General features: G+C 55.4%; 1 protein-coding gene and 1 non-coding gene across 3 annotated transcripts; one reads left to right on the top strand and one right to left on the bottom strand.

Moving 5' to 3' along the window:
• Positions 1 to 893: 893 nt before the first annotated feature.
• Itpr3 (inositol 1,4,5-trisphosphate receptor type 3) lies at positions 894 to 74,741 on the bottom strand. 2 transcript variants are annotated; one of them, XM_045157579.1, is made up of 58 exons: positions 74,578 to 74,741; positions 53,278 to 53,348; positions 41,684 to 41,805; positions 40,027 to 40,113; positions 38,692 to 38,850; positions 38,428 to 38,526; positions 38,076 to 38,159; positions 35,256 to 35,402; positions 35,008 to 35,103; positions 34,664 to 34,714; positions 34,394 to 34,536; positions 33,204 to 33,303; positions 32,964 to 33,124; positions 31,839 to 31,980; positions 30,052 to 30,213; positions 28,679 to 28,851; positions 28,225 to 28,344; positions 27,730 to 27,912; positions 25,423 to 25,674; positions 25,193 to 25,337; positions 24,730 to 24,871; positions 23,977 to 24,176; positions 23,153 to 23,282; positions 22,570 to 22,627; positions 21,295 to 21,460; positions 20,382 to 20,546; positions 20,229 to 20,303; positions 19,612 to 19,737; positions 17,812 to 17,934; positions 17,524 to 17,724; positions 15,336 to 15,587; positions 15,050 to 15,175; positions 14,853 to 14,978; positions 13,981 to 14,101; positions 13,334 to 13,524; positions 13,057 to 13,205; positions 12,821 to 12,929; positions 12,650 to 12,740; positions 12,399 to 12,568; positions 10,674 to 10,848; positions 10,357 to 10,541; positions 10,032 to 10,232; positions 9,797 to 9,907; positions 9,222 to 9,317; positions 9,013 to 9,114; positions 8,852 to 8,938; positions 8,518 to 8,628; positions 8,215 to 8,407; positions 7,988 to 8,113; positions 7,493 to 7,665; positions 6,648 to 6,812; positions 5,974 to 6,166; positions 5,449 to 5,553; positions 5,237 to 5,364; positions 3,806 to 3,971; positions 3,261 to 3,421; positions 1,999 to 2,160; positions 894 to 1,638 (listed from the first exon to the last, which is right to left on the bottom strand). In XM_045157579.1, the coding sequence occupies exons 1-58, from the start codon at positions 74,664 to 74,666 to the stop codon at positions 1,570 to 1,572; spliced, it is 8,016 nt and encodes a 2,671-aa protein (XP_045013514.1). In that variant the 5' UTR covers positions 74,667 to 74,741; the 3' UTR covers positions 894 to 1,569. The 2 variants fall into 2 exon arrangements, with proteins under 2 accessions (XP_045013514.1, XP_045013515.1); XM_045157580.1 differs by lacking the exon at positions 74,578 to 74,741 and adding an exon at positions 53,518 to 53,601.
• Positions 74,742 to 97,210: 22,469 nt separating this feature from the next.
• LOC123463223 lies at positions 97,211 to 97,339 on the top strand. Its single transcript, XR_006638814.1, has one exon. It is a non-coding gene; the product is annotated as a small nucleolar RNA SNORA32 (small nucleolar RNA).
• Positions 97,340 to 102,653: the final 5,314 nt, after the last annotated feature.

Genomic DNA, 102,653 nt, shown 5'->3' with positions numbered 1-102,653 from the left:
CACACACGCACACACACAGCCATGGTGGTGTACATCTTTAAAATCAGTCCTCGGGAAGCTTACGGTAGGGGGATCGCCATGAGTTCAAGGCCAGCATGGAGCTACAGAATTCTAGGTCAGCCTGGGCTAGAATTAGATCCTGCCTGAAAAAGACCAAAATAAGGGGTGGGGGTAAAATGAAAAAAAAATGCCATAGTTATGAGTTTGGATGCCTCGCACCCATATAAAAACAACACAGTGGTGCCCACCTGGGACCTCAGGGCTGGGGCGGGGGGGCAGACGGGATCGCCAGGGCTTGCTTGCTAGCCAGCCAGTTTAGCCAGATCACTGAGCTCTGGGTTCATTGAAAACCCTTATCTCAAAAAATACGGTAGACCAGCCTGGCAGCTCAGACTTGTAGTCCCAGCACGTGGGAAGCTGAGTCAGGAGGACTGCATGAGTTCGAGGCCAGCCTGGGATACAGGGTAAGAAAAAGGTGAACAGAGGTTGACACGCTCCAGCTTACACACATTTTATCCCCCCACACCACATCATACATGCAAAAAACCAGGATTCTGCTGGACGTGCCGGTGCATGCTTTTAATCCCAGCACTCAGGAGGCAGAGGTAGGAGAATTACTGTGAGTTCAAGGCCACCCTGAGACTACAGAGCAAATCCAGGTCAGCCTGCACTAGAGTGGGACCCTATGTTGAAAACAAAAGCAGAAAAAACACACAAAACAGGATTCCGACAGAGACAGTTAAACCAAAACAGCTGTGTGAACTCTGGGAGAAGTTGAGGTGGCCACTCAGTCTGAGAGCTCAAGAGGAGGCCAGGGTAGCAGGGAAGGACTCATAATGGCGGGCGCATAGCCTCACAACCCCCACGGTAAAGGAAGTGGAAAGGCTTTCCCGTTTAATAGACTAAGTTTCTATTAATTTATTTAAGGCAGTTAACATATTAGTTCTCAGGACACAGGACTTGTAAAACATTACACCAAAAAGAAAAGCATTCAAAAAACAGCCACTTTCACACAGCTGAGAACCTTGTCTCCCGGGCGTATGCAGGGAGAGGCAGGTCCCAGGAGCAAGGCTGTCCATCCTGAGTCGTCAGGCCAGGGCAGGGCCAGGAGGTCGGCACCTGCCCACAGCAGGTGAAGGCGGTGGGGCGGGATGACCGTCCCTGGAATAAGTTAGATGTTCAAAGCCCTGATATCACTATTGCAGCCTAGCTGTCGCCTCCGTGGAGGTGGGCAACAACCAAAATGTAGTGCTTGGAGAGGAGAGGACCCCACTTCTAACCACCCATGAGAACTATGGAGGAATGGCAGTTACTGCCACAGGGGCAGCTCTCAAGGACCTGTCCTCTAAGGCACTAAGGTGGACGAGTCCAGTGAACTGCTGAGTCTATGTCTAAGGCTCTGGGCAGGACTGTCGGCTCTGGAGCGCCCCCTTCCGGTCAGCCTGGGTCAGGGAGGAGGCTGGCGGGGCCAGAGCTGGAGGCCACGTGGGCGGGCACATGACCTCCCAGCAGAGGGGCTGCGCTGTTCCAGTCGGTCTCCAGTGACGAAGACCCCCGCCGGGGCGCTCGTCAGCGGCTCATGCAGTTCTGCACATCCACGAAGCCCAGGCGTTGCCTGCGTTTCCGCTGCTCCGTCATCTAGGTTAAATCCATGGCACCGTGCCCCCCATGAGCCCAGCTGCAACCAGCCCATTGACAGCCAAGCTCCTCAGGGTGCCCCCCATTAGCCTGTCACAACCCCTGACTGGGTGTGGCTGGGAGACCACCCTCCTGAGAGAAGCTCGTGGCAGCCACCCTGCAGGGCTGTAATGCGGGGCGGCCCTTGGCAAGCACAGGGGCCTCGGAGACCTTACCAGGGAACCTTTGGGGTGTGAACCCAGAGGTCCTCACACCCAGACACACGCGGCCTTGTCTCTTGGGCCAGGAGGGAGGTGCTCCCCCTCCCATGGCCGCTGTGGGGCTGAGGCCTGGGACCCCAAGGCTGGGGCAGATGCCCACCTGCTCCTTGAGCTCGTTGAGCTGGGCAGTGAGGTGAGACACCAGCTTCATGGTGGCGCTGAGCTTGTCCTGGAGGCTGCGGATCTCATTCTGCTCGCCCTCGCCCTCGTTGCTCACCAGGGACATGGCCCGCATGCGTGGGAACCAGTCCAGGTTCTTGTTCTGGAAGAGAAATGCCGAGGTGAGCACCAGCGGAGCCTCGCTTAGCAAAGCAAGCCACACCCCAGCCAGATGGCCAGCTGGGGACGTGTCACAGGAAAAGCTGAATGACCCGGGTTCTCCCAGGCTAGAGAAGACAGCAGCGGACCTCTGCTGTGACAGGCTGGCATTCCCTGCCATCCGCTTCCTCCCTGCTGCCACAGGGGCGAAGGGAAGACCTAGACTAGCCTCCCTCCTCCCTCCTGCCCACCTGCCACAAACCCTGCACCCCAAGAGGATGCAAGTCACACAGATGGCAAACTGAGAGATGGCAGCTCTGCCGAGGGGCCTGACGTCTGACGCGTGTCTGAGTGACAAAGCCATGTTTCCAGGAACAGGGAGTGGGGGGCCCCAGGCAGTTTTCTGCTTCCTTGTCACAAGCCGTGCCTTCTCAGACCAACAGGTAACCCTCAAGGCAAAGCTCTTGGCACTGCTTTGTGACAGAAGTCGGGCAGATACGGATGTCTTTAAGGCTGGCATGACGGAAGAGGGGATGCGCATGCCATGGTATGCATGTGCAGGTCTGAGGACAACCTCAGGACATTTGGCCAGCGAGCTTCCAGGTCCTTCTGGCCTGGCCTCCTATGGCCGCAGGCCTCTGAAACTAAAGACCCATGAATCACTTTGCATCCAGCTTTGGATGCTTGGGGCTTGGACTTGGGCTGGCGGGCTTGCGAGCAAGAGCCTTTTAACTACTGAGCCACCGCCCCAGTCTGGGCCTGGTATTTTAAAGGTGTTGCAGGCTCCCTGACCTGGATCAGCTCAACTTTTGGAAGCTGTCCTCTGAGAAGAGCGTCCCGTGGGTGACCCTCAAAGCAACAGCTGCTGGTGGGCTTCTCCCCACTCCACACCTACCCGCCCCCCTCGGCCTCTGGACAGCACATTCATCTGGGCCTGACAGGGTCACCTCCTGACACTAGAACAACGAAGGGCCGGCCCAACAAGTGTCTGCAGCTGTCAGCCCCTCCAGGGCTCCCAGGACAGCGCTGGAGCTACAGCCACTCCTCCCCCGGTGGTGGCCTGGACTACCGGGCTGGACCCTGGGGGCAGCACGTGGCTCACACCTTGATCATCTGGGCCACATAGCTCTCGGGGCCCGTGTAGTCTGTCTTGTTCTTGACACGGACTAGCACGATGAAGTACAGGTAATTCCACATGTTGTGCTCCAGCTTGATGTGCTCCTCAAAGGACACTGTCTTGTTGTCAAACTTGTCCCTCTCCAGACCTGAGGAGCCGAGTGTGAGAACGAAGCCACCGGCCCCCCGCACCCACCTACACAGTGGACATGGTTCCCATGGCGCCTGCCTCTGAGCGCTCACCTGGGCTACTTAGGTCCTTCTATTTAAAAACAGCCATCCACCCCACCCCACCAGGCTTATTGTAGCCCTCCTGCAGGGCAGCTAGGAATTCTGCGAGCACACCGGGATTGCCCGAGCCCAGGGCCCACGGGACGGCTGGGTTGTGATGCCACGGGCAGGTGGTGTCTGCCGCACAGCATTGAAAGCAGAACCCTGAGGCCACAGGAGCATCGGGCTCCTCGCCCAGAAGCCAGGAGTTTAAAGCGAGGGGCCTGAGTGCTGCGGCTGAGCAGCCAGAAGCTGGGTCTCACCACAGATGAAGCATGTGGTCTTCAGGATCTCCTCTTTCTTCTGCTTCTCGCTGCGCAGGTCCGCAAAGGTGTCGATGATCACCCCAAAGATGAGGTTCAGTACAATGATGATGACGATGAAGAAGAAGAGGAGGTCATACACCACTCGGGCAGGGAAGAGGGACTCCTGCAGGGCCAAGGCCAAGAGCCGCCATGAGGCCAAGCCCACCTGTCCCCAGCCACCCAGCGGGACAGGACAGGACAGGACACGGCGCAGCAGCGGGGATAGGGCTGTGGTCATGTCGGGGACAGCACGGCGGCGCCTTCAGCCCGTGTCAGAACTGTGGTACGAGATAAGCATGCAGTCTGTCACTGTCACACACATGCTCTAGGACTGAGCTAAGCGTACCCCAGAACCGTGTGTACTGTCTTTTTAAATTATGGCCTAAACCAGGCATGCTCAGGAATGGGCTCACTCCTGTACAAATACAGACGGGTCCCAGGCTCCGAGTCCAGGGAGTGCCCTGTGCGGTGAGGCGCTGAGCTGTCCTTGCCGCTGCCCGTGTAGACCTTGGCTGCGGGTTGCTGTCACCAAGGTGCAAGCCCACTGTGTTTGCTTCGTTGAAGCCCAGGTCCCAACAAAGGGAAGCACCGGCTCTGGGCTACCAGACCCTGAGGACAGCACAGGATCTTACCTGGTTCCATGGCACAGAACCACAACCAGAGCCCTGGGGTGGCATTGGGAAAGGGTGGCCGGAGCCAGGGGACTCGGGGAAGCCCACAGAAGTTCACCAAGGTATAGGGAGACGGGCTACACAGTGAGGCTTATTTCTGCCCCTAATTTTGTGAGGGGAGGAGCCAGCTCTCAGTTCCTCCGCCCACCCTCAGACACCTGGCCTCACATTCCAGTACCTTCTTTTTTTTTTTTTTGGTTTTTCAAGGTAGGGTCTCACTCTGGCTCAGGCTGACCTGGAATTCACTATGTAGTCTCAGGGTGGCCTCGAACTCTCAGAGATCCTCCTACCTCTGCCTCCCGAGTGCTGGGATTAAAGGCGTGCGCCACCACGCCCGGCTCAGTACCTTCTGACTAGCCAGGGAGGTGGCTTTTCCCCAGCAAATGGCGGGGGGGGGGGGGGTACGGAAGGACAGTCAAAACAGCTGGCAGAATCAAATCCCCAGGCTCCCTGCAGAGCTGACTCAAGCGTCCTGCCCCTCCCTGCACCCCCCTCCAATGGAGGCGGCCAGTGGCTTTGGGCCTGGCTCCCACTTTCCCTAACCGCGCTCAAGAAGACTGCATTGGCCTTTCCTCTTAGCATGTACGGTGAGCAGGGGCCATGAAGCAGGCTAGGTGTGGAAAGCGGGCCACACAGACAGGCTGGGGTGGTCAGCTCTGAACCCAGCTGCCCACCAGCAGAGTCGGCCCGTGCCCACGGAGCCATCAGGGACGCTCACATCTTTGGAGGGCTTCCGGAGAATGTCACCCACACCGCCACCATTGCGCAGCCCGTGGTTCATGACTGTGACAATGCACATCAGCAGAGTGTCACAGGCCCGCTCCGTGCTGCCCAGCTCCTCGGCCTCTGCGGGGAGAGGATACACTGAGACCCGGGTCCCCTGCCTCTTGCCCCACGCCACCCAGACTCCTGCAGATGGCACAGCCTCACCTTCCAGGCCTTCAGGCACTGAGACCTCGGAGACACAGTCCATCTTGTCCCCACTGCACGTGCCCACAAATGTGGTGGCTCCGTGGGGCATGCCCAGGGGGCTGGCTGGAGGGCACGAGGACAAGGTCGTAAGGAGATCCCAATGCCCGGCCTCAGCATCCCCTTGGTTTGTCCCCACCCTCACATCCCCTGGAGGCCTCCCTGCCCCTTCCTGCCTATCCCTGTCTGGTCGTCCATGTCTCTTCCCCCACTGGGCTTACACTGGGGCAGGGCAGATGTCTGTGCTACTGAGCCTGGCCCTGGGAAACCCCCACAAACACCACGTTCAGCACGAGTGACAGGTCAGCAAGTGGCTCCCAAAGAACCCCTTCCTGCTCGGACTGCAGTAGGCTAGACCAGTGGGAGCCATGTTAGTGTGAGCCACGCCTCCCCAGAACCCAACAGGAGGAAGGCCGGGAGCCTGCAGGACAAGCTCGTCCCTGCGTGGGCCCAGTGTCACCCCACACCCCCGGCCCGCAGAGACACCTCTAGAATGGTTTCCAGGCAACCGGTCCACCTCGAGGATGAAGTCATCCTTGAGGAAGAGGAAGCCCACGATGGAGAAGAGGTAGACGAGGATGAGGGCCAGCAGGGCGGTCAGCAGGATGGAGCGGCCATTTCGGGTCACGCTCTTGATGACGTTAAAGAGGGTCTCCTCGCGGTAAATAAGGTCAAAGAGCTGCAGGGAAGGGATGGCACCATGAGGGGCGGGGCCGGCTGTCCTCCCTGCCAACTCTGCCAGGTTCCAGTGGCTCCCACAGGCTCTGCGGTGAGGCCTGTGCTCAGACTGCAGTGCCCCGAGTGGGCGAGCTGCCCGGAGGAGCCGTGGTTCTAACACCGCAGGCGCGGAGCGGCCTGAGGGAAGGTAGAGGTGAGGGATGACGTCCTCGACGGAGTCCAGCCACCCAGGGTGACGCATGCAGTGCTCGCCAGGAAGCACTCCCAGCCGCTCCTCACGGAACAGTCCAGAAAGCAGAGGGCGTCACGAGGCATGAGGCAAAGAGGGAACTTGCAAAGCTACACCGCTAGAGAGCCAGTCTGGGCCAATCCAGATTTTACCCCGCTGCGCAGGGCACACAGGGAAGACTGAGGCCGAGAGGGCCCACAGGTGTGAGGACCAGCTGCACCCGACACCTCCCCGCACCCAGCAGCGGGCTCACCAGGATGCTGTAGAAGAGCTCATGGGCGAAGAGGCCCAGGACACTGGTCAAGATGTAGCCCACGTGGTAGAGGAACTCCACGTCCATGACCATGGCCTTGTAGCCACGGATGAAGGTGCCACGGTTACCCACGAAGCTCACCACAAACACGATCTTGTTGGTCAGCTGGGGGCCAGAGCAGGCCGTGGTGGTGAGCACCTCACCGCACACCTTGACCCCCTTCCCAACACCCCAGCCTGCCCTGTGCACAGCCCACTCCCGGCTCAGAGTTGGGGTGTCGGTGGGATAGAAGGGGCTGGAAGCAGTAATGAGACCTCCTCCATGAACACACCTGGGCTTCTAAGAGACTCAGGAGAAATCCCCCGGGTCCTCTAGCTCCAGGGGAAACTAAGGCTCGGGTGAAGGAGGAAGAGACAGAGAAGACTCTATCTTCACTGAGGCTGGGCTCATGAGGAAAAGAAGTTTTACTGCCATCTCTCAAGGTATTATCAAGTACAAATGTCTGGTGTCTACCTCTGCTTAACATCTTGCCCATGGCAAGCGTCTGTCTGCCTCTTGAGATTTTTGTTTTTTTCCTGAAGCACAGTGTGACTTCAGCCCGGGCTTGACCTAGGGCTCACTCTGTAGCCACAGCCAGCCTCAAACTCATGGCAATTCTCCAGCCTCAACCTCCCAAATGCTTGGGTTAAAGGCATGCGCCACCATACCTAGCCTCGGCTGCCCCAGCTGCCAGGGAGACACTCATAACGGTCCCAGCTGGTAGCCTGTTACAGAGCCGGGGCCCTTGCGGGGCGGGGGTGGGGGGCAGGTGCCAGCGGTGGGGGGGATCATGACTGCAGACTCACGTTGAGAGCACCCAGGATGTTGAGCGTGGGCCCGATGCCCAGGTAGTGTATGGAGCGCAGGATGAGCGCCACGATGAGCGGGCGGATGCTGTAGCGCTTGGTGAACAGGGCCGCGATGGAGAAGCAGATGAGGATCCAGAAGAGCAGCGAGATGAGCGGGGAGCCCAGCACGCCTGGGGGCGGCAGGCGGGCATGAGCGGGGCACACCCGCGCCCTCGTCACCCTGGCACCGAGCCAGCAGCCCCAAGAAGTACCTCCAGGCCAAAGAGGGAATGAAGCCCCCACCCACCAGCAGCTGCCAGCTCTCCTGGTGGGTCTGGGGCGCGCGCCCTGTGCGCACACGCTGCACACGCGCCGTCTCCCAGGAGGCCCGAGGGCCCACGGGTCACTTGGGCCACGCCTGCCTCCCCGTGAGGTCGCGGGGGGCTCACCAGGCAGAGTGGGACTATTCCTCCCCACCCTGCGGAGTGCCCGGGGAGAGGGCCGGGGCCTCACCCGTGGACGCGCCCTCCACGTAGGGGTAGAAGAAGGCGATGATGATGTTGATGAAGACGGCCAGGTTGAAGGAGACGCTGCCCCACAGCGTCATGCGGCGCGAGAACCAGTAGATCAGTGGCATGCCTGAGGGCACAGCGGGGCATGAGGGTCCCCGCGGGAGGCGCCGCGGGCGGGGCGGGGGCGGGGGCGGGGGCGGGCGGGGCGGGGCCGCTGCGCGCGCTCACCGCGGAGCCGCCGCTGCCACTCCATCTCGTTGTGCAGGAAGGAGGACTGGCCGAAGAAGTCGCTCACTTTGCTGCCCTGCTCGTCCTGCTCGGTGGTGGTGAAGAGCCGGTGCTTGGTCTCCTCCGTTAGGAACTGGCAGATGCTGGGCACCGGGAACACGATCTGCTCCATACTGCGGTCCTGCCGCACGATCTGGCCACGGCCACACACGGGGGGGTTGGGGTGGTGCCCGGTCACGGTCACGGTCACGGTCTCGCCGGGCCGCGGCCTTCCCCTCCCCGCCCCGCACTCTGAGGCCTCACCTCGATCTGCGACGTGTGGCTCTCGTAGTAGGCCAGGGGGTCTTCCTCCTCCTCCTGCGCAGGCGCCGAGGACTTGAGCATCTGGGACAGCTGCTTGTTGTTGAGGCTGAGCTGGGGACCCGGGGTGGTCGCGTCAGCCGGGCACCCTGGCCCGGCTCTGAGAACCAAGCTCAGCTCCTCCCTAAGTCCCCGGACCCTCGGCTCCTGGTTCTGCCCTCATCCTTGTCCTCAGGTCATAGGCAGACCCTACCCCCGGACACCGGTCCATCTAATGTCCACCAGGCCATGTCCCGGGTCCAAGCCCCACCTCTGCCCAACCTGCCCCTGGCCGCACCATGGAAGAGATGCCTTCGGCCTCCTCCTCCTGGATGCGCCTCACCGGCCTCAGCAGGTGCTGCAGCTGCTTGTTGTGCCTGGAAAGCTGAAGGAGACAGGCAGCGATGGGCACAGTGGCAGGGGCGTGGCGAGGGACGGTGCCGGGGGCGGGGCTGGTACCTGCAGCGCCAGGATGTAGATGTTGTGGCCCACTTCGCGGGGGCTCACTTCCGAGTTCTCCCGCTCCTCCTCCTGCAGGTAGGCTTTCTTGATCACATCCACCTGGGGGGACAGAACGGCACCAGCTCAGACACGCTCCTAGAGCACCTGCCCCAGCCTGGCCAGCTCACCGGACCCCTGCCCGCGTGCCCCAGCCCACCCTTCCTCACCAGCTCCTGGGGCCTCAGGCTGATGAGGATGCGCTCGGCATTTTCACTGTCGTGCCGGCTCTCCATTAGAGCCAGGAGCAGCTTGGAGGCATTGTCCTGGACGGAGGGGCAAGGAGGAAAAGGCTGGTCAAGTCTGAGGGCCCCCTCTACCACCTCATCACTTTGTTCCTAGCTCCAGGCTTGTCGAAAAGTGTCCTGCAGGCTGGGTGTGGTGGCGCACGCCTTTAATCCCAGCACTCGGGAGGCAGAGGCAGGAGGATCGCCCTGAGTTGGAGGCCACCCTGAGACAACAGTGAATTCCAGGTCAGCCTGGGCTACAGTGAGACCCTACCTTGCAAATCTAAAAAAAGAACAGAAACTCCTAGTTGGCAGACACGCAAGCAGGACGTCCTCAGGCGGACACCCAGGCATGCCTGCCCTCACGTGCGCTGCTCTGTAACCAACAAGACCCCACACTCACATGCTCACACACACAGGAGGTGCCCACATCGTGCATATGGTGAGCATCACATCACTGTTCTGTACACGCTACATGCAGGTCACATGCACGTGTGCACACACACCCCAGGCCCTACCTTGAGCTGCAATACCAAGTCCATGCGGTACTTGCAGAGGGGGCTGATGTCGTTGAGAATCAGGGCCGTGATGATGTCTATGCCATTGGACTCGTGCGTCACGATGCAGGTCTGACAGGCGGGGTGCAGGGACGCAGGGCTCAGGCCAGCTCCGGGGGCTCCGGAGCCCCCCTCTCCACCTCACCTCCCACACCTGCCCGCCCACCTCTCGCGCGCGCACGCCCTGCCCGCTCACCTGGTTCTCGTGGCACGGGCCCTGGCAGTACTCTGTGAGGGTCTCCAGGGTCTGGATGACGAGGCCCACGTTGTCCTCATTGATGTAGAGCCCCAGGAGCCCCAGGCCGCCCGTGGTGCTGCCGCACATGATGTCCAGGAACTGCAGAGTCTCGCACACCAGGTTGTAGTTGGTTTTGTGGTCCTGGCAGCGCAGGAAGTTCTGCGGAGCAGAGGCGGGCGGGCGCACATGGAGCCCAGCAAGATGGGAGACCCCAGCCCCAGAGGCCCCTGTGCCCGGCGCACGGTGGGCAGGGACACCGCGGGTTGGTGGCAGAGGCACTCACCTGCAGGTCTCGGTTGTGGTTCTCACAGAGCAGCTGCAGGAAGCGCAGGACGGGCCGCATGATGAGCACAGAGGTGCCCATCTCGTTGCTCTGCGCACGCTCGCCCACCTCGTGCCCCCGGTGCAGGCTGGGACCCAGTGCATAGCGGGAGGAGGAGCCTGGCAGGGAGAAGGAGGCCACACGGCCTGCGGGGCGAGGCTGGGTGAGGCTGAGCGGCCTGGGGAGCGGCAGTCGCTCCTTGAGCCCAGCGCCTGCACAGCTGGTCCTGGGAACCCCCCCAACCCCCCCGAACCCCGGGCCCGCCTTGGGCCCCTGACCTTTGGTGACGGGGTCTGCTGGCTCACGGTCCTCACGTGACTGGCTGCCCAGGTCACTCATGTTGACGGCCACCATGGACTTGGTCTCCTGCTGGGCCCGCTTCATGCGGTCGTGCAGCACCTTGAAGAAGCGCTCGGACTTCTTGTCGCTCGTCATGAGGTTGTAGAAGGATTTCTGCAGGGGACAGGGTGAGGGAGCAGCCTCAGCACTCGGCCGGGCTCTGGGGGACCGCAGGGAGGCGTAAGGGCTCTGGCCCAACACCGTGCGTGCCAGTGCAAGCCTGCCATCTCAGCACTTGGGAGGCAAAGAGGAAGATCACAAGTCCGAGGTCATCCTCAGCCACAGTAAGTTCAAAGTTCAAGGCCAGCCTGGTCTGCATGAAACCCCATCTCAAAAAAATAAAAATAAAAAAGCTCTCACTTGTGTTGCTGGAACAGGGATGGGACACAGATGGCCCCACCTGCGCCCAAAGCAGACAGAGGCGGAGGGAACGCGTGCATGACAGGAGACAGGCTTGTCTGCTGGGACGAAGCCTGTGGTGGGCCCAGGGCCCCAGTATGGATGTGCCAGCCAGCCTGCCACAGCTCTGACGCTAGGGGCTCATGCCGCCTCTTGCCAGCTTCTGGAGCTGTGCTATGCTGGCACTGCAGCCACAGGGTCTCCTGGGAACGCCACATACTGACCCTTTTCTGCATGAAGCTCCCAGTAGCTCCGCCTTCCCCAGAGGAAAAGCCAGAGTTGCCCAGTGCCAGGAGGCCACGTGCAGGCCTGCCGCCTTGGACCCTCCGCACTACGTCAGCCCTGCACCAGCCACATCTCTGCCCAGGGAGCTTCCCGTCCAACAGCACTGTCTCCTCGGGTTGCTGGCCCCGCCCCTCAGGCCTTCCCAGGCACTCTTGGTTTGTACTACTGGAGATCAAATCCAGGGTCTCACACATGCTGGGTAACTGCTCTGCCTCCAAGCTACATACCCAGCCCTTCTTTTTACTTCAAGACAGGGTCCAGCTAGTTACCCAGGCTGGCCTTGAACTCGTATGACCCTCCTGCCTCATCCTCCCAAACAACCACAAATACAGGTCTGCAACCACCAGGCCCGCCGAACTCTCCCTTTAACATAACCCTGCGCTCTGCACTGCACGGCCCTGGCCTCAATCCGGCTCTTCTCTTCACACCATGACCATTCCCACCGCCGTGCCGCCTCTAAGACACAGGCACAGAGACAGCGCGGATTTGGGTCTTGGTCACTGTGGAATACCTGGTGCTAACATCATTGCCAAGCATGCCAACAGGCCTCAGGGTGGACTTACCAAATGGGAATGAGGGAAGGAGGGAGGGAAGGAAGAGGGAGAAGAGGAACAGAGGAACGAAGTTAGAAGGGGGGAGGGAAGGAAGGAAGGGGTTACAGCATTTGCAGCAGGCAGGGCTTTTGGAGGAGGCCGACCTGTGCTTGGGCTCCACAGCTGAGGAGCATGAGGGAGAGGAAAGGAAGGAGCGGGAAGGAGAGAAGGGAGAGGAGATGGCCAGGGCAGAGGCTAAGAAACCTGGCCACAGTGGGGACAGGATGGTGAGGGGTAGACAGGAGTACGTAGGGCAGTGAAGGCACAGATGTGGGAGATGAGTCAGCACCCCAGCCTACAGCAGAGCCCCCTGCAGCTCTGGCCATCTGTCCCTCCTCCCAAGCAGACACATCACTGGGGAGACCCCTTCAGCCCTGCCCGCCACACCTGGATCTCAGTGTTGCCCCCGTCCAGCAGGCGGATGGCCAGGCCGATGCTCTCCTGGAAGATCTTCTCATTCTTCGTGCTGGTGATGAGGTCACACACCAGCTTGGTGGCTCCCTCCTTGTCCAGCCGGCACTGGGTGGCCGCGATGGCTGACCAGTCCTGGTCCGGGCCTGGGTGGAGACGTGTTTAAGGACCAGCGGTTGAGGGTTGAGGGAGCAGGAAAGGGCGGGGCCGGGGCGGCGGGCACTGACCAGAGCCTGTGGGGTCGGGGAGGTCAGCCCGGGCGCCGGACTTGCGGTTCTGGAGGTAATTCTGCAGCAACATCTTCCGCAGCTGGTTACCCTGGGGAAGAGCAGAGGACGCTGCTGGTGGCTGAGGCCCTGGGTCCGTGCCAGCCCCACCCCGGGGCGCCCCGCGCTCACCCGCTCCCCGAACTTGTTCTTCTTGAGCAGCATCTGCTGCAGCGTCCGAAGCACCTTCACGCACAGCTTCTCCTCCGGCTCCATGAGGCCCCTGGTGTGCCGGATCAGCCTGCGCGGCACGTGGCCGGGCCTCAGGACAGCCCGCCTCGCCCCAGCCATGCCCCGCCACCCCACCCCAGACCCTCACGGCCCTGCCCCTCCTGCCCTCCCTCTCGGCCCTGCCCCAGCTGCCTCACTTGCACAAGAAGCCTCCGCTCTCGCAGCGCTGGTAGGCTTCACTGCCCTCCAGGAAGAGCAGCTCGGGCCAGTGCAGCACGTCCACCAACACCGACAGCTCGGCCTGCACCAGCGGCTTCAGCCGCTCCTCCAGGGCCGTGATGATGTCCTGCGGTGGGAAGAGAGGGTCACCGCCTGGCCAGAAATGACCAGAGCTTGACCATATTCTCCCACACATCATACAGTGCCGCCTGAGAGGACATAAAGAAAGGGACCCTCAGTCAGACCCGGACCCACCTGCAGCTTCTCGATGATGTTCTTGTAGTCCCACTGGTTGGCGGTGGGGATGACGCGGGGGAAGGTCCTCGTGGCCGTCTTATAGCTGGCAGCATTGCGCTGGGCAGCGGCCACGCAGCTGGCCCCACTGCTGAGCAGTGCACTGATGTGGGCATCCAGGTCCATGGGCAGTGAGATGGCCCGGCCCTTGGCTGTGGGGAGAGGGCATGCTGGAGGGTGAGGGGCGGCTAGAAAAGGCTCGGGACTGTGCCCCGAGTCAGGATGAAGGAAGCAGGGTACAGGGACTGGCACTGGTCTCTTAACTTGTTAGGAGCCTGATCTGACTACACCCTGGCTTCTCCAGCCCCTCACACCCGCCCCTCACACAGTTACCTGCGACCCTCCTGTCTGAGATTATCCACCAGCATAAAGGGAAACCGAGGAAAAGAAAACTCCAGCTGCAGAGTGTCACCTGGCTCTCCCGTGGGGAGCTGACTCGGGGCAGAAAACAGCTCCTCCCCACCCCCTCCTCTCTTGCCCAGATGCGGGAAGACACCAGAAGGACTTGCTGAGGACCACGTGCAGCAGGTGTCAGGTGCGCTCGGGGATGAGGTGCTCCCTGCGGGCAGGGGTCCACTCAAAGGGAGCGGGCCAGTGCGGGCACTCACCCACCAGGGCAAGGGTGCGGACGCAGGCCTCCACGGAGCCCTTGTGCTGCTGCTGCAGCCACGGGCACTCCAGCAGCCGCGTGGTGGACTGCAGCAGCTGCACCACGATCGTCTGGTGCGTCTGCAAGAGGAACACGCCCGGCTGAGGCAGCGTGGCCACCCCACTGGCAGCCCTGGCTCAGGGCTTCACCGCCAGGGTGTATTTGGACCAAATACAGCAGACAACATGCGCGACTGTATGCCGTAGTCCAGGAACTCCCTGAGGACGGAGCCTGGAGCTCACAGCCCTTTGGTTCCTTTTAAACTTGTAAATAGAACTAATGTGGAAAAGAGTATTGTATTTGTATGGTTCAAAACCCAAAAGGCGCCAGGCATGGTGGCGCACATCTTTAATCCCAGCACTCGGGAGGCAGAGGTAGGTAGGAGGATTGTCCAGAGCTCAAGGTCAGCCCGAGACTCCATAGTGAATTCCAAGTCAGCCTGAGCTAGAGTGAGACCCTACCTCAGGAAAAACAAAACAAAAAAAAACAAAAACCCAAAAGTCTATTAAAAGGTACACTTTGAAAGTCTCTCCCCTCCCCCGGCCTCCTACACATGGTCTGAACTGGATGAAGGGAACACAGATGCAATCTGCCACTGAGCCGCCTCTCTAGCACCTTAGCTGCTTTTTGTCGGGTATTCTGTCCCAGCAACTCGATACCAACAGCATCATTCTGACTGTAATTCCTGGCCCAGACAGCCGTAAAGCCATGTATGCTTGCTGGAAACTGGATTTGGGGCCCTTTGTTCCACAGCACAGGTGACTAATAAACACCGGCGCACCCCGGATGCGCCCAAGCGCTGTCAGCCCTGGTGGCCCGTGGGGCGCTCACCTGTAGAGAGGTGCTGTTCTCTGAGAACGGGGAGCTGAAGAAGGCGTTAATGGTGTCCAGGACCACAGTGAGGACGTACTTCTCCAGGGTGGGGTCCGCCAGGCGCTTCTCCCGCTTGCTACAAACCTGGGGAGGAGAGGCGCAAACGTGGGGCACTGCACATGGGGGGGCCCACCCCAGCCGCCCTGGGGACTTACCCGAGCCATGTCCAGGGTGAAGTTCTCAAACAGGGTCCAGATGTGGTTGCTGGTGTAGATCTCCTTCATCTCCACCTCCGTGTCCACGTAGCAGTGGTTCACGAAGTTCACATACGCCATCTTCACCTGGGCAGGGCCGGGGCGCGGGGACGCAGGGAGTGAGGTCGGCCCCCGCCGGGCCCAGCCAGGACCTGCCACGCTGCTGCGCACCCTGTCTTCTTCCCTACTGCTCCCCTGGCCCCATCACTGGCCTCTGCACCCCGCCCGCCCCGCCCCGGGGCCGCACCTCCGTGATGCAGTCCTTGTGCGTCACCACGGCCACCACGTCCTCCAGCGGCAGCAGGGAGGTGCACTTGATCTCTGTGTAGACGTTCTTGCCCTCGGCGCACGCGGCCAGCAGGTCCACCAGGGAGATGTGGTACATGAGGGGGCTGTGCTCCTCCACGCCATCGTGGGCGGCCTTCATCATGTCCAGCAGGTGAGCCAGCGAGGCCTTGTCATTGTAGAACACGACCACGTCGTCACCTGCGTTGGTCAGCTGCGGCAGGAGGTGGGCACACGTCAGCCCCGTGGTTCAGCAGCCCCGGGCCCCAGCCCTCTCGTCAGCTCCATGGGTGGCTAGGTCCATGACCCCAGCTCTCACCCAGAAACTCCTCCCCTGCCTGAGGCTCTGATGAATTTTTGTTGTTTGGTTTTTCGAGGTAGGGTCTCACTCTAGCCCAGGCTGACCTGGAATTCACTATGGAGTCTCAGGGTGGCCTCGAACTCACAACGATCCTCCTACCTCTGCCTCCCGAGTGCTGGGATTAAAGGTGTGCGCCACCACGCCCAGCTCTGATGGATTTTTTGGTTTGTTTGTTTAGGATCGTGTTTTCCCCCCTTTGCTGGGGTGAATGTGCGAGTTGACATGTACAGGGCACAGACAGCATGTGATGCGGTGTGTGCAGTGTCTGCACACGTGCAGGGGCAGAGAACACCGGCGTCCTCCTCGTCCACCATCGGCCACTTCCCTCTGCTGTTTCTGCTACTTTTTCAGTCAGTGAGCCCTAGTGACTCTCTGTGCTCTGCCTCTCCAAGAACTGGGCTTACAAGTGTCACCAGCTATTTACAAGTTTGCTGGCGGAACTGAACTCAGCAATCTCAGGTCCTTTTGCCCACTGAGCTATGTCCTAGGCCTGGCTTGGATTTTTTGGACCCAGGTCTCATGAATCAATCCCCAGTTGGGCTCAAATTCAATACACATCCAAGGATGACCTTGAACTCCTGACTTCCTGCCTCCACCTCCCAAGTGCCAGGATCCCAGGCTTGAGCCTCCATGGCTGGCTTTTGTGGATATTTTGAGACAGGGTATGGCTACAAAGCCCAGACTGGCCTGGGACTCACTACGTAGCCCAGGGTGGCTTTAAAACTTGTGGTGCTTCTGTCTTTAATCCCACCACTCAGGAGGCAGAGGTAGGAGGATTGCTATGAGTTAATTCCAGGTCAGCCAGAGTAAGACCCTACCTTGAAAAACCAAAAAAGGAAAGATACTGAAGATTTTGTTTAATTGTATCAATTTCTGTTTTCATGTGAATTTATAAGCTGCAGTAAATTTGAATGAGATTAATCTTGTCTAATATAAGTAAATGAGTCTGTAGACTCTGCTCTCCCCAAACTAAACAGAACAAAAGAACAGTACTTGAAATTGTGTTCTTCGTGGTTGTCATGTTGGTAAAGCACTAATATGCAGAAAATAAAGATATTACATAGTGAAGAAAAAAAAAATTGTGGTGCTTCAATGCCAGCACTCCAAGACAGAGGTAGGAGGATCGCCATGAGTTCGAGGCCAGCCTGAGACTACATAGTGAATTTCAGGTCAGCCTGAGCTAGAGTGAGACCCTACCTCAAAAAACAAGCAAACAAACACAACTTGTGGTGGCTTTCCTTCTAGGGGTCATCCGGCACACCCATTCCCTTTGAACCTGGCCCTTTGGCTTTATAGGTTAGTGTCTTAACCACTAAGTGTTGTGGCGGTCCCAGGCTGGTGTGTCAGGCTCTCTGCCACCAGACACCCAATCCTGTCCCTAGACAGTGTCCCTAGTCCCCTGGCCTTCACCATGTGTACTGAATCCTCAAGGCCCACACTACTTCTCTCCCCTTCATAGTGAGCCAACAACAGTAGTTCACACGGCCCAGCGCCCCGTGCCCCATGCCCTGCTACAGTGTCCCCAGTATCACTAAGCGATTGTTCCCGTCCTCCTTCGCCCCACCCTGAGGTGCCACAGACAACCTGAGCCCGGGATTGAGGTTGAGACGCCACCTCCGTGCCTCCAGCCAACAAGCCCGCGTGAGGCTGCACTGTGGCCCAGGCGCAGCGGCCCGCAGCCCGAGTTCCACTGGACTGGCTGGCGTGCTTCTCCCGCCCCGGCCCCTCGAGCTCACTGTGGCACTCTGCAGCGTGGGGCCCGCCCCGCCCCCGTCCCCGCCGCCCTCACCTCGGTCATGACCATGTCCTGGCACTTCTTCACGTATTTGCCCTCGGCCTTGATGACGGTGTGCAGGAAGTCCAGGTACTGCACGTGGCGCCCGTGAGTGGCCAGCAGGTGCACGAAGTGCTGCAGCACGGGCTCGCCGATCTCGGAGCACAGCTGGTAGTTGTTGAGGAAGATGTGCTGCGCGGTCTCAGCCTCCAGGAGCTGCGGCGCGCGGGGCGGTCAGCGAAGGCCGCGGCCACCACCCCGGCCCCCGGCCCCCGGCCCGGGCCCACCGGGCGAGCGCCTCACCCCGGGCGTGAGGAAGAGCTGCAAGTGCTTGTGCAGCAGGGCCTGGTTGCCCGGGTTCCCCGCACAGAACTTCTGCAGGAACTGGTGCGTGCAGCGCAGGATCTCCTGCATCTTGCTGTCGCCCTGGGCACAGAGGGGAGGGCGAGCCCGCGGCCACCAGTGAGGGGGCGCCGGCCGGGCTGGGGCGGTCGCGACAAGGACGGGCTCACGACAAGGCCAGCCAAGTGACAGCTGGGCCTTCAGGCCAGGTGGGAAAGCGCAAGAGGCTGGACTTGGGGACACGTGGCAGGGTCAGGGAAAGCTGGGCTGATGTCACCGTCAAGAGCCAGGGTAGAGAGGCTTGGGACTTATCAAGACTAGCCAAGGTGAGGGGCGCAGGCTCACAGGCTGCGGTGACCTCAGACTGGAGTCTTTGGGAAGGATGGGGTGGGGACGAGACTGCTGCTGGTATCATGGATCAGACTAGGGTCAAAAGTGGGTCAAGGGGGCTGGAGAGATGGTTTAGTGGTTAAGACGCTTGCCTGCAAAGCCAAAGGACCCAGGTTCGATTCCCCAGGACCCATGTAAGCCAGATGCACAAGATGGTGCATGCATCTGGAGTTCGTTTGCAGTGGCTAGAAGCCCTAGCATGTCCATTCTCTCTCTCTCTCTCTCTCTCTCTCTCTCTCTCTCACTACCTGCCTGTTTCTATCACTCTCTCTCACTGAATAAATGGATAAATAAGTAAAAAATATGCATTTAGCCAGGCATGATGGCATATGCCTTTAATCTCAGCACTCAGGAGGCAGGCAGAGGTAGGAGGATTGCTGTGAGTTCAAGGCCATCCTAAAACTAAATAGTACATTCCAGGTCAGCCCAGACTACAGCAAGACCCTACTTCGAAAAAAACAAACAAACAAACAAACAAAAAAATATGTGTGTGTGTGTGTATGTTTTAAAAAGTGGGTCATCATAAAGAACAGAGAAAGGAAGGGAGGACGACACTTAATAGGTTGATATTGTATATATGTAATTACAATGATTGTAATGGAGAGGTAATATGATGGAGAATGGAATTTCAAATGGGAAAGTGTGGGGGTGGGGAGGGAGGGAATTACCATGGGATATATTTTATAATCATGGAAAATGTTAATAAAAATAAAAATATAAAAAAATAAATAAATAAAAAAGTGGGTCAAGGTAAAGACCTAAGGGTTGAAGGTTGAAATGAACTGTGATTATTGGGGCTCACCCAAAGGAGAGGAAGAAGACCAGATCAAATCAAACTCAAGGACTGGGGGATGTAGCTCAGTGGTAGAGAGCTCCTCTAAGATAGCATTTGAAAGGCTCTGGGTTCAATCCTCAGCACCATCACAAATTGAAAAAATGGGGCTGGAGAGATGGGTTAGCAGTTAAGGCGCTTGCCTGCAAAGCCTAAGGACTCAGGTTCGAATCTCCAGGTCCCACACAGCCAGACGCAGTGACGCAAGAGCGCAGTGTCGCACATGCGCACAAGGGGCGCACGCACCTGGAGTTCGTTCTCAGCGGCTGAAGGCCCTGGCACACCCTTTCTCCCTCTCTCTCCCTCTCTCCATCCAAATAAATAATAATAAGAAAATTGGAAAAAGAAAATTACAACAGATCAGATTCAGGGTGGATCTGAGTGAGAGATAGAAGGTCAAAGGCTAAAATGAAACCAAGACTTCATCAGACTCAGGGTCAAGGGGTGAGGGGCCCAGAGGGCTGAGGCTGGTCTGAGGGACTGGAGTGCGGCCTGGGCTGGGCTGGGCCAGCAGGACTCGGCGTTCGAGGCCTGGGTACCTTGTCATAGGGGATCTGCAGCAGGTCCAGCATGACCTTGTGAGCATCCATGTTCTTCAGCAGCCTCTGCTGTTTCTTCCTCATCTGCTCCCCAACCCCACACATCTTGTTCAGCCTTTCCAGGATCTGCGGGGAAGACAGGTGAGCCCCCAGCGCCCTGGGCCTTCTCCTCAGACTGCCCTCTGCCCAGCCCACCACAGCTACGCCCTGCTGAACACTGGAAGAGGAAGGGAGGAGTGCGGGCTGCTCAATGGAACCATCCCAGCCAGCCCGGGATGCACTGAAACCTAATTCCACCTTGAAAAGTAAACAGAACAAGCCAGGCATGGTGGCACATGCCTTTAATCCCAGCACTTGGGAGACAGAGGTAGGAGGATCATCATGAGTTCGAGGGCAGCCTGAGACTACCTAGTGAATTCCAGGTCAGATTGAGCTAAAATAAAACCCTACCTCAAAAAAAAAAAAAAAAAAAACATGGCTATGAAATGGAATTCCATTAAATGCCTTCAGCTTTAACTCCATCTGGACCTTGGCGGGGCTGTTTAAAACATGCCAAAAAAGCTGGGAGATGTCTAGTTAGAAGGCCAAGGGGGGAGGAGACGGAAGGGGCCACTCACGCCCTTGACGATCTGATAGTTTTCACTGCTTTTCTCGCCTGGTGGCTGCAGAAAGCCCTCTTCATCTGAGGGCCGCTGGGGGCACAGAGAGGCTGGGGTCAGCCAGGCCCTATCTGCAGGGAGCCCCATCCTGCTCTCGGTAACACGGCTCACCTCCTTCTTGTCCTTGGTGGTGCCCGCCTCCCCTTCCTCGCCCTTGCCGCCACCCTTCTTGTCCACCCACAGCTCCGACTTCTCCACCATGGTCCGCAGCCGGTCCAGCTCTGACTTGATGACCTTGTAGTTCTCCACGTCCTGGGCCGAGATCAGTAGCTGGACCTGAAAGTGGGGGAGGCCTGGCTTGTGGATGTGCACCCCCAGAGGGGACTTCCAGTGCCTTCTCTAGGCCAGGAGACCCGCCCCTGGGTGTCACCGCACCTCCACCTCTTCCTCAGTATTTACAGCCTTGCTCTGATGCCACGGGCTTCCCGGACCTCCCTGCTGTGAGCTGACATACGACCTGGCTGCAGTCACCCTGACCACTCTCATGCCAGCCAGGCGGGGGAGAGCACCTTGTGGCCACTGAGCCTGACTGAAGGAGGGAGCTGAACTCTGGGGTCCAGGACACACGTGCGAGCTCGCCACCTTCACCCTGGGCCTTGGCTTCAATAGCCACCTCTCAAATGAGACGGACAACAGAAGCACCATGCCACAGTGCCAGGAAACGGGCGGGGTAGGATTCCAGGACCCGGTACATCGAGCCCACTTGCTAAATGCCAGCCCTGATGAGCAGGTGCCTCACAAGGGAGCTGCTGAGAGCATGCAACGTCGCAGTGACAAACGCCAGGCTCCCTGCATTCCAGGCCCAGCTTGGAACGCTCAGCCCAGGTGTAACCGCAGCTTCTCGCTCTCATGTGCTGTCCTGCTGTCCGGGACAGGCCACAGGTGGTGACAGCTCTGTGCTCCCCTGGATGGAGCTCTCTGGCCTGGAAGCCCGGCTGTGAATCCCAGTTCCCTGCCGAGCTACGAGCTCCTTGGTCCTCATTTATCCCGAGCCCCGCGCAGGCCTAAGCCAGAGCCCCGTCACCTGCTTGAAGGTGTGCATGGCCTCCTGGCGCTGGCTGAAGTGCTTGAAGAGCAGCTGCAGGGCGCCCGACACAAGCGGCGGGTAGTCGTGCATGGTCAGGTGCAGCAGCACGCGCAGGAACGTGCGGCCGCCCTCGTCGTCCACCTCCAGCATGCTGCTGGTCTTCCTGTGGGCAGGGGGAAGGCCGGGCTGGGGAAAGGCCAGCTCACTCTGCCAAGCAATGCCCCTTGTACCATCCGTTCAAAGCACCAGCCTTTCCCTGCCTGTGTGCAAATGGCCATTGCCTGGAACCCCTCAGGGGACCCCGAGTGACCCCTGTGTCCTCTGGCTCCCATCTGCACTGAACCCTACCAAGCACCTGATGCAGGGATCCTTCACATGGGGTCCACAGCTCCCCACTGTGGGGATGAAGAGCCGGTTACCTCTTTATTTTTCCCCAGGCTCTAGCTGAAATTCAGCCACAGTGACTTTGTCACCAGTAAAAGTTGTAGATGTTTTCCCATCACCTCAGAGTTGTTAATAGATCTTGTGAAATACCATTTACATTCTTGGAGTCACAGTGCTAATTACACCCACCCATCAGGGCAGCCATTAGCAAATGTGCTAATAAAAAGACACATTCAGAGCTGGGCATGGTGGCGCACACTTTTAATCCCAGCACTCAGGAGGTAGAGGTAAGAGGATCACCGTGGAGTTCGAGGCCACCCTGACACTACAGAGTGAATTCCAGGTCAGCCAGGGCTAGAGTGAGACCCTACCTCAGGAAAAGAAAAAAAAACACCCACAAGACACATCCATGGCTGTCAAAACTCCAGTTTTCTTTCTCCAGAGTTCTGATAACTGCATCTCAGTGCAGTTTCCCTTTACTTCTTTCTTTTGGTTTTCTGAGGTAAAGTCTCTCTCTAGCCCAGGCTGACCTGGAATTCACTCTGTAGTCTCAGACTGGCATCGAACTCACAGCCATCCTCCTACCTCTGCCTCCCAAGTGCTGGGATTAAAGGTGTGTACCACCACGCCCAGCCACCTGACCCAAGTCCTGCTATACACACTCAGGGACAACGGTCCTAAGTGGAGACAAGAGAAGGGCTAAGGTGACTGGAACCCAACTCTACCCTACACCAAGCATGTAGCCAGAGAGGGTCTTCAGGAAGACACAGTGGAGGGAATGGCCAGTCCCTAACACGAGGAAACCCAAACTGTCCCCAGGGAGGTATCAAGCCTGTGTCAGTATCACGCCTCCTCCCCACCCGACCCCCACCTCAGCCCTGGCCTCACCCCACTCCAAACATGGCTTCCGCCTGTTCCCCAATGCGGTCCAGGTTCATGTTGGCAGCTGTGGGGAGCAAGACAGCAAATGAGGCATGGGCAGGTTCACCCCCAGGAAATGGAAGGACAAGAAGGCGGGAGCGGTGATGCACGCCCTTAATCCCAGCACTTGGGAGGCAGAGGTAGGAGGATCGCCATGAGTTCAAGGCCACCCTGAGACTCCACAGTGAATTCCGGTCAGCCTGGGCTGGAGCGAGACCCCACCTCGGGGAGGACAAGAGAGCTCAGCAGCAGAGGAATCCCCAACCACCCCTCACTGTGCCAGCAGCCCCTTCCCTGTCTCCCTCCCTCCTCCAGGGAGCCATGTGACCCTTGCCCCGGTATCCGGCTCAGCCCAGACTGTACAGGACCTGGGACAGCTCCTGGGTGACCTATGGGCTTCAGTCCCCTACTTAGGAGTAGAGAAAGGTCCTTGCCCTTCCTCTCACTGTGGCAATCAAAAGGGACAATGGAGAAGAAAGGCCTTTAGAGGGTGGGAAACCAGAGGAAGGAGTTGGCCCTGAGGTGTCCTAGCAGACGGGAGCTGGCTCACTGTTGGAGTCGAAGGCGGGGGCTGTGCCGTCTGCCCCGCTGTCCTGCATGGGAAACACCTCCACAAACTCCTTCTTGAAGACTGACAACAGGTAGGAGATGCGGTAATCCAGGCGCACATTGAGGATGAACTGCAGAAAGACAGACGGGGAGGACCGGTCTCCATCAGAAGGCTCTCCGTGAGGGGAGACAGGACCCTGAATAGACTCCAACACTCAGCATTCAGGACGCTCTGAGATGCGATGTCACGACAGAGTCATCCCCCGCCCCCCTCCCCAGGGATGCCCAGCTCTTGACTCCACGAGGGAGGTCAGTGGCCCTCTCAGCAGGGGACAAGTCCGCACCAGCCTGTCAGTCCTGTCCCCTGACTGGGCACTGCCAGGATTGAGAATGAAAAGTGCCAGGTCAGCAGGCCAATCCCTCTCCTGGCCTGCTCAGAGGGGAGGGGAAACTGAGGCAGGATCATCTAGGGTTGGCAGATACCTCTTTCTTTGTGCACACAAGGCCTCTAGCCACCCCTTCCCCCACCAGGACACAAACACATACAAGCCAGAAGCCCCTCCCAGAACTCCCCTGGCCGGACAGATCTCATGTAGCAGTCACGGCACTACCCTCGTGCCCTCTGATGACCCCAAGGGTCTCATCTCCTCTCGGGTCCTCCCAGAGAGTGTGCAGGTCTGAGTGGGGCCCGAGTGTCCAGGTGCTGCTGGCCCAAGGATCATACCCCGAGACCGCACTGAACCAGGCTGCCGGGAACCTGAGGGCTTCACCCTGCCCACCCCCTGCACCTGGCCAGCGGCCCGGCCCAGCCCCCGGCCTACCCACCTGCAGGATCTCTAGGATCTTCAACTTGGTCTCCATCACCACGATGTCCTCATTCTCCTCAAACTTGCTCCTGTCCAGCGGCTCGGGGGTGCCTGCACCAGCAGGCAGGCTGGGGCCCCCAAAGACAGATTGCTTGCGGCTCAGCACCATGGTGGACATCATGTGGCCCACGCCCTGGATGGAGCGGCGAACGTTCTTGCCTGTGGGTCACAGATTGAGGTCATGAGGTGCACAGGAAAATGTCACAGTCTGATGGGGGAGGCTGAGTGTGCACTCTGACAGCTGCAGGGCAACGGCCAAGGAAGGAAAGAGCCTAAGCCAGAAGGGTTTCCTGGGCGAGGAGAGCTTTAAGTCAAGTCTAGTAAAAGGAAGGCCAAGGCAAAGACGCGTGGCGTGGGGCGGACGCGCGAATTTCCCATAGGGAACCGAGGGCGAGCAGCGGGAGGGCTGAGGGGACAGTGTGGTGCGGGCTGAGGCCCGGGGACCGGAGCCCCATTCCGTCTGGAGTGTCTGGGCGGTCAGGAGACAGGCAGCCCCCTTCGTCCCCACACACGCTGCCCTGCACAGGGGCCCTCCTCCCAGCACGTACCAGCCTCAAGACCCAGCCGGACCCCACAGTCTCCAGAGCATCTAGGCCAACGACCCCTTGGGTCCCTGCCCAGGCTGGAAGGGGCTGGCGCGCGTGATGCCCCTTGGTTGGCAAGGCCAGGAGGCAGGGGGCACAGAGGGTACTGGGAAGGAGCCGAGCCTCACCGCCAGGCTCCTCGTAGGGCTGCAGCATGGCCGGGGGCGCCTGCACGCAGTCAATGATGCCCAGCAGGGTGCGTGTCAGCCGCAGAAGCTCACTGAAGCTGTAGAAGCCGAAGTAGATGAGATTGTGCGCCAGGCTGACCACCTGCGGAGGGCGGGGCCGGGTGAGGGCGGGCGGGGCTTGTGGAGGTAGGCCCAAGGGGTGCCATGATGGCAGGTTTCCTCGGAGGGTGGAGAGGGCAGGGCCCTGGCTGAGGTGAGTGGGTCAGAGCCCGGCAGGCCTCGCCCAGGCATCAGAACAGAAGCCTTCCACTGGGCACACTGCATCATCAATGTGGTCCCTGGGCACTGGCTGGGGACACCAGGAAGACAAGGCCAAGGAGCCCATAACCCAGCCCAGACTCAGACCCCAGGGAGGGGCAAGTCAGAGCCCCCTGCTCCCCAGCCCTGGGCACCCAGGGGTCACCTCGAAGGTGAGCTTGTTCTTCTCCTCGTTGGCAAAGGGCACAGCCTCGCTGACCACGTTGTTAAGGTAGTCCTCCACAAACTCCATGGTGCTGGCAAACTTGTTCTTCTTGTCGTCTCGGGAGGCGTTGAGGTTGGAATCATAGCTGGGGGCGAAGGCGGGTGTGAGGCATAAGGGTGCCCGGGGCCCGCTCTGCCCGGTCCGCGGAGCCGCCCGCCGCCCAGCCTCACTCCTTGATGGTGATGGCCGTGGGGATCTCGGTCCAGAGGCGGGCGAACTTGACGGGCGTGACGAGCTCCTGCGGGTCTCGGTCCACGTGCACGTGCAGCATCAGGTGGCAGAAGGAGGCGCGCAGGTCGAAGGGGAGCATCTCGTCGGCCATGCACAGGAACAGCAGGTCCACGCCCAGCTGCTGAGAGATCTCGTCGATGGCCAGGTACTGGCGGTCCAGACACATGCGGGCAAACAGTTTCAGCTGGTACCTGCAGGAGGCGGGGGGTCAGGACATGGTAGCGGAGGCAGGGGCTGTAGGCAACTGCCCTGGCCTTGGTGAGGACTCCAGGAAATAGCAGAGGCGGGGTGTTAACAGAAAGGACACAGTGGACACGTGAGAGGCAGTCACAAGTTTCCCCAGCTGGCGAAGGAGGGGAACATCTGGCTCTGCCAGGACAGGGTCTTACAGGAAGTGGGTAGTCGAAAGCTGAGAGAGGACAGAAGAGCAAGGTGGCAGAAACTTGCTGGGGGCAGGCGCGCAACTCGAGAGAGAGAAAGGGAGGCTCCTCCACACCATGGTGTCATGCCTCTGCCTCCTCCACAGATCTTACTACCACCCGGGGCCCTGGAGCCAGCCAGCCTGCGTGTGAACCACGGCTCAGCACTCAGAGCTGTGTAACTCCTTCGCCTCTCAGTGCTTCCGGTTCCCAACTTTACAAGGGGGCAAACAGTGTGTGGCATAAATGAGTGATGGGTGAAAGGAGCCAGGAGCACCTGGAGCACAGCGTTCAGTTAGCAAGGGTCTTCTATGTCACTCTTTGAAAGATACACCTGGACATGGGGTGGTGGTTCATGCCTGTACTCCCAGCACTTGGGAAGCTGAGGCAGGAGGACCGCTGCCAAGTTCAAAGCCAGCCTGGGCACAGTGAGCTCCAGGCCAGCCAGTGCTACAGGGTGAGACCTGTCTGTTCAAAGCACAAAGCCAGGGCTGGAGACGTGGCTTGGTCGTAGAGCACTGGCCTGGCCTCGCGAGGCCCTGAGCTTGTTCTCTGACCCTGCATAAACCACGGGGCACACCTCCATACCAGCCAGGAAGAAGGTCAGAGGCTCGGTCCCCTTGAATTCATAGCACGTGGCTACACAACACCTTGTGTCAAAACAAGCCAAAAAACAATTATTTTTAAAAAATAAAAAAAGCCAGGCATGATGGCTCACACCTTTAATCCCAGTACTTGGGAGGCAGAGGTAGGAGGATTGCCATGAGTTCAAGGCCACCCTGAGACTACATTGTGAATTCCAGGTCAGCCTGAGCTACAGCAAGACCCTATCTCGGAAAACCAAAACAAAATTAATTAATTAATTTTTTAAAATTGGAAAAAAAATAAGATGGAACCCGGGCGTGGTGGTGCATGCCTTTAATCCCAGGATTTGGGAGGCAGATCACTGTGAGTTCAAGGCCACCCTGAGACTACATAGTGAATTCCAGGTCAGCCTGAGCTAGAAGAGTGAGACCCTACCTCAAAAAACAAACAAAAAATAAAAATAAGAAAACAAGATGGACATGGTGCCTCATGCCTGGAATGCCAGCAATCGAGAGGCAGCGGCAGGTGGGTCTTTGTGAGCTCAATCAAGGCCAGCCTGGTTTAACACAGTGAGAGCCTGTCTCACAAAATAAATAGGGAGCTGGGGAGACGGCCCAGCCGGTAAGAGCACTTACTTCACAAGCATGAGGACCTTAATGTGTTCCCCAGCACCCACGTGCAAAGCCAGGCATGGCCGCGCACGCATGTCTGTAACCCCAGCGCTGAGGGAGGCAGAGACAGGAGGATCACTGGGGATTGCCGGCCAACCAATGTAACAAAAAGCCATGCACGGCAGGCCCCAGGTACGGTGAGTGACTGCCTCAGGGGAGGAAGGTGAAGAGCGATGGAGAGGGACACCCGAAGTCCTCCCGTGACCACTGCAACCATGAGCCTGGACACACACACGCATGCAACTCACGTAGCACACAAAGCAACTACAGACAACTGCATCAATAAATGAGAAGACCTCAAAAATGCAGCTGCCTTTGAATCTTCCATTGCTCCTGTAAGCAACTCCTCACCCAAATACACTCATTAGTTCACCGACAAAGAACAAATAGAAAACCTGTCTGGAGACCAGCGAGCCCGTGCGGCTTCCTCGTGGCCTGACCGCGGCACTGCGCCTGGGCCTCGGTCACTACACAGGGTGGAGGGCGGCTTCCACAAGGCCGGGCGGGACGCCTGGTTCCTGCTTAGGCTGGGGCCGCCCCGATGGCGCACAGGGCAGGGGTGGGGTGGCACCTGTAGTAGCTGAGCACGTTCTCGTCGTGCGCGTTGCCAGCCCGCGCCTCCTGGGCCAGCTGCCTCACGCTCTTCTCATGGTGCTCGTTGTTCCGGTCCGTCCACGTGAGCCACACTTCCTCCTCGGAGTAGTCGATGGTCAGGTACTCGTGGGACTGGGCCATCTCCTTCACAGGCCGCAGCCTAGAGACAACAGCACGGTCCCGGTCACGGGGGACGCCCCGGCCACCCCAAGTCAGGATCCTGGGTGAGTTGACAGCTGCCCAGGTGCCCGTGCTGCAGCCTCTGCGCCCACAGCGTCTCAGAATAGGGCTCAAGGCTCACCTGCTAAGTGCCCTTCCACCCCATGCATACAATGCCAGGCCTGGTGGGCACTGGGCGGAGATATGCTGAGAACAGGAGCGCTGGTTCTAGCCTGAGCCCAGCGGGCTGGGTGCTCAGGTTGCTGGGGCTCCGGGCGAGCAGGCCGTGGCTGGGGACAGGGAAGCCACTCACTCGGTCTGGATGAGAATGTCACTGTTCTTGGGGTCCAGCACACACTTGCAGATGAGCTCCTGGGTGACGGGGATGGCGATGTGGTTGGACACGCACAGGTCGGAGAGATAGTCCAGGAACCTGGGTGGGGATAGAGGGGCGGGAGGGGGGGGTCCTCAGGCCATCTTGTGGGCAGAAAGCCTGTCCCAATCCTGGCTGGAGCTGAGCTCCCCTGCACCCCCAACCAGGGGCTGGAACAGAGTGGGACAGGCTCCCAACTGCCCAAGGAAAGCCAACCTCCAGCACTTCCCTGGGGCCAGGGGCCGGCGACAGGCACTAGGCCCGAGCCATCCTGACAAGGTTTGACGACGGCCTCACGCGGGGCGGGCTGGGTCATGGGAGAAGGATGGGGAATGTCTAGACTGAGGCGAACCTGGAGGGGCCTCCCGAGGGGCTCCGGGGCGGGGCGGCTCACCTGGGCTCCCGGTTCTTGCGCACGAGGCTGACGAAGGTCTCCACCTCGGTCTTGGTGATGTGCTTCTCCAGCAGCTTGCGGTTGTTGTGCAGCAGCGCCGTGATGGTGTCCTCGGCCAGGATGTCGTACCCAATCTGAGACTGCATCATGCCGAACTGCTTGGCGATGTGCTCCTGGGGACAGATGGCCAGGGCTTGTGGGAGCCACAGACAAGGCCCAGAGCCACCCCCCACTCTGCCCTAGACCCCGAGACAGGGCCCGAGCACAGATGGGGACCACAGCCCAGGCAGGAAGGTAACCAACTCAATGCAGCGCGGACGCCTGGCACCTCTGCCCTTGCCCTGTGTCCTGACTGCCTCTCTAATCCATCTTCTCCTTTGGGGCAGAGATGAATCATGGTCCTTAGTCTTTCCTCTGGGGTCCAGGAACAACATGGTTGATCCACAGACACCTCTGGGGCCAGAGTGAAACCACCCTCAAGCAGTAACAGGAGCCTGCAAATCAGCTCACCCCCAAGATGACGCGGCTCCCCTCTGCACCCTGGGCCGCTCATCTCGCAGAACCAAGACCAGTCCCTCCCGTGATAAACACCTCAGCCATTTACCACAGGAGCTGAGCTGAGACGGTGCCGGGCCAGGCCACAGCTGGGCCACAGCTGCTTCCCCTCCGCCCTGCCTGTTTCACCTCTGAACTGAAAGCTCATGTCGGCGTCCAGAGATGGACTCAGGGCCGTGGAGCCCCTTGATCTAGCTCTCTTCCCACCAGGACCACATTGGATAAGTCTCTCTGTTTTTCACCATTACTTGTCTCTTTAGCTGGCGTAACAGGACAGACGGCCAAGCCTGGCTTCTGGGAGCTGCCAGAGCCCAGCTTTTACCATGAAGTCTCTGGTGACACCTTTGGCGAGCCAGGCAGGAGGGGGAGGCCAAAGCAAAGGGCCAAAGTGGAGGCAGAGACACCAGACTTTTTGCTACTTTCAGTTACTTTTGGTCGGTTGGGCCCACGTGAGGAGCCGATACTTTTTAATAAAATAAGCTTCAAAGTGCCTGTTTTGGGGCAGAGGTGTGGACGAGGCAGCCAGCCAGGGCAGAAGGTGGCTTTAGGTCATGGTCACGGAGCCTGTGGTCTGATCTATCTAGCAAGATCGGCGGCTACCCGGCCACCGGGGCTCGAGGTTAGAGAGACTAGTGGAGCCTTTGCTCAAACCAAAGACGATGTTAAGATGGCAACATCAGAGCACTCGCCCAGCGCAGGCCGAGGCTGGGCACCTGGCACCCGGGAAGCCAGCCCTGGGGCAGGAGCCCCACTGCCCAGCGCACAGCCTGTGCGCGCGGAGAGACGCGTGCTGGGGAGCGCCGGGGGCGCGGCGCCACCTGGTTCTTGCGGTAGTCCTCCTGCGAGTGCCGCAGCACGCGGTAGCAGAGGCGGAACATGCGCTGGTAGGGGGCGTTCTTCTGGTCCGACAGCTCCTCCAGGCGCACCAGCGGGCCCTCTCCCCCCTTGTCCCGGAACGGGGCCTTCAGGATGCCGAAGATCTGCGGGACACGGAGGGTGAGGAGGGCCTCTCCCACCCTGCCTGCGCCCCCGCCATCCCAGGAAGCCTGACCCCCGGCTGCCTCGGCTCCAACGCTCCCCTCCATGTTGGCCCAGCTGACTTTCTCAGATGGCCCACGACCCCGGCCTACCCGTCAGCACCCTAACTTCACCCCGACTGTCCTGCCGCTGGTCAGAAGCCAGATGTGGACCTAAGCCCCACCTCTCCTCCCAAGAAGAAATGTAAGCAGCTATGAAGCTGTGAAGGAGGCCGGGCGTGCTGGCGCACGCCTTCAACCCCAGCCCTCTAGAAGCAGAGGCAGGAGGATCGCCGTGAGTTTGAGGCTACCCTGAGACTACATAGTGAATTCCAGGTCAGCCTGGGCTGGGCTACAGTAGACCCTACCTGGAAAAAAAAAAAAGCAAAGTGTTTGGAGAGACAGCTTTGCAGTTAAGTTGCTTGCCTGCGAAGCCTAAGGACCCAGGTTTGATTGCCCACTACACAAGTGAACCAGGTGCACCAGGTGGAGCATGTGTCTGGAGTTCGTCTGGAGTGGCTAGAGGCCCTGGAGTACCCATTCTTTCTCTTTCTGCCTCTCTCTCTCTCAAATAAATAAAGAAAAATAAAAATGTAAAGGCTGGAGAGATGGTGTAGCAGTTAAAAGTGCTTGTGCCAGGGCTAGAGAGATGGATTAGCGGTTAAGGTGCATGCCTGCAAAGCCTAAGGACCTAGGTTCAATTCTCCAGGTCCCATGTAAGACACATGCACGTGGTGGCACATGCATCTGGAGTTCATTTGCAGCTGCTAGAGACCCTGGCGCACCCATTCTCACTCTCTCCCTTTCTAATAAATAAATAAAATCTTGTTTTTAAAGTGCCAGGTGTGGTGGCGCATGCCTTTAATCCCAGTACTTGGGGGGGGGGGGGCAGAAGTAGGAGGATTGCTGTGATTATGAGGCCAGCCTAAGACTACATAGTGAACTCCAGGTCAGCCTGGGCCAGAGTAAGATCCCACCTTGAAAAATAAAAAAAAATAAAAATAAAAAAATAAAAGTACTTTCTCGCAAAGCCTGATGGCCCAGGTTCAAGTCCCCAATACCCACGTAAAGCCAGATGCACAAAATGGCACGTGCATAGGTAGTTTGTGTGTAGTAGCAGAAGGCCTCATACACCCATATTCATTTTCATTTTCTCTCTCTCTAAGTAAAAACATTTTTTTAAAAATGTAAGAAGTCCTGTTGGGCATGGTGGCACACACGTTTAATCCTACCACCCGAGAGGCTGAGGTAGGAGGATTGCTGTGAGTTCAAGCCCAGTCTAAAACTATACAGTTAATTCCAGGTCAGACTGGGCTAGAGTGAAACCCTACCTCAAAAAAAAAAAAAAGGTACTGAAGGGATGAAAAACTTCTTGGACAGAAATGAAAAAGGCATATCAACTGAATAGAAGGAAAAAAAAAAGCCCTTACTTGGATACTGGTTAAAACAAAAGGCAGTGCTGGGGAAGTGGCCATCACTCTACCACTGACTCCACATCTACACCAGTCCTCTCCCACTGAGCTGTGGCCCACTCAGCACTGTGTGGGCATCCCACCACTGCGGCCCATGGTCCCCGTGGGCACAGACACCTGTTTCAGAATGTTCTGCTCCCTCATCAGTTTCTGCCGCTCACGGTTGGGCTTGGTGACCATGACATCCAGGACGTTCTGCCCGTTGTTGGGGACATCGCTGACAAAAAACACCAGGTCCTCCAGCAGCTGGATGACAAACCTGCACGCGGGGAAATCAGGGATGACAGGGCGCCATGCCAAGCCTGGGCTGCTCCTCTAGGACCCACCCAGCACATTTCCCCCATGGTGAACAGCCCTTCCCAAAGCAGGGCACTCACAGAACCCGCTGTCCCCAGCACCACGGCCACTGTCAGCTCTCACCTTCCTCCCAGGCTGTACCCTCAACTGCCCTCAGAACACAGCCCACACCCCAAACTCCCAAACTGCCAGGAGTTTATATATATATAATTTACTTATTTATTTGGGAGGAAGAGGCAGAGAGGAAGAGAGAATGGGTGCACCAGGGCCACTAGCCGCTGCAAATGAACTCCAGACACATGTGCCCCCCCTTTGTGCACCTGGCTTACATGGGTCCTAGAGAATCGAACCTGAGTCCTTAGGCTTCTCAGGCAAACGCCTTAACTGCTAAGCCTCTTCCCCAGCCCTGCCAGGAGTTTATTAGACTGAGAACACTCTAGCCAAATAAAGAGGTGCAGTGGTCACACACCCCTAATCCCAGCACTCAGAAGGCCAAGATAGGAGGAACTCTGGGAGTTCGAGGCCAACCTGAGACTACACAGTGAATTCCAGGTCAGCCTGAGCTAGAGCGAGACCCGACCTCGAAAACAAAACAACACCACAAAAGGCTGGAGAGATGGCTTAGCAGTTAAAGTGGCGCACGTGTCTGGAGCTCATTTGCAGTGGCTAAGGCCCTGGCACACCAATTCTCTCTCCCTCATAAAAAATTAATTAAAATGAAGAAGTGCAGGGCAGGGACAAGGTGGCATTCTTGGTCTGAAGAGATCCAGGCCACATGCTGGCTCTGCTGTTGACACCTGTGTGCCCAGGCGTGTCGTTGTGTCCCTCTGAGCCTCACTCAGCACCATTACCAGTGGCACAGGATGAGCAGTGAGGCTGGCTCCCAGCCCTGCCCCACCCATATGCTCTCTGCCCCCACGGCCCTCGTGGTCCCCGGGCACCCACCTGCGGTCGTTCTGACTGATGAAGCCCTCATTGAGCTTCTCCACAGCACTGGCCAGCATGGAGCTGGCATCATTGGCAAAGTCCAGATCGCGGATCTCAGACACCGGCACCGACACGATGGCAAAGGCCTCTTTGTCCTCCTTGGTGGGGCAGGTCCCGAGCTAAAGAGACAGGGGTGAGCAGGGTGCCAGGGACTGGGCCTGACCCCGGCCCCTCCGGCACACCCGGGGCCTCCCGCACCATGAGCCGTATGGGCCTCTCCTCCTCCACGTCGATGGGCACGTTGGTGCTCTGGATCCACGTGTTCGTGCACAGGTGCCGCAGCCGCACGTAGGAGTTCCTGTGGGGGGGGGGGGAGGCGCCATGGAGCGCACATGCTATCTGCTCAGTGCCTCCACAAAGTACTCTTCTTGCCCAATCTCCACACCTTGACCATGTGGGACCCTCAGGAGGCCCCCAAGGCTGGGGGGGGGACCTGTTCCTGCTGCTGCACTCAGGTCTACAGGCCCAATGCAGCCCCAAACCAAAGCTCGCTGGTCCCCAGCACAGAACCAGAACCGATCTGAACAGACAAGGAGACACATGCATCCTGCTCAGCATCATCGGGCATGCGTCACAGAAGCCCACCCGTCTGACTGTGGAAGCCAAGGTCAGCTTTCTGAGATGAAGAACAGAAATCGATGGCTTAGCGGTTGAGCACTTGCCTGTGAAGCCTAAGGACCCTGGTCCAAGGCTCGATTCCCCAGGACCCATGTTAGCCAGATGCACAAGGGGGCGCATGTATCTGGAGTTTGTTTGCAGAGGCTGGAGGCCCTGCCGCACCCATTCTCTCTCTCTATCTGCCTCTTTCTCTCTGTCTCTTGCTCTCAAATAAATAAGAATATTAAAAAAAAAAACAGAAGTACACCTGGGTCCCAAGTTTTAGATGAGAGACACGGGACCAAGTAGAGACTCCATTAGTTCTCCCAGTGGCCCTAGTGACAGGAACGCTGGATAGCCTGACTCTACACTTGGGAAGACAAAGGCAGGGCGAGCAGGCAGCTGCCTGAGGTCACACGGCTAGGGCTCACTCAGGACTGGAGTGACACGTGGGAGGTTTCTCAGTGTGTGACAGGGTTGGCAGGACCACGCAGACCAGGGAGCCCAGCTTCTCCAGCTTGGGCCCCCCAGCCCCCAGCTAGACTGGGCAGGCAGTCACGGAGTTTCAGGACAGAGACAGCATTTTGATAACATAAGGGTCACAGGAGGCACCCAGGGGTATAGCACCCAGGGTGCCCTCAAGCCAGGCGCCCACTGATCTCAGAGCTGCGCCCCAGAGAAGGACCTGCAGGGTCCCAGAAACCAAAGGTCTTCAGGACAGAGGACCCAAGTCACACTGGGAGTCTGCGACAGGGTGGCCCTGTTGGCCCAGACACGTGGCAGACACCTACCGGGGCACAAAGGAGTCGGTTTTCTGCAGCGTGGTGGGGTCCAGCTCAAAGAGAGAGGCGATGTCATTGCCATGGGGCACCGCCACCAAGCGGTATTTGATCTTGTCCCCAGCGTTCCTGCGGCCTATGCGGCCCTGGGGCCCCTGGAACAGGGATCCCCCATCAGGCAGGACTCTCCCTCCTCCTCTCTGAATCCACCTGAAGGACCTTTCGCCCCCAAGCCACCCCCGTGTTTCTGGGCCTGCCTGCCCCTCCCCACAGGTCCCTCACCGTTCCTGCTGCCTTGGGGTCCGAAGCGTCGCCTTTGTAGCTGGGATTCTCCTGGACAGAGATACAAGGAGGGGAAAGGGTTACTGGTCACTAAGCCCTTCCCACACAAGCCTACCCCAACGCAAGCTCGCCCTCAAGCGGTCCTGGGTCTGGGCAGGCAGCTGTCACCCTCCCAGAGCGCTCCTCCAAGCCCCAGAGTCGAGGCGATTCCTGGGGGAGCCACCCACGGGAACTCTTCACGGCCCCTCTCCACAGGCACACATCTCCGTGTCCCCCACACACGTAAGGTACAAGCACCCACATTCACGCCAGAGCTCCCGGCACGCCCTCCGCCTCCCTCTCACCTCAGCAGCCAGATAGTTGCCCGTGGCCAGGTGCTTGAATCGGTACAGGCCGTTCCAGTGGCCGGCTCCTCCCCGGCAGGGGTCGTGGTGGACCACCTGCGGGTGAGCGAGGGTGAGGGGCGAGAAGGAAGGACAGCCTAGCAGGAGAAGCTCAGATCCCCAGACCCTGGGCTCTCCCCGGTTTCAGCAGGCCCCCTGCCCCTCCTGCAGTATGCAGGGAGGATGGCGTCCCCAGTGCCGGCTCTGACCTCCACCTCCCAGAGGGCGTTGGAGCTGGTGGCGGAGGGGGCGGACTGGCGCAGCGTGGTCCGCAGGAACACCTGCAGTCTGCCCTTGTACTCGTCGCACGTCAGGAACTTCTCCTGCTCCGCGTGGAAGAGTCGAACCACGTCTCCCTGAAGGGGAGGGCGACACCCTCAGGCCCCCAGACATAGCCTCTTGTTCCCTCCAGGGATGGCAAGCAGAGAGGGAGATGCCCAAGGCACAGGGTGGCCAGAGCCCAACCAGCCCAGAAAGGTTAAGCCCTGACCCCACAGCCGAACCCGGAGTCCCATGTTCAAGCCCATCTGGTACCGCCTCCCTCCGGTACCTTCAGACCGTCATAATAGTTATCTCGAGCCGCTCTCCCCAGGAAGGCAGGGCCTCCCCCCACCCAGTCTTCCCAGCCTGGGCTGCCCTCCCCTAGCCCCATTCTGCCTGGTCACCAGCAGCCCACACCCATGTCCTTTATTCCCCTGCAGCCCGGGCTGCAACTGGTTCACTTCTGGGCCTTAGAAACAAAGACAGAGCTTGGATCATCTCCAAGGACCTTTTACAAACCACCAGGGACGGGCCTGATTCCTTAATATATCTAAGCCTCTGGCATCTCTTCTGTAAAATTTTGAGTCAAGAAGCACCAGATGGGCTGGAGAGACGGCTTAGTGGTTAAGGTGCTTGCCTGTGAAACCTAAGGATCCAGGGTCGATTCCCCAGGACCCACATAAGCCAGATGCACAAGGTGGTGTACGCATCTGGAGTTTGTTTGCAGTGGCTGGAGGCCCTGGCACATGCACACCCTGCCCCTTGTCTGCCTCTTTGTCTCTCTATCTCAAATAAATAAGTAAAATATTTTAAAAGAAAAAGAAGAGCCAGGTGGGCTGGAAAGATTGCTTAGTGGTTAAGGCACTTGCCTACAAAGCCAAAGGACCCAGGTTCAATTCCCCAGAACCCACATAAGCCAGATGCACAAGGTGGCGCATGCATCTGGAGTTCATTTGCAGCAGTTAAAGGCGCTGGTGTAACCATTCTCTCTATCTGCCTCTCTTTCTCTCTTTCTTAAATAATAAAATAAAACAGGAGCACATTGCCATTGCCAGGCCATTGGCAACTCATACAGGCAGGTGTGATGGTGCATACCTTTAACTCCAGTACTCAAGAGGCTGAGGTAAGAGGATCACTGTGAGTTTGAGGTCAGCCTGGGCTAGAACAAAACCCTACCTTGGGGGAAAAAAAAAAAAGAGGAAAAGGAAGAGGAAGAGGAGGAGGAGGAGAGGGCAGAAGATGGAGGAGGAAGAGAAGACGACAATTGCAGAAGTAGTGAGCACAAAGAGAGCAAGCATTCTGCCAAGAGTCACGCAGTCAGCAGCCAGTGGGATGAGAGGCCCACCTCAGTTCTGGGGCCTCACCTTAGTCCTTCCTGCGCACTTCCTCTGCGACCCTGCCACCCAGCATGCTCCCAGAACACAGCTGCCACTCCTGTTACAGTCGCTGACAGCGCTATCTGTCTTCTCTACTCGGAAGCCACCCCTAGGCGCAGTGTTCAGCAGACGTCCGTGGGGAGGAGGCGGGGACGTGTGAACAGGTAGACCGAGTCAGTCGCTAGGGCAGAACTTAGAGACACTGTGCGGCCAGGACAGAGCGAGGCACAAAGGTGCACTTCATGAGACAGGCTTGTGTTTGGGTTGCCTGGACTCTAACCACCACGCCGAACAGCCTCAGAGGAGCAGCAGACGCTGCTTGGCCCTAAGTGCTGTCCAGTTGGGGTGGGATGGCTCATGGGGAAGCTCTGCAAGGGTGTGTGGGCTGGGCTTTGATGTGTGGGCAGTGCAGGCTCAAGGGACAGAGACAGAAGTCTTCGGGAAGCCCAGGTGAATGGGGACAGCCCGGAAGGGTAAGAAGGATAGGGGCTGAGCTGGAGAGATGGCTTAGTGGTTAAGGCACTTGCCTGCAAAGCCAAAGGACCTTGGTTCAACTCTCCAGGACCCACGTAAGCCAGATGCACAAGGTGGCGCATGTGTCTGGAGTTTGTTTGCAGTGGCTGGGGGCCCTGGCATGCCCATTCTCTCTTCTCTCCTCTCTCCCCCCCCACCCTTTCCCTCTCTCAAAAATAAATAAAATGAAATATATTAAAAAGAAGGGTAGGTGCTGAGGCACTGGGGGGTGGCAGGAGGTCTAACAACAAGGCCTGGCAGGAGGAGGCAAAGGTGCCCTCGGGGACTCACGAGCAGAGGAGGTGCAGGGATCAGGACAGCTTTCTTAGGGTGGCTGCCCTCGGACTCAGCACCCACACCAAGTCCCCAGCCTGTTCACCTCGCTGAGAAGAAGCCCCACGCTCTCTTTTGCCCCCCAAATCCGCCCCTCCATCAGACTGTCGGCACTTCCCAGGCCAGCTGCACCCCTGCAGCCCACTCCATAGGCCTGGGTTTGAGGGCTTCTGGAACATTCTCTCCCTCCGCTTCAGTCTTCACTTCCCAGATGCCCTGCCCCCTAGCCCAGCACCCACGCCAGCCATGCGGGGCCGGGGGACAAGCACTGAGCTTGTTGACAAAGAGGGCTCAGGGGAGGGGAAGGGATCTCAAAGGATCCGGCCATCCTAAAGTGGAGGACAGTGACTGCGACTGACACCTGCTTAGCAAGGGAGGAAGCGGAAAGCAGCCCAGAGAGAGCAGGGGAGCGCTGGCGGCTGGCACACAGCAGAGCCCGTGAGGTCATGGAGGAGGCAGGGGAGACAGCGAGACAGCCTGGTGTGGCGGGAGCCAGGAACAGGATGGGGTCCATCTGTCTGTCTGTCAGAGGCGGGCGGTCCTTACCCCCTTCAGCACCTCCTCCAGGTGGTCCCGGAACTGCATGAACAGGTTGATCTTCCAGCTGGTGTTGCAGTTCACGGAGTTGACCTGCAGGGGGCAGACAGCCCATGGTGCGGCTGCCGGGAGCGGCCAGGGCTGGGGGCCAAGGAAGGGGCAAGGGGATGCCAGAGCCCAGCATGCCGACCAGGGGCTGTGGGCCTACAGGGCAAAGGATGGGCACAAGGACTGGGAGACAGGTGGGGAGGAGTGGCGTCTGGAGGTGGGCAATGTGCTGGGGAGAGGCGCGTGTGCCACCGAGGCCGTGTGGCCGTCCCTCCCCTGCAGGGTGCCCCCCCAACAACAACAGCCCGCTTACCTCCTTGCAACCAGCATTGTCACTGAGCTCGTAACTGCTGGCGTGCAAAGGCTGCCCAGCGTTGACAGGATTCAGAATCACTTTGTCCCCTACAACCACCTTTGGGAGACGGGCAGGGCGGGGTGAGGAGGGAAGAGTAAGGGCACGTGCTGCAGCCAGCCCCCGCCGCTCTCCTGAGAAAGGAAGGGACCCTCATCGCGTCCCCGCCCTGACGGCCCCTCGGTGCGGCCCCCGGCCCCCTGCTGTCCCACCCCAGGCGCTCACGTTGTCGCCGTTGCTGCGCAGCTTCCAGAAGGGCTGGATGAAGAGCCAGGAGCCCTCGTTGCCCGTGGCGTCCAGCGTCACCCGCATGGCGTTCTTCTCCAGCAGGGCCGGCAGGCGCTTGTTCACCGTCAGGTACTTGTTGCTCTTCATGTGCAGAAGCTGGGAAGGGGCGTGGGGGGGGGCACAGGAGTGAGGCCGCCAGGCCTCCAGAGGTGAGGCCCCTCAGGGAGGTGGGCACCGGGGAGCCCTGGCCACATAGGGTGTCAGACTCACTGTCACAGGCTGATACACACTGTCACACACACAGTCATACCCCGCCCAGGGCCTGTGGTCACAGAAAAGCAGCTGCTCTTAGAACTGCGCGCTGGGGAGGGCGCGGCTACGTGGGGAGGGCGCAGCTACGTGGGGAGGGCTTGCCGAGCGGGCACAGGAGCCGCGCTCGTCCCCACACACAAAGGGGAAACAAAAACGCCACGTGAATTTCTCATGCCACCGTTGTTTCGGTTTTCTGAGACAGGATCTCATGTAAGTCAAGCTGGTCTTGAACCCCTGATCCTCCTGCCCCAGCCTCCTGAGTGCTGGGATTACAGGTGTTTGCCACCAAGACAGGCCAACTGGAAATCTTGTAAGAATTCTCAGGGGAGAGGGGAGGGAAGAGGAGGGCACATGCTCGCTCCTCAGGCTCCTGAGAGGCCCTGCCCCATGGTTTCATCTTCTCCTGCAGACTCTCCCTGACACATCTGTTAAATCAAACCTGAATAAAACTACAAGTTTAACATGAAAAAAAAAAAAAAAATTCTCGGAGGCAAATCACTAGCCAGCTTTTACAGATGAGGAAAGTGAGGCACCAGGAAGATGGTTTAGCTGTTAAGGCACTCACCTGCAAAGACTAAGGAGCCAGGTTCGATTCCCCAGGACCTACGTAAGCCAGCTGCACAAGGGGGCGCATGCATCTGGAGTTTGTCTGCAGCAGCTAAAGGCCCTGGCATGCTGCCCATTCTCTCTCTCTCTCTCTCTCTCTCTCATAAATAAAAATTATAAAAAATACTTTTAAGAAATACACAATTTGGAAAAGGCAGAGCCAAGACACGAGACTCATCTGCACGGCTCCAGATCTGTCATGACTCCCATGCCAAAAATGCTCCCCTGGGCACAGGCCACACACAGACGCAGCCCGAGCCGCCCACGGGGGACAGGCACACACAGGAGCACACAAAGGCTGTCTCAGCCGCCACCGCAGACACCCCCACACACAAGCACGCAGACTGGAGCACGCGTCAAGGGCAGCGTGCACTGGCACACGCCCCACACGGGGAGGGGGCTGGCAGGCCACACCTGGATCACGCTGCCGTACTTGACGACGTCCCCGTGCACCTTCTTGTTCTCCGTGTCGTTTTGCTTCTGCTCCATCTGCGCCGCATGCTGCAGGGACACACAGGCAGGGAAGGGACTCGGCAGCCGAGCGGGAGGGAGACACCCCCACACCGGTGCACACACTCACCCCGGCCCCAGCTCCCAGAGCTACACCCAGAGGGCTTTTAGGGACAGTGACTCACGCCCTCCCACTACTGCCAGCGCCTGCAGTTTTGAGTGCAGAAGGCACCCTAAGGCCCTACAGCTCGACCTGTCCAGGAGCCCAATGCCCCGCCTGCCCTTGCCCACCCTGGAGGACCCTGAGTCCCACACCGCCACCTCCAGCAACCCGAACTAGATTCCTGATGCCCACTGCATGTCTCTCCGCTCCAGGATGGGCCAGGCAGGGGCATACCTGGTGCCACTTCGGGCTCCTTCCTCCACACCCCTCTCCTGCGACCCTTCTGCCAAACTGTGAGCTCCCAGCACACTGCCCCAGCCCCTGCCCTGACTGCCACATCCCAGACACTGTCCAGCTCTGGTGGCCTTGAGAAGGGTGAGAACTACCTCCCATGAAGTCATCAGCCCAGAAGGTCCCGAGAAGAGGCACTGTCTCCTCCATCAGACTGGCACCCTCTGGGCACTGTGACCTCTCTGCTCTTCAGTCCCCCTCAGTGCTGTTACCAGGGCCTTGTAACTCAGACCAGAGTGACAGTAGCTGCCAGGGTGTTGGGCCGTGTACCACGTGACTCTCCACAAAATTACAGTGCATGGATGTGAGTGTGTGGCTCAGGTGTGAGCGTGCTGCCCCTGGGACACTTCCCCCAGCTCAGCCTCTGTGAGCAGTGGCAAGGAAGCCTCTGACAGCCCCACCCAGACACCCACAAGAGCTCAGGCAGCCCTCCAGCCCTCTCTCTGGTCAGGTTACACCTGCAGGGTGGGACCCACCAGCCCCCACCTTAGTCTCACCTCCGAGGGCAAGGGGCTTCAGGGGCAGGGGGCAAAAGGGAGGCTGCAAGGCCTCAGCGGCAGACTGCAAGCCGTCCACCCTGACCAAGGCTTCCCGCTGTCTGCCAAGAGTGCTGGGACGGGCCTGAGTCCTTCCTGCCCAGAGGAGACTGCGGGGGAGACTGAGGCCCTACCCACAGCAGCCCCCGGCCACCCACCGGACACAAGCATCATGGCGCAGTGCATGTGTCCAAGAAGCCCAAGGTCAGTCAGAGACCCGGGGTTCCACTCCAGACCCGGAAAACAACCGGGGGCTCACGGGGCCCCGGGCTCCAGCACTGTAACACAGACGGGGAGGTTGAGACCAGCTCTGCGTGTTCCCATTTGTTTGTTTGGCGCCACACCTCCAGCAGCCACTGGCAAGTCCCCGCTCAGCTGAGCCTACTGTCCACTGCCCTGGCTGCCCTCATCTGCCCCCAGCAGAGAGCTTCGCGCTCCCGCTCATTGGCACACAGGAGCTACCCGGACTCGGGGTCACTGGAGGGAGCTCTACGCCCCTGCCTGCTCTCGCTCATCGCGGCATGCCCGGCTCTCATGCGGTGGGGTTTGTAAAACCCTCAGCTCAGACTCAGGGCCCCCGCTGGCCCTGACCAACAGAGGCCCCCCCGGGTGCGCCCCGACCCCGGCGCACCTGCAGCTTCTGCAGCAGCACCACGTCAGCGATCTTCTCCTTGTCCTGCTTGCTCTGCTTGGCCTTCCAGTACTGCTTCTGCGCCGAGTAGCGGTTCATGGGGCACACCTTGAAGAGGCAGTCTGGGAGGACGGGGAGACGGGGCTCAGCAAAGAGCACCCGGCCTGCAGCCCGCTCCCCGTCGCCCAACACTGGGGCTGGAAGATAAGCGGCTGAAAGGACTCCGTGGATAGGGCGTGCGGGTGCACCCCTTTAATCCCAGCACTCGGGAGGCAGCGGTAGGAAGGAGGATCTCTATGAGTTTGAGGCCAGCCTGGGACTATAGAGTGAGTGACTCTACCTTAGAAAGAAAAGAAAAGAAAACTCCATAGAAACCAGAGCTGTCAGATGACATCAGTGGACTAGGAGGTCCAGAAGCAGGAGTGGGAGTGGACGGTCTCACCGAGAGGACACATGCCCTTTACCCCGTGGGAGGCTTATAGCTCTACCCCAGGCCCTGTCTGTGTTCAGCTCCACCCAGGGGTGCCCCTCCACTACCTCAGCTTCTTCCCCTGCCCTACGTGGCACAGCGAGAGGCTCTGGAGGCCAGTCCACAGCTGGTCACCTGGCTTAGACTCAACTAAAGTCAGGGCAAATCACAACCCAGAAACACATCAAAACCCCAACACACGGTCACGGTTTAATTCTCCTTTTGGCCAGGAGACAAAACACCTGCCATTTTCACAGGCCCCAAATCCAGAAATAGTGTCCCATATTTCTACTTAGCCAGAGGAGGGCTGAGCTGGGAAGTGTCCGGGGGTGGGAGGGGGGGAGGTGACGCAGGTCAGGTGCAGCCACACGCAGTGAGCTGTCACGAGGGCTGCTCGGCCAGGACGCTGGCTTCGTTGGCCCAGCACCCTCTCCTGCTGCTGCGAGTCGTGACAGCTGGGAAACTGCAGGGTCACTGGGGCGGGGGCGGTCACAGAGATGGGAGCCCCCTCCCTCGGGGCTGACCCTCAGACTCTGGGAAACAGCGCAGAAGGGATTCCCCACCCAGCCCCGGAGAAGCTGACGTCCGACGCGTCAGGAGGAAGATCCAAGGGAACCAAATGTGGAGGAGGGAGAGAACAGTGAGAGGAGACGGGACAGTGGCAATTCTGGGGGCAGGTGGAGCTTCCAGGGACCCCCGCCCAGCCCCCTTGCATGGGGGGAGGCACGTCTGGAAATGCGTGCCCATGTGTGCAAGAGCTCTGCTCAGCCGTCACGCCGTAGTGAGGTCCCTCGGGCTCCTCCAGTGTGCGCCAGAGCCCCGGAGCGTCCGCGTCCCCTAGTCCCCACACTGGTCCCCACACGGCTCTCACCACATGGCAGAGGCCATGACTTCCGGCACAGTGGGGAGGAACGCGCCACGGGGTGTTTGGAAAACAGGCGGGGAGGGAAAACCTATGGTCGTCCTGACAATGGTCACGGCTGGCATCCAGTGGGCAGGGCGGGAATGCTGGGCACCTGCTCCATAAAGACTGTCCATGTGACGCCTGCCCCAGACACTGTAAGTGACGCTGGGGGGGGGGGGGGCCAGGCTCCAACACTGTGCTGCACGGCTTCAGAGGGCCGTGGTCTGTCATCAGCGCATTGCCCTCCACACACACCCCTCCCTAATCCAGAGGAGAGGAGGCAGGCTCTAGCTGATTCAGTTGCCCCAAACCAGGGGTCTCACAGCTTCTAGCCATGACCCACCTAGAAACACAGCTCAGTTCTCTGGCACAAACCAGCAGACACAGTCCCTGTGCCCAAGCTATGAGCCAAGGCTACCATCTGTTCTAGGGCAATCCATCCAGACAGCTAACATAGCTAGGCTTTTGAAAATGCATATTATTTTAAGACTTCTTGAAGAATTGGCAGGATGGTGGGCAATTACCCAGCCACAGGAGATGGCTGGAGGAAACCAAAGCAGGTAGACAAACACCTTGACCTGGGTTCCAGAAAGCACACTCCATGAAGACAGCTTCACCAGGTGGAAGGGCAGGAGTCTAAGAGGGCTTACAGGAAGAACGCCCCCCCCCCCGGAACCAGAGCCTGGTGGAACTCCCTGAATGGCTCAGGACACCCCAAATTTGAGCTGGCCTTCTGGTGGACTCAGACTGGTGACGTCTGCCAGTGTGTGGCAATGGGCTGAGCCGGCCTCCCTGAAGGAGGGGTCCCTCTGTCCTGCTCTGCACCACCCACAGCAGAGTCCAATCCAGTCTGCAGTCAGGACAGGCCGGGGACAGGGAAGCAGCACCCACCCAGGGGCCGGGCGAGGCAGCAGGGCAGAGCCTTCCCACACAGGGTGCCCAAGGAGCAAATGGGCATCCCAGCTGACCAGAACAAGAAAACTTGAAGATTCCTGCTGAAAGCAGAAACTGTAAAGTGACCCAATGGAATTTCTAGAAATTAAAAAAAAAAAAAAAGCTTCAATAATCAAAATCTAAAACCCAGTAGGCAAATTTATCAAAACAGTCAGGGCCAAAGCAAGAATAAATGAGAATAATACACTTATTATTGGCTTGTGTGTTCTAACAGAACCCTATCCAGGTCTTTGTTTTTCGTTTGTTTATTTATTTATTTGACAGAGATAAAAAAAGGAGAGAGAGAGAATGGGCATGCCGGGGCTCCAGCCACTGCAAACAAACTCCAGACCCGTGTGCCCCCTTGTGCATCTGGCTTACATGGGCCCTGGGGAATCAAACCTGGGTCCTTTGACTTTGTAGGCAAACTGCTAAGCCATCCCTCCAGCCCCAGGTCTTTGTTTTTGTTTGTGTTGGTTTTTTGAGGTAGGATCTCGCTTTAGCCCAGGTTGACCGGGAATTCACTATGGAATCTCAGGCTGGCCTCAAACTCACAGCGATCCTCCTGAGTACTAGGATTAAGGGCATGTGGCACCATGCCCGGTCAGTTTCTGTCTCATGTAGTCAAGGCTGGCCTCACACTCGTATGTAGCTGAGGATGACCTTGAACTCCTAGTCCCTCTGCCCCCCCCCCCACGCTCTGGAATGACAGGAGTGCCCCAGCGTGCCCCGTCTGTGTAGTGCTGGGGACCAAGCCCAGGGCCTCATGAACACTAGGCACGCCCTCCGCCAACAGGGCTTCATCCCCACTGCCCATTCAAGTCTTGGTGGGGGGGGGGGGTTCCTTTTGTTTTTTCTGAGGTAGAGTCTCACTCTAGCCCAAGCTGACCTGGAACTCACTCTAGTCCAGGCTGGCCTCAAACTCACAGTGATCCTCCTACCGCTGCCTCCTGAGTGGAGAGCTGGGATGAAAGGTGGGCGCCACCATGGCAGCTTCTTAGGTTTTTTGCTGTTTGTTTGTTTTTCCAGGTCTCACTCTAGCTCAGGCTGAACTGGAACTCCCTCTATAGCCCCAGGCTAGTCTCAAACTCGGTGATCCTCCTACCTCTGCCTCCCAAGTGCTGGGATTAAAGGTGAGTGCCACCACATGGGGCCCCATTCAATTCTTTTTAAAAATATTTTCTTTATTTGAGAGAGAAAGAGGCATGGCAGGGCCTCCAGCCACTGCAAATGAACTCCAGATGCATGTGCCTCCTTGTGCATCTGGCTTACGTGAGTACTAGGGAATCGAACCTGGGTCCTTAGGCTTTGCAGGCAAGTGCCTTAACCAATAAGCCATCTCTCCGGCGGCCCAATTCAATTCTTAAAAGGCTGGTTGATTCCTTGAAAGGGATTTTACACACTACGGGAGGATCAGAGCCGGTGTGTGTGCCCAGGGCCCCGCCCACATGCCCCCAGGAGAGGAGGAAGCCAGCCACCTCCCCTGCAGCTTTCATAGAAATGTGTCAGATCCATGGCCGCACAGACCCTCGCTCTGAGCCCTGTCCAAGCTCTGCACATATCCCAAGATGCTTATGGGATGACGGAACGGAAAAATCTCCCCTCTCCCTGTGTAGCACGCTTTGCCCAAGACATCCCTCCCAGACCCAGACCCTTCCTTCTCGCTGCACTGCAGGGCTGAAGGGGGGCAGGAAGGGGGAAGGGGAGTCCAGAGCCCCAGACCAGCAGTGCCACAGGGCTCGGGAAGGGCTGGGTGTCCTAGGGCTGGCGTCAGGACTGCTACACGAAGATATCCACTTACTACAGGTTCACCCCAAACTGAAACATCCACAGGACGAGCAAACGTCAAAAGGTGCACCCCTTCCCCCCCCAAAAAAAAGCCAGGTGTGGGGGCACATACCTTTAATGCCAGCACGTGGGAGGCACAGGTAGGAGGATCGCTGTGAGTCTGAGGCCAGTCTGGGACCAGAGCGTGTTACAGGTCAGCCTGGGCTATGGGGAGACCCTATCCCAAAAGCCAAAACCAGAAATGGGCTTTGCTTTCTGCTCTGCCTTTTCATACTGGCCGTGGCACCCAGGGCGCTGGGCATGCTAGGCAAGCGCTCCACCCCCAAACCAGGACCCCAGCTCTTACAGAAAGTGCTTCGTGTGCGTGTGTGCACCTACGACAGCCAGAGGCCAGCTGTTGCCCTCACCTCTCCCCCACCTCCATTTTGCCTTGCGAAGGCGTCTCCTCCCTGAGCTCCCCAAGCGTTGATGGAATTCACCAGCCCTAGCAAGTCTCCAATTCTTGGTCTCAGATCCCCGCAGGACTGGGGTTACAGATAAGCGTGGATTTTACGTGGATTCTGGGGGTTCAAACTCAAGCCGTCTCAGGTTCACCACCCTTGACAGAAAGCCCTAGCTCTTGGGCCATCATCCCTCCAGACCCCAAGCAGGCACTAATAAAGTGAAAACTGGGGTTCTTGGGTTTACAAAGACGACATGAAGAATCTGCAGCTACATGCGGATGCTGCTGGTAGGGGGGGTGATGGAGAGACAGGCCACACAAGCCCCATTCTCATCTACCTTCGAAGGACCCTAAGAGATGCAGTTGAACACTGGCGGATCCCACAGCGGTGGAGAAAGATCACCTCTGAGGACACGGACACCGGCAGGAGCAATCAGAGGTCGAGGTGTGGCTTTCTCCTGCTACGCCGCTGGTGGGGTGCGGATAGGTGCGCTGGGGCCAAGCGGGGCCTATGCTTCGGCCCACTGCTCTCTCAAGGGGCGACTGCACTGCAGACAAGCGTCCTCAGCACACTCTGCACTTGGGCAAAATAGCCTCGCTCTGCCACACGGAACGGGGTGACGAGGATGTAAAGTGGCCCACAGGGCCGTTTAGGGGGCACTGGGACACTAGTGATCTCTTCCCTCGACCCAGAGCTGCTGCCGGTCAGCAGGGCCCACCGTCCTCTCCTCTACCGGTGTGCCCGGCTGGGGAGCGAACACGAGCTCCCTCGGGTCCCGCAGGCCCTGTCTGAAGTGGAAAGTCAGCTCCCCAGCCCCAGCGGGAGGTTTCGAAAGCAAGTAAATTTCTCACTGATGGCAAATCCAGGGGGTCTGTGGTGGTTTTGCCCTGGATTACACTCCATCCATTCGTCATTCTTCTGAGCTGACCTGCAAGCACTTGCTTCCAATGGTGCTACTAAAATACGTTAACGTTGATCCCTGGCACCACAAAAAAAAAAAAAAAATCGTCCAACATGTGTGAGTGATGCGTGTGGAGGCCAGAGGACAGCTGTGGGTACCCACCTTGTTTCTGAGACAGGGTCTCTCGCTGTTCACCAGGCTAGCTGGCCTGAGTATTTCGCGAGTCTCTATGTCTGCCTCCCTTCTCGCCCCAGGGGCTAGCGGGACGGCTTTCTGTGGGGTCTGGGCTCTGGGATGCAGAGTCGGTACAGCGCGCGCTCGCACGTCAAGGGCTTTATCCACTGAGCCATTTTCCCAGCTCTGTACTAGTCTCTAAACCCCTAACATGTTGCTTAACATCTGATGAGTTGAAAGAAATTTAAGTGCAACAAAAATCAAGCATGTTCTCTCTATGTGTGTCTCTAATAAATAAACAAATAGAAATAATTCATTAAAAAATTTTAAAGGGGCTAGAGAGATGGATTAGCAGTGAAGGCACTTGCCTGTCAAGCCTAGGGATCCAGGTTCGATTCTCCAGGTCCCAGGTAAGCCAGAAGCACATGGCGGCGCATGTGTCTGGAGTGAGTCTGTGGTGGCTAGAGACCCTGGTGTGCCCATTCTCTCCCTTTTTCTCTCTGTCTCAATCTGTCTCAAATAAATCAGAAAAAAATTATAAATTAAAAAACCAAGCATGGCTGCTGAGTATGCTTATAAACCAGCATTTGGAGGCTAAGGCAAGATCAGGAGTTCAAGACTAGACTCAGCTATTCAGCAATATAGTGAGTTCAAGGCCAGCCTGAGCTACATGAAATCCTGTCTCAAAAATAAATAAATAGGGCTGGAGAGATGGCTTAGCGGTTAAGCACTTGCCTGTGAAGCCTAAGGACTCCAGTTCGAGGCTCAATTCCCCAGGACCCACGTTAGCCAGATGCACAAGAAGGCACACGCGTCTGGAGTTCGTTTGCAGTGGCTGGAGGCCCTGGTGCGCCCATTCTCTCTCTCTCTCTCTCTCTCTCTCTCTCTCTCTGTCACTCTCAAATAAATAAATGAATAAATAAAAAACTTTAAAAATAAATAAATATAGCAAGCCCCTGAGCAGGGAGTGCAAAGACTGAGGCGGAAGCAGAATGAGGAAGTGCCCCCACCGGCGGGGGGGGGGGGGGGTGGCGGCCCCCTTGAATGCCGCGCTCGGGGTCTCTCTCAAGGAGGAGCGCCCCTCCCACCCAGCAAGCCCCTTCATGGGAACTCCTCCTGGAGAAACCCTTGGCACGAGCCAAGGAGGCAAGCACAGGAATGCTCACGCAGCAACGGCCACAGACGGGAAGCGAGTCCATGGTCGTCACCAGATGTGCCCGCGGTGATCACTGTCCGTGGCGAGGCGCAGCGCTGCGCAGCAAGCGAGAGAAGGCCGCAGCCACGGACCTCCGCACGGGAGAATCGCAACAGGACCAAGGAAGGACAGCGCAGTATGAACGGCAAGCTCACAACAGGGCCCTGAGTGACACAGTTTGCTTCTTCTTCTCTTTTTTATTTTTATTTATTTATTTTTTGGTGGTACTAGGGATTGAACCCAGGGCCTTGTACATGTGAGGTAGGAACTCTGCCACTGAACTAAATCCCTAGCCCGTGATTCTTTCTTTTCTTTTCTTTCTTTTCCTTTTTTCTTTTGACAGCACCAATTTCTGAGCAGTGATTGCCTCTGAGAAGACAGTAGAGGGAGAGAGTGCAAGACAGCTGTTCTAAAGCTGAAAGAGCCAGGCGTGATGGCCCACGCCAGACTGGGACTAGAGTGAGTTCCAGGTCAGTTTAGGATAGATAGAGTGAGAGTCTACCTCAAGAAAACAGAAATGGGGTGCTGAAGAGACAGCTTAGCAGTTAAGGCATTTGCCTGCAAAGCCCAAAGACCCAGGTTCAATTCCCCAGGACCCACATAAGCCAGAAGCACAAGGTGGCACATGCATCTGGAGTTCGTTTGCAGTGGCTGGAGGTCCTGGCGTGTCCATTCTCTCTCTCTCTCTCTCTCTATCTGCCTCTTTCCCTCTGTGTGTGTGTCTCTCTCTGTCAAATACACAGAAACATTAAAAAAAAAAAAAAAAACAGCAATGGGCAGGGGAGATGGCTCAGTGGTGAAAGGCACTTGCTTGCAAGGTCTGCCAACCCAGGTTCAACTTCTCAGTGTTCACGTAAAACCAACTGCACAAAGCCCAAGTCTGGAATTTGTTTGCAATGGCAAGAAGCCCTGGCATGCCCATTCTCTGTCTGTCTTCTATCTGCCTGTCTTTCCATTTCTCTCGGTGTGTGCTTACAAATAAATTAATTAATTTAAAAAAAAAAAAACAGCAATGAGCCAGGCGTGCTGGCGCACGCCTTTAATCACAGCACTCGGGAGACAGAGGTAGGAGGATGGCTGTGAGTTTGAGGCCACCCTGAAACTATGTAGTGAATTCCAGGTCAGCCTGGGCTAGAGTGAGACCCTACCTCGAAAAACCAGCAATGAACAATGGATCCCACTTGTAAGATACTCTGGTAGGGCAGAGGTGGAAGCTGAGGGGGCACCGGGCAGGGCAAGCAGAGAAAGGCCAGCTCACTTTCCTCCTCCCACTAGCCTGAGCAGTGAGGGGACCCCAGCGCACTTGTCCTAGTGTCCCCGAGGCTGGGCATGTGCGCCCTGAGCTGCCTGAGGTCTGCGTGCTGTGAGGCTGCCAGGTCATCCCACAACGGGCCTCCCGTGCTCCAGTGAGGAGGAAGAAAACGAGAAAGGATTGAGGAAGGGAGTGTGCTCCGCCTGGCCTGGACTGCAGCCCACGACTCACCCCGGTGCCCACTGCAGAGCAGAGGTCAGGGGTCTGGGCTGGCGCGGGGTGCAACCTGCACAGGTATAGGAGCCGCCTGGCTCTGCCAGGGCCTTGCCAAGCCAGGAAGGAATTCCCTGAGCATGCTGAGGCTTGGACTGACTTCAGGTGGATGGAGCTGAAACCACCAACAAGATGCCAAGCAGGGGCTGATGGATGCCCTGTGGGCTTTGCTGGCCCAGCCTCGGAACCTTTCGGGTCAGCAGGTTTTGGGGGGCCTGGCAGGGTACTGGGCAGTGAGCTTATGGCTGAGAGGAGGAGTCCCCAGGAATAGCTGGACTCACCCCAAGATGGCAGGGCAGAACATCTGGGATCCCAGGACAAGGCCACGTCTGGTGACCACCAGCCAACTTCCAAACTGGTTGTGATAGCCCCATACGTTGTCAGTTCCATGGCCGAGGTGCCGTGGGAAAGCCAAGCAAACAACGGAAGGTCCCAGCTGTGGGGCCAGTCCCTTGCCTAGGTTCCAACCCCAAAACTGAGGATATCGGAACCGTGTCTCTTCCCCCAAGTTCCAACGCTCCAGCTTGCACTAAACGGCCTGAGGCTGCGCAAAGAACGAGTCCTATGCGAGAACAGCACCTCTGCAGGCTCGGGCGGGACCACGGGAGCCACGGGGGCCTCTGTGTGTTTCCAAGATGCCAAAGGCCCAAGCCTGGGCATAGAGGAGGTGACAAGTACAGCCTGGATCCCTCTCTCCCACCTCACTTTCCTGTCCGAGCCTAGGGAGGCCAAAAGCTCAGGAGGGGCAGGGACTCTGGGATGGGCCTGTACACAGGCTTTGGGAAACCACAAAGGAAGAGATGGGAGCGTGGGAAGGAGGGGGGGTGGAGGCCAGAAGTCAATGGAGCATTTGTTCTGCTAAGTGGCTGTTCTGTTGTCAAAAAATTGGCCCCGAACACGATCCGCTGGAAGCCTAGGGCAAATCTTCCTTGCCACGCCCACCTCCCTGTCACTAGCTTGTCACTCTGCAGCGCTGACTGCACACACCTCCACTTGCACACAGTCCTTCCTCTCTGTCCCAGTCCCCTCCGCGCCCTGGCAGAGGCAAGGCCCCAGAAGATTCTCCCCCACCCCTTCTCTCCTTCCTTCTCCCAGCTCTTCAGGAAGAGCAAAGAGGCACAAACAAAAGGTAATAAAACCATGAAGAGAAAAGCCAGACCGAGATCCTGTCCTGGGGTAGCTGACGGTCTAGCAAGGGAGGCACACGATGAGATGAGCAAGAGTGAGCAGAGGGCTGGAGAGGTGGCTCAGCAGTTAAGACGCTTGCCTGAAAAGCCTAAGGGCCCAGGGTCCAGTCCCCAGGTCCCACATAAGCCAGATGCACAAGGTGGCACATGTGTCTGGAGTTCATTTGCAGTGGCTTGAAGCCCTGGCGTGCCCATTTTCCCTCCATTTTCTCCTTCTCTCTAATAAGTTAAAATAAAAAAAAAATATGAGTGGGCTGGAGAGATGGTTCAGCAGTTAAGGCGTTTGCCTGCAAAGCCAAAGGACCCAGGTTCGATTCCCCAGCACCCACATAAGCCAGAGGCATAAGGTGGCACATGCGTCTGGAGTTCATTTGCAATGGCTGGAGGCCGTAGCGTGTCCATTCTCTCTCTCTTTTTTCCTTGTTCTCTCTCTCTCAAATAAAAATAAAAATATTATCTAGAAAAAGAAAAGTGAGCAGCCTAGGTTGGGATGAGGCTCAGTGGGCTGAGCGCTGGCCTAGCAAGCATGGAGTCCCTGGGTCAACACTCAGCAATGCACAAACTGCATTTGATGACACGTGTATGGATGTCCAGCTCTGGAGAGGTGGAGGCAGGAGGACCGGAGGTTTAAGGCCATCCAGAGCTACATAGCTAATTCCAAGTCATCCTGTTAGCAGCCTGAGCTACATGAGATCCTTTCTCAAAAACAAAACAAAACAAAAAAAGACCAGAATCAATAAACGACACAGCTCACAATTCTAAGGAAGACAGAGTAGGTTGGACTCAAGCTAAGCAGAAGAGCAAACAGGAAGGGGGATGGGGCTGGGGAGGAATTCCACGTGGAGGCCAGGGCAGGTCTTGTTGAAGCAGGAGCACTGAGGTCATCGAGAAAGCAAGCCACACAGGACAGTGGCCATGCCCAGTGGTGGGGACGGCAAGCGGCGCACAGGGAGGGTGGGTGGTCACCAGGGGGAAGGGCAGACTGGTGTGGCTGGAGGGGGAGCAGGAGCGGCCGATGTAAGGACGAGGTGAGAGGCAGGGCTAAGTACAGGAGGGGGCAGAAGGGACTCGACGGTGGTGAGGAGCGCTCAGGGCCAGAGGCAGTTCCCACACAGCCTGCTCAAGCATGTCTCCACCCGGGACCCCCCCCCCCCCCGCCAAACAAAGCCCCCCGCAGAGGCCCATGATGGGAGCAGGAATAGAAGAATAGAAGTGGGGCTCCCCTGCAGGCCAGGAGCTCCCCTCTGCCTCCCCCTCAACCCCAACCGGTGGGGAGGGCCCCTGGCAGCTAAGGCAGCTAAGCAAAGGATGCGCCATGTCTCTCAGCCCCGCCCTCCCAGCACCCCCTCTGGGGTAATGCCAGCTAGCCCCTCCCAGAGGAGCAACCACACGCAGACCTGGTGGCAACACCAGTGCGTGTTCCTGCCTGCTCCCACCACACCCAGCCTCTGTCTGCCTCTGTCTGCGGCCTCAGCCCTCACAGGTGACCTCCAGCTTGGCCCAAGAACAGGCAGGGTCTCCCCTCGTCCCTCACGACCTGCTGCCTGCCGGGGGGCCATGGAGCCCCCCACCACGGAAGGCAGGAAGCCCCTCAGGGGACCGCGCTGGGCCAGGACACAGGCACATCTGAGCTCAGAGCCAACCACCCCCCAGCAGGAGTGACCCACACAGCATGCGGCCCAAAGGCACAACCAGAGTCACAGTGCCCAGTCCTTTCACCCTACGCATGGGGATACTGAGGCACAGGAAAGGGTTCTCCGCCTGGACCTCCAGGCCCGAGTCAGTTCTCTTTCCCAGCCCTATTCCCTCAGAAAACGCCAGTCATGGAAACAAAGAAAGCCCTGTGACGGCAGGGAGTTAGGGGAGAATGGGCCTCTGGCCAGAGTGAGTGTACCAGGGAAGGGGGTGTGGCCTCAGGAGGGAAGGGAGCCATGTCTGTGCTAGGGGGCCTCACTCAGAGAGCAGAGGGCCAGCTAACCGGGCCTCGGGCAGGATGGCATTGAAGGGAGATGGAGCCATGCCCAGGCCTTCGCACAGCCCAGGAGGGGCACTGGCACATGGAGTGGAGGTCTTACCTCGAAACTTCTTGGGGGGGTTGTCCAGGTCCCCAGCTGCAGGCTCCACAACACAGCGGTCATCCACCAGCCTGGGGGGACAAGGTAACTTGGTCAGTGAGAGGCAAGAGACACATCTTCCTGTGACTCCCCTCCCTTAGGACAGGAAACTGGAGGGCACCAAGGAGGCCTCCTGAAACTTCCTCCATCACGGATAACCCCCCACCACCACCACCACCACGTCATCCTCGTTCCTGGCACCTTTATTAGAAGGCAAGGTCTCTGGAGCTGTCCTGGGGGGTCTCTTGCTGATGTCTGGGCCATGATACACTACAATGGTGACTCCTGAGGCCCAGCCTCTCGGATAGAAAGGAAAAGGAGAGGAAAGGGAACCAATAGACAGAGGCAACAAGAGACAGACAGGAGGGAGAGAGAGAGCATGGGAGAGATAATGAAAGAGTTAAAGATTTTTTTAAAAAACAAAGGATGAGCCGGGTGTGGTGGTGCACGCCTTTAATCCCAGCACTTGGGAGGCAGAAGCAGGAGGATCATAGTAAATTCGAGGCCACTCTGAGAGTATGTAGTGAATTCCAGGTCAGCCTGGGCTTACAGCCAGACCATACCTTGAAACACACATACACAGGCGTGCATGCACACACACACACACACACACAAAGCGCCCCTTCGCCCCCCCCCGCCACCCCCTCGCTTCTGCATCAGTCCTGTAACCGACCTCCCCTCACTCTCTCAGTGGCTTCGGTTGATCCCAGCATTCACAGGAGCCCCCAGCTCTCCAGAGGGAGTCCTGGCAGCCGTGTGCCTTCACACAACCCCTGCCCGCCCCTCCTTAAGCCCCGGGCCCCGCAGACCTGCACCCTCTGTCCTCAGCTCCTCTCCACTCAGGGAAGGCTTCTTCATCAAGCTCCTCTCCCCCGTATCCCCACAGCATCTAGTCCCTGATGTCTCCCCACTTCAACACCTGCTGTACCTGTACCCTGAGCCCTCGGCAGCCGGGACCCCAGAGTGCTCCATACAGAACCTGTGCAGACAGAGCCATAAAGGTTGAAATGGTATCAAGTTTACGCCTATCGAATCTCTTTCAACCACACTTGAACTTATGTTAATAAACCGATTTCTGGAAAGTCCCTAATGGGGGGGGTTGGTTGCCAAGGGAACCAACCTTGTGATTAGAGAGATGGAAACTGCAGCTCCACGCTCCCTCCCCCTCCCTGGAAGGGGCGTGGCTGAAAGTGGCCAGTAGTCGGAAGACAGGTAGACTTGATCACCAGCAGCCAATAATGGCATCAATCAGGCACATGGACGCTCCCAACCACACAGATGGGCTCTGGGGAACTTCACAGTGGGTGACCACACAGAAGCGGCAGGAGGGTGGCGTGACCCAAGGAAGAGCGTGGGAGCTCTGTTCCCCCCACCCCTCACCCTACACGCTTCTCCCAGCCGGCCAATCCTAGCTGTACACGTTTGTGACAATAAATAATCTGGGGGGGGGGGTGCTCTACGCCAGCACGTGGAGGCCGGAGGACAACCTCGGACACGTTCCCCAGGAGCCATCCGCCTTGAGACGGGGTCTTTCAGGGGCCTGGAACTCGCCGAGGAGGCTAGATTCCTACGCTAGCGATGCTCAAAGATCCCGATTGTGGTCTCCACCCCCCTCCAACACTAGGACCATACAAGCATTGCACCACACCCAAAGTGAACTCCCTGGATCAAACTCACGTCCTCTTGCTTGCAAGGGAAACACTTTACCCACTGAACCATCTTCCCTGCCCCTAAACCAGTCATTGACTAAGTAAAAACCGTAACGCTGAGTTCCGTGAGCCAACACAGCAAACTACTCATAGCTGGCCAGTCAGAAGGACTATCGGCCCAGCCCTGTGACAGGTATCTGGCGGGGGGCAGTCTTTGAGGGGTTCACAACCTTCAAACTGTGGGGCCTGATACTCATTCTCGATAGAGCCAGGGTTAAAGTGAACAGCAGGACACCCTGCTGGTGGCCTCAGAACTGAAGAACTGCCTTCTATTTGCATACACTAATTTTTTAAAACCACTTTCCTATTATTTCCATTTTATAGGCAGGAAGCCAGAGTGTGGAGCGCATGGGTACAGGTGGAGCCGGGTGCTGTACAGGACCTCGCGGGGACAGGTGGGAGACAGGGTGCAGCCTGGGCTCCCATCCCGGGGCCTCCACACTCCTCTATCCACTCCCCGTCTGCACAAAGGCTGCAGGTCATCCTGACCACATTCAAGGCCTCAAAAGAGTCACTAATACACACCCTGGCAATTCCCACACTCTGTCCCAGGGCCTTCTCCTTTAAAACTCTACACTCAGGGCTGCAGAGATGGCTTAGCAGGTAAGGTGCTTGCCTGAGAAGCCTAAGGACCCAGATTCAACTATCTAGACCACACGGAAGGCAGATGCACACGGTGGTACATGCATCTAGAGTTTGTTTGCAGTAGCTAGAAGCCCTGGTGTGCCCGTTCTCTCTCTCTTTCTTTTTTTTAAAACTCTACTCTGGCCAGGTGTGGTGGCGCACGCCTTTAATCCCAGCACTCAAGAGGCAGAAGTAGGAGGATCGCTGTTGTGTTTGAGGCCACCAAGACTATATAGTCAGCCTGGGCCAGAGTGACACCCTACCTCGAAAAACAAAAACAAAAACAAAAAACAACTCTACACTGGGAGATCTATCTGTCAGCTCAGCAACTCTCTGGGGAAGCCACAGATATCGCAAAGTCAGCAGGTGCAGGGCTGAGCTAATCATAGATGTCAACATACTCCACCTAAAGGTGTCCCCAACTCAGTCAAGGGCAATGCCATCTTTCCAACTGCTTAGGCCAAAACCAGACCAATCACTAGTTCCTTTTTTCCACCCACACCATACACCCAAGTTGCTAGGTAAATCTTGTGCACTCTGTCTTAAATATATATGCCAAGAGCTGGGCATGGAGGTGCACACTTGTGATACTAACGCTTGGGAAGTTGAGACAGAAAGATCAGGAGTTAGTGGCCAGCCAGGGTTAGTGACCCTGTCTCAAGTGCAAAGCAATGCAATGCAATGCAATACAATACAACACAACACAACACAATACAGCAATACAATATAGTGCAATGCAGGACCCAGGCTCTTCTCATCCCTTCCGGCTCCATTCTGGCCCAGACCCTCCTGTCACCTGGATTTCAGAACTGCCCCTCATGGGTGTCTAGGCTTTCACTGCGCCCCTTACCCTGTTCCCTACAGAAAAGAGGAAACCAAGGCTAGAGAGATGGCTTAGAGGTTAAGGCATTTTGCCTGCAAAGCCAAAGGACCTCAGTTCGATTCCCCAGGGCCCACTTAAGCCAGATGCACAAGGTGGTGCATGCATCTGGAGCTCGTCTGCAGTGTCTGGAGGCCCTGGCATAACCATTCTCTCTCTCTTTCTCTGTCTCTTTCCCTCTCTCACTCTCTCAAATAAATTAAAAAAATAAAAATTTAAAACATTTAAAAAAAGAGAGAGAGAAGAGGGAACCATGCCAAGGTTAGGTGAGAGCTGGGGCGTAGCTCAATGGCAGAGTGCTCCCCTAGCATGAGAGGCCCTGGGTTAGATCCCCAGCACCACAGAACCACACAAAACAGGAAAGCAGGGGCTGCAGAGATGGCTTAGAGGTTAAGGCACTTGCTTGCAAAGCCAAAGAACCCAGGTTCATTCCCCAGGACCCATGTACACCAGATGCACAAGGTGGTGCATGCATCTGGAGTTCATTTGCAGTGGCTAGAGGCCCTGGTGCACACCTCTCCCTCTCTCTCTTTTTCTCTCTTTCTCTTTCCCCCTCACTGACCCCCTCAGATAAATAATAAATAAAAATATTTAAATTTTAAAAAATGTAAGCAGGCAGCACTTTGCTCAGAACCTTCCAGAAGCACCCACTTCAAAAGATGGCCTGTCTTGGTTTCCCACCAGGAATAGATGGATGGTAAGACCCTATTGCTAAGGACTCCACATACTTGGGCTGCAAGGCCTCTGAGAACTCCTGCTGGAACTGAGCTGATAATCTCCTCCATGTAGACCAGCTGACAGAAAGCTGGAAGAAGCCATTCTATGTGCAGTTTAATGGGAGAAAGAGATACCACCAGTGAAGATACTCAAAAGTAGACACTGCAAGCCTTATATCTGGCCAGCCAGGCCAAATAAGCCAATGGGTGCAATAGTGGCACGTCTGTCATGGTGGAACCCAACTGCCCTCTAACTGGACTAGAGGCCCACTCCATGGGAGAGAATACATCCCTGATACTAAAAAGTTAAAACAGGGGTAGTCATGAGTCCTAGGGGTGTAACGTCTACTGCTGTCTGGCTAAATGTATATACTATGCTTATCAAACTGCCCAGTAAGCACTTCTCTTAGTGTTCATACCTATATATTAATGCTACTCTAACTTTGGGTAGAAAACCTTCTCTTTTCAGATGGCAGTGATCTTGGGATGACTCAGAAGGCATCATGGTGCTGGGAAGAAGTGACAGGAGTGCTCAGTACTATAATATCTCTAATCACACCTTCCAAGGCTCAGGGTCTATTGCAGAAGAGGTGGTGGAAAGAATGTAAGAGCCAAAGGAAGGGTAGGACTCCTTACAACGTGCTCCTCCAGACACAAAATGGCCTGGATATCCGTGACCTCACAGTGCCTGACACTACCTACACAAGACCATCATAATAGGAGGAAAAGATGATGACATCAAAATAAAAGAGAGACTGATTGAGAGATGACAGGGACATGATAGAGAATGGAGTTTCAAAAGGGGAAAGTGGGGGAAGGGAAGGAATTACCATGGGATATTGTTTACAATCATGGGAGTTGTTGATAAGAAAAAAATAAGAATAATGAAAAGGTGGCCTGAGGGAAGCAAACAACCCTCCTCAGCCCTCTGGCCTGCCACGGTCACCCTGACGCCGACCCCTGCCCCCCTTCGTGCTCCTCTAAGCTCCGGGGAGCTGGACACTGGCTATCCCACCCACTCTGCTTCCAGACAAATCTCTTCCGGCAAATCTCAGCTCAAGTCCTCGTCCCATGAATCTCCCTCCCTACTCCTTCTAGAAAGAAGCACCATTAACTATTGAGCTATCCCTCCAGTCCTTCCTTGAAAAGTGTATACAGCCGGGAGTGGTGGCGCACGCCTATAATCCCAGCACTTGGAAGCAGAGGTAGGAGGATCGCCGTGAGTTCAAGGCCACCCTGAGACTCCATAGTGAGTTCCATGGAGGTCAGCCTGGGCTAGAGTGAGACCCTACCTCAAAAAAAAAAAAAAAGGTGCTAGAGGACTGAGATAGCTCGGTGGGAAAAGCTGGCTCCCCGAGTGACAACCTAGGTTTGGACCCTCAGGATCCACGTGAAGCTGGACGGGTCACACCATTATCTATAATCCCAGTATGCCTATGGTGAGATGGAGTCAGAGATAGAAGGCTCAGAAGCTGGCTGGTAAGCTAACCTGGCATACAAAGTAGCAAACAAGAGACCAGGCTTCCGACAGGGTGGAAAGCGGGCACCAAAACCCCAGGTTGTCCTCGGACCACATGCATGCCATGGCACACGCATGTGCGCGCACACACACACACACACACACACACTCACACACAGAGATTGTGCCCAACAGGCAAAGATGGTGGTGCACATCTGTAATCCCGGCCCTTGGGAGGTAGAAGCAGGATCAGGAGTTCAAGGCCAGCCTCAGCTACATAGTGAGTTTGAGGCCAAATGGAGCTACGTGAGACCTTGTCTCCAAAAGGGAAAAAAAAGCCAGGCATGGTGGCTCACGCTTTTAATCCCGGCACTCGGGAGGCAGAGGTGGGAGGATCGCCATGAGTTCGAGGCCACCCTGAGATTACATAGTGAATTCCAGGTCAGTCTGGGCTAGAGTGAGATCCTACTTCAAAAAACCAAAAAAGAAAGAGAGAGAATTGGGCACTGCTTCCAGCCTGCCTGCCCTCTGGCTCTCCACCTGCCGGCTCTACAGGACTCTGCGGGCTGTGCTGCCTCCCTCCCTGCCCAGGACGTCAGCGAGGGCTCTGCTCTGCTACATCCCAGCACCCAGGCCACCACTGCGTGAGAGACATACTGAGTGGCGGGTTGAAGCATGTTTCCAGCCGTGGAGGGCCGAGAGGAGGAGAAGACAAGGTCCTCGCCTCCGGGAGTTTAAAATCTCATTGGGAAAGGGGTCACGTCCTCAAAGGACACAGTCAGAAGGAACATGCACGGGGGCCACTGACGGGACAAGGGTGGGTTTTGTCTGGATGTGGGGCAGGGGGGGTCAGAGCCAGGCCAATGGGACAAGGTGTGAGAGGAGAGGCATAGAGGGCCCCCGTTGGGGCCTTGAATAATGTGGAAAATTTCCTGTAAGACGCTCGTGAACCACATCAGCTGGCTGTCTCTTAGCAAAGCCAGACGGGAGGGGACACCGCTGTTATAATGGGGAAGGGAAGAAGTATGACCAAGGTCCAGTCAGTCCCCGGCCAAAAGTGCTGGAGGCGGGTGGCAGTATGGGTGTCCCGTGGTAGGGGACAGGCTGGGGCAGACCCCACTGCCCCCCTCCCAGCCAGTGCACAGGCCTTATGGAAAGGGAAAGAGGAAGAGGTCAGAGGCCCCTTCCTCAGACACTTCCTGTCCAAGGAAACCCATCCTGACCCAGGACGTCCTCTCGGGGCATCCCCGGAGAACCCTCTGTCCATGTCACTCCTACGTGCTGAGGGTGGGGAGCAAAAGATATGCAAATGAGGGCGTCCACCTGCTGGCACAAAACAACCAGGTCTCTAGGAATGTACATCTGAACCTGCCCACATCTGTACAAGTCCTAAAGTCCCTTCCGGGCCCAGGGCCTAGAGCCTTCAAAGACAAAGCAAAACCACTCAGAGCCGGACTGGAAGTGCACACAGGCCATGGCAAGCCTTGGGAGGGAATTGGTAGGGAGGTTTGAGGCAGGGGAATTCCAGAGCTGCCTCCCGGCAGGTTGGAGGCGGTGGCTTATAGCATCAACCTCTCTGGGTTCCAATCTCTCTCTCTCTCTCTCTCCATATATATGTGTGTGTGTGTGTGTGTGTGTGTGTGTGTGTATGTATGTATTTTTTAGAGAGAGCAAGTGGGGGGGGAGAGGATTGGTGCACCAGGGCCTCAGCCACTACAACTGAACGCCAGACACTTGCGCCACCTAGTGGGCATGTGTGACCTTGCGCTTGCCTCACCTTTGTGAGTCTGGCTTACGCAGGATCTGGAGAGTTGAATGTGGATCCTTAGGCTTCGCAAGCAAGCGCCTTGACCACTAAGCCAGCGCTCTGGGTTCCATTCTATACACCCCACACATTTGTTATCCTCCTTCTCTCTCTCTCTCCCTCTTCTCTCTCTCTCTCCCTCTTCTCTCTCTCTCTCTTGGTTTTTCAAGGTGGGGGTCTCACTCTGGTCCAGGCTGACCTAGAATTTACTATACTATCTCAGGCTGGCCTCAAACTCACAAGAATACTAACTGTGCCTCTGGAGTGCTGGGATTAAAAACTTGCACCACCACACCCAGCCCCTCCCTCCCTCCCTCCCTCCCTCCCTCTCTCTCTCTCTCACTCTCAACAGGGTATCATATAGCTCACCTCAAACTAAGGATGACCTTAAAGTTCTGCTTTTCCTGCCTCTGCCTCCTGAGTGCTAGGATTGATTACAGGTGTGTGCCACCATGCCACCATGCCACCATGCCACCATGCCACCACACCCAGTTTTATGAGTAGACGGGGAATCAAGCACAGGATTTTGTGCACGTTAGGCAAGCACTCTACCAACATGCCTCTATCCCCAGCCCCGGCCATCCTTTCACTCAGGGGGTGAAGGTCTGGTCCCAGAAGAACCCCTGTGTCTTTCATAAGCCACGCTTCAGTCCCTGTGCTTAGGACTGAGGCATGCCGGGAAGGTGCGACCAGGCCAGACAAGGTGGGAGGGGAAGAAGCCATTGACAGATAAGCCCCGGAAAGCCCTTATCAGATGGGCTGCAAGGGGATCTAGGACCAGGAGCAGGCTTAAGAACACCAGGCAGGTTAAGATGTGGCGGAGGCCGAGCGGAGCATCCCCAGATCGCCCAACCGGCTGTGGTTCTTAAAGCCCACTCCACCCAGCTGTAGAGTGAAACTAGCCAACCCACGTGCAGCCTCCACCACCAAAGGACACATCTGTCCCTGGCCTCGCCCCAGCCAACCTCATCTGCCGGGCCCAGACCTACCGACACTGGGCCCAGCTGGACCACAGCCAGGACCGTGGGCAGAGAGCAGTTGCTGCACCCACTGGAGAAGGACGTGCCATTCCTCTCAACCTAAGGGCACAACATCTCTGATCATAGCTCGGCCATCCCCTTCTAGGGGGCATCTGTGTTTATTAAAATAGGCCGGCTAGGTACACACCTGGCGCTGTGACCAGAGCTGGACTCTCCCATCCTGTTCCCCCAGGGACCACCTGTCCAGGTACAAACCCTCCACCAACTCTCAGAGCTCACCGTGCCCTTCCTCCCGCCTCTGCCCAGTGGGAACCGTGCATCCTACCACCTCCAGGGCAGAGCTGGGCTCCTCATTTCCACCAAGCATCAGATGTTTGCCCGTCACCTCGCAGCTAGTGGCCACTGGCACCACAGCCAAGGCCACTTCAGATAGCTAACCCTCCAGGTGCTGAAGAAATGGCTCAGTGGCTAAACGTGCATGCTTGTAAAGCCTGATGGCATGGGTTTGATTCTTGAGCCAGACATACAAAGTGGCTCATGCATCTGGAATTCGTTTACCATGGCAGGAAGCCCTGGCCTGACTCTCTCAAAATATAAAAATAAATTAAAATAAAATATTAAAAACCAAATAGAAAACTAAGCTGGCTGGAGAGATGGATTAGAGGTAAAAGTGTTTGCCTGTGAAGCCAAAGGACCCAGGTTTGTTTGCCCAGAACCCACATAAGACAGAGGGGGCCCATGCATCTAGTTTGTTTGCAGTGGCTGGAGGCCCTGGCGTGCCATTCTCTGTCTGTCTCTCTTCTCTCCTCTCTCTCTCTCTCTCTCTCTGCTTGCAAATACGTAAATAAAATAAAAGTAAAAGAAAACTAACCCCCCCATGTGCTGCACTCTAGGATTTATAAACCCATTATGTGTCTGATTTCTCAGTCCACTCTTACCACAGTTCAGGAGGGTCAGGCAGGGGCCATACTATGCTCCACGCTTGGGCATCAATGCCCCCTGACCCCAGCTCGGGGACGGCAGCCATTCGCGAGCCCCCAAAGCCCCTAAGCGCAAGACCATGGGAGCCTGCACTGTGCGGGCTGGAGGGGCATGGGGGGCATGGGGGGCACAGGGGAAGGGAAGATCCTCAGAGGAGACACCCAGGGCTGCCCATCCTGGACCCTAAGGGAGGAGCTGGTTGGAGGCTTTCTCTAGAAGGGTGTGAGAGGATGCTGCCCCTAAACTGCCCAAGGGGCCTGCACCCCCAAGATACTGGAATGAGGGAGAAAGGCTGTAACCCAGAACCCATGGCGGACACCATGGGAAAGGCAACGGGAGGGTCAATGCGATCAGAGTGGATGAGGAGGAAGAGGGGCTAGAGGGAAGTGGGCAGTGCACCGGCCGCGTGTCCACCACCACAGCAGCACGCAGCCCAATAAATCCTGGAAGGACCCTGCAAAACCCCCTCCACAGCCCGTCCCCTCCAGAAATCTCTGGGAAGCTAGGGGCATGTGGCCCAGGCCTGACCCTGTCTGCCAGGAACTGGGCATCATGGTGGGAGAGCAGGTGGTGGGGACAGGCCCCGCTTCAGCGTTAGATAAAGGGCTCCAGAGGTACAAGGACCAAACGTGACACATGGCCCTTGACAGGGTCGAGTGAAAGAAACCGGTGGTCCTGGTCCAAGGCACACCGAGGCAATGGGACTAGGCTCAGTGGCTGACACTAGGGGAAGGACTCTGGACGCACCCCCACCACCGAGGCTTCCTGGGAGCGTGTCCTCATTTCTTGGGGAGATACAAAGAAGTATTTGGGGGTGGAAAGAGGAACTGCATATAATTTCCCATAAAATGCATCTGTAAACAAGTTTAGATATCACAAGTAAGGAGAATCATGAACAGTTAAGTCTAGGTAGTAAGCAAAACACCTGTTTGTTTTTGTGTTTGTTGTTTGTTTTGGGGGACTTTGGTTCATTTGTTTTATTTTATATATATATATATATATATATATATATATATATATATATATATATATATATGGGTTTTGGGTGTTTTTTTGTTTGTTTGGTTGGTTTTTTTTTTTTTTTTTTTTTTTTTTGGGTTTTTCGAGGTAGGGTCTCACTCTAGCTCAGGCTGACCTGGAATTAGTCTTAGGATAGCCTCAAACTCTTGACGATCCTCCTATCTCTGCCTGGGATTAAAGACATGCGCCACCACACCTGGCTTTTTTTTCAAGGTAGGGTCTCACTCTAGCCCAGGCTGACCTGGAAGTCACTCTGTAGTTTCAGGCTGGCCTAGATCTCTCGGTGATCCTCCTACCTCTGCCTCCCAAGTGCTGGGATTAAAGGTGTACACACCATACTGGCTGTTCATTTGTTTTAATACTATATTTTTTTGCAAGCAGAGAGAAAGAGAGTGAGTATGGGTGCACCAGGGCATTTAGATATTACAAATGAACTCCAGATGTATGCACCACTTTGTGCATCTGACTTATAGGGTACTGGGAATCAAACCCAGGTCACTAGGTTTTGCAGGCAAATGCCTTGACTGCTTAACCATCTCTCAAGCCCCTGTTTTTTTGTTTGTTTTGTTTTGTTTTTCAAGGTAGGGTCTCACTCTAGCCCACGCTGACCTGGAATTCACTCTGTAGTTCCAGGCTGCCCTTAAACTCATGGCCTCCCAAGTGCTGGGGCTCACGTGTGGTGACAGTGCCTCCGTGATGAGGACGGTCGTAGCTGGATTCTGCAGATCATTCAGTGACAGTGGCCGCTGCACCGTGCCCTGGAGCCCTCACCAGCACTTGAGGCTTATATTCCAAGGAAAGGATGAAGAAGAAAAGAAAGAGGGGCCGGGGAGATGGTTCAGCTAGTGAGAACACGTGCTTTCGTGCGCCACCACCTCCATCTCGGTTGTTTCTGAGATAGGACTTTACTGTGTAACTCAGGCTGGTCTCAAACAGCAATCCCATGCCTCAGCCTCCCAAGTGCTGAGATGACAAGGGTGAGCCACACACCTGGCTCAGGTGGATGTTTGAAATGGTTCTCAAAAGGAAATATTCTTTTCCCTTGGGGGAGGGCTCTGTGTGTGCGTGTGCGTGTGTGTGCGTGTGTACAGGATATGCTCCTGCGTGTGCAGATGCACTGGTGCCACGGGCACAGGTGTGCACAGGGGAGAAGGTGGTCCAGCGTCCTCCTCCACCACTCAACGTTTTCTTGAGACAGTCTCTCACTGAATGAACCTCATGCTGCCATTTAAAAAAAAATTAATTATTTACAAGCAGAGACAGAATGGGCGCACCAGGGCCTCCAGCCACTGCAGATGAACTCCAGATGCCTGTGCCGCTTCGTGCATCTGGCTTTACGTGGGTCCCGGGGAATGAAACCCAGCCTTGCACATGAGCACCGTAACTGCTGAGCCACCTCCCCAGACCAAACTGCCACTTATTTGGGGCAGATTAGATGACCAGCGAGCTTCAGCGATTCTGTTTCTGCTCCTCAGAGGCCCGGGGTTACACATGTGCATATAGCCACAGCCAGATGGTTTTTGGATTTTTTGTGGGGGGAGGGGTATTCAAGGCAGACATAGGAGGATCACCATGAGTTCAAAGCCACCCTGAGACTACCAAGTGAATTCCAGGTCAGCCTGGGCTACAGTGAGACACCCAGCTTTTTATGTGGATGCTAAGGGGTGAAATCAGGCCCTCCCAAGCCCCTCTGCCTACAAAGCACGTGTTCTCACTAGCTGAGCCGTCTCCCCGGCCCCTCTTTCTTTTCTTCCTCGTTCTTCCCTTCAGCGGCCACTGTCACTGAATGATCTGCAGAATCCAGCTACGACCGTCCTCATCATGGAGGCACTGTCACCATGCGTGAGTCAGACTGACCCACATCACCCCGGGATTCCTGCCAGACGGACGGACAACACTGGCTGTACGGCAGGAGGCGGGGCCGCCCGCCAGCTGCTGGGGAGATGAGGGATTTGCTAATCAAATACGCGGGGCGGCTGCCCCAGCACCTGCACCGGGCCGAGATTGGTGTTCCTGGCCCCTTCCCTTCGCACTCTGCCCACCTGTCAGCCAAAACAGCACATGCGTGCCAGGGGCCCAAAGCCCCCACTTTGGCAAATCCTGCATGCCCATCTTCCCAAGAAAAGCCTCTCCGAGATGCTACAAGGTGCCACTGGCCTCTCGCCAGGCTCAAGGGACGCAAACAGCCAGCCTTACTTCTGCCTCCCACCAACTCTGCCCTCCACCTCCCCTCCTTAGACCCTGTCACGTAAACCCCGGCTCCTGACGCCAGGGGTCCTGGTGGTGGGAAACTGCGACCAACGTGCACCAACGCTGAGCATCCCTGGCCCTTGGGCCTGGCCAGCAAGAAACACTCAGGGGTGTCAGTGTTCACACTCACGGGCCTGAGATCCCAGTGATTTGGGTTTTGCTCTCCTCCCTCCCTCAGGCTTCCCTGCCTGTCCTCCCTCCCAGCCCCCACTCCAGGGAGGGGCTGCAGCTGCCCACACGGTGCAGAGGAGAGCCTGGCTGGCGGTGGACGGGCAAGGACTCCAGCTGTGTGTACAGGATCATCGAAACCCAGAGCCTGCCCCCAAGCTGACAGCAGAAAGCTAATGTGTCCTCACCCAACAATCCAGCGTGTCTCCCCACCCCCAACCCAAGCCACCGCCCCACGGGCCAAGCCAGGGAGTGGACCGTGGGGTCAGGAATGTGGGGCAGAGCGGCAAGTGACTGCGACAGAATTCTCCAAGGCCAAGTTGCTGGATTCGGCCTGAGACCCTGGAATCGTTAAGTGGGGGATGGGGCTACTTCGATTTGCGATTGGTGGGTCCCTACACAGCCCCTCTCCACTCCACGGGGAGCATCACACCGGGGTGGGGGGCTGCATGGGACCTCCATCCCGCCCAGCTGGAAGGGCGTAGGCTGCCTCACTCCCCAGCACCCAGCACAGCATTCAAAACGTATGACATGAAGTGAGTCAGACCCTCTGCAGAACCAGAGCAGAGCTCTGCTTGACTCCGTCCACCACCAGACAAAGCCACAGCAAGAAGCCAGACAGCCTGCGGGCAGAAAGTGGCTTCCCTGCTGGCTCCCCATCCAGAGATGACCAAACAGGTGTGCAGACACGTGAGGACCAGGATGTTCACAACAAACTGCCTGCGACAGCAAAGGCTTGCAGCCGGCCGGAGCAGCAAGTACCGGAGTGGTTTGTGTAAGTTACAGAGCCCCGTGCCAGGGGATGCTGTGCCACCACGACCAGATGATGGTACCCACCAAAAGACAGAATGCAAAGCCATAGAAACAGCTTCATTTGTTTGCAAATGTTTGTGTATATGACAGGCTAAAGGATCGACAGAGGATATTAATCCGCATCACAGTGACACTTCAGATAACTCTTTTTCTTTCTTCTTTGGGTATTTGTTTTTTGAGGTATGTACGGTCTTGTTCTAGCCCAGGCTGACCTGGATAGTCCCAGACTGGCCTCGAACTCAACAGCGATCCTCTTACCTCTGCCTCCCCAGTGCTGAGATTAAAGGTGTGTATGCTACCATACCTGGCCAAATTCTTTTTCTTTTAGTATTTCTTAATTTATGTTAGGGGGAACAGATAGAGAGAGAATGAGTGTGCTAGGGCCTTCAGCCACTGAAAACAAACTCCAGACGCTTGCTTCCCCTTGTGTATCTGGCTAACATGGGTCTGGGGAATTGAACCTGGGTCATTGGGCTTTGAAGGCAAGCACCTTAGCCACTAAGTAATCCCTTCAGCCCCTGAATTCTTTTTATTTCTTGAAACAGGGTCTCGTGTCACCCAGGCTGGCCTTGAACTCCTGATCCTCCAGCCTTTAACTCCTAGGTGCTGGGGTTACAAGTGTACACCACCAAACCCTATTTTATGAAGTGCCAAGGAGTGAAACCGGGGCTTCCTGCACGCCAGGAAAGCATCCTAGAAACTGAGCTACATCCACAGCCCACACTGCAGTTAAGTCAAGTTTTCTCCAAGAAATATGCTTTTTTTTTTTTTAAGAATACTGCTTTCAGGCTAGAGGGATAGTTTTATGGTTAAGGCATTTGCCTACAAAGCCAAAGGACCCAGGTTCGATTCCCCAGGACCCACGTAAGCCAGATGCACAAGGTGGTGCATGCATATGGAGTTTGTTTGCAGTGGCTGGAGGCCCTGGCACACCCATTCTCTGTCTCTGTCTCTCTCTATCTGCCTCTTTCTCTCTGTCAAATAAATAAATAATATTTTTAAAAAGAAAATTGCTTTCTTTTTTTAATTTTTTATTTACTTGTAAGGGGAGAGAGCACAAATGTGGGCACTTGAGGGACTCTAGCCATGGCGACAAAGTCCAGATGCATGCGCCACCCTGTAGTGGCTTTATGTAGGCACTGGAGAATCAAACCCAGGCCATCAGATTTTGTAGACAGGGCCCTTAACCATTGAGCCATCTCTTCAGCCCTCTTTCTTTCTTTCTTTTGTTTTTTTTTCAAGGTAGGGTCTCACTCTGGCACAGGCTGACCTAGAATTCACTATGTAGTCTCAGGGTGGCCTCGAACTCAATGATCCTCCTACTTCTGCCTCCTGAGTGCTGGGATTAAAAGTGCGCACCATCAGGCTGGAGGGATGGCTTAGCACTTAAATCATTTGCCTGCAAAGCCAAAGGACCCAGGTTCAATTCTCCAGGACACCCACGCTAGCCAGATACAAAAGGGAATGCAAGTATCTGGAGTTTATTTGCAATGACTGGAAGCCCTGGTGCACCTTTCTCATTCTCTCCCCCCCCCCCACCGCCTTTCTCTGTCAAATAATAAATAAATAAATAAAAATAAAATATTTTTAAGAAAGTGTGCACCATCACACTGGGCAGCTCTCATTATTTTTTAACCAAAGAAAAAGAAAAGAGCCACACACATGTTTTCAAAAACTGGGTTGCATGGATTGGGACTAGCTGAGGCTGAGCCCCTGCCCTGGGCTACAGAAGAACAGAAGTCTAACATCTTGTTCCAGTGAAATCACGATTAAATGAAAGCCAGGGCAGGTCTGAAGTCTGCCCGGGGAATTCAGGCAGTTTGGGAGGGACAGTCCCTCCTCTGGGAACCACATGTGTCTCAAAGGCTCCGAGTGCCCCAGTGAATCACCTTGCCCGCTCCTGTGCACAGAGTGGGTGCTCGGCACAGCTTGCTGGATGACTTAATAATGCCCATGAGGGCATCAAGACAGCTCTGAGCCCAGGGGCAGGTGACTTCCTCACAGCCTGTTCAAGGATCCAATCCCCAGGATCATATTGAATCACTTGGGGAAGCCAGACAGGCACTCTTGTGATCCTGGTACTCCTGTGATCCCAATATTCCCTGTGATCCAGTACTCCCTGTGATCCCAATAGTCCCTGTAATCCCAGTACTCCCATGATCCTGTACTCTGTAATCCCAGTACTTCTTGTGACCCCAATACTCCCTGGGATCCAGTACTCCTGAGATCTCAATATTCCCTGGGATCCAGTACTCCTGTGATCCCAATACTCTCTGTGATCCAGTACTCCCGTGATCCCAGTACTCCTGTGATCCCAATATTCCTTGTGATTCAGTACTCCTGTGATTCAGTACTCCCGTGATCCCAACAGTCCCTGTAATCCCAGTAGATAGGAAGCTGAGTCAAGAGGTCTGCCTCAGATCAAAAAGGTTAGTCCAGGAGACTTCTCTCCTGAGCACTAACTCCCTAGTGGTACAGCATTAGACCCCCAAAAAAGGCTTCTAAAACAAAAACAAGTAAAATAAGTCAATTTAAAAAAAAAAAAACAGCTGGGCATGGCCACACATGCCTTTAATCCCAGCACTCTGGAGGCAGAGGTAGGAGGATTGCATGAGTTCAAGGCCACCCTGAGACTACCAGGTGAATTCCAGGTTAGCCTGGGATAGAGCAAGACCCTGCCTTGAAAAACAAATAAACAAAAAACAGGAGTTGGGCATGGTGGTGGTGCACACCTTTAACCCCAGCACTCAGAGACTAAGGTAGGTGGATCACCATAAATTCAAGGCTACCCTGAAACTACATAATGAATCCAGGTCAGCCTGGACTAGAGTGAGACCCTACCTTGAAAAACCAAAAATAAAATAAAATGATTTTTAATTTTTTAAAAACTCGGGTATGGCAGGATGGTTACGAGGATAAAGCACTCACTTGCCTTTTCATGGCAACCTAAGTTCAGATTCCCAGAACCCACCCAAAAGCCGAAGCAGGGGCGGGCTTCTGCAACCCCAGCATGCCCCAGCAAGCTCAAGGCCCAGCCAGCCTGGCAAACCGAGGTGGGCAAGGAGAAAACTTGCCTCAAACGAGGCGAAACAAGAGGCCAACACTACAGCTGTCCTCTGACCTCTGTGTGCAGGTCATGGCTCGTGTGCTCTGGTACTCTCTCTCTCTCTCTCTCTCTCTCACACACACACACACACTCCAGAAAAAAATCATCTGGGGCGCATTAAAGAGTCCGTCCCACCCCTAGAAATGGTAAAACGGTCCATCTGGCACGGGGCTTGGGGTGAACTCAGACCACTGTGCTAAGCAAGCTCTGAGACACATCTCCCGCCCTACTTTCACTTTTTATTTTCAAAGCACCTTGTTTATTTGCAAGTAGACAGAGATAGAAGAGAGATAGAGAAGATGGGTGTGCCAGGGCCCCCAGCCTCTGCAAACAGACTCCACATACATGGATCACTTGGCGCACCTGGTTTTCCATGGGTACTGGACAATCGAACCTGAGTTGTTAAGCTTTGCAGGCAAGCGCCTTAACTGCCAACCTTCTCTCCAGTCCTCACTTTTTATTTTGAGACAGGGTCTCACTAAGTTATCCAGGCTGGCCTTGAACTCGTATCCTCCTCTCTCCACCTCCCATGTAGCTGGGATGACAGTGCTATCAGGGCAGCTGGGAGCTGGAATTTTTTTTTTTAAGATGTCCAGGAAACACCTATCTCAGGTACAGCCTGAGCTTAGATATAACATATGCAGGGTAAGCCGGGGGTGGAGCTCAGTAGTAGAGTGCATGGCTAGCATGCACAGGGCCCTGGGTTCGATCCCCAGCACAGAGAGAATGAGAGTGCAGGGTGACAGAAGAACACTCTACGAGGACGGGGCTGCCACACCATCCGCAGTTAGTGACAGAATACAAGACACCCTTCCTGAGGGTGCTGTCCCTGAGGAATCCCGGCCCCAAGCACCCTTACCCATGATTCTCTCCACGCCGCAGTCTGATCTCCAATGCCCTCCTTCCCAGTCTATATCAGGTCAGGCCAAAAGGGAGACAGGGAGCCCCATGGGAGGAAGCAGGGGCCCCTTCTGACTCCACATGCTGATCCCCAACACCACAGTAACATGGCCCAGACCCAGTAAGAGTCCCCAAGTGGCACTGTGGGGCTCACTGTGGGTGGCAAAAGACTACCTGACAAAGGCTGGGAAGATTCCCTGACAATTCAAGCCCGGTTCACTCCCTGGGGATCTGTGATCACCCTTCCTGAGAACTCAAAAGAGCCCTGTGTTCCTGTGACCAACTCTCCCTAGGCCCTGGCCCACAGCCATATCAAACCCTGCGCCTCTTGTAGGTTCTGACAAGCAACTCCAGCCCTGGCCTCCATCCGGGTGGGGGGCAAGGCCAGCCCTGACCACACTCTCCTGCTTTCCCAGGTCTCAACCCGAAGCGAATCCCTCTCCCCGGGCCTGTCTGGCATCCTGGTCCACAGGCAGCCCAGTCCTCACAGCGCTCCCACTTTCAGGGAGGCTCTCACTGGCTGTCTGCTGAAGACACACAACCTTCCCCCCCACCCCAACAGAGAACCCTTTCCATCTCCCAACCGACCTGGCCCCTCTGCCCACAGAGGCTGCCCATCCTCAACAAATTCACTTCATCAGCTCTAACTGGGCACCAGGCACTGGGCACTGTGCCAGCCCGGAAGCTCACATACAACAACCCCCAGAATTCAAGACCGTGGGTACCATCAACCCTAGCCCATGTGTGGGACCTGACTTAAGGGTGGAGAATCGCTGAGAGCGGGCTTCTCACCCTTTAACCCACCAATTCCCCAGGAATCATGCAGGCTGTCACTCAGTAGGGCTAAGTATGGAGTCTCTGAGATTTCGCGTTTCCACCAAGTTTGCGTCGGGGTTTTTAGGTTTCTGCTTATTTGTTTACATGGCGGTACGCAGCAAGAGGGTCGCACCAGGGTCTCTTGCTACAGCAAACAACTTCACCTCCCCCCACCCCACCCCCAGCCTTTTCCAGCTTCATGAAGGTGGCTCAGGAACCGAACCCAAGCCCCAAGGGCCCTGCCGAAACATCTCCCCCAGCCCCTTTTGTTTTGTTTCATGATAGGATCTCACGTGGCTCGTGGCTCACGCTGGCCCAGACCTCACTATGCAGCTGAAGCTGGCCTTGAGTTCCTGGTCCTGCTTCCCTCCCTGGGAACTGCAGCGCACACTCCGCAGGACCCCAAGTTTCGGAGACACCGAAGCCTCAGCACAGAAGCCTACACCTTAGCTCAGCCAGTCGCAGCACTTGGCAGTCATTCCTCACCCCCTCGGGCAGAAGGCCCCAAAGCCCCGCTCCCCTCTTCACCACCACCACTAGATGGTCTGTGGGGGGAACCTCTGGCCGGGGCCTCATAAGCAGCACAGAGCCGCTTGAAAGCACCACAGAAAAGGCAGGCGCTCACTGCTGTGCAACAGGGGCCACTCTTTCCGAACAGGCCACTTTGCACTTGGTCGTGGAGGGTGGGACAGATTTACTCAGATGGGCGGGAGCCCCAAGGAGCAAAGGTAAAGAGGGGAGGGGAGGGGAGGGGCTCCAGAAACTGCTTCGGAGCCTCAGGTATCCAGCAGGGAGGCAGGTGAGGCAAGCCCAGAAAGATTAGGCTGGGGCCTGCACACTCTGGAGTGCCAGGCGGACAGGGTGGCTGGCTATCCACCCGTGCTTGGGAGAGGGGCTGCGGGGGGAAGGGGCTTCCTGGGACAAAAGGCTCTCAGAAGTCTCAAAGGCCTGCTTCAGGGTCAAGGTGGGCTGGATCCAGCAGCTCCTGGGGCAGGAAGGGTAGGTAGAGGGACTCCCAAATGAGGGGACAAGATGCCTGAGGGAGGGGAAAGGCAAAAGGCCTCTTTCCTTGCCTTTGTCAAGCTTCATGTGGGCTTCAAACAACCACTATGCGCCCAGTGAGCCAGGCAAACAGCAACAGAAGAAATGTCTCTTTCCGGGGCTGCAGAGATGGCCCAGAGGTTAAAGGCACTTGCTTGTAAAGTCTAATGGCCTGGGTTCAATTCCCCAGCACCCATGAAAGCCATATGCAAAAGGTAATGCACGTATCATGAGTTTATTTGCATTGGTAGGAGACCCTCACTCATTCTTTCTCTCTCACTCTCATTTTTAAAAAAGAAAGAAAGAAATGGGGCTGGAGAGATGACTTAGTGATTAAGGTGCTTGCCAGCAAAGCCAAAGGACCCAGGTTGGATTCCCCAGTACCCATATAAAGCAGGTGCATGCATTTACAGAAGCTAGAGGTCCTGGAGCACCTATTTTCTCTATATATCTGCCTCTTTCTCTCAAATAAATAACATATTTTAAGATAGATTTAAAAAATAAAAGGAAGCCAGGTGTGGTGGTGCATGCCTTTGATCCCAGCACTCGGGAGGCAGAGGTAGGAGGATCACCATGAGTTCAAGGCCACCCTGAGACTACAAACTTAATTCCAGGTCAGCCTGGACTAGAGTGAGACCCTACTTCGAAAAACCAAAATTAATTAATTAATGAATAAAATTAAATAAAAAGAAATGGCTGTGGGGGAGCCTTCCAGCTAGGGCCCCCCCCCCCCGCCCCCACCCAGCCTGGAGCTCTCTTCCCCTCGGCAACACCTGAGGTGGCGCGGTCCTCCTGCACAGGGCCTGGGCCGGCTCCCAGGGGAGGCCTACAACAGACGCTGGCCCAGAGTAGCTGCGGCGCTCTTCTCTGGGGAGCCTCTGACGGGAACCCAGAGGGGGAGGTGTGCGGGAGTCCACATCTGTCTGGGAGGTGTGTGGGAGAGCTGGGGGGACTCTGAGCCTAAGCAGGATGTGCTGGAATTCCCAGTCCCGCTCTGGCAGAGCCTCCGCGGGTTCCCGAGGCACGCAGAGCCCGAGGTCTCCCACCTCCCAGGCTCAGGGCAGCCAGGCCCAAGCCAGAGCCAGCCCTGGGCTCTAAGTGTCCCTAGAGGCTTTCAGAACCCACAAGCAAGGGGCATCTGAGCTGGGCAGCTGGAAGCATGAGACCACAGAACACAGGTCCCCAGAAAATGGGGCAGAAGGGGCAGGCCTGGCCTTGGGGCTCGGCAGCAAGGCCCCCAAGGGTTCTCGGGGAGATAAACCCACCGCTGCTCTCAGCCGGCTTCAGGCCCGGCCCACACCAGAGCCGGGGTTCCATCACCTGCACACCCAGCCCAGACCCTGGGGGGTGGCAGGCAGAATTAATTAATGTTTGCAAAGAGCTCTGGAGAACTTGGGACCAGGGACCCAAGGGCGCCAGCAGAACAGCACAGGAAATTGACAGGGGCGGGGAGAAGAGGGGCAGCTGGCTAGGACCTGGGCCGACGGGGAAGGGAGGGTAGAGAAGACATTGCTACCGAAGAGGGAGGGACGGGACGCAAGGGGAGATGGCAGCTTAGAGAACGTGCGACATCTCAAAAGCGTCCCCGAATGGGACACTAGTGGGTTCGGGGGCTCTAGGCTCACACCCTCCAAGCTCAGCCCAGCACGTCCAGGCCTTCCTCTCCACGCAGGCCCCAGCTCCCGGGTCCGAGCTGGACCCCGGGACCACCTGCAGAGGACGGGCAGGGCCTGGGCAGAAAGGCGCGCGCCCGGGGCTCGGAGGCTCGGCGGGCCCGACCCAGCTCACTCGGTCCCCGGGGCCCCCGAGCGCTACCTGGGCACACCTCGCCCTTCCTTTCCCGACGAGGGCGGCGGGCGGGCGGGCGTCCCCGCGCTTCGGGAGGCCGGGCGGTGCCAGCGCCCGGTGCAGGGGCGGCGGGACGCGCGCGCACAGACTGCGGGCACCGCGCCCTCCGGGGCACCCCTGGCCCGCCCGCCCTTCGGTGCACTCACCCCAAAGTGCTGATGAAGCCATTGACGGAGCCCTCGGCGTACAGGGAGACGATGTCCCCGATGTGGAGGAAGCTGGACATCTCGTTCATGGCTCCGGGCGCCCGGGGGACGGCGTGGAGGGTGGCGGGACGGTGGCGTCCGGCTCAGGGAGGGGCGCGGTGCCACCTCAGAGTCCGCCGATCGCGGGGTGGAGGTGGGGCGCGGGGAACGGCCCGGGCGGGCTGGCGGCCACCGGGAACGGGAAGAGGGCCCAGCGCGGCCCGGGTCCGAGGGAGGAGGTGCCGGGTCGCCGCCCGCCGCCCGCCCGCCCGGCCCGGCTGCCCGCGCGTACCTGCGGCGAGCGAGCTCGGAGCAGGAAGTGTGGGGCCGACACTCACATGCAGACCCCGCCCCGGCCCGCCCCGGCCCGCCCCGCCGGCTCCCACGTGCACCCGCCTCCCGCGCCCGGGACTCCCGGCCTCCCCTCCCCAGGGCCGCTCGGGGCGTTCCGCAGGCCGGCTAGCCGTCGGGGGTCCCCGACCATCCCGGGAGATCGCGCCGCTCCCCGCGGCTCCCCGCCCGCCCGGAGGACCCGCGTGGCGGAGCACCGGCGCGGACGCGGGGGGGAACCGGGGGTGGAGGTGGGGAAAGTCCCCCGACGCCGCCGGGCGCAGCTGAGAGCCGTCTCGCGCCTGGCCGCGCGCTGCATTCCCGGAGCCGCACAAACCGGGATTCATCTTTTATTTTTATTTTTTTGCCCCTCCACGTGAAAAAGCCTTTTCATTGCACAATAGAAAGTGCTGTGGCCTTGGAGGGAAAATGAAGCAATGGGGTGGGTTTGTTTTGTTGGGTTTGGTTTTTTTTTTAATATTATTATTATTTTTCCCCCTCCACATTCCTGTGTACAAAGAGATCCTCTCCAGGAGTTGGCTCCAAAATTCTTGGCGCCTTCAGTCTTTTCCTTCAAAAAGGGGGGTGGAATGGAAGAAAAAAGAACGGATGGGGTGAAGGGGAGAAAATTACCTTGGCTAGCTCCTAGCGCACCCGAGCGCCCACGGCGACACGTCCGGGTGCAGGTCCTGGGAGGGGCCCGGCGCCCGCCAGCCCCGCGCACCCCGTCCTGCCCTCGGACTCCTGCCTACTTCTGTTCCGTGCCCAGGGCGCCGGCCTGTTTGCTTCCTCTTGCTTTCGTTGGACCGCCTAAAGATACGGTGCCCTCTCGCCACCTCCATTCGGTCACCTTTCTCCCTTCCTACCGGTCCCCGCTTCCTGAGGGGCGGGAGTGGGGGCGTTGGTCGCTGGGAACCAGGAAGGAGGGGACTGGAGACGCTGGCAGGAAGCCGAGAGAAGCGGGGAGGGTGGAGACGGAGAGGGCGGGGGACAGCTGCTGACCTGCTGGAGGAGAGCCCTTGGGGGTGTGGTTTCCACAAAGACCCCTGGAGCTGGGGGTGCACGGCTGCAATCCTGGCTCTCAGGAGATGAAGGCAGGAAGATCAGAGGTTCAAGGTCAGCCTTGGCTACCTAAGGACTCGGAGGCCAGCCTGAGCTGCCTAAGACCTGTCAAACAAAACAAAAAGCATACAAAGACCCCCTAGAAGTTATGGGGGAAGGATGCCATACCAACAGATTTTTGTTTGTTTGTTTTTGTTGTTGTTATTGCTTGGGTTTGATGTGGTTTGGCTTGGGAGTTTTTTGAGGCAGGGTCTCTCAAGTCCAGGCTGACCTGGAATTCACTATGTAGTCTCAGGCCTCGAACTCACAGCGATCCTCCTATCTCTGCCTGCCGAGTGCTGGGATTAAAGAAGTGCACCACCGCGCCTGGCTACCTCCAGGATTTGAGCTCCATTTCCCCTTTCACCAGGGCCCACCATAGCATCAAGTTTACATTTTCATCAGATCTGTCCACACCTTCATCCAGATCTATGCAAATGATAGTTTCACAAGCAGAATGCTGTGACGTGCTCTGATATCTTTTCTACTTTCAGTTTTCCTTTGTGTAATGGCTGTAACTAATTAAACTGCTGTTTGTTTATGACAGGATCTTATGTAGCCCAGGGTGGCCTTGAACTCTGAGATCACAGAGGTGCACCACTGTACTAGGTTCACCTGGTGCTGCCAGTCAAACCCAGGGTCTGCCTTGCGAGGCCAGCTCTCTACCAACCGAGCTATGCCTCCTGTCCTAAAATGCCTTACATGTATCAAATAAGTTACAAACTATAGTTTGAATAGTTAGAAAGAATAGTTAGAAAGACCTGATCTTGTGGGATCAAAGCCCTGGGGAGCTCCAGACCCGGAGGTCACACAGAGGAATCCTGAAGGTGCAAAACTACCACTTGCGGGACTCAGCCCCCGGGGCTGCCAGGGGGCAGTTCAGGGTGGGGGTTCACTCGCCTCTCCCCTCCTTCCCTAGGCAAGAGGGAAAGCGCGCATTCATTCCACAAGCATTTGTTGAAAGCCTACTATGTGCCTGGCCCCTGGGCCATCCCAGGCTCTTATCAAGCCGCTTTTCTCCTTCCCCAAATGATAGAGAACAGTGGGTTAGAAACATCCGTTTCAGGGCTAGAGAGATGGGTCAGTGGTTAAAGCACTTGCCTGAGAAGCCCAACAACCTGAGTTCAATTCCCGCGTACCCAAGTAAAGCCAGATGCACAAAATGATGCATGCATCTGGAGTTTGTTTGCACTGGCAAGAGGCCCTGGTGTACCCATTTTCTCTTCCTGTCTCTCTCTCTCTCTCTCTCTCTCTCTGTCTCTGTCTCTCTCTCTCTCTCTCTCTCTCTCTCTCCCCCCCTTCCTCCCTCCCTCCCATCTCCTCTATTTCTCTTTCTCTGCTGTCAAATAATTTTTTTAATTAATCAATTTATTTATTTATGATATCATCTGGCTTACATAGGTTCTGGAAAATCAAACCTGGGTCCTTAGGCTTTGCAGACAAGCTCCTTAACAGCTAACCCATCTCCCCAGCCCACAAATAAATTTTTTAAATTTTTTTTTATGGTTTTTCAAGGTGGGGGGGGGTCTCACTCTACTCTAGCCCAAGCTGGCCTGGAATTCACTATTTAGGCTCAGATTGGCCTCAAACTCATTGCGCTCAAGGCCACCCTGAGACTGCATAGTGAATTCCAATTCAGACTGGGCTAGAATAAGACCCTACCTCAAAAAACTAAAGAAAAAAGACAGGAAAGAAGGAGGGAGGGAGGAAAGGAAGAGAGAAGGAGGGAAGAAGGGGAGATAAGACCCTACCTCGAAAACCCCCCAAAAAAGACAAGACAGAGAAAGAGAGTAATTTGGCATCTCTAGACAATTGTCAACGCTCCTTCCGTGTGACCCAGCAAGTCTACTCTTATCTTTCTTTGTGTGGTGCACACGTTCATGTACTTGTGGGTACACGGGTGTGTGCGTGTGAAGGCTGAAGGTCGACAGCAGGTGTTTTCTCAGTCACTCTCAGCTCAGGCACTGCGTGTGTCTTCCACTTGAGCCTGGAGATCTCACTCAGCTTAGCCTAGCTGCCGGCTTGCCCAGGGGTTCCCTGTCTGCCCCCTGGGCAGAGATTACAGGGGCGCTGCCATAGCTACCTGGCATTCACATGGGTGCCAGGGATCTGCACTCCAGGCCACATGCATGCACAGAAAGCACTGAGCCATCTTCCCAGCCCTGTTTTCTTTCTTTCCATCCCTCTCTCCTTTCCTCCTTCCCTCCCTTGGTTCCTCCCCTTCTACCTCTCCTCTCTCTTCTTTTTTTTAAAAATTTTTAATTTTTTTGAGGTAGGTCTTACTCTAGCCCAGGCTGACCTTGCTAGCCACGTGGCCATGTCCCCGCTGAGTGACATCCTCACCAGCACTTGATACTATCCGACTTTTTACCACACATGGTGTCTTGTTTTGGTTTTTTGAAGCAGGGTCTCACTCTAGCCCAGGCTAGTCTCAAACTCATGATGATCCTCCTGCCCCCCAAGTGCTCAAACTAAAGGCCTGCACCGCCACACTCGGCTTGTACACAGTGTCTTTACTCTTCCCTTACCGGAGAGTATGTCACGTGTCACCATGGGTCCTTTGTGAGCCATCTGATCTACTACTTCCTTTCAGCCCCAGATGAAGGAGGCTATGTCTAGGTCACTTTGTGTCCTCAGAGGCACATAGAAGGGCTTAGGGAATCTATATGGAATTGAGCTGTAAAGGACAGAGAGTGAGAAAGCGCATGAATTAAACCAAACAACAAATGCTCAGGCAGGCCCGGGGTACCAGGTTCCCATGTGGGGTGAGGAGCTTCCAGAAATGCTGGAAGAAGCAGTGAAGGAGCATGACAGGCCCCACCTCTCCCGAGCAGCCTGAGTGGCTCACCATCGAGCTGGGCCAGGTTCAGGCCAGGAAAGAGATCATCACCATGCCCACGGCAGCTGGTCAGCCTGGCCCAGAGTCCAAGGCCCAACCTCAGTGGCTGGGCGTCATTCAGCCCCCACCAGCCACACCTCCCAAGACCGTCTCTCCAAACAGCAAGTAGAGTGATGGCTGCCCCAGCCAGGACCCCCAAACAGGGACTGGTAGGAATCTCGAAGTAAAGGACCTGAGGCCAGCAACACAGTGGGGTAATTTGTGGGTGCTCTCTCTGTCTCTGTCTCTCTTGCTCATTGGGGATCAAACCCAGAACCTTACACATGCTAGCCTATTCCTCAGGCTTTCTCTTTAAACATTATGCTTTGAGATAAAGTCTCTGTGAGTTGCCCAGGCCTTGAACTCGCTCTGCAACACAAGCAGGCCTTGAACTTTGATCCCTCTGCCTCAGCTACCTGAGGAGCTGGGGTGACCAGGAGACAGGCCTCCCAGGTGTTTATCACCAGACTCCAGCATTTCATTGTCGTTTTTGTTTTTTAATTTGAATTTGGGGGATTGATGGCTAAACGGTTAAAGGCATTTGCAGTGCCTGTCATCCTGGACTCAAGTCCTCAATTCTCTCATAAAGCCAGATACACAAAGTGGTATATGCATCCGAAGTTTGTTTGCAGTGTCAAGAGGTCCTGGTGCACCCATACTCTCTCTTTCTCTGCTTGCAAATACAAAGAAATAAAAATTAAACTTACAGGGCTGGAGCGATGGCTCAGCACTTAAGGTGTTTGCCTGCAAAGCCTAAGGACCTGGGTTTGATTCCCCAGTACCCATGTAAAACCAGATGCACCAGGTGGCATATGTGTCTGGAGTTTGTTTGCGGTGGCTAGAGGTCCTAGCGTCCCGTTCCTTCTCTCTTTCTTTCTACTTGCCGCTTTTTTTTTCTCTCTCAAATAAATAAAATATTATTTTAAAAATTAAACTTGGGCTGGAGAGATGGCTTAGCAGTTAAGTGCTTGCCTGTGAAGCCTAAGGACCCCGGTTCGAGGCTCGGTTCCCCAGGTCCCACGTTAGCCAGATGCACAAGGGGGCGCACGCATCTGGAGTTTGTTTGCAGTGGCTGGAAGCCCTGGCGTGCCCATTCTCTCCCTCCCTCTATCTGTCTTTCTCTCTATGTCTGTCGCTCTCGAATAAATAAATAAAAAATGAACAAAAAAAATTAAACTTGTGAATTTCAGACAATGTGGATAAATAGCTCCAGCTAAAATAAAATTGAATAAAGGTCAACCTGGCATGGTGGCACACGCCTTTAATCCCAGCACGTAGGAAGCAGAAGTAGGAAGATTGCTATGAGTTTGAGGCCACCCTGAGACGACACAGTGAATTCCAGGTCAGCCTGGGCTATAGTATAAACCATACCTTGAAAAACCAAAAGCCGAAAGAAAGAAAGGAAGGAAAAGAAGTTCAAGCCGGGTGTGTGACGATGCACGCCCTTAGTCCCAGCACTCAAGAGGCAGAGGTAGGAGGATCTCTGAGAGTTCAAGGCCAGCCTGAGAGACTACACAGTGAATTCCAGGTCAGCCTGGGTTAGAACCAGATCTTACCTCAAAAAACTAACTAACTAACTATGTATGTATGTGTGTATATATGCATGTATGTATATGTATTTTTTTAAGAAAGAGGAGAGTTCGAGGTCACCCTGAGACTACATTCCAGGTCAGCCTGGGCTAAAGTGAGACCCTACTTCAAAAAACAAAAACAAAAAAAAAAAAACATGAAAAAGAAAGTTCAAAAGATCACCCAGAAGCTCCAGTGCCCGAAAGGGAGGACCCCCCCCAACCCCACTTCTTGTACTGTCCATCCAAGCTGGGGAGGGGGTCTAGAAGGAAGAAGTAGGGATCACTGGGGGGGGGGGGATGGAGGTCGGTGCACACTACTCAGCTCTCAGGAGGTAGAAGTAGGTGGATCGCTTGAGTTTGAGGCCAGCCTGGGCTAGAATGAAACCCTACCTCCGAAAAAAAAAAACCAGAGATAGGAATCAGACCTCTCGCTGGACTCAGTGCCATGGGGTGAGGGACGAGGAAGGGCCAGCCTGCACCCTGCCCCTTCCCTACCACTACCCCCTGGAGACTTGACCCAGCTCTGCGTGTGGCTTTGCTGAAGGCACAAGCCCCTCCGGGTCTCCGATCCTCCGGGTATAATCAGGGCTCGCGTCACCGGCCCAGATTTCACCGCGGCTGGCCCGTCTGACTCTGCCAGGAAGGGTGGAACCCTCATGATGACCATGACAGCCTTGTGGTTTGGGGCAGATGCCCCGCGCTCGAAGGCTTCCTCTGCCCTGCTCCAGGAGCAGGGCGGCGCCCTGCAAGGCTGACTCAGAACTGCAGCCACCCAGCCCTGTGGGTCAGCCCTGGAGGTGGTGTGCCAGCCTCGCTGGGCTCCCGGAGAATTCCTTCCCCGTGTCATCAGCTGTGCCAGGCCACCGCGGGGCGTGCGGGAGGGAGCCCCGGCCGGGGGCGCCCACATGCCTTTGCTCATGCCCCTGCCCGCCCCGAGACCCGCCCCAGCCTCTGGGAGACCGCGCTTGCCGGGTGCCCCGCAGCGGCCTCCACGCCCTTGCGGGGCTGCATCTGCCAGACTTTGGGCGACCACCTACCACCCTCAAGGCCTGCAGGGAAACGCCGCCGGGAAGCAGCCGTTCTGGCAAAGCAAAAAGAAAAGCTGCTGGTGGCTGGGGTTCCGCTGCTCACAGAAGACAGCTGAGCCCACCTGCCCCAGACCCGGCCTTCCTAGAGCAAAGCCCACGGTGTGGACCCGCAGAGCAGGGCTCTCTCCAGGGCACGACACAGAAACAGCTGTCACTACCTCGCTCCATGGAAGGCACCCTGGGGCCTTTCCCACCCAGACCCTTCTTAAACATAGGCCCAGCTCACCGGGATCTCAGCTCCAACACTCAGCAGGTATAAAAAGAAGCATGCCCCTCTGGGCCTCAGTTTCCCTGTGTGCAAAATGAGAGCACACCAAGCTATAGCCATCAGATCCTGGCAGGAAACCAGCCACAAACACACATACACATCATGCACATACACATATACACATCCATATATATTCACACACATATACATACATATATATACACATACGTATGGACATATGCACAGACAACACGCGTACATGCACGCATACACATACATTCTATATTAATTGCTTTCTCATTACTATGAAAAAATACTTGACAAAAAAGAAACAGCTTAAGGGGCTGGAGCAATGGCTTAGTGGTTAAGGCACTTGCCTGCAAAGCCTAAGGACTTAGGTTCAATTCCCCAGTACCCACATGAGCGAGATCACAAGGTGGTGCATGCCTCTGGAGTTCGTTTGCAGTGGCTGGAGGCCCTGCAGGGTCCACAGCAAGTGTAGAAGATTGAGCCATAGGTCTGTCTGGGAGGAGAACAGAAACACCTAGCAGAAATAATTATTTTACAAAATATTTCATTAGGGCTGGGCATGGTGGCACATGCCTTTAATCCCAGCACTTAAGAGGCAAAGGTAGGAGGATTGCTGTCATTTCATGGGAACTACATAGAGAATTCCAGTTCAGCCTGGACTAGAATGAGACCCTACCTCAAAAAATAATACTCTATTAGGGACTAGTGTGGTGGCTCAGGCAGTGGAGTGCTTGCTGTGTAAGGGGACCTGAGGACCTGAGTTCAAGTCCCTAGCATCCACATAAATGAATGCCAAATGGATGTGGTGACACACTTATAATCCCAGCATTTGGGGCACACAAAAGTGTTTCAGAACTCAGGTAACAAATTCTCTAGCCACAATGGCGGCACACTCTTTAATCACAGCCCTGAGGAGGCAGAGGCAGGGGTATCACCGTAAATTCCATATCAGCCTGTGCTGCATAGGGAGAGACTAGCTAGAAAGAAGGATTCTGGGGAGGAGGAATTTTGGAGGGGAAAAGGAAGGGATGTGGGAGAGGATTATGATCATGGAATACTGTCTATATTTATGGAAGCTGGAGGCACTGGTCCATCTATTCGTTCATTCTCTTTTCTCTCTCTCTCTCCCTCTCTCTCTCTCTCTCTCTCTCTCTCTCTCTGCTTGCAAATAAATAAATAATATTTAAAATAAAAACAGAAAACCCCTGACACCAAGTTAAAAAAAAAAGTTCAGTTGGGGTGTCTAGTGTCTCAAAAAAAAGAAAAAGAAAAAGAAAAAGAAAAAGAAAGAAATGACGGGGCTGAACAGATGGCTTAGTGGTTAAGGGGCTTGCCTGCAAAGCCAAAGGTTCCAGGTTCGATTCCCAGGACCCATGTAAGCCAGATGCACAAGAGGGCACGTGCATATGGAGTTCATTTGCAATGGCTGGAGGCCCTGGTGTGCCCATTCTCTCTCTCTCTGTTAAACAAATAAATATAATATTTTTTTAAAAAGAAATGAAATGACAATCTAACCATAGAATTTTGGTTTGTACCGATGACTAAGGATATACAAGGCAGGAGATTTTACCAAGGTCTCTGCAAATCAGGCCTCACAGTCACTTCCTCCAAAGAACAATCAGTTACTAAGGGCTGCGCTTGAATTGGGGAGCAGGACGGGAGGACGGGAGGGGAGGGCGTGGGGAAGGGGTTCCAGTGGGGGCTAACTGACATTCTGTTCACCCTCCCAGTTCACTTCAGCCTGATGCCAGATGGGCATCTTGGCAGGAGCCCCCACAACAGTGGTACCTCTGCCCTAGAAGGAAAGGGCACAGGCCTCTGTGGGTGTGCCCAGGCCCCGGGCCCTCACTGCCAAGAGGGGCGGGCCGCGGGCGGGAAGTGTGTGGGGAAGGAGAGCAGGTGGGGGCAGACCTTGACTGGCTGGTGATGGCGGAACACCTGGGTTGGGCCCTGGCCTCTAGCCTCTCCCACGCCCACCTTGGCAGGATGGAACCTTCCAGTTAGGCTTGCCCAGACTGCCTGGCCGAAAGGGAGAACAGCTAACACAAGGGGGCTCACCCACCAAACAGGTCCTGCTCCTGCACGAGACTGGTTGGCTTGTGTTTCTGGATAAGGGGTCGTGAGGAGGGTGTGTCATGCCCTCCTAAGCGGGCAGGAGGAGGTCACGCTCAGAGTGGGGAGGGAGAGAAAGGCTTGCTGTTTGCCCAGGAGGCCGGCAGACACTGGGGCCCTTGTCCTGGGGCAGAGAGGGAGGCCGGCAGCCAGATGGAGAGCAGCCGGCCTCTTCCTCCCACACCCGACTCAGCTTCTTGGGCCCGCCTGAAGGGAACAGAGCAATCTTGCTGAGGTTTACTGGAGCTTTGCCCCCACCCCAGCCAGACACTGGGGATGGTGCGTCAGCCAGCGTGGCTGGAGGCTGAGCCTTGCTGAGACCCAGGGGCTGCAGCCCCCCACTCCGGATCTCAGGCTTGCAGAGTGGGGGCCCCCCCTTTCCGGAAGGGGCTTACTGGACTATGGAGAACAAACCCATCCTTCGACAGCTGGTGAAGATGGCTGAGTTGAGTCACTTGACAGACACACGGAGAGGCTGGGGTGCTGGGCTGCACGGGGACCCTGCAAAGACTTAACCCTCTTGGCATGTGGGCTTCCACACAGATCAGGATCACTAACCCAAACTATACTGCAATTCTGCTGTGCACTCTGGGAGAGGGAGCGCGGTGGTGCAAGCCTGGAGCTCCTGGGGCAGGCGAGCAGACTCGGTGGATGAGCCTGCTGGCCTCAGTTCAGATCCTGGCACGCACGTGAAGATGTGCAGGAAGGTGCGCGGTGCCTAAGGCAGTGGGAGGTGGAGTCAGGAGGGTTCCGAAGCTCTTGGGCCAGCTAGACTGTTCTCAGCGGCAAACACGGTGAGAGGAGAGAACTCATACCTGAGGTTGACTTTCACTTCTGTGGGCATGCTGTGGTGCACGCGCGTGCACGCGCACACACACACACATGCACACACTTTTTAAAAAGACTGAAGCTCCCCAGAGAGGCTAGGGCAGTAGAGAGTGGGTAGAGGAGACGGAGGCTTCCCTCAGAAAGTGACTTTCTGTGTTGTTTTCATGAGGTAGGGTCTCACTGCAGCCCAGGCTGACCTGGAACTCTGTAGCTTCAGGCTTAGCCTCGAATTCACAGTGATCCTCCTACCTCTGCCCCCACCCCTGATTCTGGGATTAAAGTGTGCCACCATGCCCACCAGCAATTGACATTTTAGTGGACACTGGACACAGAAAATCAGACAGGCAAAGGCCCTGTGGCAGGAAGGAACACCATGGAAGCATAGCAGAGAGGCGAAGGCAGTGTGGCGACACTAAGTGACGTGGGGCCCGTGGAGACCGCCCGTCCAGGTTTGTCCCCACAGGAAGGGACGTGGGTCCAGCAAGGTGGTGCAGGCCTGCAAGCCCAGCATTCGGGAGGTGGAATGGAGGCAGGAAGACAAGAGATTCAAGATCATCTTTGCCTGGCATGATGGTGCACGCTTTTAATCCCAGCCCTCGGTTGGCTGAAGTAGGAGGATTGCTGTGAGTTTGAGGCCAGCCTGAGACTACAGAGTGAGGTCCAGGTCAGCCTGGGTAGGGTGACACCCTACCTCGAAAAGAAAGCAAAATAAGTAAATAAATAAACAAACAAAACCAATCATTTTTTTCAATGTTGTAAGTTCAAGGCCAACCCGAGATACATGAAATCCTGTTTCATACACTCAAAAAATACATAGAACCTATATACAGTTTAGAGTTACTGGGGTCAGGAGAAACGTTACCTTCTGTGGTGTAGCCTTTGGTAAGATGCTTATGCTCCTACAAATGACCCCATCCCATGCTCCTAAATAGTACGCCCACTCCGCCAAAGAAAAAAAAGAGCCGTGCGAGGTGGCACACACACCTTTGATCCCAGCACTCGGGAGGCAGAGGTAGGATGATTGCTGTGAGGCTAGAGTGAGACTCTACCTTGAAAAACAAAAATAAATAAATAAATAAATAAATAAAAAGAAAGGAAACCAGTTGGGAAGAAGAAGGGATCAGTGGCAAAGGGACAATAAAGGGTATTGGGATGAATACGTTCAAAATACACTATACAGGACTGGGGGAGATGGCTCAGTGATTAAGGCACTTACCTGCAAAGCCTAAGGACCAGGGTTCCATTCCCCAGTACCCACATAAAGCCAGATGCACAGGGTGGTGCGTGCATCTGGAGTTCATTTGCAATGGCCAGAGGCCCTGGCATGCCATTCTCTTTCTCTGTCTCTCTTCATCACTCCCCCTCAAGTAAATAAATAAAAACACATTAGGGACTGGAGAGATGGCTTAGAGGTTAAGGCATTTGCTTGCAAAGCCAAAGGACCCAGGTTCAACTCCTCAGAACCCATGTAAACCAGATGCACAAGAGGGTACATGCATTTAGAGTGCATCTGCAGTGGATGGAGGCCCTGAGTACCCATTCTCTATCTGCCTCTTTCTCTCTCCTTCTCTCTCTCAAATAAATAAATAAAAATAAATATATCTTATAAAAGAGAGACTGATTGAGATGGGGAGGGGATATGATGGAGAATGGAGTTTCAAAGGGGAAAGTGGGGGGGAGGGAGGGTATTACCATGGGATATTTTTTATAATCATGAAAGTTGTTAATAAAAATTTGAAATAAAGAAAAATTATATTTTTTAAAATAAAAATACACTAATACATGTATGAAAAATTCATAATGAAAACTATTTTTATGCATAATTGACATATGCTAACAATTTTTTGTTTGTTTGTTTTCAAGGTAGAGTCTCACTCTAGTTCAGAAAAAAAAAAATCTTTTTTTTTTTTTTGGCTTTTCAAGATAGGGTTTCACTCTAGCCCAGGCTGACCTGGAATTCACTATGCAGTCTCAGGGTGGCCTCAAACTCACGGCGATCCTCCTACCTGTGACTCCTGAGTGCAGGGAGTAAAGGCGTGCGCCACCACGCCCAGCTTGGAAAAAACAAGTTTTAGGACATCAAAAATAAGAGATTTTGCGTTTGGCTGAGGTTGGTCTTGCAGTCACATGATCTACCACTGAGCTCTGCCCCAGCTGAGGCTCATCTCAGCTCCTGATCCCCTTGCCCCTCCCTCCCAAGAGCTTTGGTTACAGGCATGTGCTACCGAGCCCGGGTTTGTTTTGCTTTGTTGCATGTGTGTGTGTGTGGTGTGCTTACGTGCATGCATGCCCACGTGTGTGCACGCAGGTGCACGTGGAGGCCAGACGACGTTTCAGGGTCTTCTTCAGTTACTTTCTACTCTATTCTTAGAGACAGAGCCTCCTGCTAAGGCTGGAGTTCCCCAATTCAGCCAGGCCAGCTGGCACCTAGCCCCAGGGATTCCCTGTCTCCACCTCCCAGCTCCGGGCTTACAGGCGCGCACCACCACTCCTGATGTTGCTGAGCGCTAGGATCCAAACACAGATCCACATGCTTGCACGGGAAGTACTTCATCACTGAGCCGCCTCCCAGCCTGCCTTGTGCTTCTGGAACAAGGTCTCATATATCCCAAACTGGTTCTGAACGTGCTTTGCAGCCGATGAGAACCTTGAAGTTTTGATCCTCCTACCCCTACCTCCAGAGTACTGGATTACAGGTATGCATCACCATGCCCAAGTTAGACTTACTATTATTATTATTATCATTATTATTATTACTACTACTTGGTTTTTCGAGGTAGGGTCTCACTCTAGCCCACGCCGATCTGGAATTCACTGTGTAGCTTCAGGGTGGCCTCAAACTCATAGCGATCCTCCTACCTCTGCCTCCCGAGTGCTGGGATTAAAGGCGTGCACCACCATGCTCAGTTTACACTTTATTTTTAAAGAACAGTTTAAGGTTTGCAAAAAAAGTGAGTGATGACTAGGAATGTGGCTCAGTTGGCAGAGTGCTTACCTTGCATGCACAGAGCTTGGATTCAATCCCAGCACTTCATTGTGACACACACTGTAAACCCAATCCTCGGAAAGTGTAGGCAGAAGAATCTGGAGTTCAAGGTTGTCCTTGACTATAAAACAAGCTTGGGCTAACCTGAGATACATCAAATCCTATCTATCTCAAAAAAAAAAAAAAAAGAAAGAAAGAAAGAAAAGAAAAGAAAAGTGCTAGAGATAGGACTCAGCAGTTAAAGGCACTTGTCTGCAAAGCCTGATGCAAGGTTCGATTCCCCAGTACTCACATAAAGCCAGATGCACAGAGATGGAGTTTGTTTTGCAGTAGCTAGAGGACCTGCCACACCCATTCCCTCCCCGTCTCTCTCTCTCTCTCTCTCTCTCTCTTCTCTGCTTATAAATAAATAAAATGTTTTTTAACAAAAAAAAAAAAAAGAAGAAAAGAAAAACAAAGGAAGAAGGAAGGATAAAGAGAGAAATTAAGCCATAAAGGGGAGCGCTCTCATCTTGTAGGAGTGATGTGATCATTACAGGTGACAAGCCAGTGTTGTCCTGAACCAGCTCAAACCCGGTTTCCGGCACAGCTCACCGGGCTGCACCGTTTGGCAGGTTCTCACAAAGGCAGCACCCAAAGTCCACCCACCCTGGCCACGCGAATGTTCCACAGCCCCGAGGGAGCAAGGCCAAAGCCAGGGCCGGCGGTGCTTTCCACCTCCCGGGAGCCTCTCCGTGGAGACATCTGACGGAAGAAAACGCCGCTCAGCGAGGCTGGCCGTCTACCTGGCTCCGGTGACCCTGTGAACGGCAGTGGCCAAGCGAGGACCTGGCTTCGTTCGCGTTTCCCTCAAGCAGGTCGTGAAGCCAGGGCTTTGAGGAAACCATGTATGTGGGAGGAGAGCCCGAGAAGCCCAGCCCAGTGGGTCCCTAGTGCTGGTCCCTCGGGCTGGCCGCCCTAGGGAGCCCTTCACGTTGTCCACCAGGGGCTGGTTACCTGCGCAGCGCACGTACCACTAATTCTCCTGCCTCAGTGAGAACCAGCCTGGGAACTTAAACCCCAGCCCACCTGCTTGCTGACAGCAAGAGCCCTTAGGCAGGGAAAATTCTACAAGGTTCCCGTGAAGGAACTCAGAGCCAGGCTTAGGGCCAGCCCAGGTCCTCTACTGTTTTTTCTGTTTGGTTGGTTTATTTATTTGGGGATTTTTTTTTTCAAGGTAGGGTCTCACACTAGCTCAGGCTGACCTGGAATTCACTATGTAGTCTCAGGATGGCCTCAAACTCATGGCAGTCCTCCTACCTGAGCCTCCCAAGTGCTGGGATTAAAGGCGTGTGCCACCACACTGGGTTTATTTATTTTTTGAGGTAGGGTCTTACTTTAGCCCAGGATGACCTGGAATTTGCTATGTAGTCTCAGGCTGGCCTTGAACTCCTGGCCTCTGCTTTTTTTCTATAGATACCTCCAATGAATCATTAATCCTACAAATCCTCAATGGGGCCTTGCTAGGTACCAGCCCTGTGCCTGGCCCATTTCATGAAAGGTAATATCACCTTGTTGCACAACCAGTGGAGTGAAGCCGGGCATGGTGGCGCACGCCTTTAATCCCAGCACTCAGGAGGCAAAGGTAGGAGGATCACCGTGAGTTCGAGGCCACCCTGAGACTACATAGTGAATTCCAGGTCAGCCTGAGCTGCACCAAGACCCTACCTTGGAAAAAAATAGTGGGGTGCAGAATCTGGGGTTCCTAGAAGGAGGATCTCAGAGAGCTCAGCTACCTTGAAACTTTAAGGGCATATCCTGGGGGCAGGGATGGCTTCCACAGAGCCCCGCTATGGGTGAACCAATCCCGGAAGGCACTGGAACCACCTTGAAGACGGAGATCACATCCCATCCTTCTGCCAGCTAAAGCAACAGTGAGAGTGAGGACTCGCTAACTCTGTGGCCCTCAGCCTCAGCTCTGTCCTCACCCCCCAGGCCCAGAGTCTCACTCCACGGCCCAGGCTGGACTAGAACTACTGCCTGAGCGTCCCGAATGCTGGACTTTATGGCCCCACAAGCGATTCTCTGTTTTTGCATATGTACATGTAGTTGTGTGTGTGTGTGTGTGTGTTCATTTTTCTTTATTGACAACTTTCATACTTACAGACAATAAACCATGATAACCCCTTCCCCCACTTCCTCTTCACAAATCCACTCTCCATCATATCCCCTCCATCTCTCCATTAGTTCTCTTTTTATTTTATTATTTTTTAATATTTTATTTTTATTTATTTATTTGAGAGAGACAGAGTCAGACAGAAGGAGAGAGAGAGAATGGGCACACCAGGGCTTCCAGCCACTGCAAACAAACACCAGATGCGTGTGCCACCCTGTGCATCTGGCTTGCGTGGGTACTGGGGAATTGAACCTGGGTCCTTTGGCTTTGCAGGCAAATGCCTTAACCACTAAGCCATCTCTCCAACCTTCGTATTTCTTTTGTTTTGATGTCATCATCTTTTCCTCCTATTATGAGGGTCTTATGAAGGTAGTGCTAGGCACTGCAAGGTCATGGATATAGAGATCGAATTTCCACCTGGAAGATTGCATTGTAAGCAGTCCTACCCTTCCTTCGGCTCTTACATTCTTTCTGCCACCTCTTCTGCAAAGGATCCTGAGCCTTTAAGGGTGTGATAGAGATGTTTCAGTGCTGAACACTCCTGTCACTTCTTCTCAGCACTAGAGTGTCTTTTGGGTCATCCCAGTGGTCACCGTCATCTGAAAAGAGAAACTTCTCTAACCAAAAGTGAGAGTAAAATTAATATATGGGTATGAATGTCAAGTAAAGTGCTTATAGGGCAGTTTCGTGGTCATAATATATGCATTTAGCCAGACAAGAGCAGGTGTTACACTCTTAAATCTCATGACCTCTCCTACCATAGGTTTTTTTTTATTAGGTTTTTCAGTACTAGGCATGTATTCCTTCCTATAGAGTGGGCCTTCAGTTAATTGGAGAGCAGTTGGTTTCCCCCAGAGCAGACATGCCACTATTGCACCTGTTTGGTCATTTGGTCTGGCTGGCCAAACTTGGGGCTAGCAGTGCCCACTGTGTTCACTGCTGATGGCTTCTCTCTCCCATAGGACTGCATGCTGTGCAGCTCTTCCAGCTTTCTGTCAGCTGGTCTACATGAAGGGTTTTCAGCTCAGCTCCAGCAGGACTGCTCAGTGACCTTGCATCCCAGGCATGTGGAATCTTCAGCAATAGGGTCTTACCATCTATTTCTGGTGGGAAATCAAGAGCCTCGGCAATAGCCTATAATGTTTTGGGGGCATCAGGGTCCTCCCTGGCCAACAACTCATGGGAAGATATCCCATCCCTGGCACTGAAATTTTTCTAGTAACAGTCTATGGGTTCTGGGTGTGCCATTATCCAAAAAAGTAGGTTTTGCATGGCTTATTCACAATATCATGGATTTTGATTGACCCTCCCTGCCCTTCTTTTACTCAGTCTCTTCCCCTGACCTCACCTAGGCCATTCCACCCCCAGGAATCTGTTTGTGAATTCATTTTTCTGTTTATTTTTATTTATTTTTTTTTAATTTGAGAATGACGGAGAGAGAGAATGGGTGCACCAATGCCTCCAGCCACTGAAAACGAACTGCAGATGCTTGTGCCCCTTGTGCCTCTGGTTAAGGTGGGTTCTGGGGAATCAAGCCTCGAACCGGGGTCCGTAGGCTTCACAGGCAAGCGCTTAACCACTAAGCCATCTCTCTAGCCCGTGAATTCATTTTTGTATGGCTGCAAGTGTGTGCAGCGATGTGTACATGTGTATGTGTGCATGTGGAAGTAAGAGGTTGACATCTGATGACTTCCCACTCGCTCCCCACCTTGTGATGAGAAAAGGTCTGCAGTGAACCTGGAGCTCACTCATTCAGCTCGACGACTGGCTGACAAGCCGTGAGGCCCTCCCCTCTCTTCCGCGCCTGGATTGGGATTGCAAAGTCAAGGCCTCAGGGCGCGTGCAAGTCCTTCGCTGGCCGAACCACTTCCCCAGCTCCCCTACATGAGACCTAATCGTGGCCACGCGTGGCCCACGTGCAGCAGCTGCCCGGCCCTCCAAGTATGGCCCAGCGAGCAGGGAGGGAAGCTTCCTAAAGTATGTGGGGAGGTTTGGGCCCGTGGCACAGCCTTAGGTTGAGCTGGGTCTCCACTCAGCTAGGTGCATGGTACAAACAGAAAGTGAGCCTGGCAGAGCTGAGGGACGGGTGGGCACCCAGTAGCCAGCCATTCTGCAGCTGCGGCCGTGAGGAGTGGATGTGGAGCCATCCATGCTGGCGCCACGGTGACAGCTGTGCAGTGAGGAGGGCAACCTCAGAGAGGAGGAGGGATGTGCTCCGGTCACAAAGTGAGCAATGACAGGAATAGAATCCAAATGTAGAGTCATCTGCACGTCCTGATCCTGTGGGGCAAAATCTCACAGAGAGCAGCCCTGGGAGAATCTGCACCCTGGAGTCCTTCACAGATGGGGGAGGGCAGGCAGCAGAGGACCACGCCTTTGCCCACACAGTGGCTAGAAGGAGGCCCAAGGTCAGGACAGGGACCCCTCAAGACCTGTGTCCCAGCCTTCACCCACTGCCGCCCCTAGGTCTCTCCTGAGACTCTACCTTCCATAGGACCTGGCCCTCTGCACCCAGGAGCTTCCCACAGTCTGTGGGCCACATACAGGACCCAATACCCAGTTCCAGGGGACTCCAGTGTCCATCACAGTAGCTCTCTCTGTCCCCATAGATAGAACATGTGGTATAATAAGAAGCAGGGAGGCCTTCCAGGAGGACAGAAGGATGGCATCTGGAGTTTATTTTCAGTGGCTAGAGGTCCTGGTGCACCCATTCTCTGTCTCACTTCTCTCTGTCTCTTGAAAAAAAAAAAGCCTATAAGAAGGGGACATGCCAAACCGTCTATGTAAAATCCCAAATTCAGGACCCCAAGGTCTGTGACTTGTAGCTTTTCCAGACCACTCCCTTCAGAGCCTGGGTACTCGAGCAGGAGCTGGAAGGTTCCTTGTTTATGAACCCTGTTCAGACCTCCAGCCAGGGCCACGTCTAAGAGCTCACACCATCCTATGACCAGTGGCGATCAGCATGTATCAAGCCCTCACTGCTGGCTCGTGAGGTCTGCATCGACGGCTCACCCCGAACTACGTCGCGAGAGGGGTGGGCTACAGTGATGCTCACCTGACAGATAGGAAAACTGAGGCCCGAGCCCACCCCCACCAAGTCTTGACGTGACTGTCCTGCTTCTAAGGTCATGCCAAGCTCCTCTGGCCTGTCTTTCCTGCTCTCCACAGGGCAGCCAGTGCCCAGAGACCACCAGGCCAGCCTGCCCCTTCCCAGCTCTTGACATTGGACAAGTGACTCCATAAAGGTCAGCAGTTTTATCTGCGGGGATAACGAAGCAGGGCGCATACAGAACTGAGATGTGACTTCAGGGACGTAACAGACATGAAGCACTGAGACCCCTGGTATAAAGAGGGTGCTCAGCCAGGCATGGCGGTGCACACCTTTAATCCCAGAACTGGGAGACAGGGGCAGGAGGATTGCCGTGAGTTCGAGGCCACCCTGAAACTACATAGTGAATTCCAGGTCAGCCTGGGCTAGAACGAGACTCCACTTCAAAAAAACAATAAAATAAAATAAAGAGGATGCCTAATAAGAGCAGGTCACCACTACTGGTTGACTCTGAGCTCTGAACACACAGGGTGCATCCGCAGGGGTGCGTCACCACATCCGGTGATGTCATCTTGTTGTTGTTTGTTTGTTTGATTTTTTTCAAGGTAGGGTCTCACTCTAGCCCAGGCTGGCCTGGAATTCACTATGTAGTCTCAGGATGGCCTCAAAGTCACTGCAATCCTCCTGCCCCTACCTCCTAAGTGTTGAGATTAAAGTCGTGTGCCACCACGCCCAGCATCTTACCTATACTTAGCTATATCTTCTTGTGGGTTTTCACTATTGGAGCCCTACGTGATTCAGTCTCCTACAGCTCACCCCATCATCTCTGTCCTGGTCCAGGCTCCCCAGGCCGCGGGGAGGACGCATACAGGGATGCAGACGGTGACTGCAAACACCAGCAGAGTGCAGACGCGACACAGGGAAGCCAGTGTGGTGGCACACACTTGTGACCTCACACTCAGGTGGCTGAAACAGGCTGATCGCTGGGAATCTGAGGCCAGCCTGGGCTACTTGTGAGATCCTGTCTCAAACAATGAAAATAGTGTTTGAGTGCTTGTCTACCACTCACAAAGCCCGGGGCTCCACACCCCAGCCCACACGAACTGAGTGTGGGGGTGCACACCTGTGATCCCAGTCCTGAGGAGGTGGAGGCAAGAGGATCAGGAATTCAAGGTCATCCTCAGCTTTGCAGTGAGTTTGAAGCTAGCCTGGGCTGCACAAGACAATGTCTCAAAAAAAAAAAAAATGAGGGCTGGACAGATGGCTAAGTGACTGAGACACTTGCCAGCAAAGCCAAAGGATCCAGGCTCAATTTCCCAGGACCCACGTAAAGCCAGATGCACAAGGGGGCACATATATCTGAAGGTTGTTGGCAGTGGCTGGAGACCCTGGCATACCCATTCTCTCCATCTCTCTTTCTTTCTTTCTTTTTTTCTTCATTTGCATTCTCTCTAGCTGCCTCTTTCCTTCTCTCTCAAATAAATAAATAAATAAAATATTTTCTTAATTATGCAAAAGTTAATGGTGTGAAACACTCATTTCATTTTACACAAAGGTGTGTACATCAGAATGGGGGAGGGGCTGCTAGGCACTACTTGCTGGGTCTCATGTGACTGGGGTCAGCAGTTGGCTACGGCGCCATCCAAAAGGCACAGTTGGGCTGGGGGTGCAAGATGACTCTCTTCATGGCTGGCAGGTGGCACTGGCATTGGGGCTCAGAGCACAGCCAGGTGGCTTATTAAGATTTTGTGATTTTTGGCTCAGCTGACTCTAGCCCAGGCTAACCTGAAACTCACTCTGTAGCCCAGGCTAGCCTCAAACTCACAGTGGTCCTCCCAACTGCTGGGATTAAAGGCGTGGGCCACCATGCCCGGCTCTAGCCCTATTTTATAATCCACACTCCAGGTTCCAAGACTCAGAACCAGAGAGCACAGGGCCTGACCAAACACTACTCCTTACCCTGTTCTGCCAACTGGGCACAGAGAGGGCAACAGAAAGGACAGGGCTTCCGGGAAGAGAGGTCTGTAGGGGAGGGGAGGAGACTCTGCACCTGCCCTCAGGGTGGTCAGCTGGGGATACCCTCAGAGAAATGGGGTGGGGTGGGGCAGGGTGAAGGAAGCCTAGGGAAGCCCACGGCCCTCAGCCCCCTTCTGAAGGCCCAGGGGCATCGTGCAGGCCCCACCCAGCACCCAGTGGGTCCCTGCAGTCCAGCCTCTGCTCTCACCCTCCCCACTTCCCACCCTAGCAGCCGAAGACACTCCGTCCGAGGCAGCTTGGTCACCCAGTCTGCCCCCAACCCCTTCTTCGTGCTAAAGGAAGAATCCCAGGAGAGTCCCAACAGTCTCTCAATGGCAATTCATGAAGGGTGTTAGGGACAGGGGAAAAGGAGCTGGTGGGGATGGGGGCGTGTCCCCACCCTGCCCCTTGAATCTCGGCCCAGGCATCCAGGCAGGATAGCTGGCCAAGTGTCAAGCTCCCAGCCCCCACAGCCACTTGGGGGCCCGCCCAGGCCTGTGGGCACTTCCTGAACAGCAGGACACATCCTTCCCTCCACCGCCCCCAGACAGGAGCAGCTTATCTGAGGGAAGCCATACTTTGTTCAGGTCTGGCCGTCTGCTGGACTGCAGAGGCCATGTCCCGGGCCTGGTAAGCCCAACCTGTGGGGAGACCAGAGGGATCATAGGGTGGACAGACCCCGGCCCTCTCAGTGGTCCATTCAAGCCCTATGTCCTTTCTCTAATTCCTCCTCTTCATCCTCCATCACCTCTTATTCTATCCATCCATCCATGTATCTACTATCCACATACCCGCCATCCATCCATCACCTGTCCATCCATCTGTCATTCTCCCATCCATCTTGACCCACTCATAATTATCTACCCATCCTTATCCATCCATTCATCTATCTATCATCCGTCCATCCGTCCTCCATCCATCATCCACTCGTCCATCATCTACCCATCCATCATCCGTCCACTGGCCATCCATGCGCACCCATCCAATCATTTGCTCAAGCAACATTTAAAGACCTCATGGTACACACCACGAGGCTCTAGACTCAGGACCACAGCTGCCAAGAAAACAGGCGACCCAAGCTGTCCTCATGAAGCTGAGGCTCCTGCTCCAGAGTCCAGACAGACAGACAGCAAGCCCACACACAGACATGCAGCCACGAGACGGTGAAGACAATCAGAGGTATGGCAAAGCAAGACGTCGAAACCAAGACGGCAGGGAGAGCAGATGCTTCGTTTTTCCTATAGGGTGATTAAGAAATGTCATCCTCAAGCCAGACATGGTGGTGCATTCGCCATGAGTTCGAGGCCAGCCTGAGACTACACAGTAAATTCCAGGTCAGCCTGAGCTAGAGTGAAACCCTACCTTGAAAAACAGTAACAAAAAAAAAAAAAAAAAAAGGAAATGCTGCCCCACTGGGCTCCGGGAGGGCTGGGTGGTTAAAGGTTCTTGCTTGCAAAGACTGCCAGATTGGTTTCAATTCCCCAGTACCTACTAAACCCAGATGCACATGAGACTGGAGTTAGTGTGGATGCAGCAGGAGGAGGCCCTGGTACATCCATAGTCTCTCTCTCTCCCCTCCATGCTCTCTCTCAAATAAATAAAAGTATAAACTGGGCATGGTGGCGTGCACCTTTAATCACAGCACTTGAGAGGCAGAGGTAGGAGGATCGCCATGAGTTTGAGGCCATCCTAAGATTACATAGTAAATTCCAGGTCAGCCTGAGCTAGAATGAAACCCTACCTCGAAAAAACAGAATAAATAAATAAATAAAAAGGCAAAAACTTAAGGTTTTATAAAGATTCTTTTGGGGCTGGACAGATGGCTTAGCAGTTAAGGCACTACAAAGCCTAAGAATCCAGGTTCTATTCCCCAGTACCCACATAAGCCAGATGCACAAGGTAGCACATGCTTCTAGAGTTCATTTGCAGTGGCTGGAGGTCCTTGTGTGCCCTCTCTCTCTCTCTCTCTCTCATAAATAAATAAACAAATAAAATGTTTCAAGATTCTTTTTTTAATTTATTTTTATTTTTTGGTTTTTCAAGGTAGGGTCTCACTCTAGTCCAGACTGACCTGGAATTCACTCTGTAGTCTCAGGGTGGCCTCGAACTCATGGCGATCCTCCTACCTCTGCCTTCTGAGTGCTGGGATTAAAGACGTGCGCCACCACACTCTGCAAAAGATTCTTGTTGAAAGAAAGAAGAGGGCTGAGGGGATGGCTCAGTGGTTAAAAGCACTTGCTGATGGTCATTACCAAGGCTTTCATAATGCAGTTGTTCATTTGCTGAGAACATGATCAGAAAACACACACACCTCCCTACTAGGTTTTCTACATGTCACCTGCCTAGAGCAGTCAGCCCATTGTGAGCAGTTCAAGTTATCGCCACAGAGGAGGCCGCCAAATGTGCTTCCCCAGAAAATCCACTATAATTAAGATTACTTGATGTCTGAGACTTTTTTTAGAAGATGAGAACCTTTTTAAATTTTTGTTTATTTATTTGAGAGCAACAGACAGGCAGAGAGAGAGAGAGAGAGAGAGAGAGAAAGACAGAATGGGCACACCAGGGCCTCCAGCTACTGCAAATGAACTCCAAATGCATGCGCCACCATGTGGGTCCTGGGGAATCGAGCCTCGAACCCGGGTCCTTAGGCTTCATGGGCGAGTGCTTAACCGCTAAGCCATGTCTCCAGCCCGGTGTCTGAGACATTTTTTTAACATCACTCTTATGCTATGTAGGGCCAAATGCTGCACTAAGCATCAGTTCTTTCAAAGACAATTCACAGCTTCAGCAGGACTAAGGCTACCTTGAAGGGCGGTGAGGGGATCACATGGGAAACCCCTTAAATAAAAAGTTACTGACTTTTTTTTTTTAATTTTTATTTATTTATTTGAGAGCAACAGACACAGAGAGAAAGACAGATAGAGGGAGAGAGAGAGAATGGGCGCGCCAGGGCTTCCAGCCTCTGCAAACGAACTCCAGACGCGTGCGCCCCCTTGTGCATCTGGCTAACGTGGGACCTGGGGAACTGAGCCTCGAACCGGGGTCCTTAGGCTTCACAGGCAAGCGCTTAACCGCTAAGCCATCTCTCCAGCCCAAGTTACTGACTTTTTTAAAAGCACTTGCTGGCAGATCCAGGTTCAATTCCCCAGTACTCACGTACAGCCGGATGCACAAAGTGGTGGGTGGGCACAACTAGAGCGCCCGGAACTCATTTGCAGCGGCAAAAGGTCCTAATGTGTCATCGAGTTCTCTCCCCTCTCCGTCTGTCTGTCAAATAAATAAAATAAAAACAAAAGGGCTGAAGAGATGGCTTAGAGGCTAAGTCACTTGCCTGCAAAACCTAAGGACCCATGTTCAACTCTCCAGGTCCCACGTAAGCCAGACGCACACGGTGATGTAAGCATAGAAGGATGCACATGCGCTCGAGGGGACACACGCGTCTGGAGTTCAATCGCAGCGGCTGGAGGATGGCGTACCAACAATCTCTCTCCCCCTCTCTCTCATTAAAAAAAAATTACAAGCCGGGCGTGGTGGCGCACACCTTTAATCCCGGCACTAGGGAGGCAGAGGTAGGAGGATCACCATGAATTTGAGGCCAGCCTGAGAATACATAGTGAATTCCAGGTCAGCCTAGGCCAGAGTGAGATTCTACCTTGAAAAAAATAAAATAAAATAATAAAAGAAAGAAGGGGGCTGGAGAGATGGCTATGTGGTTAAGGTGCCTGCAGAGCCTAACAACCCTCATTCAACTCCCCAGTACCTAGTAAAGCCAGATGCACAAAGCAGCACCTGCATCTGGAGTTTGTTTGCAGCAGCTGGATGCCCCAGTGCACCCATCCCCCCTCTCCCTCCCTCTCCACTCTCCTTGCAAATAAACAAATAAAATATGTTTTTAGGAAAAGAAAGAGGGACTGGGAGATGGCTGAGCAATTAAAGGTACTTGCTTGTAAAGCCCACTGTCCCAGGTACGATTCCCCAGTACCCATGTAAAGCCAGATGCACAAAGTGGCATATACATCTGCGGTTTGTTCACAGGGGCAGGAGACCCTGGCATGCCCATATTCACTCTCTCACTCAAGTAAAAAAATGAATAAATAAAAATACTTTAAAAATGAAAAAGAGGGGCTGGAGAGATGGCTTAGCGGTTAAGCGCTTGCCTGTGAAACCTAAAGACCCCGGTTCGAGGCTCGGTTCCCCAGGTCCCACGTTAGCCAGATGCACAAGGGGGCGCAGGCGTCTGGAGTTCGTTTGCAGAGGCTGGAAGCCCTGGGGCGCCCATTCTCTCTCTCTCCCTCTATCTGTCTTTCTCTCTGTGTCTGTTGCTCTCAAATAAATAAATAAATAAAAATTTAAAAAAAAAATGAAAAAGAGGACTGGAGAGATGGTTTAACAGTTAAGGCACTTGCCTGTGAAGCCTAAGGATCCAGGTTCAACTCCCTAGAACCCACATAAGCCAGATGCACAAGGTCACACATAAATAAGGTAGGGCTCATATCTGGAGTTTGATAGCAGTGGCTAGAGGCCCTGGCGTGGCAATTCTTTCTCTCTCTCTCTCATAAAAAATAAACTAATAGCTGGGCATGGTGGCACATGCCTTTAATCCCAGCACTAGGGAGGCAGAGGTAGGAGGATCGCCGTGAGTTCGAGGCCACCCTGAGACTACATAGTGAATTCCAGGTCAGCCTGGGCTAGTGTGTGACCTTGCCTCGAAAAAAACCAAAGAAATAAATAAATAAAATAATAAAAAAAAAAGACAGAAAAACATGATGTTGGACAGGAGCTGATGTCCACCCTCTGCTTGCTCATGCCATTGTTCTCCTCTGCCATCATGGAGCTTCCTCTTGAGTCTATAAGCCAAAATAAACCCTTTTCACTCATAAAAAGAGAAAAGAAAAAAAGACAGAAATCGTGCCTGAGCTGGGCATGATGCAGTGGTGGGGCAGCTGAGTAACCAACGTGCGCAGGCCTTGGGTTCTAGCCGCACTGCGAAGGGAGGGCAGGCCAGGCGTGGTGGCGCGTGCCTCGAATCCCAGGCTGAGGGAGGAGGAGCGCTGTGAGTTTGAGGCCACACTGAGACTGCAGAGTGAATCCTGGGCCAGCCTGGGCTAGAGTGAGACCCGGCCTTGAAAAAAAAAAAAAAAGGCAGGGAAGGCGAGAGGAGGCGGGAAGGGGGAAGGGAAGGCGCTGCAGGAGCCGAGAACTCAGGCAGAGGAGGTGAGGGGCTCACGACTCCCTCCCGGAGGCTGAGCCTCAAAGGAGCAAGTGCAAGGGGAGGTGTGCAGTGGTCGAGTGTGCGCAGGGACAGCCAGGAGCCTTCTCTCAGAGGCACGGGCGGAGGATGTGTGCTTTGAGCACACAGGGCAAGAAGGAAGCAACAGGGCATGGGCAGCATTGACGGGGCGAGGAAAGCCAGATGGCTGAGTCCTGCCCACCGTCCTGGGAGGACTTCCGCTGGAGGGAGCCGGGCAGGGCTCTGAGCGGAGGACTCCGTCTTCCCGCCGCATGGCACTCACGATGGGTGTTATTCTAGGCGCTGGCGTGCTTACTAAGCCAGTTAACTGTCCCAACCACCTGTGTGGAAGACAAGGACGCTGCCCCTCAGAGAGCTGGTCCACAGAAGAACCAGGCTCCAGGTGACCGCAGGCAGCGTGGATCTAAAAGTTTAGGACTCGTTCCAACTTCCTCAGCACAATGCCTGTTTTGTTCCTTTTAGACATGATCTCCTAGAGCCCAGGGTGGCCTTGAACTCATTATATAGCCAAAGATGAACTTGAACTCCTGACCTTTCTGCCTCAACTTTCTTTCCTTTTTAGTTTTTTTTTATTTGTTGTTCGGCTTTTGTTTTTTGTTTTTCTAAGTAGGGTCTCACTCTAGCCCAGGCTGACCTGGAATTCACTATGGAGTCTCAGGGTGGCCTCAAACTTGTGGTGATACTCCTGCCTCTGCCTCCCAAGTGCTGGGATGAAAGGTATGTGCCACCATGCCCGGCTCTTCCTTTATTAATATTTTGTTTTTATTTATTTATTAGAAAGAGAGAAGGGGGCCCTCCAGTTGCTGCAAATGAACGCCAGATACATATGCTCCCTGTGCCTCTGACTTACGTGGGTCCTGGGGAATCAAACCTGGGTCCTTTGGTCTTGCAGACAAATGTCATAACCGCTGAGCCATCCGTCCAGCCCCCACCCGGCTTTCTGAGGGCTGGGATCTTGGGCACGCACCGTCGTACTCAGCTACCTTCTTCCATTTTGCAGATACATTTTACCCTGCCACTCTTTGGAACACAAAGCCCTCCTTGGCTGCACTTAGGCTCACACAGACCTGTAATATCTGGTTGGCTCTAGGACCAAGTGGTGAAATGGTTAAGGTGACAGACTGCTGAAATCTGGGTTCCCCGTCCTCTCTGGCTCCGCCTCACCCCTACACTGGAGTCCCCGCTGCAAGCCACCCTCTGTTCGTGGGTCCAGGGCCACACACTGACCCTGCACCACACGGCGCCGCCGTGGAAGAGCCTGGCCTTCCCACGATGTGCCCACCATGGACAGAGGCACCGTGGGCTATGGCTCCTGGGTCCCCTAGCGGGCTGTCCAGCCGTGGGGTACTGCTCTGGGGCAGTGACACCAGGGGAGCCCGGGAGAGAACGAAGGGTTCCCTGGAGCTGGTCCTGCAGCTGCATGGAGAAGGCGCAGCCACTCAGGATGACTGAGCCCAGAGTGGGAGTGCGGAGGAGGCGGGTGGTGGAAGCGGGCAGACTGTCACCGGCGAGGCGACTAACGTGAAGAAGCCCCAGTGAGAGATGGGGGAGGGAAAGCAGGCCAGTGTGGTGGCCCATGCCTGTCACGCCAGCATTTGGGAAGTGGAGGCAAGAGGATCAAGAGTTCAAGATAGCCGGGCGTGGTGGCGCACGCCTTTAATCCCAGCACTTGGGAGGCAGAGGTAGGAGGATCACTGTGAGTTTGAGGCCACCCTGAGACTCCATAGTGAATTCCAGGTCAGCCTGGGCTACAGTGAGACCCTACCTGGGAAAAAAAAAAAAAAAAGAGTTCAAGATAAATAAATAAATAAAATAAAGTAATTTTTAAAAAAAAGAGTTCAAGATCATCCTTAGCTGCATAATGAGGTGGAGATCAGCCTGGGTCACATGCGACCCTGCCTTGCAAAGCCGAGGAAGGGGAGAGTGGCTGTTGGCGCAGTCGGCCCCTGAGCCATCACTTCCACGCCTGACCCCCAGGCCCTCGGCCCCGGCTTGTGTTCTAGGTCCCTGCCTCAAGCTCACGTCACCAATGGTGCCTCCCCTGGGAAGACCTCAGGCTCGCTCCCTGCTGGATTCGCCTGTTCCCTCTGCCTGGCTCTGCCCCTCGCCCCGACATGGGGAGCTGCACATGCAGAGAGGGTTTTACCTGTGCTCTGTCGACAGGCTGCATCCACCTGTGTCCCTCGCACAGGAAGCGTGGAGCTCACCTGCGGGAGCGGAAGCACGGCCCGGCTCAGTGGCTCCTGGTCTCAGGTGCACACATCCGCGTAAGAGAAGCATGGTCAGAACCCACACACCCCTCCCGGACCCACACCTCAGGCCCCTCACTCCACCATTGTGCCGGGGGGGTCACCCCTCGTGGCGAAGGCTCCCAGGGGCAGCCTGCCCTCTTTGTGTTTGTGTTGAAGGGTGATTCTGGTTCACATTTGGAGGT

The sequence above is a fragment of the Jaculus jaculus genome, chromosome 8 (genome assembly GCF_020740685.1).
Source record: "Jaculus jaculus isolate mJacJac1 chromosome 8, mJacJac1.mat.Y.cur, whole genome shotgun sequence".
NCBI lineage: Eukaryota > Metazoa > Chordata > Mammalia > Rodentia > Dipodidae > Jaculus > Jaculus jaculus.
Note: the sequence above shows the minus strand (reverse complement) of the source record. Positions and strands in the feature narration are given on the sequence as shown.

Bases quoted from the DNA above. Each gene is read 5' to 3' on its own strand.
- Itpr3 (XM_045157579.1), bottom strand. From the start codon at position 74,666: ATGAACGAGATGTCCAGCTTCCTCCACATCGGGGACATCGTCTCCCTG. The intron at 34,537-34,663 runs GTGAGGGACCTG...TCCCTGTTCCAG, and splicing joins ACCCCAAGGCAGCAGGAACG to GGGCCCCAGGGCCGCATAGG. The intron at 12,741-12,820 runs GTGAGCGCGGGG...GCTCTTCCCCAG, and splicing joins AGAACAAGTTCGGGGAGCGG to GGTAACCAGCTGCGGAAGAT.